A 130,556-nucleotide genomic window follows, 5' to 3' on the forward strand; every position below is an offset into this window, starting at 1 on the left:
CTACGCCCGGGCGTGGCGAAGTGGACGATGGACACCGTTCTACGCCGGCTAGCCTTGGGTTAATCAGCGCTGAAGTATAAACAGCACAGATCCATTCATAACGCTGGTCGCGCTTGGAGTGTGAACCAACGACGATGCAGAGGACTGTAGCCACGAGGCCGACAAGGCGATATGATGCGTTCGCGTCCTCGGCTAGCCCTCATTGCGGCAGCCTTGAGCCTAACCCTGAACCAATTGGCCAACCGCTTTACTCCAACCCCGTTATCATTGAAATTCGCCGAGTGTGTCACGGAGCAATAATGTTTTGATCCGTTTTGTAATTTTAATTCGCTTCCAGCTCTGAAAATAATTCGAATTTTCGGAAGGGGGGATCATTTTTTTTTTTTCATATTTTTCTAGGTTCGATAAGGTCCGTTTAAGCTCGAATGTCTTACCAGCTCAAACATCATTGCACGATCTCTTTAAAAGCATACCACACGGCGTTTACTCTTCGGTTGATTCTATTGCTGAAACAAGACTCTTATATTCTCAAGAATCATCACAAGGGAGTAAATATTAATAGTAATCGCTGGAGAAGGGGAACAAGAGGGACAAAGGACAAACACAAGTACGCGCACTCTCTGTCCCCCATCTTCCCCTTCCTCCAGGAATTATTACCGTCATTCTTGTCCAGCTCGCTTGCACCTTTGCATTACTTGCATTATCAGAGTAAATATCTCGTAAGAGATTTTTTTGTTTTGTTTAACGACGCTGCATATTTCTTGTAAACAAGAATCTCTACCTTCATTGGCGTTGTTCATATGGGATAAAAGAATTGCATGAGAGCCATTCTTCCCACACTGCAAATTTTAGTTTTATTAAATGCGTCAACATGGAGACTCTACGTTTAATTTGCTACAAAAAAAATATATTGTATTAGTCTTTTCACTAACTCGATGTTTCCCCGCTTGATTGCACGAGTCGCTCCTCCACATATTCATACCATGCATATCCCAAATTTTCCTGGTTTTTTTCTCATTATTTTTATGTTCCTCGGATGAAAAGTTGTTGCATGTCTCACTGAGAAAATCTGAAAATGACAGAAGGACGCAAACATATCACTAATTGATATAATTATACTGAGATGCCGGGAATGTTGATTTTATGCAAAAGAAAATACAACGACCGAGAAGCTGTTTTGTTGCACATTTTTAAAATAAAGTACAACAGGAGAGGTGCTGAAGAATACACAAACGTGCCAGACAAAGTCATTTTGAACTTTACAGGATAACTAGCTCTTCAACGTTCAGAGTACGTCTAGTACCCTCATTCCACTGTGTGGAGTGAGGGTACTATACGTACCCTCATTCACACAGGGGAAAACATCAAAACATTAATACTCAAGCCCCAGAAATAAAAAAGAGACAAAACAACATACACTAAACTTTACGTAAATATTCATTCGGGTTAATAAACGCGAAAAACACGAGAAATAAAGTAGAGAAAGAACACGAAAGACAAGCGCTCACTTCAAACTAACAGTTTACTCAAACCTCAGAGGCCACTTAGAAAAAAAAAAGTAGATACGCTTGCTCCCTCACCCCTTCCTTTCTTTAAATTGCGAGTAAGCGATTTAACAAAAATAAAGCTGAATTTGTTTTCATCTTACGTTAGGCATTTTGCATCCAGGGTGGCACATGAACATTTTGACTAACGGAGGACACTTTTAAAAATATGTTCGAAGATGTTCAATTGTGTACGTGCTTTCCAGAAAAAAATAAAGGTTTGGTATGTCGTCATGGCGACAAAACGGCCGTTTAAATGGTTTTCTTTTTTCCCTTAACCTGTCCCTTTTTTAATACATGCGAAGTTTTGTGGCGACTCTGCTGCTTCTGGGAGCCTTCACAGGTCAGGCGCCAATTGAAGGTCAGGCGTTTAATGAGCTAATTTGGTGCCGGCAGTTTGACAATGCACCATTGCGACAGCCTAGACAAGCACACCGACGAAATTCAATTAACAGCTTTGTCTTTAGGACGTCTTGTTTGTGCGCGTCTAGTCTGCATCCCCAAATTGCTGGGTCAAACTAAATTGGCTCTGCAAGTGAGTTATGCTGTCTTTGGAGTATATAAAATGAGAAATGCACAAAAAATTATCATAGAGGTTTAACGCCTTGAGCCGTAAAAGTGTCTTAGTCGGCGGCCTCAACTGCACAAAGGTCAAATGCACTTAGGCGTATCATGAGCTTCATGAGGGCGACCGTGTCAAAGAAACTACTGACTAACTGGCAAGGTCTCTTTTCGTATGGCACTTATATCTAGACTCGAGTTTCGTGTTTTCGTTGCATATAACGATAAACCACTGAAATTAGCCCCCGAGCCTGTCTCGGGGACACTAGAAAACCACGACAAAGGCAGCGAGAAGGACGTCGTGTCTGTGTTCTGTACCTTTGTGTTTCATAATTTCTTAAGACCTCACCCAGAGTGGAGCTGTCCTTTAGTATGAAAAACAGAATATTAAAGGAAAAAAATCCTTAACTACAGCTTTATTTTTATTGGCCCGGCATACACAAACCCTTAAATATCCGCGAGGCTGCTTCTTTTTAGAGAGTCACACGCTTTATCTCGTTTCCTTTACTTATCGGTACTAGAACAGTGTTTAAGTATACGGGTCCTGAACATGTGATGTCATGGGTTCGAGATTTGATATCTTACATATAAAAATCCGACATCCATTCCGATATCCGACCCGATAAATTGAAACCGAAAAAATATGAATATATAAGTAAAATATAAACATTAAAAAAGAAACATCCACTAATTAAACGCAAAATTAAACCCCCGAAAACACGGAAAGCCCTAGGAACTATATCGTACGTACCGTATCATAAAATTGAGGAATGCGCAACAACATATACTAGTTTCACTTTTATTACAAGTATTAATACCCTCCGTAGACGCTGAAGGTCAGCATGCTTTGCTTTTGCGACCAATAAAAATTGCCCTATTTTACCGTTTTTGTTTTACTCGCAGCTTCCCTTATTCAAAGGGGAGACAATTAGCCGTATACTCGAGTCTATAAAAACGAAATCAGAGGTTCGGGCTGGAATTCCAGCGGTGGTACGTGGGCCCGAACATCCACTTGTCCGGATGGCCTTCATGAAGATCTTGAAAGCCACTCGTGCTCCATTGGAAGGGCGGCAGCACGGAACTGTTCGGGTGGAACGGGGGCCCGTTTATGGCAATAAACTCGAGGCTTTTAAACATGGCGTAGTTGGTGAGCTGAAATAAGAGAAGAAATAAAGTCACCAGTGCGCACGTGTCGCGTGCCTGAAGTCACTGACAACTTAAGAAGCTCGATGCAGGGCTCATCCCGTACACGATTCTTGCTTCGCTCGCCGGCGTTCGTATAGGCTAATATGTCAATCAATCAATCAATAAATCAAACAAACAATCAATCAATCAGTAACTGTTCATTTTGTCCCAGAACAGTGGGAAGATATTAATGTCGCAATATCATTGCCTAGCGGCAACAAGATGCTACAGACTCGCCACGCCCTGCGTAATTTAAAGGGACGTTTAATTTGTTTGTTATTTTTCGTTTGTAATTTTTTTGCTATTAAGTCAGGAGTCTACTTGATCAATGTTTTTCTGCAGAGTCGCGTATATTTTTATTAAAACAACAAAACATATCAACTGCTCCAAAACGTAGCCGAAACAGGAGCACGGAAGCTCATGTCCGGAAGTCACGTGGCTACACATGACCGCGTTTTTTTTTTCTCCGCTTCTCCCGCGTGTAAAGCAGACCACGACGAAGTCGCGTGAACCGTTTGTCGTGCGATTGTTCCCCACTTATATCCATTCCTCTCGATGTTTTCTACCTGAAGATCGATTGGCCTCTACCACGAATGACAGTTCCGAAGCGGCCCCACTTCCGTCGAAACGTTAGTCCTTAGTGCGGAGCCATCGCGTCGTCCAGCCCGCGGTGCGTCATCATATTGAGAATGGCGTGTTCATGTACTTCCTGTGATCGTCGCAACACTTTTATTTTTTTTATCGATCAATGTATTTGCAGTTCTTTGGCGACCACAAAAATGGTGTTGGTATTGTTTTCTATTTTTAATATTGAATATGCGCCTTAGGTGGTCCACGACATGAAATATATTGCATCCACGCAGCTTGAACGCTGCTGAAACCGGCCAAATCTCGACTGGCTAATTGGGACGGAAAGAACACGATTTTTGAGTCGCCGAATTTCTTCTGGTTTTGATTTGAACATGATCTCCTGGTTATGTTCAAATAAAAACCTTTTTGCAAGCAGCCTGTCAGTGTCCCTTTAAGGCTGCTGTCCCACGGCAGCCATCTTGAACAAGGCGTTAGTTCAACCAATAGATGGCGACACGCCCCCGTGGGGTGGCCGAAACATTGGTTCACAGTGGGATGGCTCGAGCGCCATCACGTTCCCCTCGTGGCCTTGCTCGCGCCGCTGCCAGCTGTGCTCAGCTAGCTCAAGTAGAGTGGCCCAGCAAACGGATGTATGCGAGAATGTCAGGCTGGGTGTAAACTGTTCTCTGATATAGGGAGATGCGGCTCGGCGTTTGTAACGGGCTTTCGCAATAAATCTTACCAAGAACGAATCAAATGTTTATTGACGTGTTAATATTTTATCAATGAAAATTTCTTCTGCAGGATGCACGCTCTGTAGACTCAATCTTCCAAGACACCAGTGGAAGCGGACGTCACCTAAACTGCTTCGGGATTTACGGTAATTACCTCACCATTTTAATGACGACTAAAATAACGCCACGAACTATTGTGTTTCACGGGGTCCGGAAGATGTTGTAAAGGTTGGTCCATTATAGTTTACAGAAAACAAATGCCGTTGCAATATTTTCGGAAGTACCGACACACATAATGTTGTAAGTACAGCTTAGGAGGAATATGATGAAAACCTTCAGAAGAAATAGGAAGACGTTTATTTGCAATGATGACGCTATGAATGAACGGTGTTTAGCGACGCCAAGTTATGAGCGTTCGGGAATTTATAAGTTCACGTGATTGCTAACTATGAACATTCGTTTTTGTCGAGAGATGGTGTTGCGGTGATGACCTGATATCGAACGACTCGTGGCAGACGAACAAGCAAGTTTCTTCTCAGCTTATGGTAAGTGTCCAGTGTCAAGCACAACACGTGGCTACCGACGTTGTCGGCGTTTCGAACACTTACCGCTTTCGACAAAAGTCCTGCCACCTGGACTAACTTTCTGGAAAGACTCGAAGTCTTCCTTGAGTCCAACGCCATCATGAACAGCAACAAAAAACGATCCACTATTCAATCGGTGGGTGGCGAAACGTATCCGCATCTGCGGAGTCACGGTCGATGCCTACTCTAAGTGGCTGGAAGTTTACACGATGCCTGCCACGACGTCCAAACACGTCATTGACGTTCTACAGGCTCTTTTAGCTACTTTTACCCTACCGAAAAAAAAAACTTTTCTCTGATAACGCGCCAAATCTTGCTTGAAATAAAATAAACAAGTTTTCGAAGAAAACAAAAAAAAACCGGCATCAGGCATCACAATAGTGCACCATACCATCCTGCAACTAACGAGCAAGCAGAACAGATGGTGTGCGAAACGGAAAAATGCCCTTTTGAAGCTTATGGAAAAAGCAGTTCAGTGAAGAATCGCCAGGTTCTTGTTCCAGCAGCACGCGACGGTCTCATATTACGCGGTAAAAAAAAACGCCGAAGCCATATTCGGCGGACGAAGAGCCACACCCCTCGATCTCAAGATACTATGGTCTACGAACGAAGATCGAGAGATTCCCAGATCGGGAGTAATGGCAGTTTATTCGGTCGGACAACTCGTTTACGTGAGAAATTTCAGCGGAAGTCGGGCCTTCCATGTAAAACTTGAGTAGAAAATACTCTATGTTGGTTGACCAGAAGGCGTCATCCCTCTGAATACGTTGGATTTCAATGCCCTTGAGTGTAAATATAACTAGATCACAAAACTCTCTTTGTGTATTGTTTAACTGCCCTTGTATTTGATAGTAGAAGCTATGGTGGTGATTTGGACCTTTGACACCAGGCTCCTTTTTCTTATTTTTCACCTCATACTCCTTTGCGGTTAAGTATGCTTCAAGAACCTTTGGAACGGGGACACTTTACGTCAACGAGGCCATTTGTTCCAAGTAGTCAATCAGGGAATGCTGCTAGAAATCCGTCCCTCATATTAACGAATAAACCGCACTTCTGCACAGTGCAGTTTTTCTGTTCCACGTACAGTTGTAAAGCACCATCCTCGTTGATTCTACCATATTCTGTTGCGGGTGAAGAAAGTCTTTGGGTACACGATACTTGAAACAAATCTCGCACAGTATTTTGTGGTTCGACACCCACTAAAATCGTCGTCCTTATAGAGCCTCATCATTTAATCATTACCTCGTCACCTCATATTTCTCTTCATCAACAGTAAATACAATAGGCTGCCGCCATATTACAATCCAAGAATTGAAAAATTGAGTGGTTCAGTCCTTCAACAAATTTATTATTTATATAATGTTATTACGTTACATTACCTCGAGACGATCGACGTCCATCGTCGATCTTCAAATACTTATACCTGTATATAAATTAGACGCACAAGGGGAGGGCGGGGGGGGGGGGGGGGGAGGGGAGTCGGTGGCCCCAGTGCATGGTCTAGCGCACACCAGCTCGGAGCACTTGGAGCGAAAACTCGCGCTGCAGAGCCCACCCCGCCCCTGCCCGTTGCGATCTGGATGAGCATCGCACCGGCGTGCGGTCGTGTATGCCTACTGCGTGGTGCACATTAAAGACCCCAAGTTTGCGGTTGTACCGCACTGGCTAAATTACTCGTCTACAGCTGAGGCCCGAGACGCCCACTAAGGCAGACTAACTTCCGGCTGTATAAACATACACACAACAATTTGCAATTAGACGCATAATAACAAAGAACAGAGCGTGCCGCCTCTTTTCTTTGGATGCCTTTTTTTTTTTTAAACCAGCGAAAGTTTGCGCGTTCTCTCTTTTGAGACGGTTAGAACGGTCGCAGCGGAATGCATCGCCACGAAAACTAAGTTTTCAATTTTTGTAGGCGCCCATCTGCCCGCAAAACGAACGAGACGGCGGATCCTGGATTCAAGCGACGATATCAAGAGATAGCTGCACGTCGACGGCCACCGCATCGATACCCAGTTATCAGCGGATGATTGCTCGGGCCTGCTGGCAGACAGCGCATCGGGACAGCCTATCGTCGGAATCTCTGGGCTATAAAAGCGGCAGTCGCTGAACAACTCTTCGCAGACCAGCGGAATGCATCGCCACGAAAACTAAGTTTTCAATTTTTGTAGGTAAGATTTCATATTCACTCGCTTACTATTTGTAAGTGCGCGGGTGTGCATTTCGCTGGTCTGCTTTTTGCTTCTTGTTTGGCGTTTTCACGAAAATGGCTGAAAAAGGTGACTGACTTTCTTGCCTGAAAAAAATTGGACATGATGCTGCAGTATTAAGTGTTCGGAGTGCACAAATTATTACCACATGGGCGAGTGTTCTGGAATGACAAAAAATGTAATGAAGTCAATGAACGACGTAGAAATTTCCGAATGGCAATGCAACACCTGCAGGTTGCATTCCCAACGACAGTCTGCGACTCCCGAGGTATCTCAAGGGGCGTCAGAGCTGACCCCAAATGAGGAAAAACTTGAAAGGTTACTCAAACAAAATGAATCTATCAGTGCAAAGTTGACCTCCGTCCTTAATAGGATGTCTTGCATTGAGAGGTCTCTCGAGGCGCAGACTGCGAGGTCCGACGCGATGATGCTCAAAATAGAAAATCAGAGTAAAACAATAGCAGGAATCGAGGCAGCCATGAATGATCTGACAGCAAGGTATGAGGAATTGAACGTTCATTTGGATAACCAAGACAAAACAATAAATGAACTACAGCGGAAAATCGGTGAACTAGAGGGAAGGATTTCACAAAGGGATGAAGAGGTTGGTGAACTAAGAAAGGCTATCGACAATGCAGAGCTGTACTCTAGACGGCAGAATATTGAAATCCATGGTATAGTCCAACGACCGAATGAAGATGTTATGAGCGTAATCAACACAGTGGCAACGAAGCTGGACCTAGCACCAGTGACTTCGAACGACATCGAGGCTGCCCACAGGTTAAAAGCTAAAGAAGGAAGAATCACACCTATATTGGTGAGATTCACCGAGAGGCGTACACGGGACTTGTGGGTGAGAAAAAGAACTACTCTTAGAAATGAGAACATTTTTATAAATGAAAACTTGACTAGAGCGCTGAAACGTTTGTTGTGGTCCACCAAGGCACGTGCGAAGGAAAAAGGATACATGTATACTTGGATGAAGAACGGAAAGATATTCGTAAGGCAGAAGGAGGGAGCGGCGGTGATTCAGATTGAGAGCGAACGAGACTTTATCAAAATTAGGTAACCATGGAATCGCTTTTTGAATCGTTCCGTGAGTGGGACGGATATACGAAAAGTTCCAGAGCGGAGGGAAGTAACGCTGACACTAAACTAAGCTTAATTCATGTAAATGTTAGGAGTATTTACAGACATTGGGATCAGTTAATGTTAATTTTATCTACGCGACTACCAAGTTTGGATGTGCTTATTTTGAGTGAGGTCAGTGCTGATGAGGCAGGTTGCGCTACATTTTCCTTGCCAGGCTTTCATATTTTCTGCTTGTGCCGAGAACAAAGGAAAGGTGGCGGAGTTATGATGTACATAAATGACAAATGCTCATCAGAAAAAATAAATGTTTCATTTGTACAAGCAGAAGTGTGTGCTGCTATTGTTCACAAAATGAATTTTTCTTATGTTGTGTGTGCTGTATACAGGCCACCCAGTTCAAATATACCTATATTCTGTGATGAATTGGAACAATTCCTTCAAACATTTAATAACAACAAATACCTAGTTCTGGCAGGAGACTTCAATATTGATGTTCTGAATGAGAATAAACAGGGAGTACCGCGTTATCTTGATACCCTCGCTTTATTTGGTCTAGAAAATGTCATTCAAAATTATACGAGGGAGGAATATTATGGTAATAAAATTACAAAATCATGTATTGACCACATAGTTATAAGAATTAGTAATTTGAAAACACTGTCTGGAGTCATTAAGCAAAAGGTAGCTGACCATTACATTACTGTACTTTCAATATTGGGCGAACTTACTGCTGAAAATGTAGATTTAGAAAATGGGTACAAAGTTATACTAGATGCTAAAAAATCGATAATTTAATACAATCGTTCGATTGGAATTCTTTATGCGGGTTCGATCATATTGTAGCCTATGACAAACTAGTGGACACGTTTCAAGATATTTATTCTAAAGGTGCTAGAAAAATAAAGTTGAAGAAACGAAAACCTGAGAATGTTTGGATAAACGAGGAAATATTAGGATTGTGTGATCAAAAGGAAAGGCTTTGGAGCAGATGTAAGCAAAATCCCGAAAACACAGAACTAAGAAATGAATTTCATGCAGTGCGCAATAAATTGACAGCAAAAATACGTTTAGAAAAAGGGAAACATTACTTAGATCAATTCACCTCTTCGAGAAGAAATATAAAAAAGACATGGAACCTAGTAAACCAATTAACTGGCAGAAAGTCTAAAAATAGCGTGGATGATACAATTAAAAAAACTTTCCTGGATTAGATTCTTATTTAACGTTATCGGAATCATTTAATAAGTGTTTTGTTGACTCCGTAAGAAGCATAAAAAATAACATTTCACTGAACGGTCCCAATCCCGTCACTTCGCAGGTCAGATGCTCTAGTTCGGCGTACTTACCTCAGATGACGGAGAGCGAACTTTTGAGGATTATAAATGCTATGCCAATAACTAAAACACCAGGATTTGATAATATAAGAGTACGAGATATTCGGTATAATTTTGATAAATTAAAACACGTTTTAATGAAAATAATTAATGACACCTTTCATACTGGAAGAATTCCTAAGGGCTTGAAGATATCTATTATACGTCCACTGTATAAAAAGGGTAAAAAACAGGAATTGGAGAGCTGCAGGCCCATTTCCATTCTGCCTGCATTAGCTCATATAATCGAGAAATGGGTACAACTAACAATTGCCAATTTTTGTGATAAATTTAATTTATTTTCTAGTACGCAATATGGTTTTCGACAACAAAAAAGTACTATTACACTTTTAGAAGATTTTTCTGACTGTGTTAATCAAGCACTAGACAATAACAAGATTGCCCTGGCACTTTTTATAGATCTATCGAAGGCTTTTGATACCATTGATCATTCTCTGTTACTTGAAAAGCTTTACAGATTGGGCTTCAGGGGACAGTTTTATAACTTTTTTCAGAATTACTTTAACGACAGACAACAAATGGTTAAAATTATGAATAATATAAGTAGTACAGTTAAAGTCGAATGTGGTGTACCACAAGGTAGCACTCTGGGACCAATTTTATTTAACGTTTACATAAATGATTTGGGTATTCTACCTCTACGATCTAAGCTATTTCAGTATGCTGACGATACGGTGCTAGTTTTACCTTATGAAAACTATGATGATGCTGTTTTAGTCTTCCAAAGAGATATAAATGAACTAATAGGTTGGTTTAACTAAAATGCCATTTCCGTTAATTTTGCCAAAACTAAGTTACTGTGTTTCCGAAATTCTCATAAACGTATTGATATGTCACCTAGAATTTTACTTCATTCGACACCGTGTAATAATTGTACTTGTAAACCTTTGCCATACGATAATTGTGTAAAATATCTAGGATTATACGTCGACGAACATGTATCATGGAATCAACATGTGGAATTTGTGACTAAAAGACTACGTGCCGTTTCAGCATATCTGTACAAAATAAGAGGCTTGTGCAGCGTAAAGATAAGACTACTGGTGTACAGGTCGTTAGCTGAATCAATTCTACGATATGGAATCACTTTATATGGTCACTGTTCTCCATACAAGACACATGCAATAAACAGAATTTTAAAACATATGGTTAAAAACATCACATACGGAACTACATACGGAACATTAGATATGGAAGATAAAGCAAAGAAGCTCCAAATTTTATTCTTTAAAAATTTTCATAGATACGTTACGTTTATAAATTATTGCTACGATGCGACGTTCAAGGTTCCAGTGGACAAGCCTAGGGACCTAAGGCGCAAAGAAAGGTTTATGATCCCCAGAATTTACACGCGATACGGAAAAAGATGCAGAGCTCACTTTATTCCCACCTTATTTAATGAGCTCACTGAGCCTTTAATGAAAATAAATTCGATAAAAGTACTAAAAAAAGAAATAAAAAACTGGTGCCTCTCATTACCTCCATATACACTGCTTTACTCCCATCACTGTATACTTGCCTCTTGATGATTTCGATAGTTGTGTTCATTTTGTTTTGTGCCGAATTGCGGCTTTGTTTTTTATTAATGTTGGTATCAATGGCCACATTGCACTCGTTCGATTTTTTTTTTATCATGATGTATTAATATGTATTTCGCTGGATTGTCTGGTCCTACGCACAAGCAGAATACTGCTTTTGTAGGCCAGCATTATTTGTATGTATTTGTAAAGGGAATAAAACACATTATTATTATTATTATTATTACTTAAAACCCGCGTTTCTCCTACCCGGCCGCTTCCTTCTTTCATTATGTGTAGTTGGTTATAACTAAATAAGCTATAATAATGGTGTATTCTTCGTATTTAGTTTCGGTTTCAGTCAGGGAAAAGGAGTTTCGCGGGAACTAGAGCCAATAAATGAGCGGCGCTTAGAGTATCGGCACTCTCTTCCCCGACAGTGTTGTGAATGCCGCCATTTTGGTGCTTGTGCAAAGCAGGCGCAACTGCCGATCGCCATGATTCAAAGGTGCGACATCCTCAGCATTAGATTCGGTGATAGGAAGCTCATGTAACGTTGCTTTGCTTTGTCGCGAACTGTTTAAAGTGGAGGACGGAAAAGCGTTTCTTGTGATTTCAGATAAAGCTTCAAATAACTGACAACCATGATTTTAAGCCACAATATGGCCAAGTGTCGCTACTCTAAAGCGTAGCTTATTTAATGACATTATTCATGCTCCTGTTCAAGAGGCTTGTAATACCTGGAGGGGCCATGACGTAAGCCCCGTGGATTCCACAAGCAACTACCTTTTGACACCTGCCTCTTGTGCCAGTAAATTAGCTACGGTTCAGAGTAACGACACTTGGCAATATTGTGGCTCAAAATCATGGTTGCCAGTTATCTGAAGCTTTATCTAAAATCACAGGAAACGCTTTTCCGTCCCCCACAAATGTTTAAACAACCCGCGACAGAGCATTGCAATATTGCATCAGCTTCCTAGCACCGCATCTAATGCTGAGAAAGTCGTGCTTTTGGATCATGACGATCGGCCGTTGCGTTTGCTCTGAACAAGACCAAAAATGGCGGCGCCCAAAACAATTTTTGGGAACGCAGGGCCGATACTTTAAATTCATTTAGTGACTCTAGGCATGAAGTGAACTCGGGTGTATTCTTTTCCTCTTCGTCTTTATTGTTTAGTGATTTCAATCATATCGAATAATGAACACATTATATCACGCTACGCTGGTGTAATTATTTGTCTTAGATTTATTAACCTGACTCACAACTTAAACCATTCATTTAGCGATAGTAAATCTTCCAATATATTTTTTTAATGTGAAGGTAAAAAGACACGGAGATTGATGATGATACAGACGACAACGCCGCCCTCGGAAATTTTTTGAACATTAGAAATCAGCTGTTTGTCTGCCATCCGCCAGGCAGCGCAACAAAACACCCAAACAGTTTTTAATTGTTTTTAAAATTATCTAAGCTCTACACCTATTAAAAAACCAAAGCAATATCATTGTAAAAATTTAATACATTGCAATGTATATCTATTCCAAACAATAAATGTTATTAGATGCCAATAAATCTGTTTGATGTCCAAAAAAGATATGCGTCAAAAACAGGTAAGTTTGAAGGGCTCCTGGAGCGTTATGACTTTGAAAATAAAAAAAAGCCATCGTCCACCTCTTGGGCAACCATTGTAGCTCTAAATGTTATTAAAGGTTTTATCATAGTTTAATTATTTCCTCAGCGGCATTTGAAGTACCATGACTCGAAGCACCAAAAAGTGCTACGTTTGATATAAAATATCTAAACAAATAAATTTTACACAACATTGAATTTTTTTCTGAATATTACCAATAATAAGCACTACATCTGTAGCTAATTTCATTGTCCTAGCGCTTGTCATTAAAAACATATTTGTGCTGAAATATGTCAATGTTAGGGCAATGTTTGGAGGGATGAAAAAAAACAAAGTCGTGCACATACCAAAAAAGTGTATCGTTACATTCTGCTCCGACATCATCTTAACAAAACTGCTATATTAGAACCGTGTTATCTTTAATGGATCGTTCATAAAACATGAACTAGCGGAGCAAGTGAGGGTCCGCGACATCATATTCGCAACGCTACAAATGCGCATGAACCGTAAAAACCAACACACACATAATATCAAATGAAAGAGGATTGCATTGCCTTTCGAATGACATCAATCCCACAAAACAGTATTTAAGAGGAGATGAGTAATGACCTGCCAAAAAGTACCTAAACTGCCACATTCAGTGGGACCGTGGCCTTAAGCCGAACGGGGAAAGGTTCTAAGAAGGCCTGTGAGCTAGCTTTTTGGCTGTACGCGGAAGCAGCGAACTGTGGCAAAGAAGAGGTGTATCCCCTATAACAGGGGTGGCCAGGCTGACCCGGTGTAAGAGCCGCAAGCAAAACCACGAAACTTCCAAGAGCCGCGGGGGGGGGGGGGGGGGGGGGGGGGATTTTGGTTTATAACAATAAACGAAACTGAAACTACTCTTCTATCCGACTCAAAAGCAGTCCAACTGCACGTAAAGTAGTAGTACCACAAGACTACCAAGCCGCAATTTGTCTTTCGATTTGAAACGCTTTCCGTTTCTCTTTTTGGCGAAATACTGCGAGCGAGGGGGGGTGTGGGGTTAGGGGAGGGAGCCGCGAGCCGCACTTCAACACGTGAAGAGCCGCATGCGGCTCGCGAGCCGCAGCTTGGCCACCCCTGCCCTATAAGGAGGAAGCTCGAAATATAATTAGGCAAAACAAGATTCCATGTGCGCAGGGACTACGAGCGGCACGCGACATTGTGGATTGTACAGGCGCATATCGTATTTTTTAGATGTCAATCATTTAGGAGTTCGTCTGTTATTGGGATCCTTCTATTGTTCGCCGTGGTTGAATGTCTCTGTAGTAAGCAGAAACTGATAAACAGACGCGCCTTATATTCCGCGACATAAGCCTTTTAGTTAACTCTAGTGTTCTTCAGACCATGTCAACATGTTCGATGTAACTACTGCCAATTGCTCTAAAGAAAACTCTGCAGCAGTTGTATAGTCACCTAAATATTAAAAAGCGAAAGTCGTGGCTATGAAATTCATGTTCACTGCTTCGTTGTTATTGCCTAACGCCGCAATCTGTTTGGCCGCAAAACACTAATTAGTTGCTCGAAAGTTACCCCGTAAGCCCTGTATTTCCTCAAATCTCAGTGATTATACTCTTATCGATTGCTTGAACACATGTCAGTGGCGCATTTTGTGCATTTATATATTCGTGGCAATTCTCGTCTATTGATATTCCGGTGTGACCAGAAAAGTATTACATGTTGTGTGAAAATACTTAGGTTGCCCGTTTGGTCCCGTGGTTATCATAAATGTCGCATGATCAAACATATGTTGTTTGTGTCTTTTTTTTAAATTTTACACAGTCATATTTTGGAAAAGACACATTCAGTGATTTCGACATTCATTTTTCATATAGTCTTGTAATAACTATGATTCTACCTTTATTACGCGTCTGTGGAAAATTTCCGAGGTTGATTTTGTCTGAATAACACACACACTTACTCATTTTCACATTTAAAATTTAAGCAAACAGGCCTTATTAAAACTGCACTCTTTGGTCAAAAAAATGCTTTCGGAGCGAAAAAAAAATTATGCATGTTTCAATAAAATTTCAATTTCAATCGTTTTTTTTTTTATTCTCGAGCATTCTTAGAGTTAGACGTTCCTTACAGAAGCCCATACAAGATGCACGAAAAGGCGCGCAATGAAGTTGTAGAGAACTGTAAGACGAAACAAAAGTAGACACGAACAGTTTCTTGGAATAACACCCCTCCGTAAGAAAATGTAAGCGGTAACGTGTATTTCACAGCATCTGGAGCATTCAAAACAAAAACATAATACCTAAATCCACCCAGTGAGAGATGACAAAGTTAAACATAATGCAATTTGATTTAACGAAGATGACAAACTTTAGAAGAGATAGACTAAAACAAGAACTAAAAACTCGCTTTTAAAAACAGAACTCTCAAAAAGTATTTCTAAGGGGTTGGATGTGACACAGATGCGGGCGTGTACACGTAATAAAAAAGCTGGAATTATATTTACAATTATCCAAGGCAAAATTGAAACTAATAACTGTTGCAATTACTCTTTCATAAAAGTAAGTGCGCATTACTTTAATAAGTGATCCGTTACTTTCGCGGCTTTGCCTTTAATTTACGTACTAGGGTAAAAACAAAACGCAGGCACGTTCACTCGACCTAACGCGATGAAATGCTGTAGCTTTACAGGAACATCCTTAGTGAAAACAATAGGGAAAGGAAATGGTATGGTGATGAAATGGTTTTATTACGCACACATCGAAGGCGACCTAAAGGACGGCGTCTAGGGCGGCTTCAAGGACCACCTCTAGGACGGCCTCGAGGACGACGTCAAAGATGTCAGGTCACGTCAGCTTCAGCTTCTAACATTCACTAGCTTACGCGACCGGCGCTTACGTGACGTTGATTACGGGGACCTTGTGCTTCAGCCACGGGAGTTACAACAATTAGAGGACATGACTTTGAGAACATGACCTTGAGTTTCGTTGGCCCTAGAAAGTTAACGCTTGAAAATAGAACATCAATATGCAGTTCAAAACGTATGTAACTCAGGTCGGCCTTAGGCCGTTCCAGGGCTCAATGTTGTTTAGCTGGCTATCAGGTGATGCAAAGGTAGCGCAGCGTCCCTCCACTGCGACCACCAAGGAAAGTCAAGTAGGGAATCTATAATTTAGCACTGTTACTGTAGCATTTAAATAGTTGACGTCAGCTATACTCTTTTTATTACGTGGCTTAAGGAGATCATATTGCAATGTAATAGGTTCCTCGACAAAATGCGAACTCTACCGACAGCGTACCCTAATATTGTAGAAAAACAACAACAAAAATATCACAATTTTTATCTAGGTCATAAAAAGCTGACGGAAGAAACGGTGATAGGGATCTGAGCAATCTGGATCTCTTAGAAGTACAGTTGAGAAACCGCCCAAAATCAATAAACGATCGTACTTCAGCAAGACAAAAGGAACAGGCGCGCAGCGGTCCGCTATACAAACTCTCGTGCACCTCGGCAGTTTTCTTTTCTTTTCTTAGAAGTAAAGATACTGATTTTGAGAGTTTTCCTAATATTGTTTGCACCGAGAGTCCGGTTCTTTACATCAGTGCGCTCCCCCTTCCTTTGTGGAAGAACAAGCTGCAACTTCCAAACAACCAAGCAAGAAAAAGAATGGCCGTTCTGCACCGTGAAGAAAGGGTTTGAGCGCATGACGATTGCGAGGCGCTGCGTTTTTGTAAATACAGGTGACAGTCTCATTCCGGCAATGGTCATCTTGTAAAAAATATAATTTATTTTAGACACAGTTTGTGCTACTTGTTCAAAATTGGCGCATTTTTTCATCCGTGAATGAAAACGAAAATGTAACGGATACAATCATTCCCTTACAATATTAATATTCCCTTACAATATTTCTGATAAATGTAACGGATTACAAGTAATTTCTTTACTTGTGATGGATTACGCACAAGTCTGCACACACGTAACAAAATTAAATTTCCTAAAAACTTAACAAAAATATAACACAATATTTACGTCGCCTGAGGCGTTTTGAGCTAGAAGCGCTTCCAAAACATGCTTCTAGTTTGAGATGTCGCAATCAAAACAAAAGCACATTTCAGAATGTTTCCTAACTGAAAATGAGTCTCGACACACAATAATTGCAGAAGAATAATTTTAATATTCTTCTGCAATTATTCTGTGTCGAGTCTCATTTTCAGTTTCGAAGCCGACGTCATCAGCTTCGAAACCGCGCTAAACGGCACCTCAAATCATTTCTCCAACTGAAGCCAGCTCCCAGCTATGAAACCACGCAAAAAGCCTAGCCAAACGGCACCTAGTTTACCGATCCCAAAGGGATCGGTAAACTAGGTGCCGTTAAATCATAAAGATGATGGATTTTGGCTTCGATCCCATTGGCTGGCGCGCGTCGGCGAGGCTCCCATTGGCCGCTCCGCGTCAGTTTCAACGACGGCCACCCAATGGCGCTGCGTGTCCGCGAGGCAGCGGCACCACCGCTCCACGCCCAAGGTCAGCGCGCGCGATCGACCGTTAAAACAAGTTAAAAAAGAGAAGAAGAAAAAAAAAGAAGGAAGCGGAAGAGCGGCGTACATGCTTTCGCATTCGCAACTCATAAGTGCATAGGTGTACCTCGAGCCTTTCTTTTTTTTTTTTTTTTTTTTGGAGGGAAAAATAGTTTATGACATGGCAGTTTATTTTTTAACAGCTAAGTGACCCTTAAAACATCCACATTTGTCAAGACCTCTGTCCACCATTCACATGATCCCCGAGCATATATTTTGGCGATGGCACTCACCTTCATATCTATGGCTCCGCCTGCTCTGCGAAACATATATGGCACGTCGTAGCGTCCTTTCGGGTCCAAGAGGTCGTAACGGGCAGCAATGGCGTAGACGGGGTTGTACGGCGGCGTGCAGTTGCATCTCGACGCCGGATCGTGCGTGTAGTTATTGTACCTTGAGAACAAGAACGCGAGTGGGCGATGTGGCCAACGTCAGATTGCAACCAAAGTTGTTATTCTGACGCATTACAAACAGGGAATAATGTGGATCTGTGCAGTGCTTCTCAAAGATTTACGAAACACGCGAGCTGTGCATGTACTATTTCATGGGTGCATTATCATGGCGGCACCCGAGGAACTCCTCCACGATATCGTGTTTAATGGAAGAGCCCGAGCAAGGAAAGCGGCTCGCTCAAGGTCGAAATCACTGCTGGACCAGCGAAAACGCATAAATTTTGCTTGCCGGGCAATCTACGCTTTTTGACACACCATCGCACTGCAATGCATGAACGACTGCCAAATATGCGTTATGAGTGGTCTAGATTCAATTTCTACCTTGAGCGAGCAGCCTTCCCTCCTCGGGCTGTTCCATTGAGCGCAATAAAGAAGTTTAACGGATGCCACCAGGATAGCGCTCCCGTGAGACGAGACACAGTTCGCGCGTTCCGTACAGGTTTAGTGAGCATTGTACACCGTTGAGAAGTCGCTCCTAATCTATGGTACACCAAATATAAAATTCGAGTCTCCTGGCTCATTTTACAGTTTTTTTTTTGTTTTTTTTGTTTAGCTTAGTCAGCGGCGATGATCTCTGAACTTTTATATAAAGCATTACTTGATCACAAAGTGTAGGAGGAATGTTATGCGATCGGTTGAGATAAAAGAGCAAAATTCGAGGCTCCAAAATGTTACACTAAAGGCTGGGCTGCATGGGGCGAATATCCGGCGAAGAAGCATCGAAATACAGTGGGCAGCACGTTCTTTTTTTTGCACTGCAAAATAGTAACTGGTCTCACGCCACAGCAGAGCGAATGTCGCCAGGCGAAATTTGTTGCTTTTTCGCAGCATATTCCCTCCATGAATGGCATCCTAGAAAAATTATGCTGAGGCTACTCGCCGGACACTACTGAAGAGAAGGATTCCTCACACTTTATCGAACAGGTATCTACTACCCCATAGTATAATATTATAGCGTGTTTGCTTTTAATTTCAACATAATGATTACAAAAAGGAATTTTGCAAAGGTACACTAATTTGGCCTGTGTAGGTGAGTCATAGGGCAAGGGTAACATATTCTTGGAGGGTAATTGTCAAAATAAGTTGGATAATTAACTACAGCTTGTTAATTAACTTCTTAATTATTTGAAATAACCATAGTTTCCTAGCTAGGAACTTGAGGGAGCAAGGAAAAAATACAGTAAATCAGCCGGCTTTAGGAGCTGCACTAAATTTATCCTTCGTGCACGTGCACTAGCTTTTCCAAACCCCGGATGTTAAGAATACCCTCCGCGTTTTCGCACAGGTAGCCGTGCGCCTTTTGCAGGGATGGTAACGTTAGCGTACCTTCAGCTTGCCAGGTACTTTGAGTCCATCCAAAACTAACTGATTCAGTGACTTTCGATGACTCTGAGCAGTTTTCAAATCATATTCGTGTTTTAACTAGTTAAACAGTTACACAACATTTTTTTCTTGGTTATTAGACTAACCATGACGATTATCCCCCTATATTATCTCCACCTGGTCGTATAATTCACCTGCATACAGCGAATTAGGGTATCTCTTATGGATTTGTTCTAATAGATCTGACCGTATTAAAAGCAAACACCCTCTATACCAGGGCGTTTCCACTATAGAAGAGGACGTACATCAACGGTCTGACGTGTGTACTAAAACAGTACACAAGATGCACGCAGCAAGAAAGAAAATGTTAAAAACTGTAATAACTTGTTATTTTCAAAGAGGAGAAAATCAGCCATATTTTCAACGCCCTTTGTCAGCTGTCCGTTTGCTAGTGAGCCCATGTCAGGTGCACCAAAATATGTTTTATTTTATATTTTGCAAAATAGGACACAAACTGGAGCGCTGTCATTTTTAATGGCTTCAACTCGATACTGCCAAACTAAACGTTCATAATTTATAATATTCAAAACTGCATGATTAAACGAAACGGCTTTTAAGAATCTGAAGGAAAGTCACGATACTTTATCGTGACTTTCACGATACTTTATATGAATAGAAAAACCTAGAAAATTCTTCGCAATTGAATCCTTTTTTCCGGTAAGGTTTCTGGTGGCAAGTGATATTAGAGAGCTTTTGAGGGAGCAAGCTTGATTAAAGCAACTAATAATTATATTCCAAAGTAAAAAAAAGAAATACAGTACAGTTCCCCAGTTTCGACGGTTTGGTATGGTTCATTCACCTCTATGACAGGGTGTCGAAGTGCCCCGAGTAGATGAAATGGCTTTTACAGTTTCTTACAGCAACCGGCATTTTACATGTAATATCAGAAATATACTATCAGGAATAAACTTCAAAGTTACTATGAGGTTACACATTTTATGAATAGGAATGACTGTTGACTTTTTGAAGCGATTCGAAGACACATGCAATAAAAAATTTGAGCTGGAATCGTTATATAATTTAGACAGGCCCCAAAAAACACTAACCTCATGAGGCCCAACATGGTGTCAACGTCTTCGACTTTGCTCTGCTCCCTCCTAAATATTTTTGCCCGAGGAGACATATCATAGCTGTAATAATTTCCGTATTTCTTGACCATGTCTGGTTGACCGCTGATGTTGAAGATAGCAGGAAAGAAGCTGAAATATCAAAGATGGCTGATGAGGCGCCTAGAAATAAACTTCGTGAGGAAAAAACAAAACATTGTGAGGGAGGCATTTGATTCGATTTGAAATAAAAAGGGGTTATATTAAAACGAATACAAAATAACTGAGTTATGTAAAATATATTTTTCCAGACAATTTCGGACTTTCCTCTGGGCAGCTAAGTTGAAATTTTCTTAATCCCCTCCTTTAACATTAATAACTTACCGAGCTGATCTAAAGGAGTGATGAACATCTGGCAATAATCTATTTCAAAGAATGGTGTTGCTAGGAGAAGTTGTTGGGCAAGTTGGTGAACGTTATGAAGCATTGCGCAAGACGCAAAAAGCCATTAAACACAAGGAAGCAAACACACACGGACACCTAAGTGTGTCTTCTTTCCTGTGCCGTAATTGTTTGCGACTTACACCATGCTTCCGAATGATGTTGGTGTATTGCAATATCTTTATTCTTTATGTATGGTACTCCTGCAGCGCCTCTTAAAGGGGTACTCCGGCGATTTCTTCATGGTCCCCGATTTGCTTGAAATTTTGCTAAACTCGCCAAACAACATCGCCAAAGTAGTATCCCAAATTTTAGGTCAAAATAATTTGTTTTCACGAAGTTATTGAATTTACAGGTTTGGTCCTCAGCGTGTTTTTCAAACTGAAAGTCTCTACTGGCAACAACGAAAAAGTGACGTCAGTGAAAGTGCAGGGGTTCACTCTTTGGACTGTAGAATTTGTTCCCAACTGATTCGAAGCAGTTTCATGGTGTAAAATCGATGCTTTGGAAGCTCGCTCCAGTCCCCGTCCTTCAGCACGGAACAAGTGATTGGCATATTCTATTTTTTAGACTGCTCGCTCGACTGGCAAGCTTGCCTTCCACTGACGTCTCGGCACCGAAATGTGAGGGTATATTTGAATGTTGGTTTTTGCTTTATTTTCATTTGCCGATTTCGCAATAACTATTATGAATTTCGCAATACTAAATAGCATACCGGAAAGGGTAAAGGCCGGGGAGTCAGAAAATATAGTTAGTTGAGGTAGCTCAAAAAGCGCCGGAGTACCCCTTTAAGGCATTATTACAAGGGTGAACAAAATTGAAACAAAAATTTACTGTATTGCAGCACATATTGTTCTATCCAATCCGTACCAGCCCTTGACAGTCCTGACAAAAAGCGAACTCCAGAACAGCTCAGTCCAGCTCCTGTACTCACGTGTTTTGTGTTCATAATCTTTTGGGTGAGAAAAGTACTTATGCCTTACAAGGTAAGGTGACCTAATAATACCAGCCGCGTTATGATAAATACTATATAAGAATCTGAACGCAAGTTTTTCCGTCGGAGCTCTAGTGCACACCAACCTAGTGATTACTTCATACTAGTGACGCTTGCGTAACGGTCATACAGGTCCAGGAAAAGGCGAGCGGCGCGACTCTGTAATTTTTCTAGGCCATCAACATGATTCGTCTAAGCAGGGTTTCACACAGTGCAGGCATGGTCTACGATTGGGCGTACATAGCTGAGGTACGCGAGTTGTTTTTTTTTTACGGTTTACGTGGCGTGTAAATTTCAGGTTTTGTTCAACAAAGCCGAGTGTTTGACTCGCCCTCGCTCTAACCTCACCAATCTGCGCACTCCCGTACAGTCAGATGATAAGGTGATTCCAAGATATTTTACTTTATTGTCATTCGCTACAAGCTAATTGTTCAAACGGTACTTATTTTGCATTTTTTTTTCTTAGAAGTGAAAGTGACATGAACACAATTTTTACGTTAAGCTGTATTCCCACTCACTGCACCAGTGTTCAATTTGATCTAGATTAGCCTGCAGCTGCCCAGAACCCTCTCTTTTTAGGCATTTCTAAACAGCACAATCATTGGCAAACAATCTTAATTGGGATGAAACATCAATATGAATAGCACCGATTAAGATTAAAAACACTGATGGCCCTAAAACCGACCCTTCTGGTACACCAGAGGTAACTTCAACAAAGCGGGACGTTTCACCATTAAAAACAACACATCCTTGACGCAAGGACAAATAAGACTACATTTTTGGACGGCAGTGGATAGTTTTAGGCTTTCCAATTTCTGAAGTGAAATTTGTCATTTATTTATTTTATTTCACATAGAATCACTCCTACGTAGAACTATAATAGGTCGGGGTTAACAAATAATACACAAAACAACCATGCAACACGTCACCACTCAGGTATTACAATAATACCAGAAAGTACAAACATTTAGCGACCATGACACAAGTAAAACAATCCTAGAAATAGAGTGAATCGTCATTGTACATATCGATTCGAGCGCAAAACGAAGATAAGGACTGACAGGAAACCACCGTCTCGGGGAGTACATTCTAATCGCTGATAGTTAGAGGCCTGCGCGGGTAACAGTATAGTCAATGCAAAAAAATAAATACATAATAACAGTCCTTCAGGCAACGGAAAATGAATGCGATACAGTGCAAAGCGCTTTTCTGAAATCAAGAGATACACAATTAACCTGCTCCCTTTCGATAGACAAAAGAAGATTGTGATAAATCTCAGGGAGTTATGTAGTGCATGAATAACTTTTTCAAAAACCCGTGCTGAAATTCCAGCAAAAAGTTTTCATGACTTATCTCCTGCATTATTTGTATATATAAGATGTGCTCGAGCGGTTTTCCACAAATGAATGTTAAATAAATTCCTCTATAGTTAGTAACATCCTTCGTGGATTTCTTTTTGTGAACTGGGATCACATAAGCTACTTTCCAGTCGCCTAGTAATGACCACTCAAGCAATGGTTTATTAAATAATATAAAAAAAATATGGGGCAACCGCATCTGCACAGCGCCTAATACTCAAGGCGATATATAATCGGGACCAATCGTTTTTGTTTTGTCTAAGCATTTTAGGAGCCTTTGGAGGCCCTAAACACTAACCACAACAGGAGGCATATAATCGTAGTTGACTAAAAATGCTGCGGGTGTCGCTGCATTTTTTTGTGGAAAAAACGCTAATTGAATATACTCATTAAAGACAAGGGTATTTTTAAGAGTCATCAGTGATCATCTCAATATTTACCAATATGTCAGGTATCCCAAACTGATTATTTCCGCAGCGCTTCATAAACTTTCCGAGCTGCTTATTGTTCAATTTTATTCCACGTTGGAACCGCTGCGGATAATACCGTTTTAATTTATTTATGGTTAACTTACACTTCACTGTTAGTTCTTTAATCTTAACAAGGGTTGCCTCTTACTTTCTAGTTTTCTACCGGGCGTATGCACGTTTTCGTTCCATTATCATGCGTAGCACAGTATTACTTTTACATGTGTTTTTGTGGTTTTTTTTTAAGTTAAGTAAAGTCAATACTCGGATTGTACATTTCCGTAAGCCGGATTAGTCTTTGCTCAAACAGCACCCACGCATGGACGCCTTTCTCTTCAGCTATAGATTCAAATGAAAGGAATGAATTACAGAGTTCCCCGAGCTGAACCCTCATAAATCCACTTTCGTAGAAAAATATTCTTTAATTTGTACTCAATTTTGTTCGTGATTTTTTAAACCAGGCGTCACGAATGCAGCATCATAATCGCTTATACCGGACATGACATCGACACGTCTATACATGTCAGGATGATTGCACAGAAAAACGTGAAGTATCTTAGTCCACGCGTTCGTATAAGGACATGTTGGGCGAACCCCAAACTGTAAATCATGACTTCATATCTGCATTCAGTCGATTCATTGTTATACAGGCACAGTCTTCCTTACTCCAAGTTATGTCGGGCAGATTAAAGGCACCACCGAACACCACACACCCATTCGAAATACCAGAAACCAGTTCTTTGAGGGTGTTTACGCTAGAAGAATCAGCATTTGGCGGTATATAAACTACCCATACAAAAAAATCTGTGTTATCGGGCAGCCTCCCCCGACACCACAAAGACTCGACAGGATTCCCAGCGATATCAAGTTGATAACTTTGACTGCCTAAAGTTGATAACTATAGGCTCTCTTAACTAAGTGATACACGACAATTTAGACGATGAAAATATACTCACGCCACATTGTAGCTTCCCCAGTACTTTTGATTTTGAAGATATGCGCTCACATCTTTAGCCTTCGTGATATTCCTGGAAAAAAAAAAAAAAAAAACAGTGCGCGTTCGGCCACAACGCTTCTTTGTTCGAGATTATTTTGAACGTACGGCATCTGTTCGAGGATCCAGAGGGTATTTTTTCCGATGGCAGACCCTGGAGCAAAGAGTTTGTAGTCCAACACCATCCACTGATTATTGTATCTAAGGGGTGAACAAAAACAGTTAGGGTGAAAGACACAATTGATATTAGTTGCATAAACTATTTGCAGGGGTTAATAACAACAAAAAATGATTAACTTTTAAAGCACAATTCCTAAAAAAAAATGAAAATACGCACTGGGAAGTGGAACAAAAGAGACAAATAAAAAACACAAAATTCCAAACACATCTAGGTGACTGGTGAGCGCTGAAAGTATTCTGCCTAGTCCTGTTATCTAACCAGAAGCTTTTCCAACTCCAGTGGAGCGCTCTACCAACTGAGCTGTCCCGGAGTTAGACGTCAGTAGAGCGAACAGGTTTTTCAGCTGCTACCTGCCTAAAACCAACAAAGTTCAACGGTCTGCGTTTTTAAGGTTATGTGATGTTAATGCAATTAATCCAAGGTTCAAGCGAGCTGTACAAAATAAACAATAAAAGTCCCTGAGAAGCGTTCGTTCTCGAGGGAGTATTATTCAGAAAAAAGAAGTTGCGAACATGCGATGTTTTGCCTGATATATTAATTGCTAACTTTTCACACGCTTATCACGATTTAAAACTTGTGCGCAAGAGGTGCGCCGCTAGCCTTGCTTAGAATGACGGTTACAAGAGTAACGTAGCAGTTTCAATAATACAATAACTTTTGTCGTCTCCATACCCACGAATGACACGCTGCCCAGATAGTGACGACATGAGTGAAACAACTACGTCTTTCTTCTAAGCATCATTACAGCAAGGCTTACAGCGAACTTTTTACGCGCATTTTTTTAAATCCCGGTAAAACTTTAAAATGTATCAAACAATATTTGTAAACCACTTAAATTTTGCCATCTCTTTCAGTGGGGCTGGCCTATATTAGCAACTTCCGTGAATACTGCAATTGCAACATGGCCGTAAAAATAAGAAAATTAAAAAGTTAAGTGAGTGATTTTAGCTTATTAGCATACCCTCAACGATGAATATTAAATAATCTAATGTCCGCCGATCCTGATCAATACGTGGTGATAACGGCACTCATCTAACACTCACCACCTCTTAGAAAAAAGAAAAAAAATTCGCCGAAATTAAAGATTAAGCAACCTTTAGTTTTACTAGATGTATCTGAGTCCTTAAACTTCGCTTGCAACTTCCAGTAGCAAGTCTGAAAATTTTGAAAACTATAACCACCATGTTTTCTAAATTCTTTCGGATATAGTGTACAGTTTTCATTCCATCTATCAGACTTGGAAAGCGAGTTCATGCAATCTCCCAAAATCTGTTAAACCCATTTTTCAAATTTTTTATCACTGTAATATCGCAGTAATGTCGCAAAAGTTATTCTAATTCAGAACAAATTTCTTGAGAGTAAGCAAAATGACGACCTCATAACTCAAACTGACGAGAAGAATTACGCTATATTTATGACTTATAAATGAAATCTTTATAGGCAAACGTAGCTCGAAAATCGCTAAAAATCCTGCCGCCTGCCAAATGGTAATTTCTCCCAAGAAACAACTCGGAAACTCGCTAAATTTAGTTTAAAAAAATGAGACTTTTGCAATTCTCTGTAATGCGAAATTAGAGCGCAGCTCTTGAGGAAGAGGAGGGGAGGGTGCGGGGGGTTGGGTACACCCCTCCCTTCCTCCCTCTCCTTACCTTCCCCTCCTCCTCTCCTCCTCCCCTTGCAGTTAGCGGGAAATTGTTGCTTAATTTCCCGCTAAAATTAGCGAAAAGTTCTCCGCTACGTTTTGGGGGAAATTTACGAAAAGTTTCCTGCTAAATATAGTGAGTTAAGTTTCCCCGTTAAAATTAGCGGGACGAATTCTCCGCCAAGTTTAGCGTTTTAAGTAACCCCGGTAAATTTAGCCATGAAATTGAAGTCACATGATTCGAACACCAATTAAGTTTCCCCGCTGACATTAGTGGGGAAACGTCCGATAATGCAACGCGCGCGGTCAAGACGACGCCGACGCCGCTCAAACCGGAAACGGGCATCTAAGAGCTGCGCTCTAAAAATGACTAAACTGGCAACATTCGGCTTATACATTTCTGCTCTTTGTAGTTGGTTATGATAATTTGCATGGTTCGAATACTTAGAGGGGAGTGAAATGACATGCACTCTCTAAACCGAAGCATAGGACAACCTTTCTCTGAGCAGCGCCCGTGAGGAGACTTTCCTCAAACGCGAGCAAGGATCAAATCACTGATAATGGTGAAAAAAAATATAATCACATTCACACTGATAATTGACATCTGCAGGAACATTTTGAGAAAATTAACTTTACGCCAAGCATCAAAGTGCAAATCACGTATGCTCTTTTTATTTAGGCTCCATTTCTGTTGCAAATATTTATAATTGGTAACTATGGGCTACAGAGCAATACCGGGGCAACATTCATAGTAAGGTACAGCTATATTTCGGTTTATACAGTATTATGTTTGATTCTACATGCTCAGTGGATGGACGTTGAAACTAAAATTAAATAATTAATCGTGCCAAATTCTGACTGAAATTAAAATAAGGCAACCAATCCTACCTCAGCGATGCAAGGGCGATTGACTTGAATCAGTTTGATACCACTTTTTTGATACAAGCGCTGTGTACGGTTATATTTTATCAAGAACGCACAAGAACAGACAAGATAAACTGGCGCTTCATAAAACCCAGAAAATTAAAAAAAAAAAAGATTTTTTAGCAAGCAAAGAAAAAAATAACTGGGACGGTGGGTTTATTTGAATCTGGTATATTAAAATGCCTGCCGTGTGCGTTGGAACACTACTACGCACTCTGTAGTATGGACAGATCGATATTTTCTTGTCTCAGTTAGTGGAAAAGCCTCAAAGCAAAATGCATATCATTTTTGGTATAAAACATATGGGGAAGATAAAACTCAAAATGCCAAAGCCACTCATGCGACATATTCTTATTTAAGAATGCAGTGGGAAGAAGATCAGAGTCGTAACTATTATTATGAAATGTGATCGACCTTTCACATAGGCAAACCCAGAGTTTACTTACGTGCCACTGTTCAATTTTCCAAAATAGTCGACCCATTGGGGACTGGTGACAGCAAGGCGGGTGGCAACCATGCCTCTAACCCATGTGAGGGGAGCGCTGTCTGGCCTCACCAAGTTCCAGAGACTGTCATTGCTGTTTTCTATTGTGGTTTCCGTGATTGCCTAAACGGGCAGTGTATGATTTGCCACGTCAACATATAAAAAAGGAGGTTGTAGAGTGGTAGATGCACATATTTATGCAGTTCTGCCAACATACTGCATGAAGTAGTACAAGAAGGTTTGTACTACGGAATTCATATATAAAGCAAGTTTGTGAAGAGAAATCAGATATGAAGGCAACAACTCATCATATATAATGTTTTACTATACCCCCAATGATTTAGCACGACTATTTTTATGTTTGCAACTATTATTGATAGCTATAATTTTATCGAGAGATTTACTCTTCATGGTCTTTTCAAGAGCCATCTTTTTTCATACTGCGTTGGGGGCGAAAGTAAGCTTAAGAGGGCAAGATTCGAATTTGAGCGTTTTCAAACACTTTTCACGGGGTTGTAAGTTAAATCTTATTTGAAGAAACCGGTCGGCAAGAATATTATACAAATAATAACTACAAATTTGCAGAGGCCGAAACTCCGATTAGTACAATAGGTTAATCATTAACTTCAAAACTTTGCAATTCCATCCTCAAACGTGAACAAGTTTATTGATATGTGTATCTATTGGAACAGATCTAGGAAAGCTGGCTTCAGTTGTGTTGGCTTGGCGCACCTGATGAGCACTTGTCTTTATTTGTTGCACGCTAAATAATGCCGTTGCACATGGAGGTTGCATGTGGCCCTTCCCACGCGATACAATGGTAGAAAAAAAAATAATTTAGATTTTTTTTATACGTGATTGCTCCTTGCAGGCACACTTACCAGGCCAGTTGAGGCGAGATAAAAGTCGTCAAGAGAAACCAATTTTCCAGGGTATGAAGACATGCTGATGGTGTGCCCAGGGATGGTATCACCTGGAGAAAAAATAGGCATCATACTACACCGCATACCTGTCAAGTTATTTTTGGTGCTGCAGAAAATAACAAGTTAGCGGACACTAACCTGCCTAATTAACTGGAAAACTGATGCATATAAATTACGAGTATAAAAATAGTGTTATACAGTAAAGTTGATGAATATCAGTAATTATCCTTTAATTGCTGGTCTGGAGAGTAGATTATAAGCTACGCGGTTTAAATCACTGACCAAAAACGAAAAAAAACAAGTCTTTATGGGGGAATCAGGCCAGAAAATGACGTTACATTATAAGATTTCTTACTAGTCTACACGCAGTAAGGGGAGCTGCTAGCGTGGACTTAAACTTTTCAGTGAATATATATTTATTCAGGAAAAGTGTTTGGCTCAATTTTGGCGAGCTGCCTCAACATTTTGTAAACGATGATTGCTTTGCACCACGGTGGTCTTGACACTATAATTCTTTGCATTATAACATTATAGATTATTCATAGTATCGTTCCTAAGCTAGAGAAAGTTGAGAATCCTTATTTAAGATTTTCGGGGAGGGAGAAACTCACGTCTTACAATGAATGGTTGTAGGGCAATGCATGAAAAAAATCACTACCAGGCCGAGACCGACTAAATTTATTCTGATCGTTTTAACATGGTGGAACCAGGAGGAGCAGCCAATTTGATTCGAAGCGTCAAACTGCCTGAGATGTTTATAGCCGACAAGGGTATATAGTCTTAAGTTTATATGACATCCTTAGAACAATGTGCAGCCTAAATTTGAAAGTAACGAATATTGGAGAGTTGAATCGGATGCACCTTGCTGACAAAGCAGTGCCACTAGTAAGGGAACGGGACTTTTCGTTTCGTGGTCGTGGTAATTAATAAGTATTGCAGTATTTTTCTGTGCATTTTTATTATTGTAATATTTACACAAGTTTAGTCCCATTTAAAAGAAATCTAGATTTAATAGGATTTCGACGTAAGTTATATCGCTACCATTTTGTGACGCTTCATATGCCAAGGCTTCCTATTATAATTAAACAACTGGGTGGCTTTAAAAGGGTGAGTGGGAAGTGAAAGATGCTGCCATGCCATATTAATACTGCTTGTTTTTATATTCATGCGGGTTGCTTTAATTCTTAAGGGCAGCAGGAGAAACAAAAATACCTTCAAACCCTCGGTATTATGGAACGCAAACCCGTATTGACGAATGAATTAATCATCAAAGAGAATGTCGGGTACGTATTAAAATGCTCAGCACCCGTTTGCATCTCCAGCAGTAACTGTTCTGAAGCAAAAATCAAAAACAAATCGCACTTCGCATTTACATGCATTCCTCCGCGCTCTGTCTTGTTTACCCACTTCGACTCATTCAATAGACGGGAGGCGAGCGCGTGAAGGCGAGCTTGTAATAGTATTGGGAACTCGGTTCCCAACACTCTTTTTCGTGCTTGGGTGATTAGGAAAAGTATTCACTCTTCGGTAGCATCGTGCTGTTATTTCTGTTGTTATAATGACGCTTCCTTTACCATTTGGTGCGGTACGTTTCGCGTTGTAAAAACTACAAGAATGTCCTCGCATTTACTTCCAGCAGAAATCTCGGGAAGCAGCTTCCTGTGATCTAGAAAAGGAGCTAGACGAATCAAAGGTCCGAAACATATCTCTACCTAAAAATGAAGTCTGCGATTCGTCACTGAGAGTGAAATGAACGCGTAAAACCTAATACTCGGCGTCCTTATGTAAACTTCATTCTCGAGTTTAAAAAAAAGCTTCTACGGTTCCAACAAAGTTGTTTACAAAGAAACTTGGGTTGGTGGGAAGGGTCAGAAGTGGCAACTCGAGATCCGGCACCCCAATCGAAGAATAAAAGCCAAAATTATACATTGGTAATATACGAGCTAGAGGCGATTCAAATACTGAAGTATTCGCTTCCACGAAAGAGAAAGAAAATGCGGCAGTAGAGGACTGAAATCCGCATGGAAGTAGTAAGTATCGAGTTGACATGGCTATAAGGCCAGCAGACGCACACCGCGTATCTGTTCATAATACATATCAAACGTTGTGCCACCGCGTCATGACATATGCCACGTTTGTCATTGGCAAAAGTTAGAGCCACTGACGCCGAAAGCCTAAACCAGTCTTAGATTTTCCTGCTTTCCGTGCTACCACCGGCGGGTGAATGATCCCTTCTTGTAGGAGAGACATCTGCAAGCAAGCCCAACCTGCAATCGGTTGATGATGTTTCAAAAATTTTCTTTCATATAAAAAATCGACCCCCTAGCACAAAAAAAAAAACTATTCTAAATTTTGACTCTCCTTATAAACAATGAAACCCTTCGCAGTTCTCCGCCACTTAAAAGCGAAATCCGCCAGGTGACGAGGCAGAAAGAGCCGTATCTTGAAAAACAAACAGAAATTCCTTTGCGTGTGATTATAGTGGGCAAATAAGTATCAGGCTCGTGTAAGAGGGGCGTAGCACTTACTCGATTTCGATGTGAGCTGCCAGGGAAACGTGTACTTCTTTTCTATCCTGAGCATTTTTCGGTACCCAAACCACGTGTTGTGAGCAAACAGGATGTCGTCATTGTCAGCCAACACTTTGATGAGCGCTGAGCAAGCGGGTGTCTGGTCCATGCTGTACTCGTCAGGTACTCTTTTTAACACTTTTTCCAGGTCAAGCAAGTCTCCTTCAATGTTGAGGAACCTGAAAGTTACCGAACGTTATTCGGTGTTTCCCTTACAAATAGATGAGAAATCCGACTTGTAATCGGTCCCCGCCGCTCCCAAATATATTCGCAACGCACACTGTGATCCGGTCGGTAAAATGCACCAGAACCATATTTCAAGTGTGTAGAAAAAATGTTGCGCTTGTGAATTCATAAATCATGCTACTATAAAAAAATTCGACACAGGTTTTTATTTGGTTAACATACAATGAAAACTACTGATGTCCAACATCTTTAATTACGTACTGTTAAGAGGTCCTGTCAAATAAAGAATTTGCTTTCGTGACTCGCCCCGTAAATGGTATAACGTTACATCAACTTTCAAGCTTAAAGTTACACTTGCGGATAAGATAACTGAATTTTTTTAGGGCTGAGCATCAATTAAAGTTTTATTCAGATTAAGCGACACATTTTAATCAAATGATTGATCGATTAATCGCTCGCGTTAATGCCAGGCATATAGCGACATAGGGGCATGAGAAACATTTTTTATTTCATGGGTTTTTTTTAGTACCAAACGCCACGATCTGCATTTTCTGCTGGGGATAAACATGCGCAGGTGAATACAGTCGTAAGATACACCAACGTTATTATTCTTCAGGCGAAGGCAGAGTAGACAGAGTTTTCTGGAATTCTCCTACATGACTATGAGCGATCGAGTTTCTTGCTGTTTCACAATCCTTGTGGCACTATACAGGTTCTCGAGAGACGTTGACCCAGGAAAAACATCATTTTTTAGTAACCGATGCTCTTCGCAACCGGAAAAACACCGAGATCCCCACTGCATTTCGCCGTTCCACACGTCGTCCTTGAAACGATTAAGACAGAACCAGGTTTTTCCGCTAGCCAGTCGACACCATGACCCATCGCCATTGAGAGGCACGAGGAGTGCTGGCCCATTTAGGAAGCAGGTTGTTTTGAGAGGATTAATGATGTGGGCGGACAGACTTCACTGAAGGATTTTGAAAAAAGTAAATCAAGTCGTCGCCTTGAGCGCCTCTGATTGGCGGCCGTCGACGTCACAGGAGCGAGGGAAAAGGCACTAAACCCACACAGATTTACCCCTGACTGGGTGCGCAGACAGGTTAATAAAAGGAAAGCTACGGGATTTTGTACCTCCTGGCGAATCTCTAACTGCCGGAAACCTGCCGTCTTTGAGGAGCGCGCTCTCTGCGCTGGACTAGTTGTAGGTCGCGCTCACGGCGGATGCCAAGAAAACTTGATCAATTTTTCGTAAATTGGACAGGGCTTTCTTGCTGGAACCAGCCCGGCCTTAACCATGACTAATGTTCTTATTTGTGAGATTCTTGTGTAGTATTTGCGTGCTAGAAAAAAAAAATGCGCGACGGAAAGGAAATAAAAATTCTAAACTAGTTTCGTTTTGTTTACCCGGTTTAAAGTTCAAACTAATTACCAGTTAATAATTTTGATAGCGTTAAATCAATCATTCATTAAGTCGAAGTTTAATGAATCCATAGCCCAGCTTTATTTTTTTTTCTAACGGTCTATTGTACTTTGCTGACGAGCATAGTTATCTATTATTTTGCTTGGTCGTAAATGAACAGTGATACTTTGGTGTCATCCTGACCGCATCATCATCATATTGCTGTACCATATCACTGACTGTCATTCACTATCTGACCTACATACGTGACTCGCCTCGCTCTCCGCTTATCAGTGCTACGGCGGTTGGCGATATATACGCGCGCGGAATAAAGGCTGGGGGTGGTTCTGCTGGGAACTACTTGGTTGGCTATCACTTCCTTCATCCTGCCGCGAGACACACGACGTGGTGTCAGAAGTAGGATGATGCTTCTCGCCCGTGTTGTTTTGGCGGCCCTCGTCTTGCACTCGGTTTGCAAGATGGAAGTGCCTCCAGCGGTCCCTCCTCTGGCAGTTCCTCCGCCCAAACAATTCAATTTCGACCGGACTTCAGAATGGCCGGAGTGGATTCAAGAATTCGACGATTTCCGCTACGCCGTGGGTCTCAACGAGAGGTCGGAGGAAGCCCAGGTACGGACGCGGCTGTATACCATGGGAAGGTAGGCCAGGAAAAACTTCCAGACGTTTGGCCTCTCGGAAACGCAGTCTCAAAGTTACGATACAGTAAGGAAGAAGTTCGACGGCCACTTCGTAGCCACGAAGAACGTGGTTTACGAAAGTGCCTGTTTCCATCGTCGCAAGCAAGAGAGCGGGGAGAGCGTCGACCAGTTTTTTAGCGACCTCCATGTGCTCGCTGACCGCTGCGACTTCGCACAGTTCAGAGACCGTATGATCCGTGACCGGTTCGTCGTGGGACTTGCCGATGCAAAGTTATCCGAAACCCTCCAAATCGATGCCAGCCTCACTCTCGAGTCGGCACCGGCCAAGGCCCGCCTCAAGGAGACTGTTCGTCGCCAGCAGCAGGAGCTGCGTCCACACTCAGATGCAGCGACCTCGGGGGAAGTCGACGCCGTGGGCCAGCGGAGTGGACGCACTGGAGCACCCGGCAACATGCACAGTCGGCTGCCTTCACTTCAGCAGCAGCAGCAGTGGCGGCTCTCCGAGCAGCACCACCAGCTCTGCCCGTATTGCGGACGTTCGAACCACCTCAAGACTCAGTGCCCGGCGCGCTCTGCGCGTTGCCACCACTGCAACTCCAGAGGACATTTTGCTGCGGTGTGCCGTAACAAGGTTGAGAAGCCGAAGGTAGGCGTTTCTTCGCTCGAATGGGACCAACTTACCTATTTTGTAGGATCAGTTGGCGCTTGGAAAGCTAGGTTTGTTCAAGTGTCCATTAACGGCGTGCCGGTGTCCGCGAAAGTAGACTCTGGGGCAGGAGTGTCAGTTGTTCCGCCCAGCTTCCCAGGAGCACTGCCTAAGTTAACGCCCTCGTCGGCACAGCTGACTAGAGAAGGAAATGAGCGCCTTCGCTTGAAAGGCACGTTTGAATCTGACATTTTTTGGAAGAGCAAAACCAAACGACAGACTCTGTATGTCGTAGAATCGGCACATTCAATTTTGTTAGGTCTTCCCGCCATAGAGGCGCTCGGTGTGGTGAAATTTGTAGATGTGCTTGAAGATAAAAATAATGAGCAAAGGTACCACCAGCTTTTCTCTGGTCTTGGGGCATTGTCTGGCAGTTGAATAAGAGTGTACTGCGCGAACACTTTGTCTTGCCAACAGTGGACGATACTTTGGGCCAGTTGGCGGGAGCTACGTATTTTTCGAAGCTGGACGCTAACTCTGGGTTTCACCAGATAAAGTTGGCAAGGGAAAGCCAGACGTTAACAACATTCATCACCCCGTATGGCCGCTATTGCTTCCGGCGGTTACCGTTTGGATTCGGCTCGGCACCAGGGTATTTTCAAAAGCGAATGGGCGAAGTCTTGGACGGGCTTCCGGGTGTAGCAAACATGATGGACGACATTTTAATTTTTGGAGCCACAAAGACTGAGCATAATGACAGATTGCGCGCCGTTCTCGAACGGTTAAACATTGCCGGCGTCACCCTTAACCGGGCTAAGTGCTCGTTTGCGGTTCGCGAAGCGGCGTTTTTGGGCTACGTTGTTGGTGACTCGGGTATCAGACCAGACCCCAGAAAGGTACAGGCCATAACAGGAATGGCCATACCTTCGTCAGGTGCAGACATACGTAGATTTTTGGGCATGGTTAATTACTTGGCGAGGTTCGCGCCGAATCTCGCTGAAACATATGCACCACTGCGGGAGTTGCTGTTGAAGGATAAATATTGGTGCTGGGGCGGGTCGCAGCAAAAATCTTTCGATTCATTGAAGGAGGTTATTTCTTCGGCCGATTGTGCTGCGAAATTTAATCCGAGGCTTCCCACTGTAGTATCAGCCGATGCATCACCGTTTGGGATCGGCGCTGTATTGGCGCAGGTGCAGCCAGACGGTCAAAGACGGCCAGTTGTATACCTTTCTCGTTCATTAACGCAAACCGAACAGCGGTATGCTCAAATAGAAAAAGAAGCGCTGGCATTGACGTGGGCAGCAGAACGGTTGTAATATTATCTGAAGGGTCTTGACTTTCAGTTTGAAACTGATCACAAGCCTCTGGTGACGCTTCTTGGGAAATCGCCGGTAGATGTGCTTCCGCCGAGAGTACAAAAATTTCGCTTAAGGCTCATGTGTTTTTCTTTCTCAATCTGTTACGTACGCGGAAAGCAGATTGTTACTGCGGACACCCTCTCTCGGGCGCCCCGCAAAGAAACCGATTTTGTTTTGGGGAACTGTCATCTGAGGACGTTTCTAGTTTTGGAGCCGGCTGCGTCAGTGAATTGAAATTGTCGGCGCACCTCGACAAAATAAGGTTGGCATAAGAGCAGGACACCTCATGCCAACAACTTTTGCTTTACTGTCGCAATGGTTGGCCACGCTTCACAGTTAGAGCAGTTGGTTAAGGCCTTATTGGTCAGAAAGAGCGAACCTTACTATTTGTGATGGCGTGCTAATGTATAAGTCTCGCCTTGTGATTCCTCAAAAGCTCAGAAAGGAAGTTGTGGCTTCATTGCATGCAGGTCATCAGCGTATTGTCAAATATCGCGCTAGAGCTCGCGAGTCGGTTTGGTGGCCCGGTCTCAGCTCGGAGCTGGCGTCTGTGGTGAACAACGGCCTGCAATGTGCAAAGCTCCGTGTTCAAAGAGCGGAACCGATCCTGTCTTTGGAAACCCCCGCTCTGCCGTGGCAAAAGCTAGGTGCAGACCTTTTTTTTATTTTAGGGGGGTCAACCACAACGAGGAGTACCTCGTTGTGGTTGACTATTTTTCACGTTTCCCTGAGCTCGCGCTACCGTCGTCAACGACGTCTGCCGCTGACATTGTGCAATTGAGAAGTTTTTTCGCCAGACATGGTATTCCAGAGCTTCTTGTAACTGATAATGGTACTCAATTTATATCTACAAAGTACAAGGCTTTCTCAGAAAGCTACCAGTTCTGTCACGTGACGACGAGCCCTCGGTACCCGCAATCTAATGGAGAAGCGGAACACACAGTTCAGACAGTGAAAAGGCTGCTAGAGAAATCGGCGGATCCATACTTGGCACTTCTGGCTTACAGAAGCACCCCAGGCCCTCTCGGAAAAAGCCCATCGGAATTGCTCATGGGCAGACGCCTGCGCTCTACGCTACCTGTGCACCCTAAAGAGTTGACGCCGTGCACCGCAAGCGGCCTTGCGAGCCCCAGAAGTAAGGATAAGGCGTTCCGTGACAAAGGCGCAACCAGTCTTGTACAGGCCACTAAAAAAAAGTAATCGATTACAATTACTATTACTCTTGGGTAAAAAGTATTCGATTAGATTACTTGATTACTCGACGGCAAAAGTAATTGGACACTACTTAAAGAAGTAATCGTTACTTTTCCGATTACTTTAGTGTGTGAAGACATATCTTTAGCGCTCATAATAATGAACTACTTCCAACCTATATTTCACATTTTCACAAGTATTGAAGAAGAAAAACTGGCTCCCTCTTCGTGGTCGTTGCACCTTCTCCATGTGGACACAAGGATAGAATTCGTTTGAAGACGTTTAATGATTTGGGCGTTCGCCAGTGTGTGTGTGTGTGGGGGGGGGGGGGGGGGGGGAGGAGCAGCGGAGGGGGTTCTAGATCTTGTTAAGCTTGAGCAAGGTTTATCGCTCAAAGTTTGCGTCGCTCATTTTATTATTCACATGTGTATGAGCTCGCATGTTATACAAAAGAGCAGCAACTCCAGGATTTGAAACGGATCATGTGTAGTATCTATTAGCGGAAGAGATCGCCCCGACCACTTCTCACCTCGAAACATTGCTTGTCACAAAAACCACGTAGGAGAAATGGGAAATATTTCAACTGCCTTTGTTATATTTTGCATCCCCTTTGGCATTCTTTGGTTCTGGTTCTCCTACGGGCTGCAAGTAGGCACCCTAAGCCGGATTTTTTTTATTTTTTTTTATTTCTGTGTGTGTGTGCGTGAGGGGGCTAGTTTGAACGAAGGACTCACAAAGTTACATTCTGCTTCCTCAAACTTCGCCCTGAATGGCCTTGGCCATGCACTGTGGCTTCCCTGGGGCTTCCCAGTCCCAGCTCGAAAAAAAAGCAAAAAAAAAAAAAAGCGGACATTTTACACAAACTGTACATAGAAAAAGATTGACCTCGTTTCCTACAGCTCCTCAAAAAATCTTTCTTTTTTTCGTTCGAAACAAAAGAAGAAAATTTTATTTTTGTCATTTCATAAAAACAAAGGCGTTTGCCGGAGGGAAAAGGGGGGGGGGGTGTCCCGTGGACAAATTGTAACGGTTACAAGTAATTTTATTACTTCAAAAAGTAATCAGATTACTCTTGTCATTACTGCCTAATAAAAGTAATCAACTGTTGACAAAATTACTCCAAAAAGTAATTGATTACAAGTAATTTGATTACTTGTAATGCGGACGGTACAAGTCTGGGCGCAACTACGACCACCGCCATGCGGCCAGGCCACTTCCATGGTTGCTACCTGGAGACCAAGTGTGGGTGAAGGACTGTCGAGTCCGGGCTACGGTTTCTCGAGACCAGCCTCCCGGCCAAGGTCTTGTATGGTGCAAACAGAAAGAGGAGCAGAGCTAGAGAGGAACCGCAGAGGCCTGGTACTATATAAGGAACCAGCACACAAAACAAGGGGTTCCCTCTATGAATTTCCGCAGGATTCCGGGGAAGGGGAAAATGGAGAGCCAGAAAACGAGGCGAATTTGACAGAGCCTTCCGCGCTCAATTCTGACTCAGCAGCTCAAGAAGACAGCGGTACACAGGGCACGTACGTCACTCGTTTTGGTCGACCCGTGAAAAGGCCGCAATTTTATGGGTGTAGCTAGCATTACTAAGTTTGTTTTTGTGTGTTCCACTATTTGTTTTTGAGGGCAATATAGTTCGACTGTTGCCTTAATAGGAAAAAAAAGGGGAAATGTGGTGTCATCCTGACCGCATCATCATCATATTGCTGTACCATCACTGATTGTCATTCACTATCTGACCTGCGTACGTGACTCGCCTCGCTCTCCGCTTATCAATGGTACGGCGGTTGGCGATATATACGCGCGCGGAATAAAGGCTGGGGGTGGTTCTGCTGGGAACTACTTGGTTGACTATCACTTCCTTCATCGTGCGCGAGACACACGACAGATACCTAGACTAACTTTTTTGGCCACTGTACTGCCTCTCTTACAACACCTTATTGAAATCCCTCAAAACGCTTGAAGCCTTAAAAGGAACTACATCATTGATATACTCTCTCCCTGTGGGAGTCCTAAACTCATAATGAGGATAAACCCAGATGAAGACGTCATGTGTTTCACGCTGAGCAACTTTTGAAAGCAGGCACTGTAATGGCGCGTTCACACTGGAAGCGGATCCGAGTTCGCGAAGCGGATCCGCGCGTTCTCAACCGCAAAGCGGCTAAGATCGAGCGGTTGGAGCGTGTTTTTGCCAACCGCTTCGGGACCGATTTCTCACAACCGCTTTCACAAACCGCAAAGCGGCAACCAATCACAACGCGACGCTGACGTGACGTCAGTGACTTTCGAAAATAGACGGCACCTGTCGCTGGTGAGGCGTCCAAGACGCTGTAGTCCTAGCGCTGTAGTCTTAGCTTTCGACAAATCAACGGAGAAACTTGATGTTCACGTCCGTCACTTGAATCCGCCGCGAACAGAATTGACTCGTAATTGTAACGGGCCTCGCACCGGTGAATTGGTTCGGGTAAGAGTTTGTTTATTATTCCGGGTGCACAGCCCAAGCTCACTGCCTTGTTAATCTTTGCCTGTAGAACGTCGGAACCCGCTCCTGATCGAACCGAAATGTCAGCTTTTTTACCCACTAGGATAGTCGCGTGAAAGCTTTCGACACCGTGCATGGCCACCACGAAGGCCGATAGAGACGTCGTAAGCTTGATTGCGTAGCCATCGCACTACCGCGGAGGGGGCAGGGTACCTCCACCAGCTGGACCTGTAACGTTTACAACTAATAAAATAAACGAAGGGAACCTACTCAAGGAATAAAGTGCACGTACGAGACAATGCAGAGGTAATCCATACGGTGTTTATTTGAGCTTAATGTCAAACAAAGAAGACTCTATCGACGTGCGAGTGACGAGAGGAGAGTCCGCCACCAATGAAGCCATGACCGGCTTGCACCGAACACATTCCCCCACACCAGGGTCCACCCCACCGCTCACGAACTTCGAAAATGATAATAGCGAACAACAACGAGCGGGGAAAACTGGCCCTCTTTCTGGAAAACAAGGTCAGCTATTCATGCGGGAAGGGTCCACTTCGAAGAAAAGGTCGGGGGCATCCTGTTCTGAGTCAGCATGGCGCGCCTAGCTGGGCTTTGCTTGTGGGCGAAGTCGAGGGCATCACAGGCGAGTTTTGCCGGTCCATGCTTCTTTTTTCGCTGCCTGAACTCGTGATGCGTGCGAACATCCCGGAGAAAAATATTCGGAGTGCCAAAATAGCAAAAGTTTGGCTTTGGCTCTTGAATTAAAGTGGATTTTGGATTGTAAAACAGGGTTGCCAAACGCAAGTCTCAAAGGATCACGCGATGATCGCCGAGAAACCGCCAACCGCCTCTTGGTGTGTCTGAACGGGGTCGCTCGCGAACCGCATCCGCAACCGCCTCGCGAACGCGGATCCGCTTCCAGTGGGAATGCGCCATTAATCAAGTTCCACAAAGCGTTACACACTTTTCAGCCTAGAATATCGGTTCCGAGACCCGACATCACTCATATTACGGTATGCGTGTGGGTAATGTGCCGCATCAGGAGGCAACAACTGAATGAAGCGAAGAGGTGAGACACGAGCATACCTCGGCACACCTCACTCATGAGGGCCCTCACTCACCCTGATCTTCACAGGTTAGGTGAGGGTGAGTGAGTTTCTGAACCAGGAAAATTCATGAGTGTGAGGGTGAGTGAGGGTGAGTGAGGGTGAGTGAGGGTGAGTGAGGGTGAGTGAGGGTGAGTGAGGGTGGTGAGGGTGGTGAGGGTGGTGAGGGTGGTGAGGGTGGTGAGGGCGTTGAGGTCGTTGAGGGCGTTGAGGGCCGTGAGGGCGTTGAGGGCGTTGAGGGCGTTGAGGGCCGTGAGGGCCGTGAGGGCCGTGAGGGCCGTGAGGGCCGTGAGGGCCGTGAGGGCCATGAGGGCCATGAGGGCCATGAGGGCCATGAGGGCGGTGAGTGGCGTGAGGGCCATGAGTGCGTGAGTGGTGTGAGGGCGGTGAGTGCGTGAGGGGTCTGAGGGCATGAGTGCGTGAGGGCAGTGACATGAGAGGCGTGAGGGCCGTGAGGGCAGTGAGTGCATCAGGTGTGTGAGGGCCATGAGTGTGTGAGGGCGGCGAGTGCGTGAGGCACCCTTCAGATCGAGCATCTTTCTCAGCAATTTTGGTGTAAATGGCGGGTTCTCTAGCTTTCCCTGGATCGACACGAATTGCTGAGATCTTGTCCGGCTCGAAATATGCAAGCAACTCGGAGCAATTCGAATACGTTTGAAGCGGCTGCATCCAATCAGGGACGCGAAATTTTCACGTGATACCTCGTGCCGGTGATGTTGACACCAAAAGACTTGGTTCTGGTTTGAAATCGATTGCTTTTTGGAAATAAACTGTTTCAGAAAGGTGCATTGGTATTCTTAACAAGATTTAAATGCATAACAACACGTTTATAACGAGCAATTGTGTCTAAATAGTGCAAGAAAAATAAAATTTTATGATGACGATAGCAAATTGCAGCAATTGGTTGCTGCGTGTGATCGCGGGCGGCCCGTGTTGCTGGTGTTGCGACGTAAAGTTTCTGGGCGAAATTGCCCCATCTGAAGCTGGCCTGAGTGGTGTGAGGGCCATGAGTGCGTGAGGGGCGTGAGGGTTGTGAGGGCCGCAAGGACGGTGAGGGGCGTGAGGGCGGTGAGTGGCGTGAGGGCGGTGACGGCCGTGAGGGCGGTGAGGGCGCTGAGTGGCGTGAGGGCTATGAGTGGCGTGAGGGCCGTGAGGGCGGTGAGGGCGGTGAGGGCCGTGAGGGCGGTGAGGGCTATGAGTGCGTGAGGGCCGTGAGGGCCGTGAGGGACGTGAGGGCGGTGAGGGCGGTGAGGGCGGTGAGGGCGGTGAGTGGCGTGAGGGCGGTGAGTGGCGTGAGGGCCATGAGTGAGTGATGGGCGTGAGGGCCGTGAGGGCCGTGAGGGGCGTGAGGGCCGTGAGGGCGGTGAGTGCGTGAGGGCCGTGAGGTTCAGTGAGGGTGAGTGAAGGGCTGAAGGTGAGTGTGCCTGTGAGGGTGAGGATGAGTGAGGGGCTGAAGGTGAGTGTAGCTGTGAGGGTGAGGGTGAGTGAGGGGCTTAGGTGAGTGTGGCTGTGAGGGTGAGGGTGAGTGAGGGCGACCTAAAATGCCGACCTCTGGACACGGTCTCTCCTCTTTCGGTTCAATTTGTGTTCAATCAACACATAATCGAATGAAATTAATTATTTGTAATAATCGAAAGAGCATATTATTAGCAAAAACAAAAGAAACACAACACAAGCGCCCTTTTTCTTAAGCATGTTGAATGATTGGGCGTTTTGAGAGAAATCTTATAACTGAAAAATATTGAGTGTTCTGAGCGACCTGACTTGCATCATAATCTCTATATGCCCAGTTGTGCGGTTGCTGTTCACAATTAATATGCGAGAAATGTTTTCATCTTACAGAGCTCTGGTGATGTCCAAGTACTCGTTCGATGCGATCAGGGTCTTGTTCTCGAACTGATCACTCAAGCCAGCAAGCTGCTTCATCTGCAAATGAACCTGTCGATTGGAAAGAAAATAATTTTTTTTCAAAAAGACTGTATTCTTCGTTTGCTATCGAATAAAATTTTCGGGTAGGAGAAAATGTGGTCCTACCAAATATAACTGGAAATCAATATTTTGATTAAAAAAAATAGCTTACTGATTCCTAATTTGTTTTTCTTTACGCAAGTAATAGAGTTACCAAAATACGTACGCAGGCTAAAAAACAAATTAAGTTCTTCGTCTGTTCTGCTTTCTTCTTTTTAGTCTTGGTCCGATTCCTTCAGCAGTTTTCGAAAATTTAAAACTTCCACATATTCAGAGACCTTCTGTAAGCCTAGCACTATATACTGACGTTTTGTTCCGCTTCTTCAAACCTAAAGAATTCAAAAAATTTTTGCTAAACCTTAGCAGCTGCTACATGGTTTCAAGGATATTCTTCCTCTTCAATCTAGTTTCAACGACCTTCGAGCGTTTTTATAAAACAAAGGCTGAGTTGGGACATTCTTACGTTTCGGTTAGTGGTATGTTGTGTAAAATCATTACAAAATGTATTTAGTTTTTCTTTAAGGAGGCGTTTGAGTTTGGACAATTTTGGTTACCTATGCAGTGTTTTTCAAAATCCAACGTATTCTGGCCCGTTCCGAAACAGACAGAAATGGGAAGTACCTCCGCAAACGAAACTAATCTATCTATATCAATGGAATTAGCATGTAGCACGTGTATATATATATATATATATCGGCTTTGTAGTACCAACCTAACTCACAAAATTCCAAGATTTGTTTAAGCTATTAATTCCTTCTTTAATTTATTTCGAGTGGCCCACAAACGATAAGAAACCTAAAACTGGAAACCCTTTATATTTACCGACTCACACTTCAAAAACACGAAATGACACATGTTGAACCCGTGGCGCCAATTGCAAGGTAGGTTTCTCATTCTCAATTTTATTTGACAAACAAATTAAGGCACAAATTGGAGCATATGGCAAAAAACGCGCGTGGTGCAGAAAAACAATTTTTACAATCATGTGTTAATTCCAAGTATGGTGCCTGGAGCGCGCCTTTCACTGGTGTGTTTAGTGTCCTATGCTTCCCATACATCAAAGAAGTCCCGAAGTCGCAACAAATGACATCACACAAGCCGAAGTGTTATGCTGTTGCATGTCACGACCCTGGCAGTTGGTCGTAGAAATGCTAACGGGGAGCTGCGAGTAGCTCAAGGGAACACGAGTGTCGCCCTCGTCATGTCCCTACTTCTGGCTGATGAAGCTTCCGTGAACTTCCACACTGGAGAGCAACCTGCACCCTGTGGTGTATGTTTGCCACATACATCACAGCTGTTGGAACGCCGCCAGGATCGCGAATGACGACAGCGCGACGTCTCTATGACGTCATCAGGCGGAAATCGAGGGACCAATTTTTTATGCGCGGTAAACACAGCAGTCGGAGAAACGTTTTACGCACCATATCCACAGTAGTGAGAGCGATAGCTCCGACATTTCACGGCGAAGTCTTGGAGTGATGACGTTGAGGGTGCGGTAACAAGAGCGTTTGGAACAAAATATACTTCTGTTATGCTCTGAACACTCCTGTTTTGTTTTATTTTGTTACAAACGCTTTTTTTCTTTTCTTTTTTTTTTTTTTGTTCGGTAGCGGGTGAAAGCGCGGAGGCACGAGCTCTTCTGACTTACACAGCTACAACAGCATTTGTTGTCGGCTAATTCTTTTTCTTTTCTTTTTTTGCTTCCAGAGAGTATTACAAAAACCCAAAGTATAGACGATTGCAAGCAGCGCATCTTGCCGACGCCATGGTAGCTAAACTCGTGGAGAAAAACATTCTTCGCTTTTTGACGTAGCGGGGAGAGTGACCAAAAGAACGCCGCAAAGTTTCCTCCTCCCTGCGCGCGCTCAACTTTGCAACTTTTGACGAAAAATCCCCCGCGATCCCTAGGCGGTGCACGAGAGCACGAGACAGCGCGGGGAGGCGAGCGTTCACGCCGCTCGCTGTACGTCGTCTTTGGGCTCTCTAGCGCCGACAATCCCGTCATGCCTCGCCCAGGCGAGGAGCGAGAGCAGACGACGAGAGTTCGTCTGCTACGATGAGGCATTTGCACAACGGAACTGAAAGAAAAAGTTGGTTTTCTGCTCGAAATCGCGTCCCGCGGGCCACAAACTCAAACGCGAGCTTGAATTGTAAGCGTCTGATATTTCACGAAGGGAGGAATTGACGGCCCGTCTTTTATTTGCGAAATTTGAGTCGTTTTGTAGCCGTACAGACGCTGAAACCTACCAGTGTGTAATGAAAGGCCCAGGACAATCACAGATGCCGCAAAATCTAGCGTCATTCGTGTATGGGTGACAAGTAGAACATTTTTCGACAAAAGCTCCCACAGCAGAAACCTGTGGCGCATTCACTCAGCGTCCAGGAAGGCTAAACATGGAGACGTTGCCCGAGACTCAAGCAAAGTCATATTTCAACGGCAGCTATTTTGCCCCGTCATATTTTGTTTTTAGAAAGCTCTCGTTCTGAATGCCCTCACCAGGGAAATAAAAAGCCTTGAAATGTATTGCTAGATGTTCCAAAGAACTAGATTTAAGCCGTATCCTTTCAGTGGTTCACTCATAATACTATGCTTAAAACGAAGCAAGCTCTTGCGCGTACAGTGCCATCAATTTCCTCAAGCGTATGCTGTTTTGTAGTCAACTGGTTTCGGAAACTTACGCCGTCTGTAGATATCTCTGACAGCCAAGTTGCTTAAGTGGAAGTCATCGCAAATGTAAGTTCCACGTTGCAGCAACCAACGTTTAAACGATGGCAGCGACTGCGCTCTCGCATTTCCCACCCATCACGTCGAACAAAAAGGCGCTAGTTTCGGTTTGAGGTCGGTACTTTTCTACAACATCTATGGCGACAGCATCAGTCTGCACTGGGTGCATTCGGCAAGTTCGTTCGGGGCCTGTTCTCCGTGCAGCACTCGGCGGGTGTAATGCGTTAGAACTCTCCTAGTGCAAGTCTGTATCGCGAATTGGGAGCCCTTCACTGGCCTCACCGGCGGCCATCGCTTGACGACAGGCAATATGCCGCGTCCTGTCTAGTTCTCCCTTCGTTTTCGTCCTTGTTGCTTTGGCCTTTTACACCATGAGGCAATACACGCAAGTCTAAGGAAGAAACATGCAAAAATTGGAAGCTTGTACGCGGTGCTCGAGGGCGAGCATTTTATGACGTGCTGCGATGTTTATGTCGGGTTCTTGGAGATGAAATAGACATTCATCAAGCGTTTGAACATCGATTAAAAAAAATTGGCCGGAGCACGATTGACTTTACCGACGTCGCTTGCTTCGGTTGCTAAATAAATGGCACGTCAAGCGACTGAACGGGACGCTCCGAGTTTCAGTTTGTCACGGAAGCCGTCACAGCAGTTCAAAGAAAAAGCTTTCACCATGAAGCACTATGTACAAGCGGTCAAAACGATGCGAAAATCCCCAGTAAAGGCATTCTAACTTATCGTTTGCTGAGCTTTGATGACTCCGAAATCACGGATGACTCCACAATAACTCTCGGTAGCCCTTGTCTCATTAAACACTGAACAGTTAACGCCCAACAAAGTAGCCCTGGACCCTCAACCACACAACATTTAGTTAAACAAAATTGGTATTCTAACGCGTTTAATATTCTTGCCCACAATATTAGCTGTTATTTGCGGAAACATGATAGAAGTTTCATGGTAGAGAACAACCTACTAACGTAATAAAATTGAGTTTTCCCGTTTCTCCTATAGCATGCATAAGATCGTGTCAAGCGATGACTGCCGGTGGTGCCGCTCGACCCCAGCAATACAGGCCTCTATCCACGTTCTAGCCTCCTAAGAAATCAGTGGTGCCAGTGCTATTAGACAAATCGTTTATTTGCATCGGTACTCCCATACCTGCCGGATGTAGGGACGAGGCGCAAAACCGTACATCCGGCCAATACTGAAGCCGGTTTTCGGACGATATTGCCTCGACACTCGCCAAGAAGCAGCGTGCTGTTTCGGCGACTCGTTTGTGTAATTTATTTGTTCAGTCGTATTAATGGGTCCCGTGCCACTGTGTACACCCCAAAAAAAAATGTACTGTGGTAATTACACCTTGAGGAGAAGCAGGCACGTAGCCAGATTTTTGTTTAAGGGGGGGGGGGGGGGGGGCGCCGATAATAAAGTGCTCTATGAGGGGGAGGGAGGAGAGGAGACCCCAGCAAAATGGAAAATTTCGGGGGGGGGGGGGGTGGGTGGGGGCGGCGGGAAGGCCAGGCCTTATGCCCCCCCCCCTCCCCTTGGCTACGTGCCTGACGAGAAGGGGTATTGTAGTCTTACATCTTTATAAAAAGGTGTAGGCATTATCATACGTTTTAAGAAACTTGTTTAAAAAATCACGCATTTTTAAAGGTGTGAAGTTTACATTTCTTTTATAAGGTCCATCGCTACACTTATTAAGGTGTTAGTTATGGGACACCCCACTTACATGTTTAAAGGTGGGAAAATGCTTAATGTGTATATACCTCTAACGGAAGACAATCTCTTTCATGTGATTACATCGCGTGCCGATGAAACGATCTTTCGATGACACGTAGTTCGATGAACTGATTTGACCGCCAATGAGTGACGACTGCCAGTAGAATTTCGGGGAAATAATTCTGCCGGCTGCCGGGAGACTCGACCCTACCCAAGAATTACCCCGGTTCTTGTTTGTTTTCCAACATTCTGAATTGTATACCAGCTTATTAGTACCTCTTCAAATATTACAGAAAAAAAAAAAAGCGATAGCAGCCGCAAAAGCTCTGACAGCCCGGTCCACTGTCATGTGGGAGACTGACAGGTGCTTGTCAGTCGCCACCATGCCTTGAAAGCTACCGGCTCCGAAGAACCGGAGCGCGCAGAGAACTTGTTGTTCCACGGTCCAAGGCGGCGAACGAAGCTCGTCGCAGAGTCAACGCACAACGGCTCTCGATAGCCGGTACTGTCGCCGAAAGTCGTCGTCGGGGAGTTGAAAAGCGTCCCCGGTGGTCTCAGTAGCGACGCCGACGGTGGCGGAAGATAAGCTCGGCCGCTGCGTACGGCACCGCCATGTTGACAAAGCTTAACTTCGCCTCGATTCGAAGCGAAGATCTCGAGCTGAAACCACGGCTCTCGCAAAGTTCGGAAACGTCGCTTTGACGTCAGCGACAACTTCGACAAACGAGGTTTCTTTTTTACACAAACTTCGGAGGGATTTTGAGCGTCAGCAGGTCGCCTAGGGACAATCTGCAAAGCATTAATTTTAGCTTGGCGTAGGGATGTCGGGACAAATGGGCGCTACGTCATCGGCGAAGCCGTTCAATCAGCGGGCTCCTCGCGCCCCTCACGCGCCGCACGCGCGCCTCGATGAACTTTGCTTTGAATGATTGACACCTCGCTCGGCGCGACGTCAGCGTCGCGAGAGTCCAATTAGCGTGTTCCGCAACTTTCGGACACAAAGTTGTGCTTGACGAGTTTAGCGACCCATGTCTCTGCTCGTGGGGGTAAGTGCCCGGAATTAGAACCTTGCCAAAGCTACGTTCACGCGCACGCTGCACATGTTTGCACTCATGGGGCACCAGTGAGGTACGATGCTTGCAGTTTTCTATAGAGATGGTTATAAACGCTGTGGCCTAGCTCAGTGATAACCAAAGTTACTAGATTACCTCAGCTGTGTGTGTGAAGAGGGGGGGGGGTAACCTACGTTATTAGATTAGCTCAGTTACGGAGCTTCTCATAGACGCTGCACGCACGAGCAGAGCCCCCCGTTACTCACCACGACTCGCCTCCCGTCGTTCGACGCGCCGGACGGCTGCTTTGGTAACTGCATTCTATTCTTTGGGATACGGACGTTTCGAAGCGCAGCGTCTATACTCCGTTTCACCTTATGTTGTACCGCCGACAGGGCTGGAAGTGCGAGCTCATAGCGTTGGGAGCTACTCTTAACGCACGAGAGCTTGTGCCGCCGAGATGTGCCCATAGAGCAATGAGCTCGAGCTTGTAGCCTTTCCTGCGGTACATCATAAGGTGAAACAGAGTATAGATGGCATTCCAAAGCACTCTATGGAACACAGTTCTTAACAGAAATTTAGATGGCACTTCGAGCGACGGGAGGCGGACGGAAGTGAGTGAGATGGTTACCCCCTTCCGTAGGAGTTTCACAACTGAAGTAATCTAGTGATGTTGGGGGTAACCTCCCTCCCCCTTCCCCTCGCTCGTCTCAGTTTGCCTTCCGTAAAGCCTTCCTATCCTGGGAGAAGCGGCGCCATTCATTGTTGTGTAAATGATCGAGACACGTACTGCGCACCACTTCGGGAAGAACATGGCGTCTGAAATCAAGCTCAGTGCTGCCCTGAACCGCCATGATATTCAAAAGAGCTGCGCGTTGCACGTGCCTCATGCATCGGCATACCTTGCACTACTTTTGATACATGAAGGGGCTTTAGTCTACCGTAAAGCCCCTCGATGTGTTGGTGTTTGTCTTGCAAGTAGCATGAGATGCGCCAGCCCACAAGGACCATGTCTGGAGCGGCCCTTGGAAGCAAATGGCGACTCAGCAGTGAAATGAGCGGCCCTTGGAAGCGAATGACGGCGGAGAGCCCCTTCGTGGCACGTGTCTTGCGCGTTTCCACAACATTGGTTGGCGCTACTTGTAATAAAACACCTGTATCAAAGGACAGCAAGTCGTTCCTTGGGATTCATCAGACGGAAGTTGTTGTGTCATTGTGGCCGAGTCGAGTGCCGTTGTTAACCTTATCGTCACTCTTTCCTATCTACGTTTTGACGTGTATTCTTGGAAGCCAGGAATAAACCACGCTTCACCGAGTTCTTCCCTCGAAGCTAAAACAGACGTTGTATTCAGCTCCCCCGAAACTCATTTGCTAGCTTGTAAGTCTTTGTCATATCTCAGCTTGAATACGCCAGCATCATATGGTCTCCGCACCAGGATTACCTGATTGCCCAAATAGAAAAAATTCAAAACAAAGCCACGAGCTGCTTCATATATAGTTACTATTCACCTGACACGAGCTTTTCGGCGCTGAAACAATTGGCTAATTTACCCTCATTAGACGCCAGGCGCAAAGCCTCCCGTATCGCGTTCATCCACATTGTTTATTACTTTGATATTAACCATAAGGAACGCTTATTGCCTCCTCCTCATCGCATCTTTCCCGGACATGATCATCCTCACAAAATTCGCTTATCAAATTGTCGCACTAACCAACTTCGCAACTCGCCATTACAGCTTGCCGTTACAGAATGGAACTCATTGCCCCATCACATTGTAAATATAACAGGTAAAAATTAATTCAAATCTGCATGTGAACGTTTGTTCCCCTTTTCCCAGGAATGAGCCATAGAATGGTGTCCTTTTTGTTTTTCCTGTGCGAAGATAGTTTGATTTCTTTTCCTGTAGCGAGGTTGAGACGATGCTCTCTGTTTGTGTACAAGTGTTCTTCTTTTGAGTAGGTATATCACGTTATTTTTGTTTGTGTACGAGTGTACTCTTTCTTGAGTGGGTATATTTGCGTTGTTTCTTGTCTTAAAAAAATATGTACGAAATGTATCGTTTTAATATTTTAGAGTACCGTGGAGGTACTCTAATTTCTGATGTCAAGACATTCTCAGAAACAAAGCGGTATTGTATATAACTGGCTTTCTCATGCTCCCCAGTTTAAAATTCGATCTTGGTTTATAGTCGCTTTAATATACACTGAGAGCTTAAAGGGCAACTCCAGTCGAAAACGAAACCCAAATAAATTACTTCTGCCGCTTTAGTGCAATGAAATATTATCATAGGCGTAATATTACGTCCAAGTGAAACCTCGCACCCCACTAAAACCGATTTTAAAGATGTGACCAGCTGCGCATGCGGCAAGCGGGTTAGCTTTTAGTCTAGCAACACTGGGCACCTCGTACCCAACGAGGTGGAGGGCCTTAGAGCGATAAACTGGCAGTTTAAAGTGACCACCAATTGGCCGCCGCCATGTTGCACAATTGTGAACACTAGACACATGACCTTATAGTTCTACCTCTGGAGTTTAACAAAGTACAGCGCAGAAATAATTGCTTATTGTTCTTTAATAACTGTATCCACGAGATAAGTTATGTTTTGTCTGTTTTAAATCCAAAATGTGATTTTACGACAAAAACTCGGGCAGCTTTACAATGCCTCCGCTATATGCACTCAGCTGCGTTGCTGTATTTTGGGTTTTTATCGGAGCTAGACAATGATCTCTGGGGCAAAAAGTATTGAAAAAATTATCATGTCTTTTATAGTGATGGCAATACAAATCTCGGCTCAGTCTTGCGTAAAAGCCTCAGGCTTTGGTACGGTCACGTGTCTAGTGGTAAAAATTGTATAACATGACGGCAGCCAAGTGGGGGTCACTTTTGCCGGGTGAACGAGGCACCAGTTCATCTCTCTAGGCTCCTCTACCTCGTTTCTCGTACCGCAACACCACCGTGACGTCACGTCCCGGCCGTACAGTTGATATCAGTGTTGCCGTTACTCTTCAGCAGATAGTTTCAATTTTGCCGCTGACAACCGAAACCAAACTTCGAGCCGTGATATATATAAAACCATACGCAATAGAAAAAAAAAAACTTTGTAATTTAATGACACTGACTGAGCTGAAGACAGTCGTAATCAGAAATTCTAATATATTGCCCGGAGTTGTCATTTAAGAAGCGCAGGGCTTTGTATATCATGTTGACAGATCGTTTCGTGATTTTTTTTATCGGTGTTTTGATTACATAATTTGCAGCCGTGAGATGATTCGTCACTTTTCCCAACCTTTTAATGGCAGCCCACACACTCGTGTCGTGACAAACAACAGAAATGCTTACTCGAAATAGCGGACATCTCCGAACCTAAAGACCTACCATGTGCCAATAAGGATCCGTAGATTCATGGAGGTTCTCTTGGATATTGGAGTACCCGAGGTTTTGCAGGAGGAATACATAGAGCCTCTCGCAATACTGCGGCTGCCCTTCGCAGTAGCGGCTGTACATATTGTTAAACTGTTTCTCCATGAGGTCGTGCGTAAGGTAGGCCTCCACCGCGCCGGCGGCGTACGCCTGAGCGTCGTCTGCATACGAACCGTTGGACTGCACCTCCAGGAATGTCCAGCTTTAAAGAACGGACACCACGCCATCTATTAGTTATCAGACAAACACTCCAGTCAGAAATAGCAACCCTTGTAGTTTTTGCATACGCGTATGATTAGCTCCTCTACATGTAGACTAACACTTGCTTGTGGGCAGTTGTTTTAGGTAAAATAAATGTTTTAAATTTTTACATTGTTACGCCTTCATTGCAAGAAAGCTTACATAAATCATGATTACTCATGAATGCTTTATAATAATTAGTGGGAAAAATGTATTACCTCTGCATATCAAAGCCTAACGTTACTAAGCAAGGTGATACACGTCGAATGTTTACATAAGTTTAGTTTCTACTTTTGATCAGAATAGTGTTTTTCTATTAACCAGATATCTTAAGCTTCCTTTCAATACAGATACTACTTCAACCACTCAGTGTGCATATTTGGTACACAGGAACGGACTCTAATTCTTTTTAGGGCGTTTTGTAGAAACAAGCAGGGAATATTATAACACCGAGGTACATTTGTGAAAATTAACAGGATACATAAAAAAGCGATGCATTTATAATAATGGAATTTGAACTTTTTTTTTTAAATCCAAAAGAAAGGAGTGTATTTTTTACGTTTCAAAAGTTATGAAACAAAAACACTTGCTTTTGTAACACTTGAAAGGCATTTTTTATTCATCTGCTGTAATTTATGAAAACATAAGAGGCACCGTGGACTACATCGCGTGTCTGCATTAGTAATGCTGACGAGGTTTCTTAAAGACTATGTTATGTTTTTATTAGGAATATGCAAAATATTAAAAACAAATATTAGTATCTATTGCAAAATGTTTATCTACCCCTTTACTGCCTTTGTTTCAGACCTATCACAAACGAACTGGAAAAATGGCTGACTTCTTTTTTTCTTCGCAAATGCTTCAGAAGGATGTTTTAAGAAAAGGCTGCAACGAAACTCGACAGTCCCAGAATTTATCGCGATATTACGAATGTGTACGCTTCAAAGTGTGTTCAGAGACGCAAATTCTACACACTGATTGAATCACACTACATCTGGCTAAGCAATTAAAGAATCCAATCGAATTTTCGGAAGTCTGCTGGAATAAGAATGCGGTGAAAATTGATATATTTCGTTACTGCGTTATGCCACTCATTAATGCATTTTATTGTACTGCTCGATGTATATTCTGCTTTCCTTGAGTGCTGTCTCCTTGCTCCCTGGTCCCGATCAGATATTTCTCAGCTTCGGAGCCAGGGAGCTTTCATCGAAACCGCATATGTCGGGAAATAAAGTTTCAACATTGGCCCACCATATCTCTATGCATTAAAGCTAATAGTTTATTTATACTAATTCGATAAGCAACTGGGATATTTCACGAGTTTCTGTTGAGAGTGCGAATACATAAATTAACTGTATTTTAACTCCCTTATCTGCAGTCCGACCACGCGGCCTGAACTGCGCTGTTTCGTTCAAGTAACTCGATGAGAGCGCTGTTTGTACGCGCTCGGCAGGTTGTATAAAAGGCTGCATCACTTGGCAGCACGTTCCCAAAACTGTTAAGATTGCCAGAGGGCTCACCAAAACAGACGCCCAATTTATAATAAAACTATCGCACCCTTTATGTGTGCCCTTTGTTACAGTCCTCGCAATATGACCAAGGTCGAAGTCGTAGAAGCGCTTATACGAAAAGTCAATGACACCTCTTAAGCTACGGCACTTTGTTGGCCTCTGGTAATTTTGTGAAGATCACCAGAGCGCGACTGTTCATCTGATATTCCTCCTAAGTGTATTTCAAACTTTTCACACGGAAAGTAAAGGACGAAAGATGTTTGTCCGGTCCGTCCCATTTGTCTTACCCTTTCGTATTCTTGAATATATTACCACCGCGCTGAATTCAAGTTAACCAGCTATCAGCGACTCTTTCTGCTATGCTCATTGCATTAAAGGATTGTCAGCAAAACTAGTACAGTGGTGAACAATGCTCACTTGGGGTATTAATTTAAGTGGCAAATTTTAACGCTCGCTATGACCTATTAAAGTAAAGTGTAAAAAGTATCAAAGTTGTGTTTGCGCTAACAGTGTCGCGCAGAGTGCATTCATGAAGCTTGGTGCTCATGTTCATGTCGGCATAAGACGAAGTTTATACCAAACAAGTCAAGCTAATAATGCTAGCCTCTGCTTAGATGCCTGATTCTAGGTCTCGAGAATTTATTCATACAAGTCAGACTTGTACGTAACTTAAATACTCTACTCAAGTTACTGTATCTTAAATACTTTTGTGAGTAACTTGGTATCTTGCAAATACTTTCGAACATCAGCAATTAGTACTCTAACTTAAATACTTTTGTGAGTAACTTGGTATCTTGCAAATACTTTCGAACATCAGCAATTAGTACTCTAACTTAAATACTTTTTCAAGTAACTTGTACTCATTTTAAAGTTACTTTCTATTTTTTCTATTTTCGTTAGAGGCCGGAAGCTTGGAAGGTATTGAACTCCAGTTATTTTGGCTAGGCGCCCTGCCATTGCAGGTACATTTCGTGTCAGGTAATACAGTGCAGTTCCGCGCATCTGCTGAAAGAGGTGACACGGAGAAGCGGGTGTCGCAGCCTCAAGCCGAGCGGACATGTGTCGTGTCTTCTAACTGGGCAAAACGTCAAAACACATTTTCTTAAAATTTGTTTCTGGCCAAGCCAAAGAGCAACAGAGATTCCGAAGCTGAAGGGCATGCGGGTAAAAGAATAAGGTGTGTACAAGGCTACAAACCAGAAAGAGGGCACTTGTGTCGGAGAGAGGGTGGGTCCTACAAGTGTCTGGTAAGAGTCGACAGTAAACCGGAGTTTAACTTTGTATGTCATAGAGAGAAAGCATATAAAAGAAAGCCTTCCAGCTTCAAAAGTGCCTTTGCATCCGCACGCAGTCGGACACACCGCCCGTTCGTTTCACTAGTCTCTCTTCGCACACAAGACTCGTAAGACGCGACTACACGGCTCCAATCAGGCGGCCCATCGCCCGCGGCTTACCCAGCATTAGCAAGTTTTAGTAGATCATGTTTCCCCCTCCGCTACGAAGAAACCGCCGCTGCGACTGCGTGCCAATGCCCTTTGCTGTTGAGTTCCGGGTAGCGGAGGGGCTTAGCGGAGGGGGAAAACACGGTCTACTACAACTCGCTATTGTCTTCGGTAGCACGAATTCCCGCCGGTGCCCACCACGATGGCGACCGCTCTCCCCTGGCCTCGACTCCCCGACCCCCGACTGTACGGCACCGCCAGTGCACTGACGGGGGAAGCGGAAATAAACACGTGACACAAGGGGAGCGTCCGAGGCGAGCCTCTGTGTAGAAACTCCATCCGCAGGCGAACGGGCCTCGCGCTGCCCTCGCCTATGTCCCCGCCATAGCAAGGGTGTAAAAGAAAAAAACATTTTCATTTTTGTTTCATTCGTAGTTACTTGGCACCTCCTAGGAGCCTGAGTGGCAGCCAAAGTCTAGCTAGATTTCCAGGGGATCCCATAGTAGCTGGGAGGAAGATTTTTTCCGGACTTCGGTTGTGCTTGACAATGATTTGCAGAGAAAATTGTAACTTGAGAGTATCTTGAAAGTACCGAGTTACTTTTTTGGAGTATTTTGTCCTTTACACAATTACTTTACAAATTTGAGTATATACTACTCTACTCAGTTACTATTTTTTGTAGTACTCAGTAACTTAACTTAAATACGTTTAGTGAGCATCTTGTACAAGCCTGATAAAAGTCAACGAAGCAGGATTGTTTGCTTGGAATCAGTTAAATGGAGGCAGTTTACTAAAAGCTAAGCACATTTTGTGCTAAAATAAATTCAGGTAATTTATTTAGTTCGTATCTTGCATGTCTGAAATATATTCGAATATGAACGAAGGAGGAACGTCAGTTCAATAGTACCTCGTTGAAACATTTTATGCAGAATAGAAAATGGAAAAGCCACTATTGCGCAAAATTTAAGTAAGTAATGACTTTATTGGAGACATATGGGCACTTCCGCTTTTGAAAAAAAACTTAGGAGACGGTTACGCTTCGCCTTTAAAAGTCCCGTCGGGACCCAATAGCGTTATCGGGTCCAGTCGAAAAGCCATCTCACATAAACGCGGGCTCGTTGCCAAGCCGTGCAAGCGTGTGAGCATGGTCTATTTGGTAGCCTCACGTGGTAAGTGACCTCACACGTGTCTGTAACGTCATGACCCTATCGACCCGCTAAATTTTGTCAGGAAAGCTTTCTGCTAGATTTGTGGGGAAAATGTTCCACTAAATTTGACGGGAAAATGTTCCACTAAATTCGTCGGAAAATGTTTCGCTAAATCTGGCGGCAAAGTTTCCGCTAGATTTGGCGGGAACATTTTCCCCTATATTTGGCAGGAAAAGTTTCTTCTAAATTTGGCGGGAACATTTCTTGCTAAATCCCATAATGCAGCACGCTCAGCCACGTGTGACGTCACGTGTTATACACGTGTCTGCGCCCGTTGCATTATGGGATGTTTTGGTCCCACCGACGCCAGCGCTGATGCCGACGCCGGATTTTCTGCGGCATGAGCTCCTAAGTGCTACTGCGTTAATAATGCTGCGTCCCGACTACCCCGGATAAATATAGACGTATTTTAAGCTGGGCACAAAATTACCAGTTCGTGTTCGTGACGACTAGTTGTTCTAAACCGCGCGCGCAATTTTACTTAAATTCGTTTTACTGAACAGTTTCGTTCGCCTTTATTCGGCAAGATGCACTGTTCCTCGGTTTATTTTATTGCGTACCACAATGTTGATCGCCCGTTCTGTTACTCGATGACCTCCCATACTGAAACTGGGTGAACTTTTGATCTTGTTCTACCAAACACGTGCTAGAAATCATTTCTAAACAATGAATGAGCAGACACACAAAAATGAACGTTTATAAAAGCTTAAGCTCTATCAGGCACCATATACAGTGAAATGGCCCTTTCAATTGGGAAAGTATGATCCAAAGAACCATATTCAAACTTCTATTTAATATGTCAGTTGAATGAGTGAATATCGTGTATAACTGGTCCGGTGCAAAATTTGCAATGGGCAAACAACTCATTCTAGAACCATGTACGGCGTATGTAAATCATTGGTTAAAGTTAGTTACTGGGAGCATTCTATTTTATACGGAATGACAGGGTTTTCATTATCTCACAGTAAATAATTGTCATACCCGCTAATGTGAATGTCATTCTGGAAAGATCCCCAAGCAACCGCCCCTTGACCGGGCTTGCCGTCATGGATGTGCAGGTCCCCTCTAGATGTACCAATTGATGCCCACGCATACTGGCACTTCGGGTCTTCGGTGGGCTGGGCTGCGGCTTGCAGCACCAGAAGAGCAGCAACTGCCAAGATCATGAACATGTTTCTGAAAGTACAATACGTGACACCGCTAAATTAGACATACCAATATATGTTTTTTTTTAAGTTTATTGACAAGGCGAAAATAAAAAAATGTCAGAAATATGATCCTATTTCCTCTATGAGCATAATTTGAAAAATAGTAATGCGTGTCGCTAGCTTGTTTGGCAAGAGTTTGAACAATCGCTCATACCTCACTTGGCTAGACGCTATCGGACACTGAAGTTCAAAAAAGGCATTGAGTTTTTTCCTATTCCAAAGTATATACTTTTAAAGAATAAAGCATATAAATCGAGAGCATTCCTGTTTTGCTTCCTTACCACTCCATGACGAATCACAATGTATGAAGTTATTAAAGATAGCAATTCAAGGCTGATATAACATTTAATATTCCTTTAATTATGTTCAATAACACAACACGGCAATGGCGTCATTTAATGTAAACTCATGCAGGTTTGAACCTAATTTAAAAAAAATGAAAATATCGTCATAGGAAAAATTAAGAAAACCACGAAAATTGGACAAAGTCACACATGTTGATTAGATGTCATTTGTTCTTTGTGTGCCTTTCTTTAAGCCTTTTAATAAATACACCAACAACGGTCATCTAAATATTCATATTTTTTATACTCCACTTTAAGTTTTTGCTCCAGCTATAAGGTGACGTGTAACCTATTCTCAAAAAGCGTGCTAAGGAGGTGTCCCTGGTGCTCCACATTCTCGAGAGATTGTTCAATACCGGCAAATATCAAGTAATTAAATCCCATTATAACTGGACTCTGCATAAACTTCTTACTTACGGTATATTGTGCAACGCAACAGGCTGAAATGCGTGATCAGCTGTATTTTTAAGTTGTACCTACGGTTTTCGACGGTTTCTATGGAATATGTCCGTGCGTATAATAAGCGTTGCTAATCGGGTATTCACATGAGGGAAAAATCTGATACAAAACCCAGCGGAGTGCGCGTCACCTGATGCTGACGTCTCGCCTTTCTGAGGCAGCGCGGTCACGTCAAGCTTCGCGACGAAGGCGCAGAGGAAATACTTTGACACTATATTCACGATGAATTGGGGAACTGTGGCGGCTACGGCACCGCGATCCAATAAGAGCGTTGCAGCGAGGTACCTGACCCGACGCCACGAGAGCATTTGCGTCATTACACCAAATCGGAGGCTTCGCGCCTCTCATTTATACTGTAATTCGACTCCGACATATTAAGCGTATTGAAGAAGTGGCCCACAACATGAAGCTGTTCGTGGGCGGGGCTCTTAGCATCCTTTTGTTAGAGCACGGCCCCTGTCTAATAACGCAATGCATCCGTGTTCAGTTAGAACGGAAGTGTAAAATCTGCCAACGAGAGTATAGGGTTCAATGATATGGCATGAACCATGTAGCGATGTACTCTTTAATACTCCTCAGTCCAGTCAAAGTTCTCATCAGGCTGCATAAGTATGATGAGACATTTCCTCCGTAAAAGCGTAGCCTTTAATTAATGCTTGAACGTAACCGGCAACAGAGGAACAGTTGGAGCAAATGTAAGTCATATGACTTAACAAGTTCTAAAATGCATGTTACAGACTCTTTTCTGCTTTTCTGAAAGCCGTTGAAGACGCGACCTAGATAAATCCTCTGGTTCTGAAAGACCTCGCTCTTGAAGACTTCGCAGATATCCCAAGGTACGAATTGAAGCCCTAGTCCATCATCAAAAACCACGCAGAATTCGTCCAGTCTATGGGGAGGCCGTTGTACTCATATATGTCGAAAGGTGTTGTGAAGGTTGTGCACATTGTGGTATCGCGTTGTAAAGGAACAACTCAAAATGTCCTGTGGAGTTCAATAGAAAGTATAGGCAGCCTCCTATTTCATCAATGATGGCTTCCATTCGTTACAAGGCGAAGGAAACTAGTCCAGACTGCGTGTTTAAAGCACAGGAGACTGTGCAGAGCCTTAAGGTTTCATCTGCTTTAATTTCAATAGTGAAAGGTGACGCAAACAGACGCACGGAAAATCAAACAAAGTCCGCATCAAGCATACTTTGTAGCTCCTGCTGAGTCACACTTTCTATTCTTTGGTCATAATGTCTGTTCTTTTTCGTACCACTGTCGTCTCACTGATGTTGAAGTGCACCGCAAATGCAGCGTTGACCAGCTGCCAACGCTGAACAATTTGGGGTGCAGCCTAGAAATTACTTCAGCTGCAGTAAGAAGCTTCGGTGGTCCGTCGATGTATTTGTTGGCCCAACATCTGCAGTGGGCGTGGTCGGCAGTCGTTTTAAATATAACTTCACCAACCCAGTGAATATTTATTTTGAGTCGCTTCATGCCCGGCTTGACGTTAGAAACCCGATCATAGTTCACTTGATGAGTAACGAGAGCCACAATTTCAATACTCCGGCCATCTAAACCACTGGTAACAGTTGTCCATTCCTGACAAGGGCTTTTATTGTTGTAGCTTGAAATTTAAATTCGCTTTGTCATGTAGGTTTTTAGATCATTTCCTTCGTTCTTGTTAATCATGAATACTGAGGCGCCGCTATCGACAAGGACGCGAGTCTCACGTATATCAATATCAACAGTGATATGTTACATGCTTGAAGACAAGTACACAGTTTCCTTTTGCATCATCGGGCTGGACCGACCATCCACCCTCCTTTTTCTTTTTTCATTATTTATTCTGAACCTCTTACCTCCTCCTCCGCGTTCGCAAGACCAACCGCTTGGTTTTGATTGAAGTTAGAGCTTGGCGTAAAGCTGTATCGCCGTTCCTGCATGAGGCCTGTGTCAATGAATGTCGGTTGGTGTCCCGCGTTCGGTCTCTGCGCGAGGTTAAAGATTTTTTGTCCCTGATATGACTGGAGTTTAGGGCCATATAGGCAGCTCGAGGAGGAAAGTTTCTATCTACGTAGGTGCTGGAGATGTCTTGCAAGTTCTGAAGCAAATTCTTCCGCGTATTTAAGGTTTGGAGCTTGTACTTGTTTTTGTATTTTGCATAGAGGCCCATGCAGTATCAAGGGAATTGTAGCCGAGTGATGTGTTTCGGTTTCGGCCAATCGCAGGAGCCTTCTTTCCCAAAAAAACAGCTTAGGAGCAGGACTGTGTTGTACATGTAGACGAAGGGTTATTTCCATTAGTGTACTTGTTTGCTCTTGAAGGTAGTGATAAAGCTAGCCCTACAATCAGTTCAGCTTACATCCGGGTAATCAACTAGGCAACGTTCATACTACTTCTTTGCGATGTTGGTAAAGGCGCTGTCACACTGAGAAGGCCGTTCAACAATTTTGCCCGTCAACTGGAGGAAGACATGCTTCCTGTAATGTTTCACATTGAGACAACGTCAACTGTTGGGAAACATGCGTTTGTCGACCAGCAATCAAGTTGGCCGATTTGTTCTCGGACAGCCCGAGGACACCTTGTTATACAGAAGTGACGGTGTGGCAAACACGGGGAACATTCCGCCATCTTGTTTTGTTTATCTTCTTTCATGTGCTGGATATGTACTACCTTTACGTCGCCGGAAAAGTACCTTTAGGAATTTCTGACGAGTTCAAAACCCAAAAGCTACCACGAGAGGACATCCACTAGCGGCAGTGATAAAAAAAGAGTCAAGAAAGGTTATTTTTGGTGTTTTTGTCATCGGAATGTTCATTTGCTGTCAAAGGAGCTAGCCCTAACAGAGGAAGACAATGCCACTTTTAGTTTTGTACTTTACGCCATGCCGTAATGCCGTTCTGCGTTTTATGAAATTCCCCTTTCTAGTGTAAGAGACGCTGTAGTCCACTGTTCCTCAAAGCGGTTTGTGTATCCTGGCGCTCAATTGCCAATATTTAAAAAGGGCGACTGACGGTTCGGCCGTCACAACGATCAGTATAATAGTGTTCAATGCTATGTATTTGTCTTTCCTGTCTGCCTTATGATCGCTTCATTCCTCCAGATTTCCAGGGTTTCAAGATAGTTTTACGCGTCTTCAGCTGCTGTTTTCGAGCTCCAAATATTAACGATCACTTTTGGCAGCGGTCATTTTCAAGCTCCGAGTTTTGCATCGTTCTCTTAAGCGGATTGTTTTAACATATTTTACACGAATAAGTTATCATCCTACTTTTAATAATACTAGAAATATCTCGGCTGAAAATTTCCGGCAATTTAAAACTTAACTTACTGTTTGAATGCTCAAGACAATAGCTGTGACGTTTTCGACGATCGCTTTTCGTAATTACGTGCAAATTTGTAAAATTATCTGAGCTGCACACAAGGCTTTAATATTGTTAAATATCAATAGCAAGCCCTTCATTTGAGTTGATTATTTGAAAGAAACTCCTTACAGATAGTGCGCCTCACGCTCGAAGCAGTCCGTGTTGTAGGAACAAAATTCCCTCACCCACCGAACCGTTCACAGGCATTTTCAAGAGATGTTGCTGCTGTTTCTGTTGCCGAAAGCTGTCACGCCGAAGCAATATTGTTGCTGTCGTTGATGTTGTGCTGATGTTCCTGCACTGAGACAGGCCTGTTTGGGAAGCAGAGCCAACGGTCGACATTTTGCTTCAACGTTGATCAACATGATGTGTTGATGTCGCCGTCATGTTTCCTTAATGTGACAGGCCTTAAAAAAAGGGGACGTTTTCTTCATGCGGTCTTCTGAGTTCTGCAGTTTTCTGTCGGTAGCACGCTGATAGGTGCCCATTAATTCTTCCGAATTTTATTAATAGCAATCAAACATGTGTGGCTTCACTGTCTGAGGTCTAGATTTCTTTTTGTCTTTTATGGAAGCAAATATAGCCTCCATCAGCACATTTTTCTAGGTTATTTGCAACTGTAGCATTTGAAAGGATCGCAGTATCATAGTCGTGCTCAAAAACTCTTGGAATGTTCTTCGACATGGCCGCCATACCATTTCTTCAAAAATGAAATCTTTCATATTTACTATTTACCTTCATTGATTTTGTTGTCAGAAGTGGAGTAGCTGAATATCTCGCCCTTAGTGGGACCAGCTGGGTTAGTTGTGCCGTACTGACATCTCGTGGAAGATCCGCAATGGGATCCTTTTAAACGTTGTAAATTAGTAACACTACGTTTTCATGAACATTTAAAGCTTTGTGAAAGGGTTACTTAGCTGTGACTCATCGTGTCAAGTGTGCCAAATTTGTAGGGGTCTACAAGTTATTACCACATTACTGTATCTCAATCAGTCCTTTGTTTTGTCGATCTCCCCCTCTTCGTTGCCGTCTTTGTTTTTTCGTTCCACTCGTCGTTGTTGTCGCCTTCGACGTTTCGAATCACTTTAATTGGCCTCTGAAGCAATCTGTGAATTACTTGCCAATAGTAGGGCGTTCTGAAGAAAGCAAGCAATACGAACGTTGGTGAACGATTTAGCAGGGAGGTATATTGGTTTCAAGTGCCAGTTAATTGGTTGTGCTTGTCATAAAGGCATGAATATTAAGGGACGACTTGACACGACTGGTTGAAGATAGAGAGAGTAAACAGGCGAGCGTGTTTATGCTACATGTTTTTAAAAAACCTGAGTCGTCTTCGGTTTTAAAAAATGTTGAAAATGTTTCAATTATTTCATTATTTCTGTTTTTGCGACATCATGCAAAGTTATGCCCAATAATATTAAACTAAACATTTAAAAAAACTATGATTACAGCAGTGCAACAGTTCAAGGACGAAGTAAAGGCGAGCAGTACACAACGTGGCGTATCACCTCCCCTTTACCTCGTCCATGTCCTGTTGCGCTGTTTTGCCCCGATAGAAAAGCTGCTTATTGGCAAAGGGACGTATTTTCCAGAGAATTGTTGGGTTCAATGTTTGCCATGGCCATGCTTTTTTCAAAACACGACCGGCTGATGTGTTGCAATGCCAGGTAGCATTGTTTTACCGATGACATTTTTTACTATGCAATGGGTTAGGATGAATGAGTGAGATAGTATGGCATTTGAGAGGAGAGTCACTACAACATATCCTGAAATGCGAGGCTCAATCAAGGATACCATTACCAGAGATACGTAAGAAGGTGTAACGATTCTTTATGGACGCGTAGTTTGGATTTAGGATTGGTCGAATCAGGCTCACTGTTATTTAAATCTCCGAGGAAGAGCTCGGCACCTTTGTAACAGATGACTGCTTTGCAAACCTTCGAAAATCCAAGCCTGTAATCAGATCTTGCCTACAAGACGACGAGGCCATGAAGAGATTGGTGTGGCACCTCCCTTGTACGAAAACACGAACCATTTGCTGCATGATTGTATCAATTATATGTGTTGGCGTTGCACGTAATAAGCTCCAATAGAAGGATGTTCAACTTGTCACAGCTGTAAGCATATGTCCTGTCTCATGACGGAAGTAGCCGTTCCTGCGTTAGCCAACCCCTACGAATGTAAGCCGTCAATGTGTGTATTGTATGAGGTTGAGTGGGTCTGAAAAAGGACGATGAAATCTTTTATGTGGCAAAGGCCAGTTTAAGTTGACTAAAAAAAATATTAAGAAAGTGAACCCTATTGGAAAATCTCGATGATGGAAAGATGACGGAAAAGGCTCATACAAGCGTAACCGTAATATGGGACATCCTATACAAGCGAAAACGGCGGCTCCAGTATAGTGGAATAAGGCGGAATGATACAGGTAGGCGGAACCATACAAGCGTGTCGTATTATGGGACATCCTATACCAGCATAGTGGATATAGGCGGAACCATGTAGGCGGATGGAACCATACATGCATAACGTAATATGGGACATCCTATACCAGCAAAAAGGCGACACCAGCATGGTGGAGCCATATGGCTCCAGCGTGTTGGTTTCGCCTTTTCACTGTTGTACAGGGCGATTTAGTTTTAAGCTTTACATATATGTTTAGAAAGGTCGTGAAAGCTATATTAATGCGGTTTGTGCAGGCGAGTTATACGGCCAGGCGTACGTAGTATAGGGACCTAGTCGTAACGATCAGTCAGATAATTAAATACAATTTGTTAATCAACTTTTTAATTAGTGAAAATGAAAATATGGTTTCAATTAGAAACTTGCTGAGTCATTGAAAACCACAAAATCAAGTTTTTTTTAGAAGGATATAATTCAGGGGTAGCGTTTTATGCATTCTGTAAAAAGCTTTATTTGGACGAGTTTCTAGGTTTCAGTTTCTTATCAGAGCTCATCTCTGCGCCCACGGTCCTGTTCCCCAGGGGCATAGACACGCAACACACATGCGCCTTGCTTCCCTTCATCCTACGAGGGAGGCGAGGGGGCGGCTTCGCACTGCGGTCACTGGGCAGCTGGACCGCAGGTGCAAAGATGCGCTCTGGTAAGAAACCGAAGTCTGGAAATGCGTCCAAATTGACCATTTTTTATAACGCCATAAAATGCTACTCGTCTTATATCTTTACAAAGAAAATTGATTTAGTGTGTTTTGATGATGCTTAGCAGGTTTCTAATTGGAACCATGGGTCTATTTTCACTGATTAAAAATTTCACGAACATACTATACTTAGAGAGAGGCTGAACCAGTTTTGTATTTGAGAAAACACTTTTAAATCTTCTTCATTCGACCTCCAGAATCTCAAATATCAAAATTATTTGCTAATTTAATTAATCAAGGCTGCATAGTCATTTTTAAAGCGCTGTGAAAGCACCTCCCTAGAGAGCGACGTCACAACAGCAGCTTTCAAAATCTTTGTTCACGCATCTTCAGCGCCTATCAAAGCTATGCACGCACATGCTATTTTTTAAAAGGGCAGAAAAATGTGTCACGACTGGTGCCAGTGCCGGAGAATATACCTAGAAAACTTGCGATTGGGCACGCGGCCCTTAAGCGACACACGCTTGGCGGCCGAAAGGTCTTCTTACGATGTCACTGTTGGTGGGATGTTTTTTGTGTTTTCTCACGTTTAGTTATATCTTTGAGGAAAACGAACGGGATATTCAGATTCGCGGGATAAAACTACGCTAGAATGAACCTCCATCTAGTTTTCTGAAAGAAGTCTGGCACATCTCTGTAATAAGCCGAAGGATCATTACAAATTAGCCTTTTATACTATGCCGCCCTGGCCATATAACTCACGTGCACAGACCGCGTAAATGTAGCTTTTACGGCTTTTTTAAAAAAAATCTGTAAAACATAGAAAAAAAACTCTGTAGAATGTCCCCCAATACGATACGATTGTATGGTTCCTTCCCCGCTTGCATTGTTCAAGAAAGACTTGTGGACATCCAGCGTTTCATTGGAATGCTGGATGTCAGCGAGTCTCTACATCAGTGAGTGGTTTCAAACAAGCATGGTGTTTGCACACCAGTAAGCTCTTATCCGAGGCTCACCAGGACCACTAAGAGCAGAGGCGAAATGTCGTGACCTGGTAAATTTGGTTGCAGGTATTTATTTTTATAAGAACTGCATGCAGCAAAGCTTAACTTTGCTTAAAAGAAGATTATTAAAAATTCAATACTGAACAATGGTGTCCCTTGAGCTGTCAGACCAAACTCCCACTCTTGCCACTCAGGAGTTCCTAACTTGTGCGTAGAGGATCAGCACAACCCAGATTTGTGCTGCGAGCGCACCTGCAATATAAAAGTTGAATAAACATGAGATGAAATATGAGACGTTTACAATTCTCTGTAACGTGAAATTAGAGCACAGATCTTGAAGAGGAGGATGGGAAGGTATGCCCCTCCTCCCCCTCCCCTCCTCCTCTTCTGCTCCCTCCCATTTAGCAGGAAACTTCCCTGAATTTAGCGGGAAAATTTCCCCACTAAATTTAGCTGGTTAAGTTTCCCACTAAATTTAGCGCAGAAATTGATGTCACATGACCTCAACACAAATGCAGTTTTTCCGCTAAAAGTAGCAGGGAAAATGACGTCGCATGACCGTGTCACGTCAGCCATAAAAAAATTCAGTTTCTCAGCTAGACTTAGCGGAAATATTAACGTCACATGACCACAACATTAATTCAATTTCCTGCCAAGTTTAATTGGGTGGTTACGCCGACAGCGACGCCGCGAAACGCGGAAACGGGTGCTAAGAGCTGCGCTAAAAACTAAATGCATCAGGTGAAATAAAGTGAACATTAGAGATACTGTAAGAAAAAGAAGAGAATCTAAGATACCGTTCTCAGATCCTTCCTTTTGTCCGTTCTCAAATGCTTTGATTTCAAGAAATGTTTATCTCTTTATTCATACCCAGAGAACCCCTCCCAGTTTCAGCATGAATGCAATAAATCAATGCAGACTAGACCTTGTAAACTATAATCCACATGAAAATGAATGTTTGCCACATAGTCATGTATGAGTCAGTGGCTCAGATCTCTAAATACATTTGTATTGAGGAACATTCTTGAATAAAACTTCTGGGCTTCGAATTCCACAGTTTGTACTTCCATAAGGAACACTGTATGGCACTGATTTTTTTTTTTGTGACACATCAGAAACAGCACAGCACTGTCATCCTCGCATACCTAACAAGAATTTGTATTTTTTTTTTTTTTAGCATGGCATGTGCTATTCTAATGCCCATACAGCATCCTTTAACAAAATTTCCTTTGTAGAGCTTTTTATTGGTTCTTATTTAGCTCGCACGACAGATTCGGTACCTTGAATTCTCACTCGGCATCAACAGTTTTATATATTAATGTAATAGCGAAAGACAAGATGTATGGACTTGAGTACGGCTCAGCAAGCAGAGATGTTGAGAAAAGTACTGATGGACATGAATACAGTTAGCAGATTCAATATGAAGAATATGTGTTAGACGCACGCTCAAAGAAACCTGTTGCATCTATATTCATTCAAATTACTTTGCAGAACCCAGCGCTGCAGTCTCAGGTGGGAGTTCGCTGAATGAGTCTACTGAAAATGAGTGTAGACGGAAAAAGCAGTTTGATCTGCGATAATGAGCATTACATAAGTGACATGTCATTATTACTGTTACAGTGCCGAATGTTCCAAACTGTCAGTCGCATCATTCTGTGAGTTCCCTCCGTACATTACAGGGTTTGGCTCTCTCGAATGCTTTGCGAGAAAAATGATGAACTGGAAATATCTAGAGTAGTTCTAGAAAAACTATTTCCAGAATCTTATCTCAGCATCGCAAAGAATATAAAAAGTTTCTAAAGACAAGGTTAGTGCAGGAGTTGAATAAACTAAATACTTTGTTTTTCGAAACCATCTTGCCGTAGTAAACGTATGAAGTTCCCCTAGGTAGAGATAGTCATTACGGATGATTGTGCCCATTGCGTACCATAAAAATTTAATTTGCGACCTAAAAAAAATTTACAAACTCAATTAACTCTGAATAAGTGGACCACTTGGCATTAAAGATTGGCCTCACCATGACTGTCTGCCAACATCTACATAATAATTTCCATGAACCTATGTATTTCAAGAAAATATTTGGTGCGAGCTGCTTAAAACACGATAGCACTTTTTAGCAAGTGCTGGTTGTTGGGCAAGTTGGTACGGTACGTTAGAAAACATGATTGTGCTTTGAAGACGGGGACATAGGAAGGACAGACACCACAGAGTGCTAACTTTCAACTGATTTAATTCAAGAACCTCGGCGTAGAAACACACTGCGTCACCGCACCACATCTCAACCAATCCGTGGCCCTGCCACGGACCGCAAGTACACCAACTCCTTATCCGCCAAGTCAATTGACGCCACACTGACACAACACGTGCCGGAACTATTTATAGCATCAGCCTCCATAATCTCTCTAACAGTCATATCTTTGTGCCTAGCAAGAACAGTAGACTGAGCAAATAATGGTTTGCACTCGCAGTCATGATCTGTCGTGTCACTGTCATGACTGCGGGTGTAAACCATTATTTGTTTCGTCTATTGTTCTTGAGAGGCACAAAGATAGGACTGTTAGCGAGATTATGGAGGCTGACACTATAAACAGTTCCGGCACAAGTTGTGTCAGTGTGGCGTCAATTGACTTGGCGGATAAGTATTTGGCGTACTTGCGGTCCGTGGCAGGGCCACGGATTGGTTGAGATGTGGTGCGGTGACACAGTCCGTTTCTACGCTGAGGTTCTTGAATTAAATCAGTTGAAAGTTAGCGCTCTGTTGTGTCTGTCCTTCCTATGTCCCCGTCTTCCAAGCGCAATCATATTTTCTACCGCACTTTTTAACACTAATAGAAAGCCTGTAGTGGGCCACAACTTAAGCAGTTTTCACTTCATTATAAAGAGCAATTACACATATGTGAACCATGAATATAGGCCTGCACTGAATTTTTTTTCTTAAGCTGAACGTGCTATGCTCTGTTTACTATATAAATCTTTGCAGAGCTGACAATGTGCAAGTTCCTGTTTTTTTATATTTCACATGTCCCGACTGGTGAGTGTGGTAGGGACATAAGATTGATGACACCAACGAAACACAATGATTATTTTAAGAATTTGTTTGGGTATAGCACGAGCAAGGAGATCTGCGGGAAGTTATTTCTGTGACACCGTCGAACCTACATCCGCGGGCTTTAAGTTCACATGTTAATCATGTCTGCAGACTCCTTTTTGTAATTGGAATTTCATCCAACCCAAGATATGAATATGTTTTTTTTTTCATTTTAGACTTAGTAGTGCTTTTGCTGTTCTATTAATAGGTAAGAAAAATGCTTATTTAAAGTGGCATACCTAACACCTGGTGGCACGAGGACTCCCCTGTCGTGACGCAGACCGAAAGTCACAGCCAGGGAGATACTGCGATGCTCTTGTTGCTGGGATTACCTCCCCCATGGTCCTGCACAGACCACAGAAAAAGATTGAGTCCAAGCTTGTGGCCACTAGGATCTTGAGGCACCCAAGTAGCTGAAAATAAAAACAAATCACAATCAAGTACTTGGCAGAGCTACATTAGAATGGCTAGCATATTCTTTCGTGATCAGCACATAGATCCTCTTATTTTAGTCATAGTCACCCCCCAGGACAAAGCTACGTAGGCGTTAAAATGATGGGTACCGAATTTAGGTGAATGATCAAATGCATTCATTTAACCCCCTTTCGCCCCAACCTGAGACTTCTGTCAAATATTCACATTCAACTGTAAAGACTACAAATAAAACTACTACTGCAATGCAAAGCCGTATAGTGGGAGAGTTTAGCCAGCGGGTGTGGCAACGAAGGCGCCGGAGAGGAGGAAAGGGAGGAGAACGCCGAAGGAGGGAGAGAGAAGGCAGCAGAGAAACAAAGAGGAGACGACCACCATTTTGACGCAAAGCTGTCTGCACGGAGCACTGTTGAGGCTACGTGTCGTCTGCTACGGGCTTATTTATTTTTTTTGCCTAAATAAAAGTGCGTTCAAACATGGAGGAACTTCTTTCTTTAGGTTTTTAAGCCACCGAGGAATAACACTATATCATTTTATTGCCAGAGCCTGCCAAATAAAAGGAAAGAACCGAAATTTGAATATCGATCCCATGCCGGGCGAATGAATGAAAATGGCGGCCCTCCCCGCTCAGCTGGGAGCAGCCTAGAGTTCACGCGCATGCGCTCACGCCTCTTGCTCTGTGCCGCGGGCTGATCAGCTCACTCGGAAGGGAGACGTTACGGCAGCGAAATCATAGACTGCCAGACTCTCCCCATATATGGCTCTGCTGCAATGGAAAGATTTTCCTACCCTCGTGCTCAGCGAGTGTCGACTGTGGATACAACTCCGGTTCATATACTCGCTGAACATGAGGGTAGAGTGTACCAGCAGAGGGCAGGTGTCTGTATACAAAGAGTTTAGTTGGCACACCAAGAGGCTAACGAATAAGAATGGGTACCACTCTGAGCAAAATGCCAAAAAAGCGTGGATCACGGCTTGACACTAACAGCAGCACACAGTATCTATTTTAGTGACAAAGGGGTACTAAATCATTATTTTCAGCTTCCTAACTAAACTAAATATTCTTCCCGGCTTGCTTTTTAGGAAAATCTCCAAATTTACAAGAACTACTAAGACAACGTCTAAAAAAAAAAAGCAATGGCAAAACCAGCAATCGAATTCGCCTGCTCTCCAGTAGCACGACATCTATGGCAGGCAGACCTGCAGAATGAGCAAGCAGTTTAAGAAACAGTATGTCCTATGTATAATTTTTTTTATGCTGCAAAGCAAGCGCTGGAAGGAGGTTTCACGACATTAACGAAATTTCTTGCAATCAGTTGAGAACAAATTAGAGCAGTGAACTTGTCCTTGCTTCTGGCATAACGTTTTAGTGTTGCCCATGGAAACTCACATAAATTTGAAAATAAAAACAAAAAAGACTAACCTTCATAAAAAAATCTAACTTTGGCAAAGAAAAGTTACCTTGGAAAAAATATGTACAATACAGTTGTACAGCGTGCATTTGTGTGCTTAACCAATTTTGAGGCAAATCGGCGACAATGAAAAGAAGACGTTTGAGTACAATTAAGGGAAAGACAGAAAGGATGCATACCTACAACAAAAACATTTAGAACGACCACGAGCAGGAAACTCTGGTGAGGCTCTCGGAGTGACTCCCTCATATGGGCCTGCGCAGACCACAGAACAAGATCGGTCAGAGCTTGCAGCCATAAGGTGCTTCATACCATGAAGTTACAGAAGCGGGTGCAATTGGAAGCAAAGTGCATTTCATTTCTCTGAAAAACGAAGAGTTTAATAGGTAGCTTGCATTCATAAGGTGATACAGTCATGAATGCACAGACTTTTCAATGCAGCGCTATATCACCAACTTGTTAACCATGCCGGGCAACACTAAAAACTGAGAGCATTATTTTAAACTATCTCAGCTTAAAGTTAACCACGACAGAAGCTTCAAGCCATCCTTGCAAATTCAGTGCACAAAGCAAGCCATGTGACCTTCTTGTTGGACGCCATGGTACGTCGAGCTTATAATCATGCGTCATGCTGTTTTTGCTGCAAAGGCTTGTAGTTTCAAAAGTGGTCCAGCTTAAAGAGACTAAAAGTATAGACGTTTATGAGTGGGGCCCTCATTTAGTCTGCAGCTACATTGCGAAATAGGACGTTCCAACCGGGATGTTTGCTGCCTGTAACCACGCGACCAGCTTGTGCCCAGCGATTGTTCGAGCTGAATACATGTCCTCGACAGTGCCATTATTTGACAAGCATTTCTATGACTGTTAAACATGACTGACTTACAGAGAGACTCCACCTCAACGACTAATGACTTGGGATACCTAACTGAATACTGATATGTCAACTAAATGCAAAACAATTACCTGGTAAGCATTAAATTTTTCAAGAGGCTGGGTCGACTCCGCGTTAAGTTGAAGGAGTCGATACGTAATAGGACAATACAAACAAAAATATGCCTTAGAATTCCTTTTGCACCCCCAAAATGATGTGTTTTTGAAGGTAAGGTACACAATGTTCTTGATTTAGAAAGTGCCTCAGCTGTACAAATGCATATGCAATAAGGGCACTTGCCAAGCCTATTCTACTCAGCTCTGTGCAGGTTAAGCTAAGTTAGAGTATAGAAGTACATGCTCACTGACACCATCAGAAAGGCAGGGAGAAGTCTCCGTTGTTCGACCTCCAGCCCGTCTGCTACCTTCGATGACGTTTCAGCGCCTGATGAGCCTGGAGCGAGCACATCTGTCTAAAGCAGGGTGAAAAGCACAAGCATGTGCTGGAGGACGCCCAGTCATTCTCTTTTTGTCATCGGCTATACTACATATTTTTAGTAAGACATATTTTTAAGTGAGGAAAAGTACTGCAAATATGCAGTCCACCTTAAAGATAACAACAGTTGCCATTCACCATTTTCCAAATAAGTGCTCCCACGTACCGGAACATCTACACATGTGGTGCGTGAGTAGGTTCAGGACTGAGAGGCTAGAAAACGAAGCGCTCGCAAGGCTTGTCTGGCCCTTCCAACCATGCGGGTACATTCGTTGCAAGTTCCCGATTTGTAGACAAAATGATTTTGAATGAGCAAATCTTGTCTACGCCCGAGGTAGAACATTGAATTGCGATTCCCCCATATTGTGCGAACCATCCTTCAAACTGCGGTACCACCTGCAAATAAACTATGTTGTGCTGCGGCACGCGTCCATGCTGCCTGCTTCAGAGGAAAACCACTGCTCGTGTTGAAGACGACATCCCACAGTGGACAGGCAACAATTTTTAACGAACAAAAACAAAATTGATATCATTCAATAGACACAGATAGGCTCACAAAGTGTCGGCACCATGATTGTTGTTGTTGGTTTTACTCTTGCATACAAACAAAGGTGACTTCCTCTCTCCTCCGATGGACAGTAAAACCCCCTTATCTTGGTGGCCCCTATTTCTTCTCGAATCGGTCACAGAGGACATAATCACAGTCACTGAATTCCGCAAAATTAAAGGCCGCGAAAATTAAAGGTTCGCCAACATTAAGGGGTTTACTGTTCTTCTGAGTGTCACATGATGTTAACATTTCAAGGAGGCTGAAGGTATTGGTTTAAGAAAAAATTGACCTATGAAAAAAATGCCCTTCTCCAGGTTAGGCACGCGAGGTTCTTTTGCACTACCTATAAGGTGGCAAGTTTATTTCGGCAGAGCTTTTGGTAAAACGGAGTCACAAAAGTAGCTATACTTGGCGTCAACTATTTTGTGCTGCATTATAAAGCCAGAGTAGATTCCACAGTGCGTGCTTCAGCAGAGCACTGTTTGTTGCGAGAGCATATGTGGTTTAGTGTTGCATCCCATTTGCATAATCTAGAGAAACTAGCGCTGACAGAGTTGGAGCACCCCAAATATTAACAGCCGACTGTAGAAGCATTGAGAGATGCACACATGCGAACTGTGCATTTCTTAAAGGTGGGTTCGAGCAAAGGTAAAAACAATATCTATACTTATGGCGGCCATACTTGCCTTTCCCAAGCACGACCACTTTTCCCTCGGTAGCACCATCCAGTAAGAAGCACCAGCAACACGCCCATGAGACGCCGCCGCCTCCTGGATTGAATGACGACCCGCCTGAGGTCGTGGAAGGAGATCCGGAACACTGCTTTAGGCCAGATGTTGTATCTGGTGGGGCAGAGACTAAAAGTAAAAATTAACAAATTTATCTGAAGCGCTACATTCCTATAGGACAGCAGTATTTTTTTTAGGCCAGTGATTCGCTTTAATTAAACACAAATGGTTGGTTTATATGATGAACCATCAGCCCCTGTTTTTCTTAAGTGTAACGCAGTGTCTAACGTTACGTCCGACGGAACCCGAAATAAAAATTAAAGTTACGCCCAACGTAACTGTCAAGCATTCGAGTTACGTCCGACGTAACCCAAAATAAAAATTAAAGTTACCGTATTTACTCGAAAATAGGTCGAACTCTATTTGTTGGACCCACCGAGAATAAAAAAAAAAAAAAAATTCAAATATAGGTCGACTTTTTTTTTTATTTTTAAGAACAGGGGAAATTTTGGGCAAAAGAAAGAAACCTTTATTTACATCACTTCACAGCTTGGTAGACATCCTCGCAAATCCGCCACAATACTTCACTGACAGCGTCGAAAGCGACGAAAGACAAACTACAAAGACGCAAACAAAGCCGCCGTGTCGCCATGAGCAACACGCGAGCCGAGCCGCCTCAAGCAACTAACAAAAGTAACATCTTTTTTTTCTTATTTTTTTTGTGCGCGTTTGCGAGGATGGAGGACAAAGTGCATGGCGCATCGCGTTCCTCTCCTTCCCCATTTCCCAGCAAGGGGAACGCTAGAGGTGCGATGGCGAAATCCAATGCCCCAAGAGGTGCGCGCGATAGCGGCATCGGCCACCGCTGTTGTTTTCGGTTGTTTAACAAAAGCTTTTGGAAACAAGAAGCGGCGCAGCTCTACGGCAACGCCGGCTCGGTGACTCGATAGCTACGGTCGCAAAATTTGGTCGCGAATGTAGGTCGAAATTCTTTAGTCACGATTTCCGAAAAAATAAATAAATAAATAAAAGAAAAGAAAAAAAAAAAGGTCGACATATATTTGAATAAACACGGTAGTCAGCTGCGCGACGAGACACACATTATGAAAGCGATTGGTGCGAGCGATCAAGGTGATGAGCGACGTTTTCTATAAGCCCAGGAACCGAGCGGCGCAAGCAGCGAGAGTGAGAAATCTTCGTCGCTCGGCGCCGGCACATGAGCTTCTCGTCGTCGCTCGTCTCGTTGATCGCTATATTGCTTACATGCTGTTCAGAAAGGTGCTCTAAGTGGTTACCATTGCATTGGGACCAGCCTCTCATCCAACCGTAACCAGTCTTGACTTTTTTTTAAGCCGCCCAGGTAGAAGTTAGCATCGTACATACATCGTTTTCAAGCATGGCTCCTCGTTCATTGCTCGATTTACTTTTTCGTAAATGACAAACCGCAATGAAGCACAATTATTCTAGTTCAAAATTGTCACGAACACTTGGCACGCATGCTTACACTGTAGCGCACCTAACGTAATTTAAAAGTAGAACGAAAACGGGACGAGATTCGCTTACCGCTTCACGGAAACAGAGTCCTTCGGAGCCTGGGCCTAACGGCCGAAATCGGAAGTCGCCTGCGGTCCGGCGATCGGACGAGTTGAGCCGGCCGCGCTGTGCTGACCCCGGCTGACCACGCCTGGTTGAACCATGAGAGGCGTCGTCGAGTTGAGAGCCAGAGACGCAGTAGAAACGGACCGTAAAACATCTGTCCCGTAAAACGCAGAAGGAGCCAGCGCCAAAACCGCTACGTCTGGCTGCGTCGCCATCTCCACGACGACCGGAAGCGTGTAAACCGGGACTGGCCGGGAAGTTAGAAAAGGCGCGGCAGCGGAAGCCACTGGGCGGAAGCTTTACGTTTCGGTTTCGCTTTTCTCCGACATCGGCCACGGTCGCGGGCTGGTATGTTTGCGGCTGGTTGCGACGACGCGAGGGGCCACGAAAAGACGCCGAGTTGGCCGAGTACGAGTCACGGCCCACGATACGAGCAACGGGCCATTTGCCCCTGTCGACCGGCGATGCGGTATCCGCGGCTTAGTGTCACGATCGGTTTGTTGCCGTGCACGTTGACTCAAAGCTCGAAGTTATGCAGTTCCGTCAGTTCCGTTCCGGCACCAGCCGCACCACGTTTTCCGGTGCATCGCACGTGGAGGCCTTTCGACGCATTCAGTGAACGTAAAGATCGCGCCCGCTGTCTTCGGTGCTGTGGAAGAAGTTGGGAGACGGAAGAAGCATCAAAACCAAGGCGTTTAGGACTCCAGTCCGGGCCGCCGGTTCACTCTGAACGAGAGGCGACGTGTGTGTGCACGCTTTGAGGAAGCCTCCACGTTTCGCCGCGCCAGACCTCGCCGATCGCGACCAGACCCCGAGTCCGAGAGGCTCTTACGCAGCCAGGAACGGCAGCGAGGTAGGAGCTGCTCGTTCTGCGCAACCATGCAGTGCTCTACAGTGATCGGAGCTCTCGGTGTCATGCGTGCTTGCACCGAAGCCTTTGTGACCCCTTCGGACGCGCAAGTCGTACTTCGCAAAGGTTTGGACGGGGCCGCCCTCACCGAGCAGCTCCGCTAAATTCCGCTTACTTATGATCGCAATAAAAGCTCGCGTTTGTTCTCAGGAAAAAAATTGCGGGACCGCTCTCCGCGCCGCCGACGAGGTTGGCCGCCACCATGTTCTCAGCTGTTCACTCGCTCCCGCAGCGAGCGCCTTCCGATAATCCTCCCCGTTCCAAAATGCGATGCGATCTTCGTTTACATGGGCTGAATGAATGCGCACTCGCCATCTCGATCCACCTCTGTCTAGCGACTTTAATGCGATGCGCTTTGCGCATTATGCCGTTTACATGACCGCATATTGAATGCGGCAACTGGATTCAATGCGACTAAGTCGCATTCATGTAAACGCGGCTTATGTTATTTTTCGACATGTATGATGTATGTAACGATACCGGTGGTAAACGATGGACGTTTTTGTTGGAAGATGGCGGTCGTCTTTCTGCATGTATGGTTTAGTTATACCGGTGGTCTTGTGGTATAGGCGTTTCGTTGGAAAGATGGCGGTCGTCTACGTCATCGGACGCAAAATCATACCAGCCATACCGAGTCATATCGGCGAGCAAACCGGCTGCCAGTATAGACAGACCCGGAGCCATAGCGGTGCCGGTATCTCCAGTTATGGAGAACGCAAAACCAAATTAGCTGCATGTATAATAACAATAAATTATGGTGGTGTCATACCAGGACTGTACAAGCAGCAGGTTTGTTTCTTGTACGTTTTTCCAATAGGGAAGTCAAACAGGGGCTTATTTATATGTTTTTTTTTTTTTTTCGAGAAGAAAATAAAAGCCCGTCAACCAATATTTCTATCCGGTAACCTTTAACATTATGGGCAATCCAGAAAAAAAAAGATTAAAAGACCAATAAAAATGTAACGTGTTTTTTTTTTCAGGGAAAGCAACCTCAAATACCGAAAAATGCTTGGTTTTTCGAAAATTCGCAGCAATAATCGTCTTATTCAACTGATTGTCTCGAGAATAAACCAAATCCCGCAACCAATATTTATATCAGTTAATTCTTAGCCTCTAAAGGTTTAAGTACCGAATGTTAGAAGGAAAAAAAGCTTTTGCACAAGTCGACTTAAATATCTCGAAATTTTAGCAATTTTAACAAGTCTTATGTAAGATATACTTTGTAGTAACTCGAATAATATATCATCATATAGCCAATGATTATAACTACGCACTGATAGTGCATTCGTTTCTTAGTTGGTTTATTTCCAGAAATAATCTGATTGTGTGAAATTTACTCTAAATAGCAATTTTTTTCATTTAAAAAATATATAACCAGAAAACAAACATTTATTGTAATAGTTTCTGCTACCAAAAATATATATAAGAAATTTGATTGAAGTGAACCTTATGTTTGACCATGTTGTTAATGGTTAAAATGGTTAATGGCTACAAAATCTTAAGTTGCGGTTAAAATTAGTCTACCACGTTGCGCTTCGGATGTGTTTTCTAGAAAACTGGAATTTATTGTTTTAAGCTATCTCCCTCATTGCTAATATTCACCTATTTATAAAATGCCCCCCCCCCCTCTTTGCCGGACATGATTGTCATGTTCTTGTTATTGCAAAAGAAAGTATAATATAGAAGACAATAAGGCCAGTCCGGACAAGGCTAACCGCGTTTACAGACGGCCTACGGCCTGTGATACGATTTTTTGCGCCGCTTTTTGATGTGTTTAAAACATACAAAGACACTTGAAAGGTTACCCATGCCATCCTTCGCATCTCTACAGTTACTCCTGATCAACTTACTGATCTAGCCCCGATACATTCTGTACTTAAATTTCAATTGTGCTCTATTCCTTTAAAATTTATAAAATACAGTAAAATACTTTCAGAAGCTCTAAGCTCGCTGCATATTACTATCATTAAGCAAACTTCAGCCAAGTATACTTGATTTTCATTGCGTTCCAAATGAAGGACATATGTTTCTCTCGAAGAATCTTATGTGTATTAGACATTTTCTGGTCCAGTAAACACAAATGATCGAATAAGATCGTATGAGAATGGTATAAGGACATATAAGACATATATAAGACTATATCAAAAGTTATAAGAAACTTTTTATTAGTTTCTTGTAAGCTCTCACATACCCTTCTATGGTTCTCATATGTTCTTATACGATCCTACCTGATCATACGCAAGTCTCGGACCTAGCAAATTTTTATATACGATTTTTCGCTGGGGTACAGCCATCGTACAAAGTGAATCTCCGAGAATTGCTTCTACCCGTCTAATATTTATTATGAATATATAATACACTTTGAATACCGATTCCTACTGATCCGTATATCAGTGGCTAACAATAACGTAGCTCATTGAATTGAAAGAGGAAAATTGCTGCAACAAAATGTATGACCGTTGCATTAGAAAGAACCTTTGTATTTAGCGTGTTATTTATGTGTGTTGATGTGCTTAGTTTGGGTGATAAGAGGGTATAACCTGCCGTTATATATACCACTTAATGTAGGATAAGGGCGAGTGGTGCCATCTCATTTATTCCTTCTTGTTGAGATATCCATATTAATTCAGGAGTACATAAATTGCGATAAAATATTCAGTAGAATTCACAGTAGACAGCTGCTGGAGTAAGTAGGTGAACATTTCCAGTACGAATCTGAACTGACATGTGGCTGTTACACAGAATTTTGTTTAAGGGTTTACAGATTTGTTTAAAAAAAGCCGTGAAAGCTATACTAATGTGGTTTGTACAGACTAATTATACGGCCAGGTGGACCCAGCATGAAGGAGAAAATTGCCACGATAGTTACCTAATCAACTAAAACATTGTCCTCAACTCTTTGGTTACTAAGAAGGAAGATATGGTTCAAATTAGAAACCCGCTGGGCGTCATCCGAAGCCACTAAATCTGTCAATTTTAGAAGAAAACAATATTTAGCACAAGTGAAGCCCGGTGTATCTCTAAAGTGACCACTCATCCAGCAAGCGCAAGACCAAGGGTACGATAACGCGCCTGATGAATTCACTCACTCATATCATCCACGTTTTCTCGGGTTAGCCTTGTGCCTGATGAGTGATGACGGATGGTAGCGTCATGGTTACCACTCGTCGCAGGCGCTCAGTCTTTCTAAAAACGACTGATTTAGTGCTTCCGATGATGCCCAACAAGTTTCAAATTGGAACACTATGTTTATTTTCACTAAATTAAAACTTATCTAACATATGTTAGTTCATTATTAAACTTATTGAGACGATTAGCCCCAATACCATGTCCCCCTGACCTTATAACTCCTCTGCACAAACATGAAGCTTATACGTCTTTTTGAAAACAAACACGTAAGGCCTAAAAAAACGCATCCGGTTTGATATCCCGTAACGTTGCGCATTTAGTATATTTAATTTTGGCGTGTACACTGCGTCATTACTTTTTCACGAACATCTGCGTTTTTAATTTATTTATTTTAATCACTCAATTTTGGGGTGAACCACAAATTCTAGGGCCCATACTTGAACGCAACATGGGCATATTCCACGACACTAATAATTTTGCTAAAAATCTTTATACTACAATACTTAAAAAAAAAAAATGAGTTCGTGCCAGCTCTGTTGCTTCCTGTTGGTGAGATTGGTGGCCACTTGTATGAGCTCACCGCAGCTCGGAGCATGTGGAGGGCTTGCGCTCAAGAATCCAGGGATTCTGGGTTCAAATTCAATGTCCGTTTCGATCAGGATGAGTATCGTAACAGCGTGCGGCTGTGTATGAGCACTGCGTGATACACGATCCCAGGCTAGCGGTGGCAGGGGTTTATCCAGAATTTTTGAAACTGGGGGGAGGGAGGGAGGGGGTGTCACAAATTTTTGTGGGGTTGTAGGGGGTGTGTGGGGAAATGTGCTTTGTGCAGAACATTCTGGGGGATGTCGGGCTCAGCTTGGGGGGAGGGGGGTTGTGGGGTCTGTATATATCACTGAGGGGTCGTACTGCACTGGCCAATTTTTGTTACCTACATTGGATAGATTAGTTGCCCCTTGGGGCTAACAGGCTTTCCCGTTGTCTAATATACAAACGACAAAAATATTTCTTCATGTTTATAAGGGTGGTGAGCTGGTCTAGTTGGTAGCGGTTACACATGATTAAAATCAGTGAACAACGCTCGAAAACTCTTGAAGAAAACAGAAAACAGGAAAGACGCTGAAACTCACAACTCAACGTATCTTCTAAAGAGAAGAAGAAAGAAAATGACATAGATTATACAGGCGCGGCCAATGGCTAGCGATCTCCGGAGTGCGAGGCGACAGCTTTAGACCTTTAATGCTTTAAAAGGGATATTTCTTTTTGTGATAAAGCCATCGATGGCTGACTCACGCAGCGCTCCCCCAAACCCTGTATAATAAACGCCTCATAACTTTCTCTGGTAAGTTTTTTTCTTATATCTACCTATAATATTATTGTTAGCCATAGTTGGACCACATGAAAAATTTATATTCTATTCTATATTTTACATTCTACTCTTTAGATTCTTTATGTTCTATTTTATATATTCAATATCCTATTTTATATGGATTCTATATTGATTTTATATGTTCTGTTTCATATTCTATGTCTTTTTCTTTCTTCTTCTCTTCGAAAGATACATTGAGTTGTGTGTTTGAGCGTCTTTCCTGTCTTCTGTTTTCTTCAACAGTTCCCTAACGCTGTTCGCTGATTTGAATCCTGTGCATGCTTCATGTTTTATTACTTTAAGTAATAGAATGCGAGCTGTTTTACGGTGCTGTTACAAGTTTCGCAAAAAGCATGAATACTAGCTGCGTTTGTAATTCTTATTAATCCGTCGGAAGTTCAGACATAACAATTATTAGATGAATGATGCATCATGTATACCTCCGACAACTGCATTTGATTAATAAGGCATTTATTAAATTAAACTGTTTGGGGTCAAGGTTTAAGGAAGACTTTGTTTAAAACGCTCGAGTTTTGCGAAAGCCCCGATATTCAAATTAAAGCTTCCTTGGGTTGACGACGGTACACAGAGATGGCGCCACTGCGGTAGCTGATATAAAAAAAAAAAAAAAAGATTCAGAACATCCTAAAATGACGAGATTACTCTGTTTAAAGCCATTCTTTTGCAAGGGTTATTACGAAGCTACGAAACATTTTAAATGCAATTAATAAATGATAAATACTGTCTCTACTGCACGATTTGTGGCTGCACAGAAACAGCCAGATATCGCCCAATGCCGCGGATTTCGGAGCCGGCAAAATCACCGATATGGCGGTGACGCTGCTCTTGACGCTGCAGGTATTGACCGCGCCAGGATCAGCTGTGCTGCTAAACACAAAAACTGCGGGGCAGTATTCGCTGAATCGCCCCGGCCACCTTCCACTACGTCATCTAGACTGCACGTGGCAGCAAGCCACGGGACCGACGGAGCGGAGCCGTCCATGCTGATATCCCATACCCGGACAGGCAATCCAGCTTTACTGAACTACCAATCGCCTCCAAGCAACATAACCCATGTGATCAGATCCAAGGGTACATAATGGCGGGCGATTCTGTCTTCGTGGGAGTCGGAGCCGGCATCCTTTCTGATATGCAGGTAACGATGCACTGGACGCTGCAGGTTAGTTCATACTACCCTACCCAAGCGCGGAAACTATTGTGCACTCTGCCGGCTCCTCCCATTGCTACATGTAATAAGGTTTTTTGCCTAGACGGACGCGTGTGATAGAGACTGTTGTTGAGTTAGTTGTTTTTTGTTTTGTTTTTTTTTAATTTTTCCTGCGTCTTAGGGTTACTATGGATGTCATTCATTAGCTCGACAGCGTTTTTTTACCTTTGTTCTCTGGTGTCTGATAGTGTCTAGGAGACGTTTTCGCCAAACCACGCGCTGTACCTCATTGCAGTCATGTACATGATTATTGGCTTCAAAACTAATTTGTATAGATTAGAAATTAATGAAATGGAAAGTAACCGAGTGAGTTACTAACTAGCGTAGAAAGTAGCAAATTACTTTTGAAGTTACTTTTTTATTTGTTTATGGTAACGAAAGTACACAAGCGACTTGTGTTTTGACCGAAATGCTTTAATAGCTAGTTCTGGTTGTTCCTGCTTAATAGTTTTGAATCTTTTTTTTTTCGGTTTTTCTACACTGATGTACTGCGGATGCATAATTTATAGTTTTAGGTTTAGCACTGCCTGAGCTTAATTTTGCAGACGGTGTTAGATTGTTTACAGTGTGCGTAAAGTACATTTAAAAAGTACTTTACGTGAAGTACAAAGTAATTAAAAGCTTATCTACTTCACGTACATACTCTCAAGTACACCGGGTTCAATGCACTTAAAGTGAAGTACTGTAAATACAATGTGCTTTCAAAGTAATGTACAAGTACTTTTTAACACACTATTTTATGATGCTCCTTCGTCTCCTATACATTTTTGTTTTTTAGCTGGTACGCATTCCTCCAGGAAAAATCGGAGGTGCATCAGTTTTGTTGGGAATGGTGGAAAATATTGGATGAAGTCCAGTCGCCACAGAGGAGCTGTTTTACTCTAGCTGACGAATTTTTTAACACGATCAAATTATAAGGCACTTATTTGTATCGGTCTTATAGCCGCCATTTCTTCACTCAGAGAAATCACCAAATGACGTCTCGAAAGACAATAGCGCGTTTTACGATAACGACAAGCCATTTCATTTGTTTCCAAATTTGAGGAATGTAGTTTGAAGTCGTGGGTTGTAGTTTCCTCGGAAAATACCGGAATTATTTTAGTAAAGTACTGCATGCTCAGGGAATGTACTTGAAATATAGTACGAGTTTTCTAAACACTCTCAAAGTGGTACTTTAAGTACCATGTAATTAAGGTACTTCCTAACACTGCTTGTTTATTATTATTTTTTATGTAAACACGTTCGGGGAAATACTAAGGTTTCTCGAGCGATCTTCAAATCTGGGAAGACCTGCATATTCTATGTCTTGGGAGGAAAGGCAACGCGAAGAGGTCTCCTTAGCTTTGCCCTTTAGCACGCGATTCTTCAAGTACAGCACAAACTACGGGAACACCACATGAGCTTGAGAGCGGTTGCAGCATTTTGTTGCAACCTTTCAGTGAGGATGCAGTACGTGTACACTTCCTGTAGTGGGCGAGAGTCCCTACGTTGAGGAGAGGCGGGGACAAGCCCTTTCTTCAAATGCGCCAAGTCTCCTTAAGCTTCGGGACGCCAAGAAAGTCCAGTCGCCGGCGCTAATCCCGCAGCTATTCGGCCTCACTTGCGACATGTCTGCTCTCAGCGCCTCGTGGCAGGGTTGTTGCAGGGGTGGGGGGGGGGGGGGGGGGGGGGGGGGGGGCTCGTGAAACTTTTAGGGGATGTCGGACCCTCCAAACCACTACCCTCCCTGCCTACGTCACACGCTTTGTCCTCGTTTTGTCGCGCTGTTTTAAACCAAGGTTCTCATTATTGAACTAGCCCTAACATACCTTTTACCATGCTTCCTCCCCTCTGTAAATATCATCTGGTCTTCCAACATCGTATCTACTTTTGTGAGGAATGTATGTCGATAAGCAAACATACCACTATATTCGAAAGTAATTCGTAATTTGAGTAGAAGTTACTCGGAACAAGTAATTAAAGTAAACTACTAATTACCGAAATAAAAATCTGATAAAAAGTTACTAAACTACTCAGAAAAGTAGTAAAACTACAGAAACTTCAGTAGAGTAGTTGACTTACGTACAAGTGTGCCTCATTTTATGGCTGTTACTTTCCGGTGACATAAGGCTAAACGCTGGTCCTCTCACAGAATCGAATCGTAACTGCTAAAGTCCTTACAAAGTGGTCAAACTGCCATTATGCAGAAGCTAGATTGCATTGACCTCCGATTCGTAAAGCATGTGGGACCCGAGGGTGAAAGACGAGGCAGATGCCAGAGCGCACGTGACAGGCGGTCTGCGGAAAAGTCACGAGCTGGCGCGAAACAGTGTGCGCTGCGCGAGGCCGGAGCTGGGCAGGAACGACTGGGCTGGGCTGCCTGGTCTGGCCCACGGCGGACCCCGGAGCCGTCCACCAGCGAGGTTTGGAGACAGACCGGTGGAAACTGCGAGCCCTGGTAATCTGGCCTAGGCCACGACAATCCCGGGGTGGTTCCGCAGCGCGACTCAGGCAGTGGTAGCCCGAGACAGCCAGCCTACGCAGCGTTGGCGTGCGAAGGGCGATCCGCAGGCCTGAACACGGACTCCAACTGCGAGCTCTGAGCGACGGGCGACAACATGGGTCGGCTGCCCCGGACTGCCGGCTCTAGACGGCGGGCAACCGGGCAGTACAGTAAACCCATCCGCTGTCTTACCGTTGTGTTATGTCACTCCCTGGGTGACGAGCGGAGCGCATACCTATCGGGTGGCGATTACTAGTAGAGCGACCTCCAAAAAGAACCCCACATTAAAATGGCGCATCCAACGTGGGGCCTGTTCGGTATGTTTCTGTTTCTAGTCGTCCCCAGGGAGTCCCACAGATTCGTTGAGCGGGTTGTTCACTAACGCTAGTGATGTCCGTTCAGACAAAGCATGTGGGAATATTGCGACTTGTCTCGCAGCAGAGCTGAGCAGGTGTCTCCTCAAATCGAGTACCTAAATGGCTCGAAGGACGAGGTTGCGGACGTGCTTTCTCGGATATACCCCAGTATAGTAATTGGCAAGAGGTGATGGAACCTGGGGGAAGACGAGGAGCGCGGTTAAGATGTAAGAAAGTTGTCTTCGGAGGCAGAGGAGAGGTACGGCATGTTCGCTGGAAGACAGGATAACGACTGGCAGGAGGGAAAACAGCCAGGACTTATTGCAGATTTAGGGTTTAGGCTTGGGGTGATGCGGTAAGCAAGTAAGCGCTTTTCGAGGCCCGGGGTGCAGATGGGTTTTTTTTCAGTGGGTGTCGGAAAGATTGCGAGACTAGCAGTTGACACCGGGAACACCGGCGGACGAGATTGTCAGCGGGTGTCGGAAAAATTGCAGGGATAGTAATTGACACCGGGAACGCTGGCAGGCCAGTTAATGAGCACTATGATTTGTAACTGCTGGGACAAGACCGCTAGTTGCTTCGCGTCATTCCAACAATCGACGAAGGACAGAAGAACGGCTCTCCCTTCAGGAGGGTCGTCCCTATAGAAAACTACAGGGCCGACTTAAAGGATGCCTTTGCGACTTCACTGTGGCCGGTCGTGGCAGTGACAGCAATACTTTTAATAAATTATGTAACGTCACGACCTGGCCGGGGATGAGGAGATAGATATTTATGTGGCTTGCAGCTGTCCAGCTTGCTTTGAGGCGTAAACGGTTCAAGCAGGCTTGCTTGCTGAGCTTCCGCCCCCTCCGAGGTCCGATCAGTCACTAGAGCTCGTATGCACGTGGACGGAACGGTACGCTGACGCTTGCATCGAGTAGCACATACGTAGCCGTTGCGGAACGCGGGCATGGTATATGGCCCTCTCGCCACAGGCTTCGGATCCCTTCGTTTGCGCAAAAGATGGACTAGGTTTACACCATCGTTACCCGTTGTGAAGGAAACTCACGCTTTGACCAACGCGGCAAGTGGGTTTGCCGCGTCGCTTGCTCCGAGGTGAGAAAGGCACCCGATGTATAAAGACGCGAGCGCAGTGTCTTACTTCTAGGCTCACTTGCCGAGATACAAACGCGGAGGCTTTCCCGGTTCACATCGCTGACTTGAAAGGATACTACCGTCGTCGCGATGGGGAAGGTTTATAACATGAGGTTGCGGTAGGACACAAGAAATCCCCTGTTCCTGGCGACCCAGGAGCGAGCTCTGGAATGCGGACTCGCCGAGTTAGCCGCATGGTATACGAACCCGTCGGCAAGCAATTTGGCGGTGGAGGGCATGGCCACTGCCACAGTCTGCGGCAGAGTACTTGTTCGTTGTGTGTTGTTTTAACACTTTGTTCTGCGCAGAATAGCTTCTTGGAAAGACGGTCATAGACGGCGTAACCCAGGAAGCCCACCGGGAGAAAGGACGGGCCCATTCGTTTTCCCAATTGCTCAAAGTGGCTGACAGTTGTTCGGCCTGACGAATAATTCAGGCGGGCAGTTCTAAGCCCGCTGCGACCTCTGAGCGGAACGGGGCAGGTCCGTCCGCGTGGGGCGAACCAGCTTAGAGCAAGCCACCTGCCGCATCGCGGCAGCAGGGGGCTTGCTCTAATCTGGTTCGCTGCATCGCGACAGCGAGCGACGGACAGGTCGACATTGTCTGCCGGCTTCGCTAGGAGAGCCAGCTCATACTGGCACCCAGAAAGACCGACGCGAAGGGTCCCACAACTATCACGCCGCTTTCGGACGCTGCAACGTGGCCACTCCGGCACCAGCAACGGCGGCCGCTCATGAAGCCCAGCGGCTCCCTGAGTCCCATGAAGCCCCCCGAAATCCGGGCCTTGAGGGGGCGAGAGTGTGGGAGCCGAGGGTGAGAGACGAGGCAGAGGGCACGTGACAGGCGGTCGGTGGAGAAGTCACAAGCTGGCGCAAGACAGTGTGTTCTACGCGAGGCTGGAGCTGGGCAGGAACGACGGGGCTGGGCTGCCTGGCCTGGCCCATGGCGAACCCCGGAGCGGTTCACCAGCGAGGTTTGGAGATATACCGGTGGAAACGGCGAGCCCTGGCCATCTAGCCTAGGCCACGACGATCCCGGGGTGGTTCCGCAGCGAGACTCGGGCAGTGATAACCCAAGACGCCCAGCCTACGCAGCGCTGGCGTGGGAAGGGCGATCCGCAAGCCTGGACACGGACTCCGACTGCGAGCTCTGAACGACGGGTGACAACAAGGGTCGGCGGGCCCGGACAGCCGGCTCTCGACGACGGGCAACTGGTAGGTACAGTAAACCCATTCGCTGTAGATTAGAAAAGCGCCAGAAAAGAAGGACAACAGAAAGAATAGACGAAACAATGCGCTACTGTCAACTGAATTTTTATTCGGACAAACAAACATATATATACACACCCAAGCAACCATTTGCTTGTAATCAAACTTCTCGTGAGATGAATTGAAATTCCTTATCTGATAAAAGGACTGAGGAAGTGCTGATACATGCATCGCCCTTCACCCTGATTTTAAAAGCCTCGAAGATTTCTCTTGCTGTTCTTGTTTTATATCTTCCAAAAATCTGCGTTTCATCGAGTGCAGGAGAACATGGGCACCGATCACAATGAACGGCCACATTTCCCGAGGGTGACCGCGTAGCAAAAAGGTCATGCTCCCTGACACTTTCGTTGACGCACCACCCCGTCTGCCCAATATACGTTCTCCCGCATGACGTTGGTATCTCGTAAATCCCCGCTGTTTCGCATACTACATATTTGTTGGCATGTTTCTTTGTGCATGGTTCCGCCTTGCGTGACTTGTTATTCACCCTTGAACATAATCTGGATAACTTCGACGGTGCTGTAAACACTACAGGAACGCCGAAACGTCCGCCTATCTTTTTGAGATTGTGGGACAATCCGTGAATGTAAGGCAAAACCGCCACTTTCTGTTTATTCTGCGTGGTGCCTTCCGCTTCACTTTCTCTTTTTTTCTTCAACTTTTACACGAGGCTTTCGGCGATTTCCACAAGATGTCCTTCTGGATGCCGCGCGTTTTCTAGGCGGCAGACTTGGGTGAGGAAGCTTGAACCAACAACGTGTTCACATGATTTTTCTAGCGCTGCGAACATCAATGAAGTTGCCACTCCTCTCTTTACCAGTTTCGAGTGTGCAGAATCGAAGGTGAGCACACATCTTTTTGATCTTGGCTCATATTCCAGCAGACATGATTTTCCTCAAACTTCAAATTTAAATCCAGAAACTGGAGGGGCCCATTTTTCATTTCTTCGTGCGTGAAAGTCAACCCATTGGCATTGTTCGAGAACACTTCTAACACGCGTCTTATGGACTCTTCATTTGCACTCATGGGCCGATTCACAAAAACCGAGAAATCGTCCACATACCTGAAGATTCTAAAGCCCCCGTTTCCACTAGCTCCCTGCTGATCCCTCTGTCACATTCCGCCAAATATATGTCACACAAGACCGGGGCAACCCGGGACCCAATACATATCCCTCGTTTTTTTACATACAACTCGTTGCTAAAGGAAACCACCGAAGACTCAAAGGTACAAGGCAAGCAGTTCACAGAAAGACTCAACACTTGTTCCACATGAACTCCTAAACGCGGTCTCTCCCGAACTCTCAATGCGCTTTTTTTACAGTGGGAAATCGTAGTTCGTGCGGAATGGAGTAGGAATAGATCCTCTACATCAATGGAAAAGGCAGAGCTATAGCCGAACCCTCTTTCCCTTACATGTTCTATGACCTCCTGTGAGTTCCGGACCAAGAAGGGATCCCTTAACACAAGCCCCGCCGAAATTTTACTTTATTATATATATGTATATATATAGTGAACGAAGACAGCAGAAAGTGATTATTTAATCTATTGCATAATATACACACACACGCTCGCACACACACACACACACACACACACACACGCACACACATACACACACACGCACACGCACACACGCATGCACGGGGAGAAAGTTTAACGGGTCGGTTGAACGTGAAACAAAAGTTGAGGAGTTCCAGGAAGGGTTTTTACTTGACCAACGTTTCAAGCGGGGACCGCTTTCCTTCAAGGTGGGATGGTGTGTAAACTGTACTTTTCTTGTTAACGTTCATGTGGAAGAGGAAGAGTGATTATGAAGAGTATTAAAAATGTTCGGAACAGGAGCAACAAAAAATCGTAAATCTTTGAAAATTATAATAATAAAACTGATAATTAAAATAATTAACACTAAATAAATTGATTTGCTGTATCTGCCACAGTTTTTGTAACTTTGTAGCGTAAGCGTAATTAAAATACGACTAACATACCTCATAAAGAACCGCCACAGCACTCTTGCGCTGTCTAGATCTCCACTATAGAAGCGGCGTTAAACCCCGAACACATCCTCATTGATACTTCTGTGTGCACTCGGGTTGCTCGGGGGTGATCGTGCTTATGAACTGTGACAAAGACTGTGGCAAATACTGGAAATCAATTTATTGAGTTTTAATGATTTTAATTATTATTGTTTATAATTACTATTTTCAAAGATTTATGATCTGGTTGCTGCTCCTGTTCCAAATATGTTTAATACTCTTCATAGCCACTCGTTCCCTTCCACATGGACGTGAAGAAGAAGAAGAGGACAGTTTACACACCATCCCACCCTGAAGAAAAGCGGACCCCGCTTGAAACGTTGGTGAAGTAACGGCCTTTCCTGTAACTCCTAAACTTCCGTATTTATGTATATATATATATATATATATATATTTCTTTATTTATATTTATTTTTTCTGTGATTGCACCAGCACCTTGAAAAAAAAACCAAAATATTTTCTGGCTACGCCACTGGGCGCCAGTGTGTGTTTTCAGCGGCAAACGGTTTGATGACGTTGATGTAACATCTGGAGTCCCCCAGGGATCTTCTTAAGACCACTCTTGTTTTTAAATTACATTATTGACATTTCATACCAAAGAGCATCTCACGTCCAACTATTTGCCGATGATTATGATTTGTATAAAGTAATTGCGAGCGAACAAGATGCAGAACAATTACAAAGTGTCCTTACTGACACATGTTAAAAACTGTTGGTTTAAATGGATCATGAATTTAAACCCAAAACCTGTGTTCATCAAACTTCAAGTCACTAAAAATAAGAACAAAATTAATACCCGTTACATTGTAAGTGACGACTTCATGAAAACAAAATGTACGTACAAATATCTCGGTGTGACATTGCTGAAAGACTGTTCATGGAACGCTCAAATGGACTACGTTGTCTTAAGGGCTGACAGGGTATTGAACTTTATTCAGTGAAATTTAAGGTGTTCAGAAACCAACTTGAAGGAAGCGGCATATCTGACATATGTTAGACGAATTATGAAATATGAATGTGTTATATGGAACACTGCACAGAAATATATAATCGAAAAACTGGAAACAATTCAAAATAGGGCAGCGATGTTTGTTCTGGGACGATACCGACAAAAATATAGTTTTACTGAAATGATACTTGAATTAAATTCAGAATTGCTCTTAGCCTGACGAACCAAACTGAGACATACAATTTTATTCTCGATATTTAATGGAAGACCGGGTATCAACAAAAAAATACTTATTAAAAAACATACTATGTTTCCAGTTGGACGCCATCATCATTCTAAAATAAAAAAAAAGTACCGTGCCAGAACTAACTTGAACGCGAGCATTTCTAAAACCCAAGACGGAGGATAAAAAGAGAAGACAAGTACAAGATGTCACAGAGACGTCTTGTGTTTGTCTTTCTTTTTAGCCTCTTTCCTGGATTTCAGAAATGTTTAACAATAACCACCTCGCCTGCCTTATTACGTTATCTGCAATGAATGCGAATTGTATTTTGTCAAGGCCAACCAACAATGGAACGAGCGTTCGGAGGAGCAAAAATGCTCTCTAAGTAAAGCTTTTTTTTTTTTTTTCGTGTTTGTAATTTTTTTGCCGTTACGCCTTCGGTCAATGCAAGGTTCCTAGTAAATTAAAACACACAAAAAAAAAACGCTTGTCAGCAAAGTTGTGATGAGTAATTAACATAATCGTTGTTTATCTTCATGATAAAACCGAGGCTAACAAATACAATAAACAAACAACCACACACTTTTTTTTTTTTGCATAGTCTTGTGATTATCGTGGTGGAAGTTCCCCAACGTGCCTATCCTTTTTCCTTGGTCGCTCTCGTTGCTGCGACATTTATCTTAGAAACGCTAAATAGAGAGGCCGAGTAGAGACCAGTTAAAAAGAGTACTCTAAAATGAGATGCCCGACAAGCTACTCGGTTCTATCTTTCATCCTACGATTTCTCCAACGAAGTTTGTGGGTGTTGAAAAATGTGTGCGTAGCATGATGCAATGACTACAGAGTTCGTCCATGCTAACATCTGTTCTAATAAAGTTTATGAGCGAAGATCTATGATGTCGCAAAGAATTTTCATTTTTTTGACGTTTCATATTTTTTTACATATTTTTTGAAGGTTTTTATGCTTCGAGGTATAAACGTTCAAGGCCGCATATTCCTCAGATTGTGCCCGAGCAGACGCAGAGTTTCAGCCTTTCACTCGAAACAGGGCTTAGAAACTAAAGTTGGCGGTTGCTACATAAACAAACAAAAAAAATAAAAGTAAAAGCTCGGGAAGTGAATATTTTACTTTTAATTTTGTTTATAAGGTAACATTTCTTAGCGAGCTCTGTCCCGTAAGTCGACCAATGAATTCAAAATATTGGTTGTATCGGTCAAAGAAGCTTAGTGGGAAGGGCAAGTTTCTTGTTTTAAATGATTACTTGAGTCATAAACAAATGTAATAAAGGTATCCAAAATTTACTGGAAAAATATAAAATATTTTTATCGTCTCGTAATTGCTATTTTAAAAGGTGTACTTGAAATCAATATCTTTTTGTTGTCTGGCAGCCACCGACATTTAATTTAAATGGGGACATCGTCTGACCGTTTTTCACTGCATTTTAATAAAATGTTTCAGCTCTTGACTGAGCCGGCGGTTCATTCCGACTGCGCTTTATTTGAAGTGTGACGGCAAAACCTAGCTTGTCAACAAAAAATATATAAATCAGAAGCCCTTACATTTTAATATATATTTTAACGTACTGAAAACATAGCTTTTAGAAAATCCAGTTACTTTTCTGGTCACCTATAGGGGTGTTCTACTTTAAACGACGTTAATGGAGAATTTCTCACGGTCAGGCAGCGGATCAAAATTGCTCGTAGTGACTCAAATTAATTGCAAATAGCAAATTCCGGCAGAGTGGCATTAAAAAATTTTATAAAATAGTCACACTTCATATCTAAATAAATACGAATGCTACCGTCGTCCGCTTTGTCATCCACTGATATTCTAGAAACTTTAGATGAGTTGTTCGTTGGTGATTGCTCGGACTCTAGCAGTATTGCGTTATAAGAGATGCCATCACAAACGTCTACCTTTCAATTAAGGAATAAAGGCTTTGGTATGCAAAACAAGGCCAAGTAAGCATCGTGATGAACCATGACAAAGCGTGCGTTCTCTATAGGCTCCAGGTTGCAACTATCGCACTACCCAAGGAATCATCGGGCAATGGTGTGTCCCTCACAGCAGTGACCATCTTATGTTTTTTTCCAGCAATACCGAGTTCGTCTGTTATAATAATTATGCTGTTAAGGGTCATACTGTTATATAGATAACGGTTTAGAGTGTCAAGAGAGCCAGAATAGTGTATGCAGACGCATGAATACGCCGCCAACAAAGCATACGCGATTATAAAACAAACCTTTTAACGCAAGAAATAAATTTCCATGCATCAGCTATTTCAGTGTTTGTAGTACTTACTGAAAACCATCTAACCCAACCATCACGTGTGCCCCCGTCCTTCTGTAGTATCGTGGTGTCAGAGAGGACGACCTTGCTATCACGAATGCCTTTTACGAACATCCAATTTACGTACTGTCGCGGAAAAATGAAATGCGAACAGAGGAGCGCGTGGCTCGCGGTACAGGCTGCGCCGCCTGGAAGTGAGCCTAGGAGCGAGGGTGCGTGGCCTACTCCGACGTGTTCACGCCCCTCCCTCTGCGCTCTCCTAGCTTCAGCAGTGCGCCTCTTCGTGCGCTGAAAGCTATCACCGCTATCTTTGCTGGCTCAGCGCGCGCGGTGCAAAGAAGCTCGCCGCACTCGCCGAGCAGGCAAAGATAGCGGTGACAGCTTTCAACGCGCTGAGAGGCGCACTGCCGAAGCTGGGGGAGCGCCAATCGAGGGGCGTGAACACATCGAAGTAGGCCACGCACCCTCGCCCCTAGGTTCACTTCCAGGCGGCGCAGCCTGTACCGCGAGCCACGCGCTTCTCTGTTCGCATTTCATTTTTCCCCGATAGTACAACAGTATTGCGCTATTAAAATAGTCCTATTCTTGAATGCTGACTTTGGTTTTGTGGAGTCATCCCGAGCTAAAAAAACGCTGTGGTGTAACGGGTTTCTATCACCTTTTGCATTGTCCCATGTGTACAGGTTTTCTTTATACGGACTGTGAAAAAAATGCATGCCAAATCGCTGGGCAATTGCTATGTTGCTCGTGAAACGTGTGGTTTTAGTCCGGTTCTTTTGGGGTGGACGTCTACGCCCCCGGCGCTTTTCATCGGATAATATGGCGACTCTCTTAACGCCTGGCATGTACGTTCGATAGTCATTCCTGAAATGGGGGTACTGGCGCAAACCGGGTGTTAAACACCTGGCGCTCTTCGAGAGCCCGGACCAGCCAATCAGCGTCGAGGTAGGGGGCCTGACGTCATCACCTGGCTAAGCCAATCAGCATACAGTTAATCGGCTGTAACAATTTTCGGCATAGCACAACTTTAGAGCCCCCCAACCCCTTTGACGAGACAATGCACGTTTCACGTGAAAAACCATTGTTACTCAAATTTCATTATTGTACCAGTGTACTTCGCATCTGTTTTTTTTTTTGTTCATTGCAACAGTCCAAAGAAGCCAATGTTTATAAAAAAAGTTATAGCCACGCACTTTGTGACATTTGTTGTATTTGTAGATGTACAATCAAGTCCGCAATTCTGAAAATTACCGGTGTCAAGGTCGCCGTGTAGTTGGGCAGCTCTGCCCAATATGAAGCTTTGCGATTCCAGGAATGAAGACGATAAAAAAAAGTCTTTAAATATACACCGGGGCTTCGAAGCTGTACTATTGTCCTCTCTATTTTTTTTTTCATCTTGTACGAACGTTATAAGGTTATTCCTAAAGCTGCTGCTTTTCAAGCCGTCCAATATATCTTCAACTGCACATGTAATTTTATCCAGTTTAAAAATATTTTTCTTTCTTGCCGGGAGGGGGGCAGTTTTAGCTAGCTGGATATTGTTTATATTTTTTTTTTATATTATAGGGTTCAGCTCAATGCAGGTACCTTTCAAAATTGTTTTGATTTTTTCTGTTTAGCTTGTGATTGCATTTAAGGTTGCTATTATGATGCTCCCGTCGACAGAAGCTAGGTTATTCTCAATGTCTTCACATAACATAATTTGACCTTCAACATTTATAACTCACCAAAAAAAAAAATGCTGTAGCATTAAAGCAAGTAGGTGTGTTCATCAGCACGAGCAAAACGAATAGACAATAAATGTGTGTTTCCAAATAATGTCCGGCTTTACTGGCCTTAAATACCTTTGCTCTATAAAGGGGATGTAATGGGAGTGTATAACCTATAATTTATATGACTTCTATTTCTTAGAGAAAATAATAAAATAGAAAGTTTATTTGAGGCATAAGAATGCATTTATACTATAACCGTCAAGAAAATTTCTGGGTCTGTCGTAATGCAGTCATTATAGCACTCAAAACAACCAGAATACGAAGGGGACTAGTTTAAAGACATAGGCATTATTAGGATATAAAGCTGTAGTAAACGGAGAGAAGTATAACACTCACCCGTTCTTCTCGCTCGCTTTCTGTGCACTGGCGGTTTAACAGCCGAGAGGACGCACTATCGGTTGCGAGCCGGGCCCGCATATCTGCAGGAGATTCCAGCGAAAAGGGTCTCCTTCCACTGGTTACTGACAAGCTTGCCATGTGATACTCGGACAAGTGCATGCAGACCAGAATGTAGAATACGAACCAAGCCGAACTAAAAGCCGGAACCGGACTGCTATTTTTAGCCGAACCATGACTGAACCGAACCGAAATCTTCGCCGTGATCTTGGAACTGAACCGGAGTTGAACAAAAAAAATATAACCGTAGCAGGTTGAAAACGGTTCACGGTAATTTTTTTTTTCTTTTCTAAGAGTATCACAAAATAAACACATGAAAAAAAAGATTGGACGCTGTACTTTTATATATTGATCAAATCCTCGTATGCAGGTTTGCAAGGTGTGAGATATTGTGGCGTTTTGTGGTGCTTTTGTATCGGCGTTGATTAATGATGTGTCACGTTGTCACATGACGTCATGGTGTCAAGGCATGCTGTCAAGTAATACCATGTCGTAACGTGAGTTACTGCATCAAGTGCATTGAAATGGAGAACGTCTTTAGATTAATTAATTTTATTCATATCTTGACGCCTCATGACATCACCACTTCGCACCGCGAGTCACGTGACACCGTGACGTGCTCGACTGTTATGTGTCCAAGTCGAGTGATCGGGTTCATGACGATCACCATCCCCAAACATTCTGGACATGACTGGTGTTCCATCAAAAAGCACAATAGCCGAACCGAAAGAATGTGTAAAGCTCAGCATATGCTCTACGCTTTGCCAACCCTAGGGCATGACTAGGGGAATCACTCACGGTATATAGGGTGGCTCAAGTCACCAGGCTCGATCTAAAATGGACCGTAAAAATCGACGCCTGCACGTAGCAACTTAAACTTTTCGTCAAAGGTGTATTTCACAAATCGGTTTTTTCTTGTAAAATTACAAAGCGTAGTTTTCTCTCTGGAAAAAATAAGGCCAAGAGACTTGCCTGGGTCAACGGCGGGCGGCGACAAAGACGACCAGGTCGAGGTGCGGGGTGTGTTTGATGCTCCTATTGATAGATGGCGCTACCTTCTTGTTTCAGCCAGAGCTCTGTTTTCGGTTTGCTTTTAAAGGAATAGCGAAAGTGCCCGCGTCGACCGTGGTTTATTGACACGAACCAGAGCCTCCTATATAAGCGTACTATGCCCGTCAGCTCGTGGCTCCGGCGATGCAAAGGCGGCCGGCAAAAAGTGCGTGTGGTTCCCGCGTGGTGGCGCCAGCTAGGCGTACATGTTGCGTTGTGCGGTGAAGCCCATGGCCCTTCCCGAAGGGAGCAGAATATTCGCCACACGTGCTCGGCGGCCAAATGGCCAAATATCGGCGCGCACGGCTGCAACTCGGTGAGAATCCCATGAGCCGCTGTGATTGGACTCGAACTCCGGATGAGGAGCAGTATCTGGGTTACAACGCAATCTTAACCTGAGCCGTGCGTAAGTAGGGGAAGCGCTGCGGTATTAATAATTTCGGCCAGCAGGGTTTGCAAGCTCGAACGTCAGAAAAGAGCAAAAGGTCAGGCAAGGCAGTGAAACGCCGGTCGAGATTTCGGCTTTCTATATTACGCAGTCGCGCTGGTCAAAGGCTTTCCATAAAATAATATTGCATCATGTCTAAATATTCAGCATGTTGAATTATGTAAATGAAAAAAAAGTTACGTCGTGAGCAGTGATAAGCAAGGATCGAGCTGTGTCTCAATATGGGACAGCAGTTCTGCTGAAAGTTTTGCAACAACATTTTGTCTTTCTTTTTTTATAATTTATGCGTTTCAACGCATTAAAACAAACTATCAACACAAAACATTGCCGCAGTGTTGTGCTATGTTACTGGTGGAACGTGACCGAGTAGCGTTGCAGTAACGAGTGCTGGAAATCCGACCAAATTTAGGGGAAAACCGACTTGTAGCAGGTGCTGGAACTATTAGCGGGAGTAAAGGCACTCAGTAAACTCATTGGAATCAAATATAATCTTTAAACATATATCATATAATTTGCGCAGAAAGACCAACTCGGACACAAAATCACGAAATGCCAAGGCTTAAAGGAAAAATAAAATACATATGAACAGAGTTCCGCTTGACTATAGGTAGAAAAAAAAAACACTGCTTAATCTACCTTTGCGTGCACTCTACCTCACCTTCTGAAACTTCCGAGATAGAGGCTTTCGTGCAAACATCTTAAATCTATCGTTCCTGTCTGTGTGACAGAAGGCATAGTTAACAAGGAGCGGTCTGAAGACCTTTGTGCAGACAAGATGGATCAGTTCACGGCGATGAGCCTTGTTGTTCGTTGGGCAGAGCAGCAAAGGAGAGTCATACACTGCTGGCAGTGCAAACATCACAAGAGTTTCGAGGGGCTGCCAATTCCTGAGGTTGTACGACAACATATCCGCTGCAAACATCCTGAGGACATTGAGAAGATGGGCGAGTTCATCTGAGGGGTACAAAAGGCCTCCCCGGTCCAGGTGGTTTGTGGTCCTTTGCAAGGCACTGTTTGTCTTCGGCTTTGTAAAAATAGGTATGAAGAAGCATGAAAAGTGTTCTTGTACAACACGGGCAATGTAGCCCCCAACGTGCGCTGTCACCGACAGCTCGAGGCTTGGCAGGTATTGTATATTGGGATCTGACAGCTTTTCTAAGATTCTAAAGTCATACCCGATGAGGTCGAGGCAGCATGTGACACATTGCTCTGCTGGGAAGCTGTGATGAGACCAGTTTTCAGGATCTTTTCAATTCCTGAGATTGCAGCCCGAACGCTAAGCTGGTCATTGCACCCTTAAGATCGTCTCAATGAGCCAAACAGGGACTCAATGGCGTCGCTGCAACTTCCTGGTCAGTACAAATCCAAACTCTTCCTTGGTGAGAAGGTGTTGTACACATGCAACTGTCGAGTATGTTGTCAAGAGAAGGGCTTCGTAGGTTTCTGTCGTCAGGAACTGTGATGGGCTTTCCGTGCTCTTGATCTGCTCGAGATAGGCTGGGAATGAAAACTCGAGCCATTCCAGACGAGAGTCGTCTAGGTGATCATACTGGCGCACATGCGGGTAGCGTTGGTGTATGTGTTGTGTGCAGTTACTGGTATCACGTAAAATGAACCAGTGGTACACAGAGTCCATGAAGAAGATGGTTGGTCCTGCGTCCGCATACAGTAGGTCACTCCTGTGGCCAGCTTGTTCCTGGAGGTGCTTGAGCACAGCGGTCATTTCAGGGGAGAAGAGCTGGACTGCTCTCTTGGCATTCATTTTCTATATGTTGCTAGGGAAAAGATGTTTGCGACTCAGGAACCTGACTGGCTTGACAGCCGCCTCTCTCTGGAGCTCGTACAACTTCTTGAGGTAGAAGGACTTGATCTCATTGTCCTTTCCAAAGTTGCGTTCCAGGTACGGGACCGTATATTCTTCAAGATGTGAACATACTCAAAGCTAAGGAACAGAATCCTCTCCGGGTCATTTGGATGCAGGATATGATGTGTAAGGAGTCCCCCACAAAGCTGCTTCATTGCATTGACATTCACTCGGTGATTGTCAGTTACAATCCGGAATACTTTGAAGCCAACGTCTTCCACCTTGCCCAAGACATGAAGCAGAAGCTTGGCCAGTTCTGTTCCTGTTAACCCTTTGGTAAAAAAGTGGGCAATAGGGATCCGGTACGGAATGCTGAGCCCATTCATGAGAAAGCACAGCAGCGAATTTGCCAGGATAGGTTGCTTGGTCTTTTCAGTCCATGGTCCCAGGTCCACTTGACCCACAAAGACATCCTGCTGCTTGTTGTACTGCAAGCTCTGTTTGATCTGCATCTCATCAATAATGAGAGAGCATGTCTTTGATTGTGTGTTTGCCACGTTGTGCAGTTCTGTGTGGAGGCCGAGCCTTCGCCAAGTCGCTGAAGCCAGTGTGACCTGAGGCAGCTCCAGTGTAGCTTTGCAGAGTGTTCCTGCTGGGAAGTTTAAAACGCTCTTCAGATCTTCCGTGTTCATAGGCCTCTGTAGAAATGTGTCTTAACAAAATGCAGCGACGGATGGTATGTTCTGGGCTTTCTGGTAGTTTTTGACTTGGTGGACTACAAACATAGCCGACACGTTTTTTCCTTTGCTTGTTCACGGATGTTAAGAAAATTTCTGACATCATCTTCCCTCAGGTTTCGCAACTTTTCCAAGTCTTTTTTGTATCTGTCAACAGTGTTCTTGAGTCTCTTCACTTGGTTTCGCAGGGTGGTGACTTGTCGGGTCCATTTACGTTTCTCTAAGGTTGTTTGTGCTGACATCTTTCGAACGTCTGCCTGTGTTCCTTGATGGGTGAGCAGCACTGGCTGTTGGCATGGCCTGCTGTCTGACACTTCTGATGCCTGCCTGTTTTGAGGCTCCAAGGTGCTCGCTTGAGATGTACAGATGATTTGGATTCGTTCAGCACCTTCATTGCACGAAGAGGAGGTCGGTGCAGTGTCCAGTGTAGAGCTTGATGTCGCATCAGTCACTTGCGAACTGCCTGTGTCCAGGCATTGCCTCTTCTTGGGAACGTCTGATGAATATGAAGTGCTGCACTTCCTTCTGATAGCGTCCTTCATCTTAGTGATATTTGAAGGCTGCATGCTTCAAAAGATGCTTGGGATAGCGTACTTCTTCAGCTTCCGACGATTGCCCTCAACATAGTCGGATGGCACAAAGTGCCGACTGCAAACCATGAAGTAGGTTGATGGCAGCCAGTCGTCTCTCTTGATTGCTTGTAGCCAGCTCGCTTGTTCATCCGGGTCTGATGGTATTTCGTGGAGTGCAAGGTTCCCTTCCTGACCTGGCTTCCGTCTGCTTGGACCACAATGTGGCATGCAGCAGGTCATGCCTGAAATTGGACGTCATGATTAGGGCCGCACCATCCTTTTCTCTTCCTTATTTGAATATAATAGTGATCACTTGGGTATCTGCAATTAAATGCTTTGTCATCTTCTGTGTGCAACATTCTTTACATATGTGAACATCGACTGATAAACTGAGTGCATTGTTGTAAAAGGAGTATACTTACTGTTTATTTGTAACCTATTTGGGGTTCTGCGTATTGGATTTCATTTCTGAGCAAAATGCATGCAGAGTTTTTCGGAGCTTTAGTTTGTGGTACATAAAATTCAGGGTGGCTTTTCTAGCCGAAGTGAATGAAAGGTAGAAAGCAGCAGTTTCCAAATTTACTAAAGGAGCCTTTTCATGTGTGAAACATATTCGACTATGGTTGTACAGAGGATACCTTATTTTTATTATAAAAGACTAAACATCAATTTTGTGACACCTACAATCGGAAATTGACACTAAAAACGAGGTGGATCGTAAGCTGGCTCGCGGAACCACGGTGATATAAAGGCCGGTTGGGTTTATTAAAGCTGGCAGACCCAAACAATTTGGAGTTTTTAAGACAAATCTAAATTGACAAAATTTTTATCGGCGAGTGCTTTCTGGTTTTTATTGGCTTTATTCAAAAACGCAGAACCTATTACAGGTTTAAAGGGACACTGACAGTGTATTTATGCTCGCCAAGGTTTCTATTTGTACATCACATAGGAGAGCCCAACTACCCAGAAAACACTTCGCTGCTCAAAATTTGTTTTCTTTCCGATCGAAAACAGCCGATCGAGAACTGGCCGGTTTGAGTCGCGCTCACTCTCTTTTCCGTGGCCACGTGCCGTTTTTTATGGTTTAGACACAACCACCAAAGATAATCAGAGTCGTACGTCATCGAAGGCAGGTATAAAATATTAGAAATGAAAAAGACATATGATACCCATTATTTGTAGCTCCTTAAAAGCCGCAAATACGTTGTTTTGGTAGTGGGGGGAGTATCACAGCCACGTGACTTCCGCCACCTCTATCCTTTTTCTTGATTTCTTCTTCCTCCCCAGTCCATTAAAACTTGTAGGCCTGGTTGGTTCATGATGCAGTCTAGTAGTTTTTGTGCGACACAAGGGAGTAGGGGGGCTTGTCCGTGTCTACTCCCTTACTGTCCCTTGTGTCGCGCAAAAACTTCTAGACTCCCCAGTCCAGTTTCGGTTGCGGTTCCAAGCAATTGCGCTTTTTTTTACTTTATTAAAAATATACGTGACGCTGTAGCAACATATTGATTCGGTAGTCTACTGATACCCTAATAAATCGCCTGGCAAAAAATACAAAAATAAATTTTGGGGGGTGTCAGTGTCCTTTTGTTTTAGAATGGTTTATTTAACACCATTGCGAAGTACACAAATGTTTGTGAATAAATGCTTTCGAAACTCAAGCTGGATTTTTGTCAGCTGATTTTTCAAAATGGTAAAGTGTTAGCTACTGGACCACTTCCTTAATCTATCTTCCAGGAGTTTGTTTTTCGTCACGTATAGGTGTTTGTAGTCATATATATTAGCAAGTAGGCTAGCGCTAAATGACGCTGATTGTAAATGATTCCTAGCACATACCAGTGCTGATATCTGCAATATTTTCGCCCCAAACAGGCTTCTAAATATATGAAATGTCACCACATCTGTAATAAAGCTAGATTAATCCTCGTACTGCTATGTGGTCTACGTGTCAGATGAGACCTAAATAAATCGCAAAAAATTCGTATTTGCGAGCTACAACACTGTAATTTATCACGCAAGAGCGGTTAGGTATTGAATTTAGTTAATTAAACTATCAAGAAAATACTTTTTTCAACCAAAAGTTACAAGGAAAAATAAAAAAATATATAAATAAAAATCGAGATACGTGGGAAAAAATTCCCACGTATCTCGATCTAAAAAAAAGAAAATGTGGTTGTAGGCAATTGGGACGCTTGATTTAACAAAAACGTGGACGGGACAGCCTTGATATCGTTCCCGTTTTTGTCTATCAAACGTCCCAGTGGCCCACTCCTTTTTTATTTTCAGAAATAAAATCCGGTACCTAGCCGAACTTGTGCCGGCAATTACACTGTGTTAGCTTGCAAATCCGATTTTTTTTTTAGATTTATCTAGGTCTCGTCTGACATCTACACCACGTACCTGTATAAATTGCGGTAAATTTCGGTATAAATTTCGGCGCAAGAAAATGATTTTTTTTTTTATTTGCTAGTGGCAGCTGATGAAAGCAGGCGAGACCTAGACATGAAACCGATATAAGACATGAGGTGTTTTGACACGGGGAGAGAATGGCAGATTTTATATTTTCTCAAAAGCCGAGCTGGTATGTGCAATTTTAAAAGGACAGTTGAACCACCAAAATATAGCATTCCGCAGTTCTCCTATACAGGCGTGCTATAACATTTTTTTGAGACATACGCTACTTCTCTGGAAAGTTGTTTGACGGAACATTAGGACGTTTTCACGTCCAGAATGCTCTGTTTTGCGGTCGCACATGCAGTTCCGCCACTATTTACCGGACTTGTGAGAGCACTAAATAGTAGCTTCGCGGTGATCATTGCGTTCATGTTCATTACATTCTTTACATTTATTCCGCCACTCACCTGCTAACAGTCTTTGCACGCTGTTTCCGTGCGCGCCTGAGAAAGCGCCGAAATTCCATTTTAGCAGACGAAGCGTTTGCCGGTCACGCCGCACCAGTGCCTCCTGGCTACACCTACCTTGGTTTAGTATAGAAGTCGTTTGATGGCGCCACTTACCCGTATACGGCACGTGTACCGCTTTGAAAGCGGAGCTGACAGGCATAGTACACTTATCTGGGAGGTTCTGCACGAACATAATTTTTTGTAATCTACCTTTGGCTTGAAAATACATGCGGACAGAGATTGCAAAACTTCAAGTAACAAAAATAAAAGAAAACGTGGTTGCATAACGACAGCGCTGCCGGCGTTCTTGCTGCCGGCGGATTTCGTCTGCGTGTCATCTGCTTTCTTTCGCTGGTCGGTTGCATCCTCGGACGCTGCTTCCGAGACTTTTTTTGTCGTGGTTGGTGAGAAAACAGCCTCAATGCGTCACCTGAACGTCCAAGAGAGGGCACAGGTAGTCCTTCAGTTTACAGAAACCAGGAGTCTGAGGCAAGTGAGATCAAAGTTTCGAGCCACTTTTCGTAGGCGTCCACCCACCCGTCGGACTGTCATGCGCTGGGTACACCGATTCAACACGGAGAACAGTGTGCAGACCAGTCTGCGAGTACTGGAAGAGAGGTCGCCACAGCAGAACAAACGGCACGCCGTGCTTGCGGAATTTGCATTGAACCCACGCCTGTCCCTGCGACAAGTCGCAAGACAACATGGTATCAGTAAAAGTTTTGTCTGGAGGGTGATCCGCCTACAAATGTATCCGTTCAAGCCACAGGTCTTGTTCCAGCTGCAGCCAGATGACTATGAACGGCGAAAGCAGTTCTGCGTGGACGAACTTGGGCGCATCTTCACAAACAGGAACCACCTTCCGTTTCTGCTTTTCACGGACGAAGCTATTTTTCATCTGGATGGGCACGTGAACAAGCAGAACACCCGCTGCTGGTCCGAGACAAACCCTTACTGGATCATTGAAGAGGCTGTCCAGTCACCAAAGGTCGTAGTATGGTGTGGACTTTGGAGGGAAGGCGTTTTCGGTCCATTCTTTTTTGAGGTCACGGTCACTGGCGACGCCTACCTTCGCATGCTCGAACAGGACGTCTTGCCGGAGCTGGAAGTTACGCACATGCAAAGGGAGGTGGGCATCTTCCAGCAAGACGGAGCACCCCCGCATTGCGCCACCACAGTCAGAGACTGGCTTGACAGAACCTTTCCCGGCAACTGGATGGGTCGAGGGTCATTGACAATGCTCTGGCCCCCACGGTTCCCTGACCTCACAATTTGTGATTTTTTTTTGTTTGGGGTTTCGTGAAAGCCCAGGTCTACGCAGTTTGCGTGCGCACGATGACGGAACTAAAAGAGCGCATTCTATTCGCCTTCGATGCGATCGCGGACAACATGCGGGAGGCAGCCTTCAGGGATTATGAGCGAAGACTGCACAAGTGCCTCCAAGTTAGAGGTGGACATGTGGACTGAAGACAACGAGAATTGAAGAGCACATATCTATTCATTTTGCACATATGACCAGCGGCTTTGACAACCGCTGAAACCGCGGGCTTCTGCTGACAGGCTCTTTTCAGAGTCATTAATTGTTGTTTATCTGGAGTTTGCTTTGGCAGCCTCCCGTGTCTCAAAAGTGCGGTCTAAATAGCGTCCAAAGTGTCGCATTGTGGCTGTTTTCCAACCAACCGCGACAAAAAAAATGTCTCGGAACCGGCGTCCGAGGATGCAACCGACCAGCGAAAGAAAGCAGACGACACGAAGACGAAATCCGCCGGCAGCAAGAGCGCCGTCGGCGTTGTCGTTTGCAACCGCGTAACGACAATTTTATTTATTTTTATTTACTTTTATTTTTGTTACTTGAAGTTTTGCTATCTCTATCTGCATTTATTTTCAAGCCAAAGATAGATTAGAAAAACGATTATGTTCGTGTCAATAAACCACGGTCGACGCGTGCACTTTCGATATTTCTTTAAAAGCAAACCGAAACCAGAGCTCTGACTGAAACAAGGAGGTAGCGCCATCTATGAATAAGAGCGTCAAACACACCGCACCTCGACTTGGTCGTCTGGGTCACCACCCGCCGTTGACCCAGGCAAGTTTCTTGGCCTTATTTTTTACAGAAAGAGAACTATGCTTTGTAATTTTATAAGATAAAACCGACCTATGAAATACACCTTTCACGAAAAGTTTAGATTGCTACGTGCAGGCGTTGAATTTTACGGTCCATTTTAGATCGAGCCTGGTGACTTGAGTTACCCTATATATCTAGCATCGAATCACGTGGCTGCTTGTTCTAATTGCAAGTTGGGGACGGGAAGGCTGTTACTTACTTCTATTTTTTCTGCGTCTGCTATGGCGCGGAGGGGAACAGCAATGGGTGTAATGTTTGGAGGTGTGCTAGTCAGTGCTGCATAGTAAACATATAATTAAAACAGCGCAAACGAACACAAGGATAAGTAGAAGAAGGGACACAGACACAGCGCTGACTCACGACTTACTCTCTTTTTCGTTTTCTTAAAACACGTCATCGTAAGAAGGCAAAGGCAAAGAAACTAAAACAGAAGAATCCCAGATGTAGGACATTTTCACTGCCATGTGCCACCCGAAAACGTTCTAACAGAAAGTATACATTACAAAAAATGCAAACAAATTAAATAGTAGAGAAATATATATAACTATACATCGTTCCACCTCACGTTTGAGGGAAGCCAAAACTACGGTGCGAGCCCTAATGCTCTGGGCGTTCCTATCTCGCACGCGCCCTCGTGGTGTGCGGGCCTTGTATTTAGGCTGCATGTACAGTATCGCGACACTGTTAGCGCGAACACGGCATCGGCGCATTTTCGCATTTTACTTCTGAATAGTATTAGCGATTACCAAATGTTATCGCTTACATTCTAGAACTAAATGTCCGTAGCAATAATAACTTGGATGAAATAACTTGGTTTCAAAGAGGAAAACTGAATAAACCTGGGGTCGCTTGTTCGCGCTAACAGTGCTGCGCTCTGCACGTGCTTGTAGCCGCAGCATCACTTCCACGGAAGCTGAAGCAAAGTATGAAACTGTAGATACATTTAACGTTCTACTGAACTCGTTTTATTTTTCTGAGGGACTACACAAGAATGACGACATTAGAGCTACGAGGAATGTTCATGCGTCCTAAACGGGCGCTGCTCGTAAGGCGTCTGACCTCTTCTCTTCTCTCCTCTCTTGCCGTGGGGGCGACTTGAGTGGTTCAGTCTACCCGCACGGAGGTCTGACCGTCTGGCCCCCATATTGGGCCCCCCGAGCTGGTGTCGGGTATCCCCGGTGCATGCCAGCCTCCTCCGCGGCTCGGGGGAGCGTGTTGCGGGGAAGACGATGTTGTCGCTGCAAGCCTCTACGTCACACGTCCGTAGGGGTTTGGACGGCCGATACAACCGGGGTCGAAATCTCCATCAGCTTGTCGGCGAGCTCTGCCAGCTGTTCAATCCCGAGGTCTCCACGGACGCCAAGATCATGCGCACGTTGTGGGGCAGGCGCTGGACGAACAGGTTCCGCAGGAACGAAGCGTCGATTGTAGATGTCTTCTCACACATCAGCTGCTGCACGCGGCGCAAGAACTGGGTAGGTCGGCGGTCACCAAGTTCCTCGGTGGTCAGGAGTTGTTGTAACCGCCTTTCCTCAGAAGCTGTTGTGCGGCGGATCAGATGCCGCTCGAGGATGGCGTAGGCATCCGTGGCTGGTTGCTGGAGGAGCAGGTCGCGTACCTCGGTGGCGATGTCTGGTGGAAGGCTGGCCACGATGGGATGATATTTGGTGCGATCAGCGGTGATCATCCGAGTCGTGAACTGCGCTTCCACTTGCAGAAACCACAGCTCTGGATCCGCAGGCCAGTAGGGTGGGAGCTTGAGGGCGACGACGGAGAGACCTTCCGCAGGGGGCGCCGAGGTTGAGGAGTTGGCAGAAGCATTATTATCTTCATGGTTCATCGTAGCGCTTGAGGTCGGCTTTTCGCTTGTCCGGGTCACCAATGTAGATTCAAATAATGTTCTACTGAACTCGATTTATTTTTATGGGGGACTACATAAGAATGACGAGATTAAAACTACGAGGAATGTTCATGCGCCCTAAACGGGCGCTGCTCGTAAGGCGTCTCGCCTCTTCTCTTCTCTCCTCTCTTGCCGCGGGGGCGACTTGAGTGGTTCAGTCTACCCGCACGGAGGTCTGACCGTCTGGCCCCCATATTGGGCCCTCCAAGCTGGTGTCGGGTATCCCCGGTGCATGCCAGCCTCCTCCGCGGCCACGGTGTAGGAAGGTCCGCGGCTCGGGGGAGCGTGATGCGGGGAAGACGATGTCGTCGTTGCTAGCCTCTACAAAACAAACGTGCCCAAACTCCGTACAAACTTGAACTCTGTATAGCGAAACTGACTTTGAGCTTACGCATAGATCAGGACCATGTTGCCAAATGTAAAATGCTAAAAAATGTAAATTGTAAAATAAATGTAAAATGGGCCGACTGGCAGATGTACTATTAGTGTTAGAGCTCGGGAGCATTCTCTTTCTTTGAGGTCTTCACCTTCGGGTCACCTAGCCGTTCATTGCGATGAGTGTGGCTGTTCACCTCGGTTAGGTGGCATTGCCATTTTGGTATCGATATTCACCGAAAATGGCTTGGGAAATTCAGAAGCATTTTACTTTCGGCAACACGGTCCCGATCTATGTGTAAGCTCACAGTCGGTTACGCTATCCAGTGAAGAGTTCGATATTGTTCGGAGTTTGGGCAAGTTTGTTTAATACTTTGTTTAAATTTCCGTGCGAGTGATCCTACGGCTACAAGCGCGTACATGCAGCCTAAAAACGGCGCCCACACACCACGAGGCAGCGTGCGACACAAGGGCGCACAAAGAATTAGGGCTCGCGCCGTAGTTTTGGCTTCGCTCAGACCTGAGGTGGAACGATCTATAGTTATACCGGGTGTTTTTTATTATTATTATTCTTACACATTTGTTTAAAAAAAAAAAAACGTGAAAGCTACACTTATGCGGTTTGTGCAGGTGAGTTATACTGTCACGAATGACAAGTGATGAGGCGATAATAACTGCAGAAACTAAACGATTAATGGGGCAAACTTGTTCCCAAAAATAAAAAAAGGGAACAGAAGAAAGTAGAGCGTCGCGGGAGCCGAAGTCGGCGTGACAGCAGGGTCGAACCCTGGGGCGAAACCGGCTGTGGCTCGCCACGCGGAGCCCCTTATGCACATGCGTGGGCTTCTGGAATAATCGGCGTAGAACGTTCGACGCGTAGAACATTCGGACCTCGAACAAGCAACAGGATTCTCGAATTCACCAGAATACTAGCCTGCAGGAATAAACAAAAACATGCGCCGCTCCCAGGAATTGGACCCTGGCTTTTCGCGTGGGAGCCAGATACAATAACTGTTAGGCCACGCGCGCGCTGCCTACTTGGCCAGCTGCGCGCGCGGCATTACTCCCCCCTTTAAAAAGTACATCGCCCCGATGCAACGCACAACAAAACAAAAAAAGAACAATAAACTAAAGCGTCCTTTGGATCACCTAAGGTCCACAGTCCTATCGAGCGTAGTACGGCTTCAGGCGCACGGCGTGGACGACCTCAGGTCGTGGTGGTTTGCGTGGCAATGTTCGTGTTCCGTCGGGCATCACCTCGTAGTTCAGCTCGCCGAGGCGACGAAGTACCTTGTATGGTCCAAAGTACCGCTTCAGCAGTTTCTCACTGAGGCCGCGGCGACGGATGGGCGTCCACACCTACACCCATCTCCGGGCTGGAAGTGAACGTCCGTGCGACTATGGTTGTAGCGGCCCGCGTCGACGCGTTGCTGGTCTTGAATCATGAGTCGGGCGAGCTGACGGACTTCTTCGGCGCGTTGAGCAACCGCCTGGGCGTCGTCGCTCTCATTGTCGGATGGCTCATCGGGCAGCATTCCGTCCAGCATGGTCCTTACCTTCCGACTAGCTGGAAAGGTGTGAATCCAGTGGTCTCTTGAACCGCCGTATTGTAGGTGGACGTGACGTAGGGCAACACCTCGTCCCACGTCTTGTGCTCTACGTCGACGTACATAGACATCATGTCGGCGATTGTCTTGTTGAGTCGCTCCGTCAGCCCGTTGGTCCGCGGGTGGTACGCAGTGGTACGACGATGGCTGGAGTGACTGAGCCGGAGGATTTCTTGGGTCATATGTGCCATGAACGATGATCCACGATCTGTAATCAGAACTTCGGGAGCACCGTGCCGGAGGGCGTTGGACTTGATGAAAAAATTTGGCGACTTCCACAGCAGTCCCTGAAGGAAGGGCTTTCGTTTCGGCGTATCGCTGGCACTCGTGGCACGATCGGGTGTAGAGGTGGACGGCTTTGGGGAGCTTTGGCCAGTAATACTTTTCACGAATACGGGCCAGTGTTCGGCTGTAACCGAGGTGCCCCGACGTCGGGTCGTCGTGACATGCTTGAAAGATCTCCTCCTGAAGGTCGGTCGGGATTACCTGCAACCAAGGCGTGTTGTCGCCGAAGTTCTCTTTGTAGAGTATACCTTGTCGAATGGCGAAGGTAGGGAGTACTCGTGAGAAGACACCTGACACGGTACTCCCGCCCCCTTCCAGGTGCTTGATTAATGCCCGCAGCTCAGAATCGTCCCGTTGACGTCGTGCCATGTCGTCGGTGTTCACTGCTCCTAGGAAACACTCGTCGTCATTGTGGTCGCTGCAGCCGGACGGGGTTTCGAAGGGAGCTCTGGACAGGCAGTCGGCGTCGCTGTGCTTGCGGCCTGACTTGTAGACCACTGCCATGTTGAACTCTTGTAGTCGGAGACTCCATCGAGCGAGGCGTCCTGACGGGTCCTTCAGGTTCGCAAGCCAGCAGAGCGAGTGGTGGTCCGTGACTACACGGAACGGGCTCCCGTACAAGTAAGGACAAAACTTCGTGATTGCCCAGACGACCGCAAGGCATCCTTTCTCAGTCGTGGAGTATTTTTTCTCCGCCTTGGACAGTGTCCGACTTGCGTAGGCGACAACGCGCTCGGCGCCCTCTTGCACTTGAAACAGTACCGCGCCAACTCCATGCGTTACTTCCGTCCGTGTGAATTTAGGTTTCCGCGGCTTGATCGAAATGTCCAAGAACAGAAGGAGTCTGGAGTCTTCGCTTCAGCTCGTCGAATGCCTACCGCTGCTTCTCGGCCCATTCGGACTTCTCGGCGTCCTTTGTGAGTTTTGTGAGCGGTGCGGAAATCCTTGCGAAATCCCGAACGAAGCGTCGACAGTAGGCACAAAGTCCAAGGAATCTTCGCACGGCCTTCTTGTCTGTCGGCGCTGGAAATGCCGCGACGGTGCGAGTCTTCTCGGGGTCTGGGCGGACGCCTTTGTTACTAACAACGTGGCCTAGGAACCTCAGTTCGTCATAGGCGAACCGGCACTTCGACGGTTTGAGTGTGAGTCCGGCGGTCTGAATGGCTTGAAGAACAGCTCGGAGTCGTCGCAAATGCTCGTCGAAGTCACTTGAAAACACCACGACGTCGTCAGGGTAGACGAGACAGCTCTGCCACTTCAGCCCTGCCAGTACTGTGTCCATGACACGCTGGAATGTTGCCGGCGCCGTGCATAAGCCGAAAGGCATCACCTTGAACTCGTACAGGCCATCCGGCGTGACGAAAGCTGTCATCTCTCGGTCCCGTTCGTCGACTTCGATCTCCCAGTAGCCGTTCTTTAGGTCCATGGATGAGAAATATTGAGAGTGGCGCAGCCGGTCTAGAGTTTCGTCGATGCTGGGAAGTGGGTAGACGTCTTTCTTCGTCACCGCGTTCAGCTGCCGGTAGTCAACGCAGAACCTAAGCGTTCCGTCCTTCTTCCTAACCAGCACGACTGGAGAGGCCCACGGACTGCTTGAAGGCTGGATTATGTCGTGGTTCAGCATTTCTTCCACTTGCTGTTGAATGACCTCCCGTTCTTTTACGGAGACTCGGTACGGCGATCGGTGCACGGGGAGCACGTCGTCCTCGGTGACGGTGCGATGCTTCGTAACGGTGGTTTGGCGCACCTCCGACGACGTCGCGAAGCAGTCGCTGTATTCGGCGAGGAGGTCACTCAGCTGCCGTCGTGTCGGGCCTGGAAGCTTGGGTTCAATGTCAAGCATGCGCTGGCGGCGTAGTGTCTTGCTGAGGTGGCGATGGTTCATCAGCAATCGTGGTGATTTCGACGGAGTTCCGAAGTTCCTCGACGTGGCCCACAGCGGTACCTTTTGTGAGGTGTTGCGTTTCTTTTCGGAAGTTTGTCACGACGACCACGGTGCGCCCATCCTAAGTTTAGTCACGCCTCTTGCGACGCCTATTCCTCTTCCTAGGAGCAATTGAAGGCTGCCTTTCAGAACTACTTCGTCGCAGGTAGCTGGATCGGTCAAGACGGGTACGACAACACTTGATCGCGGCGGCAGCTTCACGTGGTCGGCAGCGACTCGGACGGCGGTTGACGGTGTTTGGGGTTTCTTTGAAGGCGGAACAGGTGTCCGCAGCGTCAATCTGTTTTCACCAAGGTCGATGACGGCACCGTATTCACACAGAAAGTTCATGCCGAGAATGACGTCTCTGGCACAGTCTTGTAGAATGACGAATTTCACAGGGCACGTCTCACCGTGGATCTCGACGCGAGCGGTGCATCTCCCGACTGGTGTGATGAGATGCCCTCCGGCGGTTTGTACTTGAGGTCCATCCCACGGCATTGTCACTTTTCACAGGCGGCGAGAGAGCCTCCCACTCAATACTGAGTAGTCTGCCACGGTGTCAACGAGTGCCGATGCGTCGAGGCCGTCGATAACAACGTTTAGGTTGTTGGACACCGTTGCAGGCGCGTCGGTGCGCTGGGGGGCGTCGGGAGAGTGGGAGTGCACCGGCGTTCTTGGAGGCTCTTTGCTTTCGTCGTTTTCGGCAACGTCACCTCCAGGCGTGGCCGCACTTAGTTTTCCCGACGACGCAGGGGTGACAGGCTCTCTCGGCGGGGTCGTGGTGCTGGAGACGCTAAACGTCGTGGCGATGGGGAGCGGGCTTCACGGCGGACAGACGACACTGGGGAGGGCGAGCGTCGAAGGTACTCCTCGATGTCGCGAGGGCGTTCGCCGTACGTCGGGCGTGGGTCGTTTGGGTGGAACCCACGCAGGCCCATTTGCCGGTAGGGACAGCGGCGGTAGATATGGTCGGCCTCCCCGCAGTGGTAGCAGATGGGTCGTCGATTTGCTGTCCTCCACACGTCGGTTTTCCTTGGCGCCGGCTGTTCTCGGCGGTCGTACTGACGTACTTCGTCGTTGCGTCGGGGGTACGCCTGCGTTGGTGGGTCTCGTCGTGGCACCAACGGGTAATGTTGAGCAGATGGCGGCGGTCGTCGGGCCATTGCGGCGTAGGTCAGTGTCGTCTCGTCGGCTGCGGCCACGGTGACAGGGGTATCCGGCAAGAGCGCTCGCTGAACCTCGTCGCGAACAACCTCGGTAATGGAGATTGACGCCGGGCGCTCAGCAGTCGGCAGAAGCTTCTTAAACTCCTCCCAGACGATGTCGTGAATAAGTTCATGAATGCCCGAGGTGTGGTGGGCAAGGTCGCAAGGGGACTGCGAAATCGCGCTGACGCCGGGTAGTCTCTGGTAGTGGCTGGCCCGGGCTTGCAGAGCACGCTCGATATTCGCGGCTTCCGTGACGAATCCTTGAACGGACGTCGGTGGGTTGCGTACGAGTCCACCGAAGATGTCGTCCTTCACGCCGCGCATCAGAATACGCAGCTTCTTTTCGTAGGTTGCTGAGGGTCGGCGCCGGAACTCAGGCGCAGGACGTCTTCCACGAAACTCGTGACGCTCTCATTGGGGCGCTGGGTCCTGGATTGCAGCAGATCTTCGGCCCTCTCGCTCCGATGTTGGTTGGCGAACGTACACGTCAGCTCGTTCTTGCAAAGGAAGTCAAGGAAGCTTTTTGATTTTCGTACCAGCGCCTTGCCGTTCCTTCAAGTGAGAAATAGAGGTTCTGCTGGTGCTTTTCGTCGCTCCATCCGTTGTGACGAGCCACGCGTTGGTACTGGTTGATCCAGTCTTCGACGTCCTCGTAGGTCTCGCCGAGGAAGGGAGAAGGCGTTCGCGGAGCGACGGGCAGGACGACGACGGGTCATTGTCGGGATCTTCTCCTTCGGCTTGTGCAGCAGGGATCTGGTTTCCGGGAGTTGAACTTTGGTACGGCGGCTTGCTCGGGCGTCGGTGTCTTCTGCGATGGGTAGCCTTCCGGGGTCGAGCACCTCACTTGGCCGGGATGTCTTCGGAGGGGTACGCTCCACGGGCATAGAATGCGATACCCCGGACCTCCACCAAAATGTCACGAATGACAAGTGATGAGGCGATAATAACTGAACAAACTAAAAGTTTAATGGGGCGAACTTGTGCCCAAAAATTAAAAGGGAACAGAAGGAAGTAGAGCGTCGCGGGCGTCGAAGTCGGCGTGACAGCAGAGTCGAACGCTAGGGCGAAACTGACTGTGGCTCGCCACGCGGAGCCCCTTATGTACATGCGTGGGCTTCTGGAATAATCGGCGTAGAAAGTTCGACGCGTAGAACATTCGGACCTCGAACAAGCAACAGGATTCTCTAGGGTGCCTCAATGTCCTTCTGTTTAGGGTGATGCCACCCTTTGTAGTACCCAATGCCGACAGCACGCGCTCACGGGGAAAATACAAAAAAAATCAACGAAAACAAAATGTCGCCATAATACAGTCAACGCCACCAACGCGTGCAGGGCCACGCTCTTTCACGCGCTTCTGAACAAAAAAATAAAAATAAACGTGTGAGACAAAATGGCGAGATGCCACCACCCTAAGCAAAGCGCACATGAAGGCACACTAGGATTCTCGAATTTACCAGAATACTAGTCTGCAGGAATAAACAAAAAGATGCGCCGCTCCCAGGAATCGAACCCTGGCTTTTCGCGTGGGAGCCAGGTACGATAACTGTTAGGCCACGCGCGCGCTGCCTACTTCGCCAGCTGCGCGCGCGGCGATACGGCCAGGCGGACATTATTATGGGCGGCTAATCTTTGCGATAAGTCGGATAATTAATTAAAGTTCGTTAATTAACTTTTTAGTTAGTGGAAATAGACATGTGGTTTCAATTATAAACTTGCTGAGCGTCGTTGAAAACCCTTAAATCAGTAATGTTTAGAAAGACTTTGAGCGCATGAGAAGCGCAGTAGTGCGCTGAAGTTACCGCTTGTGAAGCAGGTACTGTACAAGGCTGGGGATAGATAAGAGACGGAAACATTGCGCGGGCGCCAAACCGCAGCCGCTAGCCTTGTACCTAATTAATTAAAAAGTTAATTAACGAATTCTAGTTAATTAGCCGACTTGTCCCAAAGATTAGCCAGCCACAAAATGTTCGCCTGGCCGTTTAACCCACCTGCACAAACCGCATTAGTGCAGCTTACATGTTTTTTTTTTTAAACAAATGTGTACGAATAAAACAAAACACCCTGTATATTTCTTTACAACCTAATTTCCTTTTTTATTTGTTTTTTGTACTGGTACTTTTTGTTAGAAATTTTTCGGATGGCACATGACAGGGAAGGTGTCCTACATGTGGGATTCTTCTTTCTTCCTTTTTTTTTTGTCTTTTTACGTTGATGTGTTTTATGAAGACGTAAATTAGAGTAAAGGCCTGTTCACACATGCAGCGGAGCGCCACAAGCATAGCGCTGACCTCGCGCTCAGCGCATGCTGACAGGAGCGCTCACCAGCTTTGTATCTCCACGCCAAAACTGTTGCTCAAGGCAGACAATAAGTAGCTGACGAGACGTGAGCAGCGCTACATCAGCGCTTCGCTGCATGTGTGAACCGGCCTTTGGTCGTGAGTCAGGGCTGCGTCTTTGTCCTTTTTTCTAGTTGTCCTTGTGTTAGTTTGCGCTGTTTTAATTATATGTTTACTAATAAGGTGTTTTTACAAGTCCCCGTTATCAGGGATTAGTTCTTAGCGGTATTGACTGAAAGTACCAAAATTGTTGCGCGACACATTGTACAAGTGCACATCATTGAAGCATCTATACATGTTTTCGTTCTTGTTGCAATGTCTCAGAAAGTTGTCTTTGAGAATGGAAGTGCTGAAAGGACTAGATGTGACTTATTAGTCGGACGCTACATAAAACTACAAGCGTGTACGGGAGGAATACCTGAAAACAAAGATCCTAGTAAACTCAGAGGGACAGCCGAACGTTGGCAGCCACTCTGTCTTACAGGAGTGTCATTCTCATATTCTTCCCCACGATTTGACCCAACTCCGTATTTTGTTTAAACTTCACACTTGTTAGATGCAAATAAAAGCAACTGAGGATTACTGTTAACAAGTAACACAGAGAAATGTCGAATTAGCACCCCCAAACGAACTAAGGAGTCTCCCTGGAACAAGAAGTATTCTCTAAAAAAGAAACGACAAGAGAAAAGAAGGGAGGGGGGGGGGGGGTAGCTTTATTAAAGACATACTGTGTTTGTCGGGATATCATCATCATCACCACCGCCGTCGATCATCATCATCGCCAAAGCCGCCGGGTGACCTGCCCGCCACTTCCGCGCGCGGACCCTCTCTCCACCAGATCGCGACCAGACACGGCACGACTCACACCTACCTGCATTGCTATGCTAGAATAAACCGACGCAGTTCAATCAAACTTATCTCGACCACGGCAGTGTTCTAAAGCGGTATTCGCATGACTGAGATATCTCGTGGCGTTCTCTCCGGCGCGCGCATCACGCGTCGGAAACGTCAGGTTTTTGTGATGCGACGCTACAATGTCAGAAAGGCGACGAAGAAAGTGAGGGCGGGACGCTTTCGCAGCACAAACAATCCTTGTATGGCGGCGGATCAGTTTGTTTTTAATGATATCTCATCGTTAATTAAACTTTTTTGCGTCAAATGAAGGGCTCGCTAAATACATCTGCGGTGGTGTCAAGCGTGGAAACCGCTCAATTGGACTTGGAACGCTGACATCCCTCCCTCCGGCACCTCGTGGGAGTCACTGACGTCATGCATATCCCTGCGCAGATTTTCCCCCCGCATCTTCGGCAGAGATCAGAAAGCCTGACCCCGGAAACTACTTGGTTTCCAGAAACACTCTTGCCAGAAAGAGCGTTTTCTCGGTACCAGACGCTGCACCAAACGAGAATAGTTTGTGTCTGTCAAATACATGCTTTGTACTGAGCACCAACCTTATGAAGAGTGCATTTTGTATCACCAAATTTGATACTCTCAGCAAGCACATATCTTAATGACCACCAGCGTATAGTGCGCTGACGTCGCGAGCAAGCAAATGCAAGACCATGCGAGTATATCGCTAATCGAATGACTATCCTAACTACCTCCTAAGCAATGCCCAATTAGAGGCAGTATCATCATATAGATATTTAGGCGTACATATAACTAAAAGCTGTCATAGACAACTCATATTCAGAACATTTCTTCTAGTACTAACCGCATGTTAGGCTACATCAACCGCAATTCTTTAGCAACTGGGTGATTTCAGATAAGATCGACCAAAGGATGGCTAGTCGACATTTTCAAATCAACTGATCTTTTTATATGTTATTGTCTAGTGTCTGGTATGTACGAATCCAAACTTAGTTTTGACCAGAAAAAATACTTGGGGACAGGAAAAATCGTAAGGCACGAGGTGGTGGACAGTTGCATTAACGCGCACTGATGGAGGGGGCCCGTTTGAGAGTGAATAACTGAAGCGATAATATTAGGAGAACTCTAATACGTTTTAGGCGCAAACTATGGGTATAGCTTGCTTGTAATATAAAGTAATCATATTTATTTAAAATTTATTTATTTTTCTAAAAATTGACAAACATGCCTGCTCGAACGACAAATGGCAAACTTTGGAGGTCTGTATCTCATGAAATAATTTAATCATTATGATATAATTTGCAGATATTATTCTACTAATATATAGCTAACATTTAAAAAATAACTAAGGTATCTGTGTGATACAATAGTTAGGATATATTTAGTCAAACATGGAAAAAAAATCAAACAAAGAAAAATTCCGATGCGAATAAAAAAAAAACCCACCCTCGATTTTTTTTAAATTTAGGTAACCTGTTATACTCTATTTCGGCATTCATTTCCATTAAAAACATGTTGCATCATTTTATTGAGAAAGAAGATACAACTTCCCAAAGTAGGGTCCTTTTTCAAAGCCGACACTTAGCAGTGTTTTATACAAGAACTGACTCTGAGTTCCAGTTTCATGAAACCAACACACATCTTTTATATATTTTTATTCAGATGAGGTCAATGATAACTAAAGAAATCGTTCACACACTTAAATTAAGGAGAAACTACTGTGTACAAAGAGGTATCATATTACGGACTAGTGATCCGAGAAAAGATCATGCAGCCATCGGCCACTAGGAACTTTGTTTACTTTATTCTCCTGCGACACTATATGCTATTCCCTCTTCCGCTCTACCTTCATCTCTCTCTCTCTCTCATATATATCCCTGATATATATCCAGAAGAAAAACATGTTCAAGCATTCCCTTTCTGCGTGGTAGTGTTCTGTGGCTAGCAAAAATCATTTCCTCGCTAAGCTCACGATTATGGCAAAATAGTTGCCAGAAACCGCAGACGACACTCGTCGCTAGTTCTGGCAAAACGGCCGATACAATCTTTTTTTCGCATTTCCCCGCTCGCTGTCAAAGACAAGGGGGTTCGCTTCAACCAGCAAAACATGGCCGCCGACGCCTGTTTACTGAGCAGTCATGCCTGTCGCCATCTCACTCGCTGGCGTCACGGGCGGTAATATCAGGCACAAAGGGGCACACCAACCGGCAGCATTATCCCCAAATACTCGAGCCTCGCGTAAATACATAGAGTGTAAACGCTGTCGCCATGTTATCGTAGTAAGACCGCCCCCCCCCCTCCCCCAACGGGGGACTGCAGTACGCGACGGCGTACTAACACAACGGTGACGATATCGACATCGCGGGCTCCGAATTTTTCCATAGTTCTACTCCACGGGCATTTCTCGAAACGCTTGATATTGTGTACGCCCGCCTGAAAGGATTTCAGGCGCGTAGTTAAGATAAGGCGGTTCTCCGCGGCAAAAGAAAGCAATTTCACAAAAGCTTAAAAGCGGCGGCGACGCGTGTGCGGTGAACGCTTGTAGTTTTGGTGTAGACAGGGTGTGTGTGTTCTCGTTGTTGACACCAGCCGGCGATAAGGCACTGCAGGCGGTAGCTCAGTACAGCAAGGGCTAATCCGAGTGACCATCAACGTAACCCCACTGCCAACCCCTCGCGAACCGGTCGCCGACATGGCTCAGGCTGTGTCATGAACCACGTGGTAGAAGCTCGGGTGCTTTCATATCAGCGCGTGGAGGGACGACAGTGCGATTCCGGAAAGTCTTTTTCGAAGGCCGCTGACCACAATTTTTATTCTGGAGACTTTTCCTCTTTCTTCCTTTGACGTGGATCAAGCTTTGCCGACAGCCTCAGTTGTGACCTCTCTTTTCAAATGTACGTTTGCAGTGAGTGAGCTCCTCAGCCTCGGACTTGTCACTTGTGCACCCAGTAGTTCTTTCACTTGGCAATTATATGGCATCAGTTGGGGTTTAATTTCTATTATCTATGTATACATTATGAAGACGTCCTGGAGCTCCGAACGAGTGTTTTGTGCAGATTACTTTTGCAAACACAAAAAGACTATACCAAAGCAGCGGAATTTCGGAAGTGTTGGCGAGTTGGACCTAAACTCGTTGAAGCAAATTCTTCCGCCTGACTGTTCCACCAAAGTGAGTGCGACGGACTACCTGTGCTACCACTGCTTTATGCACATCACTAAGGAGATCTCGATGCGAAGCTCAGAGCAGTGCCCTGACATATTTGTGCCAGCTGAAGAAGCAATTGAAGATCTAAATCGCAGCATACTACCTACAGATGTGTCGCCGCTGAGACAACCAAGCGTCGTAAGAAGTCGGGACAGGCCTGCCTATGTCAAGAGAAAGCAGACAGAACTGGAGCAGGTTGCTGTCAAGAATATACGCTCAAGGCTACGTATTGCGTACGACAGGGACGCACCATCGGGGTCGTCCGAACCAACATGCTCCACATGCACTGAGTGGGTGGACAACTTTCGGCAGGCCTTTGAAACCGCCACCTCTCTCCGGGAACGTTGTCAACTGCTTACACTCCTGCCGTCAACACTGACGAAGAATGAGGTTCAAAAGATGATTCCACAGGCCTCAATGTACCTCATCAGTAAATCCCGAAAACTCAAGGAAAAGCATGGCGTGTGGTATGAGCCGGATCCTTACACGAGGTGCAAGGTGAGCCCTGAGAACCTGTCTGCTGCCCTAGAGTACTTCACGAAAGACGAGCTACAATGTTCGCGCCAAAGTCCCAACCAGAAGGACGTCATCTCTGTCATGCTCAACGGAGAGAAAACGTTCGTGCCAAAGCGCTTCAAGACACGCTCAATACGAGAGGCCTTCCGTATATACAAAGACAAGCATCCCGATTCCGGCGTTGGGCTAACGAAATTTTATTCGTTGCGCCCTAGATGGGTCCAATGTATTCCACACCAGGAAGTGTGCGTTTGTGTGCGCTGCGCCAATTATTATCTTTGTATTGCCGCTCTAGAGAACGTTACAGGCTCAACATTCAACACTGGTGAAATGAACTCGGCATTTCTGTGCGACCCAGCAACAGAACTGTGCCTCCAAGGAGACTGTGATCACTGCCCAAAAGGCCAGTTTCTTACACTCCAGGAACTTGATATCCCGGAGGCTGAAGAGATTGTGCTTGCAACATGGGAGTCCGGCGACCTTGTGAAAAAAACTTTGGAACCTGAGACTTTCCTAAAAGTCATCCAAGTGACGGTTGGAAGTTGGGTACTTCACAACCATATCCGGCAAACGCAAGGTAAAGCGATCTACGATGAAAAACAGTGCATGCAACGCGGGAGCATTGTCTTTCATTTTGACTTTGCTGAAAACTGGACCATCGTGCTTCCTGACGAAGTGCAAGCATATCACTGGAAAAAAAAAAAACAAGTTTCGATATTTACATGTGTAGTGACGACAAGAAAATCTAGAAACAGCTTTGCCATCATCAGTGAGGACCTGTGTCACGACGCCGCTCACGCTTGCTTGGCTCTAGAAAAAGTGAAGGAGTGGGTTGAAGACAACGTTGCGGTATACTCGTACGTGACGTACGTAAGTGACGGCGCCGCCAGTCATTTCAAGAATCGCTACCAGCTTCACCAATTTGCAAAGGACGATTGCCCACAAGCCCAGTGGTTATTTTCTGCATCTGGACATGGGAAAAATGCATGTGACGGAGTTGGCGGACTCGTGAAGCACCAGGCCACGCTGAACAACCTGAGAGAACGTTCAGTAAGCGCAATTCAGACGGCCAGGACAATGGTGAGCGTTCTATTAAAGAAACTGAAAGGCGTGCATCTTGTATATCTGGACGAAAATGAGGTTGTTCGGTATCGTGAACAAAAAAAAGAAGAGTGGCTGACGGTGCGCGCCTTCCCTGGCATTCAGTATTGGCACGCGTGGCGGCTCAGCAAGTCATCAACAGAAGGGACCTGTGACGTATATGTAGCACGGACAGTCGGATCTGCTTGGAAGCAACTTTATTAAATGGGTACAGCGAATAAAACCTTAGCGTAAAGTGCCGAATTTGATTTCCCAAGGACTGCTCATTTTGAATGCAGGGACATCTTATTTATCACATTTTTCTTCACGGGGTATTTAACCTACTGTTTTTGTTGGTGGTTACTAATAATTTTTATCTGATCACTATAAAAAAAATCCCAAAATGCTATCCTCGAGCAGGATAAAATATATCGGCTTGCCACGATTCATTCATACACCGAGAGCATCGAAGCTGCTCCAGTTAGGCACTATGGCATCCGTCACCTGAAATTGTTTGTAATCGTAAATACACAGCCAACCTAAATATCTTACTATTATATCTTTGTTTTTGTGTGGAAGTAAAGTTATTTATTTTACTCTAGATGTAAAATATACCGGAAGGTACAACTTCACACTGCATCATCTTTTCTCAAATCATTAGTCTCTAATATGATACCACTTTGTACGCTTATGTAAAATGCTGTATATAGTTTCTCCTCCCTTTTACTGTGTGACCGATCGCTCTTTTTATCAATGACCTCATCTGAATAAATGTATATAAAAGATTTGTGCAAGTTTCATGAAACTGGAACTCAGAGTCACTTCTTGTATAGGACACTGCTAAGTGTAGGCTTTGAAAAGGACCCTACTTTGGGGAGTTGTTTCTTCTTTCACAGTGCAATGATGCAACATGTTTTTAATATAAATGAATGCCGAAATAGAGTATAACAGGGTACCCAGATTTAAAAAAAATCGAAGGTGATGTTTTTTTTTTATTCGCATTGGAATTTTTCTTTGTTTGATTTTTTTCCCATGTTTGCCTAAATATATTGTAACTATTGTGTCACTCAGATACCTTATTTATTTTTTCAATAATAGCCATATATTAGTAAAATAATGTCTGCAAGTTATGTAATAATGATTAAATTATTTCATGAGATACAGATTTCCAAATTTTGCCATTTGTCGTTCGAGCAGGCATGTTTGGCAATTTTTAGAAAACTAAATAAATTTTTAATAAATATTATTACTTTATATTACGAGCAAGTTGTACCCATAGTTTGTTTGTAAAAAGTTTTAAAATTCTCCTAATTTTATTGTTTTAATTATTCACTTTCAAACTTGCCCCCTCCATCAGTGCGCGTTATTGCAACTGTCCACCTCTCCCTGCCTTACGATTTTTCTTGTCTCCAAATTTTTTTCTGGTCAAAACTAAGTGTGGATTCGTTCATACCAGACACTAGACAATGTCATATAAAAACATCAGTTGATTTAAAAATGTCGACCAGCCACCCTTTGGTCGATCTTATCTGAAATCACCCAACTGCTATTTCACTTAAGATAATTGTTTACGAAACTGTAATTCGTCCAAAGCTAGAATTTGCAGCTTCTATCTGGGATCCCGGACAAGCAACTTTTACATCCACATTAGAAGCAATTCAGAACAGGTACGTTCGTTTTATTTCGAGCAACTAGCTCCGCACCGCCAGCCTTACCCCTATGAAAATTACTCTATCATTGCCACCTTTATTCCTACGTTGAAAATATTCTCGCCTTTCCGTGTTTTATAGAGTTTATTACCATAATTCTATACTACGCGACACATTAATCTCTCGTCCATTTTATGTTTCCTCTTGTCAAGACCATCAGCATACTATGGGCAACCCAAGTTCTATCGCGACAACGTTCTCTCTTGAACATAATGTCCACCTGACCGTGGAACTCACTTGAGCAGACTGCATTTGTGTGCCTTTCACGGCACTTTTTTAACAAGTTTGCGTACAATAAAAAAAAGAAATAAACGCCCTATTCATAGCCGTTTCGCGACGGTATGCCACCGTCTCATAAAATGTTAGAGCGCATGAGTCATAAATTGAAGAGGTTTAACGTGAATGACCAAAATAAGTAGACGTAAAATCGTAAAATCGACCAAAATAAGTAGACGTAAAATATATTTATTATTTTTAAGCTGATTTAAATACCTGTGTCCCTGACACATTATGACTTGTCAAACATATAGAAGTCGGTCATTGCCCATTTTATCTCTTGAACAGCAAGATTATGTGTCTTTGGGCTGGGCAAAAACAAAGTATACTGGGGCTTGGCGTAACCATGCCGTGACCATTACACACGGAGACAGTCAGAAAGTGACCAATAATGTAGCGGCCATGTCAAGTACAGCATGAAACGCTACTTTATTATATTTAAGAAAAAATCCCGATTGAGCAAGGGTGATGGATATTTGCAAATTGAATTAACCAGCATCTTGTCAAGAACAAACGTCAACAGTCAGGTTATACCAGTTTATCCCGTGTAAAAAAATGTTCACTTGGATATGCGCAATTTCGGGCCAGATTCGATCTGAGTACGGACGTTCATTTAGATTAGAGTGAACAATTTTGATTAGTCCTTCCTGCATAATTCTTTGCCTCCGCCGCGGTGATGAGTTAACGAATCTTGGTTAGGGAAACAAGATTTGAGTGTCGCTTAGTGCCTCTGTAAAATGTAGGCTGGAAGGGCTTGACCTAAAACTTTTGTGACATTTTGAAAATATTCTCGTTCTTAGCACAGTCGCGTCGTCATCCTACACTATTTTGTGAAAAATATTTCGTAAACTGTATTTCACGCTATACATGGGGACGAGGTGCCCATACCATGTTTTTATACACACCAAATAATTTCTTAGTTTAAGAGCACAAATACGATTCAATTTTTAGCACTGCAATGCAAAGTTGTACGAATCGCGGGTATTTTAGCGACCTTCCACACTTTGTGACAACCATTTGATTGAGGAAAAATATACGTGAATGAGGCAAAGAAATGAATGTTGAGTCGCATAAATATGACTTTTTGAATGCTAATATAGGTTTGATTTTTTCGTTGCGTCCAAATGAAATAGGTATTAGAAACTAAAGATGCATTGTACCAACGATAAAAAAGGAAACTATATAGTTACTCGTTTTACGGCGGAAATAGCGCTATTGCCAAAACAATGCGAAAAATATATTCTCAATTAGCGTTCAAACTGGGTTCAAACCGGTTCGAACCGATTTGAACCTTTATTTCTGCTCCCTGAAACTGAACCGGAACTCATCCGAAAGCCGCGAACCCGAACCGGAACCTAACCGATGAAAATTTCGGTTCCCCACTCTGATACAGTCAGATCTGAAAGGCAACTACGCATTCCAGCCGATCAAGTCACTGCCCCTCGCGATTCTTATACCCACCATTTCTGCAGCGCGTCTACTTAAAATGGCATATGAGAATCCTTAAAGGGGCCCCCTAATGACATATGGGCTTCAGCCATAATTATGCTATCGCCAACTTAGAGGGTCGTAGTCAACTCCCTTTGGGCCTCCTGGAGTGGAGATGGGCGTTGAAAAAAGTCCATCCCCACTCGGATGGGTGTTGAAAAAAGCTCCCGGGAGGTTGAAAAAAAAAAGTTTTTTGATCCCGCTGAACACATTGCGACGTTGGTTGGCTTTACATTGGCCAGTGTGGCCACGTTTATTATGAAACAAAACAACTCAACAGTGAGTTAAAATACCAAAATTAAACCCCGTACTTTTGTTCCCAGTCTCTAAAAATCGAATCGAAGCCAATCCTCGAGAATCCTCTCGCGGATCCTTCTGTAGGCTCGTAGTGGCCTCCTTTCTTCTCAGGGACCGACCAATCCCTTCTGGGGTTGGTCGGTCCCTGAGGCGGTCCCGCTGGGGCGGCAAGGACCTTGGCGTCGGCGAAGTGGCCAAGGCTGGACGTCCGGAACCGAGGATCGTCGTGCACGTTGTCGGTCAGCCTGTCAGCCTGCTCATTGCCCTGGATGTCGTAGTGACCAGGGACCCACTAGAAGGCAAGGCGATGCCTGAGGACCCTCAGCAAGGCGGCCTCTCCAGCGATCTCCCGCGCCAGCCGGTATCGGCCTACTCGTCGCATATCAGGCAGTCGGGGTCAGTGTCCAACCGCTGACCCCGACTGCCTGCGCACCGGGATCATGCCACTGCGGGACCTGAGACGGTAGATGGCGGCAGCTGTCCACACCTGTTTCGTGCGCCTCTTCGTCCGTCAAGCTTCAGAAGCATCCAGCTAGCGAAAATGACGCCAAAGACGCCGCCACGACGGCACCAGGGACGACACCTTGACTGTGCTCAGGATTTCTCAACGGTGGCGGGTGCTGCTTGCGAGCTCGTGGTTTTCGCCAAACGTGCTTCCTTAGTGTGTATATGTGTCCGTGACGTTCACCTGCTCGGTTTTATTAGCTGAACTACCGTATATCAGGACTTTACCCAGCGGCATTGTGAGTACTTTAATATATTTTGATTTGTGTGATAAAGAACTCAGTTGTCCCTATTTGATGTGATCGCTTTCATCTACAGCTGCTTCCGTCCGGGATTGAACAAGCGTTGGTTTTTATCGTCTTTTTGAGTTACAATATGCATGTAAAACAAAATGTCTGAAATAAACTTCCAATAACGTTTTGAACTGCATTTTTGTCTATGGTTCACAGTCATTTGGGCGTCTAAAGGGTTGATGGGCTAAGGGGTTTGGGTTGAAGGGCTGTGGGGCTGGAGGGTTTTTTCTCAGGGGTATACCTGAAGGGTATTTTTGAAGGTCTTGAAGGCCTGTGAGGTCCCATAATCCTTCAAGGCTGATGGGCCCTTTAGAATTATTTTCAATAGGGTGATGACGTCATCAGTGACGTCACTGATGACGTCACCGGCATCCACATCGTCATCGCCATCATCACTGATGACGCCGTCAGTAACGTCACTGATGACGTCATCGGTATCTGCATCGTCATCGGCATCGTCACGTGACCTCCCAAGGTCACGTGACCCCCCCCCAAGGTCACGTGATTCCCCCCTTCAAGTACGCTTCCCTCCTCCTCCTAAAGAGCAGCGCTCTGATTCGGCGTTACAGGGAATTGCAAACGGCTTTCACTTTCACTTCCCTTTTTTTTCGATGTTATCTACTATTTTTAATGCTAAATACCACACTGTAAATATACGTAATTTCCGCCATAGCTTTGTACAGTTCAGTCCTTTCCGCAGACCGCAATCGCTCTCGGCGAGGAGATCACTGACAGTCGCATTGGCCACTGTACGATAGGGGCTTACTGTTCAGACCAGCTTTGCAACATGACTATCCGCAAGTCGGTCGATTGCACGTGCCTAATACCTGAAGTGGTCTTAAACTTTTTAATGTAAAGCGGAATGTCAACCTGCGACACCCCGCCCCCTCCGATCACGGCCCGACCAGCGGCTTCAATGCCCGATAGCTTACGTCGTCTCATTTTGTTGTTACACCACTGATACGCGAACACACGGTCACATCGGCAATAATTCGAGTCTTCTGTTCACAACCCTCAACACTGCCATCACGATGTTGCTGCTATGTTGCTGACACGCAGAAATACAAAGCCACGTTGATTGCCGGTTGGTACTCGGCATCGGAAAACAGAACCGAACTCAGCACGGAAGGCACCCAGGCAGCCGGCAGCAAAACCTGCCGGTCTTGGACGCAGTTCCTGCGATTTCCATAACGTCGAAAACGTCGGCACAGTTCCGCGCGGTTCCGCTACTGTAGCGCCTGTAGCCGCAATCTGGAGACGGCCATCTTACCCAGTGTACTTAGCTCTGCTGGCACTGCTCCGGAACTTCGCTTTTTCTAGCGGCTTCGTCTGCTTGTTTGATAAAATTAGTGATATAAACATCAATGCAACCAAACTGTTCCGCACGTTTGGACTAAAAGACGAATTACAGGCGGCCTTTGCTGCCGCTGAAGCTCGATCAACTCAACATTTCGTAAACAACGTGCGCGACGTGTTGGAAAAACGAAACCGAAAGAGTATGAGTCGGGACGGCGAAAGCTTTCTCCCGTCTGCCTGGAGAAGGAGAAAAAAGTTTCGTTTCTCCCTTTTTCTCGTGTCCACTTGGGGGCGCGTCGGTAGAAGGGAGGAAGACGCGCCGTTGCCACCTTTTTCCTCCATTTTTTCTTAGAGTGTGGTCCGGATGGTGACGACCGATGATGGTGTTCGCCCGATGACAGCCCCCGGGAAGTTGATGATAATAACAAAAAAAAAAACTAAAAGTTGTTTGATTTCGCTGAACACATTGCGACGTTGGTTGGCTTTACATTGGCCAGTGTGGCCACGTTTATTATAAAACAAGACTACTCAACAGTGAGTCAAAATCCCCAAATTAAACCCCGTACTTTTATTCCCAGTCTCCCAAATTCAAATCGAAGCCAATCCTCGAGAATCCTCTCGGGGATCCTTTTGTAGGTCCGTAGTAGCCTCCTTTCCCCTCAGGGACCGGCCAATTAATCCCTTCAAATTTCACCACTCCTACGTGGTACACTGTTCTCCAATGGTCGGCGAGCTGTCAGCCTGGCGCTCCAACCGCCAAATCCAAATTCTTTCTAGAGTCAATATCCGCATTTTCGCAGACTGGCTGGCGCCAATAGCTAAATTTTACATCGGGTAAAAACCGACAATTTGATACTAAGCGGCGAAACCCTCTATACACAGAAACAGTCGGTTAAAAGCCACACGCAGCTCAAAGCGCGGGCTCTCCTGAAACCCGAGACGTTTCTTAACGACCGCGGGGGAAGCTCTCCCACCTCGGCCGCCATGCGCCCGCACATGCTCCCCCCAAAGCGCCGACACCAACACAGAAAGTTAAAAAAAAAATGCCGACGTAACCCTGGAAAGATAATCGTTTCTAAGAAAAAAGACACCTTAAAAATAAGCAGGATTTCTACATACTGAAAAGTCGTGCTTCTCGGGGATTAAGTGATAGCCACTAAATATTAGTGCGCCTTATTTTAATTCGATCAAATAAAAAAAGCTCTACGTCCGGTAGCGACACAGTGTGTTGAAAAAGCACGGCCGTGGACGTCTCCAGTAACCACTTTTTGATTGGCCGTGTGTAGGCAAGAGCCGTCAGAAGTTTTCTTCGCATCCTCCGTAAACCAGTATTATTATTTCAAAAGAGCGACTTCACTGAGGAAAAAAGATTAAAAAAATTGAGAAATATATGTTTTGAATAGGCAGAAACAAGGGGAAAAGACACGGCATGCCCGCCTGCCAAATCGGAACCAGCCAAACAAGCCGACGCCCGTGCAAACTAGCGCTGCTATCGCACGGACCTGATTGAGCGACAGCGCTCGCCAGGGCGCCCCATCGCCCCATTCGGGAATCTGCGTGCCGGGCTAGTCGGAGCGTGTGCACTATGCTTATTTATCCGATTCGAGTCTGCCATGTGTAATGTGCTGTTCTCACCTTCCACTTTGGTGTCCCCGTGCTTTTGTGATGGTGTGCATCACGTCCGTGCGCTTGATTTGGCGAGTTTGTACGTGGACGGCTCTACGTGCTACCCCGAGAAGCTAGGTATAAGCATAACCAGCCGGACGCACATTCACGGAGTGCCAGCTCAAACTTGAAGCTTGATGACGCTCCAAAGGTAGAGTTCATTAGAACTCAGGACGACCTCGTTTATGAGCTATGTATGATCACGTGCTAGTCGTGATCAACGCGAGTCCATAAAATCCGTCCAGGGCCCGTTTTCTCGAACGCGAACCGTGGTTTAAAATTAACTATTGTCCCTAGAAGGGGGAATTCCAGGTCACGTGACTGGGAGAGCAGGGGCGCCGAGGGAGGAGCAGTACCTAGAAGCAAAATGGCCGCGGCGTCGCTTAATGAGGGCTAATAGTTCTGCTTGGTTCTGCTGAACATTGATTTCGATCTGGCTGTTATATTAATGACTCACCATCAACCTATTAGCACGTCAAGCAAAGCGATAGTTCAGAGGGACTACTAAACTAACCGACGACAGCATTCCGCGAACGTATCACTCTTCAGCAGTCCGTGATCCAAGACATATGACGGTACATAAGCCTTGCAAGTGTTTTTATGGTGAGTAAAAAAAAATGTTTTGCTAACGAGTGTTGGTACATATTTATACTAAGACGTTTAATTTGTTACACTATGCACGCCAACTCGTGAGCAGCGATCACTTTGGGGAGAAAGGGGGTTATCCTCAATAAAGTCTTCGTTCCGGGTGAACAGCTAAGACATTGTACTGTTTGTTTGTTCACAGTGCGCCGACAATATGCCGACAGCATTGAGGTTTCTACGTATCCCCGGTGGCCAGCAATTCAACGGTGACGAGAAGCGTAGCTTCTCGTCACCGGTGAATCGGTTAGGCAAATGGAAGAGAGGGCAAACAGTTGAGATCAGCAGGCATCGCAGAAACGTGCGTCAAGGTTGCGTGCGTCGCAAGGAACGAAAACGAGACTACAGCACCGGCGTTGCCAGACTGGAAGAAACACGGGAAAGTTATGCGTTGTTTATGGCGAAACATATTGAAGGAAATGTTTCTTACATTTTCGAATATTCGTCGACAAACTCTAGAGTAGCTAAAATTTCTTCGTACCATCGGAAGCAAATAAATTGGTCCTCAAGTACAACATTACTATATTTTGACTTAAAATACCATACTAGATCGATGACAACCAGCGGAAAAAGACGAAAAACAAAATGACTGGCTTGTTTCACCGATAGATGGCGCATCCTATTGCCCAATCAAAAATAATTATTGTTGTTCTATATCCAGCCGTTTATTACAGTACCTAGGTACTTTTCCCTTCCTAGGCACCGTGGTTTACCAAAATGGGTTTACCATCGCTTCGAGAAAACCGGCCCAGGACGGCAGGCGCACGCTTTTACAGACGCTGCATTTTATTGTCTTCCCCGTTTCTTTTTTCGTTGACTTTAGCGTCAGATTTGGTATAAAATAAAAGATTCTATGCACTCGTTATCCCCAACAATTTTTGGTAACCCTATAACGCTGCAACTTAACTCCCTGGCCCGAATCGCCCCGTTGACTACCCCACCGCACTGGATTCTACGACGGGGCGGGGCGAAATGGACGACGGACATCGTTTTAGGCCGGATGGCGTTGGGTTCGCCCACGCTAAAATATAAATAGCACAGGTCCACTGATTACGCTAATCGCGTTTAGAACTTGAACCTACGACGATACAAATAATTGAAGCCATGGGGTCGATGAGGCGAGACAATGCATGCGCCTAACCTTAAGCCGAACGCTTCGATACAACCACGCAACCATTAAAGTTCGCCGATTGTGTCATCAAGCAATTTTTTTTTTTGTAATCATAATTTGCTTATAACTCCCAATATAATTCTTATTTTCGGGGGAAAACCAGCGTTCCTCTTTTTTTGTACGTTCGATGAGGTTCGTTTCAGAGCAATGTTCAAACCAGTTCAAAAATCATTGGAGCATTTCTTTAAAGATGGATCACACGGCTGGGCCTCATTTATTGTTCGGTTGGTCACTGTTACTCAAACAAGACCCTGTAGTCTCAAGATACATCACAAGGGAGTCAGTATTCCGTAATATATTTTTCTTTTTTTCTTTTTTAACGACGATACTTATCTCTCCTAAACAAGAAGCTTTGCCTTCTTTGGCGTTCTTCATATCATATGGGAGAAAATAATTGCACGAGATAAAGTATTCCTACACTGCAGATTTTAGTTTTAGGAAATACATCAACATTGGGGACTACACGTTTAATTTACTACAAACAAAATCTAGTATTTAGTATCAAACAAATCAAAAGTCGAAAACACGAATTTTTTGGGGAGATACAGTCTTGTAAAGTCACTCAATGTTTCCCTGTTCGATCGCCCGGGTCGCTTCTGCACATTTTCATAGCAAGCATTTCCCAGGTATTTCTGTGTTGTTGGTGTTTCTGTGTGTGGTGCTTTAATTATTTAAGATGCCTAGGACGAAAAGTTGTTGCCTGTTTCACTGAGAAAACCTGAAAATAAGAGAAGGACGCAGACATATTTTCACGGGTGGTGTCCAAAAGAACAATAAATAAACAGAAAGAAATAAACATTTAATGTGGCGAACTTGTGCCAAAAATAAGCGGGTACAAAAGATAATAACAGAGCGTCGCGGGCGTCGAACTCGGCGTAGCAGCAGAGTCGAACGCTGGTGCGAAACTGACTCCGCTCGCCTTGCGGAATCTCTTGCGTACCCTCGTGGGTTTCTGGATCGTTCGGCGTAGAAGGTTCGGCGCGTAGAGCATTCGAACCTCGAATCAGCCAAGACGGTTCTCGAATTCACCAGAACATCAAATTACACTGTCAACAAAAATATGTGGCCGCGGCCAGGAGTCGAACCCTGGCCTTCTGCGTGGGAGGCAAGCGCGATGACCGTTAGGCCACGTGCGCGCTGCCTACTTGGCCAGCTGCGGACGCGGCATTACTCCCCCCTTTAAAAAGTACATCGTGCCGATACAACCCAAACACAAAACGAAGCAAACAAAACAGAACGGTAAACTAAAGAGTTATTTGGAACACAAAAGGTCCACAGTCCTATCGAGCGTAGTACGGCTTCAGTCGCACGACGTGGACGACTTCCGGTCGTGGAGGGCGGCGTGACGAAGTCCGTGTTCCGTCGGGCATTGCCCGTAGTTCAAATCCCCTAGTCGACGAAGCACTCTGTAAGGTCCAAAGTAACGTTTCAGGAGTTTCTCGCTGAGACCGCGGCGGCGAATCGGTGTCCACACCCACACCCTGTCTCCGGCTTGAAGTGGACATCCCGACGACGAAGGTTGTAGCGGCCAGTGTCGACACGTTGTTGAGCCTTAATCCGGAGTCTGGCGAGCTGACGGACTTCTTCTGCCCTTTGGGAAACCACCTGGGCGTCGTCGCTTGCGTCGACAGCCGGTTCGTGGGGTAACATAGCGTCCAGCATTGTCGTTACCTTGCGCCCATGCACCTGTTGAAAGGGTGTCGCTCCGGTGGTCTCTTGTACGGCCGTGTTGTAGGCAAATGTGACGTACAACAGCACCTCGTCCCATGTCTTGTGCTCCACGTCGACGTACATGGAGATCATGTCGGCGATGGTCTTGTTGAGTCTTTCCTCAAAATGTCACGAATGACAAGGGATGAGGCGTCAAATAACTGAGTAAACTAAACGTTTAATCGGGCGAACTGTGCCCAAAATAAAGAAGGAAACAAAAGATAACATTAGAGAGTCGCGGGCGTCGAAGTCGGCGAAAGAGCAGAGTCGAACGCTGGGGCCAAACTGACTCGACAAGGTTGCGGGTGGCCTCTTATCTAGAGTGAGTCACTATCTCGAAGATTCGGCGGAGAAGGTTCGAGCGTAGCGCGCTCGGGGCGAGAATGAACACGCACTTTCTAGAACAGGTCGTCTTCGGCAACGCCGGGAGGTGGCTTTGCCGAAGACGACCGTAGTAAAGAGCCTCCAAGAACGACGGAGCGCTCCAACTCTCGACGCTACGGGTCACAACGACGTCCCTGCATCGGTGTCCAACAACCTAAACGTTATAATCGACGGCCACGACGTATCGGCACTTGTGGACACCGGAGCAGACTACTCAGTCTTGAGTGGGAGGCTCTC

At 44.7% G+C, this 130,556-nt stretch overlaps 1 protein-coding gene across 3 annotated transcripts; it reads right to left on the reverse strand.

Annotated features, from left to right (window-relative positions):
- Positions 1-2,890: 2,890 nt before the first annotated feature.
- LOC8039973 (putative phospholipase B-like 2) lies at positions 2,891-93,974 on the reverse strand. 3 transcript variants are annotated; one of them, XM_040213540.1, is made up of 12 exons: positions 93,880-93,974; positions 56,744-56,938; positions 51,317-51,563; positions 42,314-42,411; positions 31,397-31,617; positions 28,827-28,918; positions 27,908-28,068; positions 24,823-24,915; positions 24,677-24,748; positions 20,461-20,613; positions 17,813-17,972; positions 2,891-3,257 (listed from the first exon to the last, which is right to left on the reverse strand). In XM_040213540.1, the coding sequence occupies exons 2-12, from the start codon at positions 56,932-56,934 to the stop codon at positions 3,066-3,068; spliced, it is 1,680 nt and encodes a 559-aa protein (XP_040069474.1). In that variant the 5' UTR covers positions 56,935-56,938; positions 93,880-93,974; the 3' UTR covers positions 2,891-3,065. The 3 variants fall into 3 exon arrangements, with proteins under 3 accessions (XP_040069474.1, XP_040069470.1, XP_040069480.1); XM_040213536.1 differs by lacking the exon at positions 93,880-93,974 and adding an exon at positions 91,784-91,892; XM_040213546.1 differs by lacking the exon at positions 93,880-93,974 and adding an exon at positions 65,361-65,381.
- Between the last annotated feature and the right edge of the window lie 36,582 nt (positions 93,975-130,556).

The sequence above is a fragment of the Ixodes scapularis genome, unplaced genomic scaffold (assembly GCF_016920785.2).
Source record: "Ixodes scapularis isolate PalLabHiFi unplaced genomic scaffold, ASM1692078v2 PGA_scaffold1__304_contigs__length_218370807, whole genome shotgun sequence".
Lineage (NCBI taxonomy): Eukaryota > Metazoa > Arthropoda > Arachnida > Ixodida > Ixodidae > Ixodes > Ixodes scapularis.

Excerpts from the sequence above, each read along its gene's own strand:
- LOC8039973 (XM_040213536.1), bottom strand. The coding sequence starts at position 91,806 with ATGGTTGGGTTAGATGGTTTTCA. Across the intron at positions 56,939-91,783 it reads GTTGGGTTAGATGGTTTTCA|AAACATGTTCATGATCTTGG; the intron begins GTAAGTACTACA and ends TTGTACTTTCAG. Across the intron at positions 24,749-24,822 it reads TGGATCCTCGAACAGATGCC|GAATATCACGAAGGCTAAAG; the intron begins GTACGTTCAAAA and ends TTTTTTTTCCAG.